At 37.1% G+C, this 144,179-nt stretch overlaps 3 protein-coding genes across 7 annotated transcripts; 2 read left to right on the top strand and 1 right to left on the bottom strand.

Moving 5' to 3' along the window:
* The first annotated feature begins 14,474 nt into the window (after positions 1-14,474).
* Positions 14,475-15,409, top strand: LOC131060267 (17.8 kDa class I heat shock protein). The gene is made up of 2 exons (XM_057993447.2): positions 14,475-14,923; positions 15,035-15,409. Exons 1-2 carry the CDS (start codon positions 14,659-14,661, stop codon positions 15,304-15,306), a joined length of 537 nt encoding a protein of 178 aa, XP_057849430.2. The 5' UTR covers positions 14,475-14,658; the 3' UTR covers positions 15,307-15,409.
* Positions 15,410-35,870: 20,461 nt separating this feature from the next.
* Positions 35,871-123,058, top strand: LOC131060266 (uncharacterized). Of its 5 annotated transcripts, none has more exons than XR_009110321.2 (5): positions 35,872-37,854; positions 49,712-50,634; positions 105,536-105,592; positions 122,238-122,626; positions 122,756-123,058. XR_009110321.2 is itself a non-coding variant. In XM_057993446.2 (4 exons), the coding sequence occupies exons 1-4, from the start codon at positions 36,699-36,701 to the stop codon at positions 122,481-122,483; spliced, it is 2,160 nt and encodes a 719-aa protein (XP_057849429.2). In that variant the 5' UTR covers positions 35,871-36,698; the 3' UTR covers positions 122,484-123,058. The 5 variants fall into 5 exon arrangements, 3 of the variants coding, with proteins under 3 accessions (XP_057849429.2, XP_057849428.2, XP_057849426.2); XR_009110320.2 differs by having other exon boundaries at positions 122,700-123,058; XM_057993446.2 differs by having other exon boundaries at positions 35,871-37,854; positions 49,712-50,412; positions 122,238-123,058.
* Positions 123,059-138,043: 14,985 nt separating this feature from the next.
* Positions 138,044-139,292, bottom strand: LOC131876532 (coniferin beta-glucosidase-like). Its single transcript, XM_059221955.1, has 3 exons — positions 139,026-139,292; positions 138,659-138,728; positions 138,044-138,311 (listed from the first exon to the last, which is right to left on the bottom strand). Exons 1-3 carry the CDS (start codon positions 139,193-139,195, stop codon positions 138,222-138,224), a joined length of 330 nt encoding a protein of 109 aa, XP_059077938.1. The 5' UTR covers positions 139,196-139,292; the 3' UTR covers positions 138,044-138,221.
* Positions 139,293-144,179: the final 4,887 nt, after the last annotated feature.

Raw genomic sequence — 144,179 nt, 5'->3', positions numbered from 1 at the left:
TTCATGTCTTATACAGGATGTATCTTTTCTGAAACCAAATGTTTTGATCAGTTCCTATACAAGATATATCGTTCCTGAAACCAGATGTTTTGATCAGCTCTTATACAGGATATATCGTTCCTGAAACTAGGTGTTTTGATCGGTCTTATACAGGATATATCATTCTTGAAACCAGACGCTCGATCATCCATGTCTTATACAAGCGGTATCATTCCTAAAACCAGATGCTCGATCATCCATGTCTTATATAGGTAGTATCATTCCTGAAACCAGATGCTCAATCATCCATGTCTTATATAAGAGGTGTCATACCTAAAACCAGACTTGATCTCAATCCAATCAATCTTATCAAACCCATTCATGTCATCACTATCCACTCTTCTATCTTTCAAATAGCATTTTTCTTCTTTCGAGAGATCATTCATGCCTTTTGTGCACGAATGATCTCTCGAGGGGGCATTATCATATCAAATCTCGACATCAATTTCATATCAGTTTCATATCAAATCAATTCTTCATATCTGGAGCATCATCAATATCAATCATCAAATCTGGGGCATCATATCGACATTTCAACACACAACATAATATCGACAAATTCCGACAAGATTGACTTTGAATCAACATGTGATCACATGTTAACTCAAAGAGGGGCAAAATGTAGACACCTAAAAGTTGCACAATGAATTAAGTGAATTTATTCATTTAATTATTCTTAATTCTTTCAATTAATTAAATTGAGATTTAATTAATATCCCTATTCTTCTAATCACCTATTAATTAAATTAAGATTTAATTAATATACCATTCTTCTATCTAAACCCATTAATTAAATTCACATTTAATTAAATCCCCCTTCTAGCTCATTTAATTAAATCCCCCCACTTGCAAAATCCTACAAATGCAAGTTGCAACCACAATTGAAATAAATTAATTTTATTTTAATTAAATCCTATTATCCCTCATCCACTTGCAAAATCCTACATCTCCCACTTGCCTCCTAAACCCCCTTCCTAAATTCTTCTAGAACCTATCTAATCCTAATCAATTAGCCTAAACCCTTCAATCATTCCTTTTCCCTAAATTTGAGGATGTCACTTCTCAAATTTGGAGGAAAGTCTTCTAAAGGCATTAAAGCCTTTATGCCTTCAACAAGCTAACTTGTTGAGTTTCCCCAAATTTGGAAGGACTCTTACAAATTTGTCCCCAAAGTCTTCCAAACCATTAATAGTTAACTCACCCTTTTGGCATGGTTAGAGACTTTTTGCCTAACTCAATCTTCATCTAACCCAAGGGTCTCATCAAGCATTCATTGCTTTGACCATGGTTATCCCTTTAACCCTTGCACAAGAGTTTACCCCTTGGGTAAAAGTTTTATCCATTGGATAACCCTAACCTAACCTTAACCCTTACCCCCTAAGGTAACCATGAGGTCTTCTCAAGCATTTAATGCTTCTTTCATCTCCTCTCAAGCAGTCTCTTGTTGACAATTGTCACCATTTCATTGGTGAGAATTGTAAACATGGATTGATTAACTTTCAAGCTTGACCCTTGTTAAGATTATCCAATCTTGACCATCCATTGCCCTATTTTCCCTATAAATAGAGCCCATTCCTTCTTCAAAACAATCAAGTCTTTGTGCATCAAACTTATAGTCTCATAACATTAAGCATATTATATCTCTTTGATAGAATAGCATGTTAGATCATTTTGATAGCATTCTAATCTTAGATATATCATGTTAGCTTCATCTTAGTATCATTTTCATACTAGTTTAAGCTTCATATCAATATCTTGCATCTCATCCTCATCTAGTTTCATATCTAAATCATCACTAGGATATTGGTTGCATTCCATTTAGATCTTAGAATCATTTAAATCTCGTTCTTTAGGTTGTCATCTTAAAGAATCCAAGTGCTCTTCCAAGCTGAGAGCCACCTTGAATCTTGAAGATCCTTGGAGATAAAGGAGCATGGAACGATATTAAAGAGTTTAGATTCATTTAACTTGTTTTGATTGATTTCTAACCTCTAATGCAATGTTTCATGTGTGTGTTTGAATTGTTTCCTCCTCTTATAGGTTGATACCACACCTAGACTTCAACAGACATTTATCCTAATGACCTAAGTCTCATCAGGGCTGCTATGGTTCAAAACAACTCTCACTCCACATCTTCATCCATTCTTCATTGGCATCCGGAGATTATCAGATTAAAACACTGGGGCATCTATCTTTCTACACAAAAGAGTTATTTCCCACACAAAAGTGCTCATTCCATCCAAAAGTGCTAATTGCCTAACAAAAGCGCTCAATCATCTATCCCACAATGCTTAAATTACAAAAGCACTACAACATCTATGCAATAGCACTACTTGGCATCAAAAGCGCTCAACCAACTAGGCAATAGTGCTCAAACAACAATAGCGATATACTAACTATGCAAAAGCGCTACTCCATAGCTAAAGCGTTCAATCAATCATACAAAAGTGCTCAAACAACAATAGCGCTATACTAACTATTCAAAAGTGCTAAAACTAACAAAAGCACTCAAAAGACTACACAATAGTGATAATTCATTGGACAAAAGCGTCAAAACACAGTTTCAGCGCTATTGTCTCGACTCAACTTGGACTCAGCAAAAAACACATCAAAAATGCATAAAATTCAAATTTTCAAATTTGCATACCACTGGTTCATAGTCATCTGGCCGCTGGAATCGTCAGACTCGCTCAAATCGGTGCTCTGCTACTGGTACCAGCATCCTAACTGCTGCTTGCTCCTCCAAAATGTCACTATCAGAGATCTAATTTCACTATGGTCACGGTAACAAATGAGCCTGTATTCACCCCTTTCTCCCCATATAAACCCTTTGTCATACCCCTAACTTTCCCCCGCTCACCACCATGGTCCCCGTGAACTTCCCGAGTCTCCCATTTCTCCATTTTATCCCCGATTTCTTCTATTTTTCACCAGTATTGCTAACTTCTTCTCTTCTATCACCCTGCCAATTTTCATTCTTTTTCGAGAGATCGCTCGATTTTTCAAAATTTCTCGGCCCATCCCTCGAGGGGGCATACCACCCGTTAAAATTAATATTTTATGGGGTATTTCTTCACACCTTTTTTTTTTCTTTCAAACGACACGATAAACCGCACCGTCTCAAAGAGGGGCAAATGTAGTCACATAAATCTGTGCAATTTAATTAAATGAATATTCCCTATTTATTTGATTAAAAATCCACTAGCCATCAGTTAATTAAATTAATATCTAATTAATTCACTTTCAAACATTCTCCTATTAATTAAATAAATTATTCAATTTATTTTAATTAATTCATTATACCAAATTTATAAAATCAATTAAATGAATAAATCATATTTATTTCATTTAATCCCCTTTTCCTCTTTTAAATAAATTAAATAAAACATTTATTTAAATTATTAATCCCCCCACTTGCATTTTCCTACAAATACAACTTGCACCTATTAATTGAAATAAATTAATTTTATTTTAATTAAAATCCTATTTTCCCTCACCCACCAAATCCACTTGCAAGCCTAAACCCCTTCTAGATTCTTCTAACCCCTTCCTAATTAGCCTAATCCATCCCCTAATTATTGTCACAATCCTAAGCAACTTGAAGTCACTTCTCAAAGACTTCAAAGTCTTTGAAAAGCATTAAATGTTTTGTGTTCAACAATTTAACCTCCAAAGTCTTCCAAAACCACTAATGGCTCTTACATGACCATTTATGGTTATTTCAACTTGCATTCATGTGTCTCCTCAAGAATTTATTGCTTTGACCATGGTTATCCCTTTTGCCTTTGCACAAGAGTTTATCCATTGGATAAAAGCGTTATTCTTTGAATAAAGAATTTATTCATTCAACCTAACCTTGACCTTAACTCCCAAGTTAACTCTCAGATCATATCAAGCATTTAATGCTTACTTGTCATCTTGGGATTGGGTTGAAAGCCCTCACATGGATTGAATATCATTCAATCTTGACCCTTGTTGAGATTACTCAATCTCAACAATCCATTTCTCCATTTTCCCTATAAATAGAGCTCATTCTTTCATAATCCAGATCTTGAAAACTTGTATGCATCTAAGTTATAGAGAATTTTAGAAAGCATTTAGCATAAATCACTAATATCTTGTCATTTTGGTTTAAAATAAATCATTTTAGCATCATAGCATCTAGTATTAGCTTTTATTCACATTTAGAGTAAATACTTCAATCTCAAACCTCCATAAGCATCCATAGTGCAAAAAGCTATTGAGAGTTACACTAGTTTGGAACTTGGAGAGGAGAGGAACAAAGGAGAAGGAGCTAAGAGCATGTTAGGAGGCATTTGGAGATGTCTCATCATATTTATCTTCCTAGTTAAATATTCTCTCATGCTTTTGGTATCTCTTTTGATATGTCTGTTTAGAATAATCTTTTTGTTGCTAACACTAACGTTTTTTCTCGTGTGTGTGTTGTCATCGAACAGATTTTCTAACCCTTTTTGCAGAGCATCAGGTGGTACTAGAACTGGTGGATTCATTAGATATTGCTTGATTTGATAGAATGATTCTGCACACTTGGCTTCCCATCTGAATGGTATGTTCTTATGTAGCAGATGATTGAATGGTAAACTTTTATCTGCTAGTTGGGCTATGAATCGCTTGATTGACTGTAGCCGTCCCTGTAGAGATCTGAGTTGGCTAATGTTCTTGGGAGGTGGCATCTCCATGATGGCCTGTACCTTCACTAGATCTACTTCAATGCCCTTTGCTGACACAATGAAGCCTAAAAAATTGCCTAATGTTACCCTGAAGACACACTTCTTAGGGTTTAGCTTGACTTGGAATTTCTCTAATATTTGAAAGATTTTATCTAATATGCCTGGATGTTCTACTCGGGTGAATGACTTAGCCAGTAAATCATCCACATAGTCCTCCATGAAGGTATGCATCATATCATGAAAGATTGTCATCCTTGCTCTTTGATAAGTTGCCCTAGCATTCTTCAAGCCAAAAGGCATGACATTCCAACAATACGTTCCCCAAGGACAGGTGAACGTCATTTTATCTTGATCCTCTGGATCTATCTTGATTTGATTATAGCCAGAGAAATCATATATTAATGATAGAATTGCATGGCCTGCTGTGAGGTCTACAATTATGTCGATGCTGGGTAAAGGAAAGTCATCCTTTGAACAAGCTTTGTTGACATCTCTAAAATCTGTGCATATTCTAATGCTTCCATCTGGTTTTGAAACTGGTACAATGTTTCAAATCCATTCAGCATAGTCTATAGGTCGAATGAATCCGACGTCTAACAACTTCTTTAGTTCAACTTTGACCATTAATGCTACATGTGGATTCATCTTTCTTAACTTCTATTTGACTGGCTTAGCTCCTGGAGCAATAGATAAATGATGCATGATTAAGTTTGGATCTATTTCGGGCATATTAGCATAGGACCAAGCAAAATTGATTTGCTTTTCTTTGCAGAATTTGATAAACTCTGATTTGTCTTCTTCTGTCAGAGATTCTACTAGGTGTATGTTTTTAGCTGCTTCTTCTGTACCAATGTTGATTGATTGAGTGGGCTCAATCAATATGGGTGATCGCTCCTGATAGTGTTTAGGAAGAGTGTCAAGTCTCCCATCCTTAGGTGCCTTAAAAAGGTTTTCACCCTCAGATGCGTCCTTTATTTTGACTATTTTGTGATCTAGTGCTGCCATTGACTGGATTTCAGCATTAGATCCTTTGTTTCTTTCATTTTTGCGACTGAGAGACTTGACACCCTCCCGATTGCAGATATCATTATTTTGTTCGATGGTAGAGTCTGTTTCCGGGTTGACAGTACATAGGTAATGGACAATGGATTCATCATCTGGGAAAATAGGTATGTCATGGTGTTCAAGTTCATCCCAATTTATCAAATCAGGAAATAAAAGTGGTAAAGAGTCATTTGGTGGGTCGAGGTCAGCTGCGGTAAGTGTCATGATAAAGATATTGTTAGAGTTTTCTAGGATATTGGGTAAGTTAATGATATGGCCAAGGTCTTCGATGGTATCATCTTCCATGTAGACTTGCTCGTAGTATCGCTGCTCATTTTCCTTAGCTTCGTAGATATGTTGTGGACCAAATTCAAGTAATCAAGACTGTGTGCCTTGTCCTTCCTAAGAAAGGGGTGTATGAATAGCACCTGCAAAGACATCTTCAGTACCATTTGAACAACTGCCCCATTCATAGTCATTAGAATCGGTTTTAGAAGTACTATCTTAGAGTCTTTCAGTGTTGTAGATAGGTATGTTGTAGGGTGAAAAGAGATCCCTGATAATTGAGACCAGTCTTTTAGTTTTCTTTGATTCCGAATCAAAGCCTGCTTGTACCCTTTGCATTTGTTCATTTAATGTTTCCCCTTGGGGAGTAGTGATTTCCTCAAGAGGTGATTCTGCCTTATTTTGAATAGGTTCCTGAACATGGTGCACTTCCTCATAAGATGCTTCTTCCTTTTGAATGTTTAGCTCCTCTTGTCGTTTTTCTTTTTCCTGGTGTTCTCGCTCTTTTCTTATTGTTTCTGTTGCTTGGTGTAGTGCCTCTTGCCATGAGTCCTCGTTGAATTTCTTCTTTTCTTTCCACTGAGGTTTTTGATATTTATTTTGTTTCTGTCTTGGGGGTATGTTGTGTCCATACCCCAATCTTGTTTTGTCTCAAGAAAACTATGAAGGAGGGTCCAACGGTTTTGTAATGCCTTCTTGTCGCTTGCCTATAGGTCCTTTGACGTTGTATCCCATCCGTTGCATGATTAGGAATCCTTTTCCATACTGTTGTGTTGGTATGGCTACCTCCATAGTAGCAGCTCTAACTTCTCCCTCATCCTTTTATAGCCAACTAAGGATGTCTTTCTCTTATGATTCATGTGCTAGTGTGCCCAATTGAATAAATTTTCCATCAAACTTGGTGATGGGTTGTGTTGCTTGATGTGTCGATGCAGAAGGTTGTCCATGAGATTTTGGTGATGCTGGCAATTTGGATAGACACATGGGTTTGAAAGAGTATTCTCCCATGCCTTGCTCTTTGATTTTCATCTTTTGTTTGAAATCCATGGATAAAGATTTGAGCTTTTCTTCATGATGATCTGGTGCTGAGGAAGTTTGGGCTTCCCTGTTATGTGGAACCAAGCTATCTTGTGTTGCCCCCATAGCATTGCAATGTTGAAAGGGGTTATTATTTGCAGAGATGGAAATCTCTTGTCCATTATATGGGAATTTGACACACTGAGGGTAGGTTGATGACACTGCTTGCGTTTCATGTATCCATGGACGACCCAATAAAATATTATATGTTAAGTCAATGTCTAAGACTTGGCACATAGTGTCCCTTTGTATCGGTCCTACCTGAATAGGTAGTATCACTGTTCCCTTGGATGATCTTTCTTCATCATCATATTCCTTGATGGTGATCCTTTTGTGTGGATCAATAGACTGTTCAAAGAAGCCTAATGCACGGATAAGTTTTAAGTTACATATATTGAGACCAACTCCTCCATCTATTAATACTCTTTTAACTCGATGTTTGTAGACTAAGACTTCAATATTAAGGGGAGTATTATGTGGATGGCTCAAAGAAATATTATCATGTTCGAAAAAGGTGAGATTATGAGGCCCTGTCATATGAACCACCATGGCTTGAAATTTGTCAATATCCAGATCTTGAGGCACATTTGTTTCAACTAGTGCTTGTTCCAAGATGTCCTTATGTTTTGGCAAAAGTTTGAGTAACTCAAGTATGGATATCTGAGCAGGAGTTATCCGTAGTTGACTTACCAAATCATAATGAGTCTTGGGGATAGTGGTTGATGTTGATGTATGCCCTTTAAAGACATATTTTTAAGCTATGGTTGTCACATTGATTGATGTATGATCTTGTTTGTCTTTGATCTTTATGACATTTATCTGATTATCCTCTATTGATATGTGATTGATAGTACTGCTGTATAGATGATTTATGCGAGCTCCTCGTGTATCGTTTGATGATGAAGCTCCTTTCTTGTTGTAATTTGGTAGAGGATTTTTAAAAGCATCATGATCACCATTCGTTTTGAGACCATCAACCGTTAAATCACCTCTATCGATCATGTCTTGAACAATGTTTTTGAGCCCCATGCAATCATTTGTGTGATGTCCTTTGTTTCGATGAAAATCACAGAAATGTGAGTCATTCCACTAAGGTTGTTTGATATGGGGTTCGAAATTGTTTATGGCTAGCAATGTGATAATCTTGTTTGCCAGGAGTTCTCGAAATGCTGATTCTAAGGATTGCCCCAATGGTGTGTAGATGCGTCTATTTGGGAAATTGTTGGTGTTACCCCTTTGATTTGGATTAGTTCCCCGATTAGTGTTGTTTCCTTGGGTATTGTTGTTGGTTTGGGTATTGTTGTTGGTGTTTGCATTTGAAGGTCCCTGATTGATATTTTGTGGATAAGTGTTAGTGCATTGGTTAACACCCTTTTGATTCTTGTTATCTTGTGGATTACCTGATAAAGCCAATACTAGTTGTTTGGACTTCATGTCATTAGCATCAGTTCCTCCCTCATTAACAACGTTTTTGTTTCTAGTCCAGAACCTGGATTTGTCTAAAGTGTTGTTGTTGTTTTGGTTGTTAAAGTGAGTGTTGGATGAATTAGTTCCTTCCTTAAAGAACTTCAACGTTCCTTTCTTGATGCATGCTTCCTCTACTTGGATTTCATTTTTGATCAACTTGACAAAAGACGATATGCACTGGAGCTTGAGTAGATAACTCATCTCACTATTTAGATTGTCAATAAAGATCTCCATCTTTTCTTTTTCAGGCACATCTTGAGGATACCTCAAAACCATACGTCTCCAACGTTGAAGAAACACCATGAATGTTTCATTGTTTTTCTATTTGGTATTACATACATCCAACATGGTGATCGCATGTTGAATATTATGGGAGTATTGTGTGATAAATTTATTTACCAACTCATCAAAGGATATAATGGGAGGTGTAAGTTTAGACAACCACTCCATTGTTTTCCCTCCCAAACTTCTTGGTAATAGCCTCATTAAATAAGTATCATCATGAGCAAATTCAAGGCTTATGGTACAAAATTCCTGAACATGATCTTGGGGATCACTCTTACCATCATATTTATTGTACTTGGATATCTCTGAATTTGGGGGAAAAGGTATCATGTTTAATCTCTTGTCAAAGGGGTAAGGACAAATTTCATCCAAGGAGTATCGTATTGTGGTCCCTTGTTGCATGTCTTGCATTTGTCTTTGCAGCATTCAAATTTGTTGCGTAAGAGTGACCATAGGTGCATTTGTTCATCGAGGGAAAGGTTCTTCCCTTTCATTATCCCTAGTTCAGGCATGGTTGTGTTCAAGTATGTTATGTTGTTCAGGTATGTTTTCAGGGTCACGCATTTCTTCTTCTCTCTGTTGTTCTTGATAAGCGTAATTTTGAGACCTTGTCCTAAAGATTTGTTCATCAACCTTCCTTAAGTTTTCAATATCGAAGTCTTCAGGAAGTCTAACTCCATTGCTTGTTAACATGAGCATATATTTTTATTTGTCAGCTTCTATGAGTCTCTCCATAAGCTTTTGGAACGAGGGGTTTTCTTGACATTCTTGGAGAAGTTCCTCAGTGATCTCTATTTCTCCCAGATCAGTATAATCGAAAGGGTTTGATAATCTTCGACCCATACTTGATTCTGGTTGTGGTTTGCTTTGCTTGTTGTGTTGAGAGCGAGTGATAGCGGACATCTAGTAGAATCTTTCTGTGAAAAAAGGAACAAACTCCTCTTCTACTTGTTCAAGGGTTGGTGGTTCGGGTCGAGCTACGTTATAAGTGATGCAAACTTGTGGGAAGAAAGCGGAGTTGATTCTTCCTCCTCGATTTAGATGTTGACTGAATGTCGCTTTCTAAATGTAAGCTCTGCTTCTTAAGGGTTCTTTGTCGAACTCGTTTGATTTGCCTTGAAGATGTAATCGCATATGGCGCAAGAATGCTCGATGTGAATTAAAAAGTTGGCAATTTATATAGAGAAATTTATTTCGTTTGACAAGTTTTTTAGAACTAGGTTGTTGCTTCTTCAACTTAGTTTCGTGATGAAGACTTTTTATTCTCAAAATATGAGGAGTGGTCATACACGAATGATCAATGGTTTCCTTCGATGTTTGGATTGAGATACTTTGTTTGAAAAAAACTTAAGCTTACTTTATCAAGTGGAGGTTTAGATTCACCCCCACGACAAAGTGTGTCAAATGATATGGATAAGAATCTCTCGATATGGAGTCTCGATTTGACGACTTAAGTTTAAACTAGGTATGTTTGTTTGATAGAATCCATTTAGATGGCAGACCTTTTGATCAATGTGATGGTACTACCTGATTTTGATTGGAAAAAGTCTTATCTCTAGCTAGTTTTGGATTCGACAATTTTGCTCTAAGGATGCTTGCTTGATTTTGGAAATGTTTGCTCTGATGATTTGATTCGGATTATGATCAGTGAGTTTGATAAAAGGCCCAAAAGGGTATTTAGAACTGATGATAAAACTTTTCAAAATTGTTTGGTTTACTCTCTATTTTTCTGTGTTTTAACCATGCACTAAGGTATGATCTAGATGTGCTACCCAAAGTTTCATATGCGCTAAGCTATCTATGTTACGTGCTAACTCAAAGTTTTGAAATTTGTTTTAACTAGGATGATTATGCGCTGATATGTCCTGAATATGCGCTAAAGTTTAGACTAAAAGCGCTAAATTTTGCCCCCAATGCACTAGGATGATGCTCTAAAGCGCTAATATGGCATCCAAAAGCGCTACTGAAATGTTTATCAATTTTATGACTATTTATGCGCTATTTTGATGGATGAAAGCGCTAAGTTTCAGCTGATATGTGCTAGAGAATGTTTTAGATGCGCTAAGAAGTTGCTCTTATGCGCTAAACTACCCTGATTGCTCTGTTTCTGATTTTGTTGAAATTTTTAACACTTGTTTGATTTTGATGGATGATTTTATGAAAATATAAATTGAAAACACAGCATGAAAGAGACAACCAATTTTGCCTATGCTAAACAAATAGTGTATTTTCTGCGAGGATGTGTTCAAATCCCCAATGTTTTCACAGGTTTGGATACAAAGAAGACAAAACAGACAAACTCTTTATTCAAGGGTCATCAACAATATCATAGCCCACTAGTCTCGATACTCTGTCAGCTCAAATAGCCATGTCACCCCTAGGGGGCGCCCGTTTTTTTTGTCTTTTGCCAAAAATTAACCCAAAGTGAATCGCTTCACAATCTTGGGAGATATATGGTGAGTAATCTTGGGGGCAGATTCTTCCCCACCCTTGCACTATGATATTGAAGCTGTTTGGATACTGACTCGGCTCAAGGTTTCTATTGCTAAGGTTCATAATTAGGCTTCTTGTTCGGTCTTTAGTGATAAACTCTCTCGGGAGGCTTCCCAACCTTTAGAACAAAGACTTTACGTATCTTAAAGATATCGGGGGAAGGCTAATCGCTGAGCAAAACCGTTGAAGGGACTTTCGTCAACCTCCACTTTTGATTATAGTGGGTTGGAACACTTGGCGATAAAGTCATTTCCCACTTAGGTCGTTCGCCTCTCATCGACCATTTAAATGGCGCTCTAAGAGAAACTCGGGAGGGTGGGCCTGCTAAAGGAATTAAGTACTTGAAATGAATAAAGCATAAGAGTGGTTTGGCTTTTTGATCACCCAGTTAAGGGGAGAGCGTATACCTTCCACTTTTGAGGCAAAGCAAACAAGATTCTTTTTATCCCTCAAGGCAATGATTTCCTAACTTCTCCTTGGAGATTTTGCTCCAAAAAGCATGGTGTTCTTTTTAAATCCTCATAACAAAAGTGTGTGGTTCCAAAATAAATTCTTGAATCAAACCTGGTCAACAAAGCAAATTGCGATTTGGTCAACAAAAGTAAATTTGAATAGGGGAAAGATTTGCCTCTTTTGCTTTGTCTAGAATTTAAAATTGAGGTTCTTTTACTTCTTGCCAAATAAAGTGGACCCTTTTAAACACAAAACGATGGTGAGGTTCGTTTTAAACTTTTGCAAGAAAGTAAATTTTGCTTTGTTCTTTTTATAGCCCAAAAAGTGAAGTGTGTTCTTCCTAAGAAAGCAAAAAAAATGACTTTTGTTGTTCTTTTTAAGTAACACCAAATGAAAGAGAGGTTGTTCTTTTTACTAACAAGAAAATGAAATATTTTTAATAACCAACTTAGAAAAAGTTAAAAACAAAAAAATAATCAAATGTTAAAACAATTGAAATCCTCCAACCCGCAAAACAGAAATTAGTAACTTGTAGCAAAATACCAGTTAGTGAAAGACTTTGAATTTAACGTGACCTTACACAAGCCTAACTTTTTACCATGATTACAAACTGTGTTTTGTTTTTCTTTCTGTTATAGCTATGCACTAAACTGCAGAACCTACGCGCTACAGAAAAGCACCTATGCGCTAACAAACGGGCCTGATGCACTAAACTGATGTTTCAATGCGCTGAGGTTTATCAGTTACCAGAGGAAGTGTTTTGCACTAGTCTAACTATTGGATGTGCTAAGGTTTTGGTCTGATGTGCTAAACAGTAAGCAAGATGCACTGACAAATGACCCAGATGCGCTAAAAGAAGGTACCAACGTGCTAATTCAACTTTTCCGCGTACCTGCAATATTTGTCATGTATAAAAAATAATGTTATTTACGAGGTATTGCCCCACGGTGGGCGCCAAAAATGTGTGCGGGATAAGTAGTGCAATGAAACGAATATTTCAATTTTTGGACAAGTCCACACACCAATGAGACTCTCGGTGCAAGTTATGGAGATATATTGAATAACTCAACTTCCCAAGGGATGTTCCATTGTTCTCTATCTCACAGGACCCCTCAAGCCAATGCCTTTGCTCTCTAATCACTAAGCAAAGTGACTTAGGGATGACAACCATGAGAACGAGGGATATTGATCAATCTAGTATGAATGCAATCCTAATTATGCCTTATACTAAATCTAACATGATTTAAACTAGCATGGATATGAGGATAAGATAAAATGATTAGTAAAAACTATCATAACATGTTATACTAATTTAATATGATAATGCTATGATAATTAGAAATGCTTCTAAAAATGCTTATTTAGATGATTTCTATTCAAAGAGAGGCTAAATGCTTGATTAAAATGATTTAGATTAGATGCTTAGTAAAATGTCTATAAGTTTGATACTAAAGACTTAGATATGAAAATGAGAGAATGAGGGCTCTATTTATAGGAAAATCTGGGCAATGAATGGCCAAGATTGGATAATCTTATCAAGGGCCAGGATTGAAAGCTATCAATCCATGTTTACAATTCTCACCAATGAATGGTGACAATTGTCAACATAAGACTGCTTGAGAGGAGATGTAAGAAGCATTAAATGCTTGAGAAGACCTCATGGTTACCTTAGGAGGTAAGGGTTAAGGTTAGATTAAGGTTACCCATTGGATAAAACTTTTACCCAAAGGATAAACTCTTGTGCAAGGGTTAAAGGGATAACCATGGTCAAAGCAATGAATGCTTGATGAGACCCTTGGGTTAGATGAGGGTTGAGTTAGAGAGAAAGTCTCTAATCATGCAAGAGGGTTGAGTTAACCATTAATGGTTTGGAAGATTTTCAAGGTTAACTTGTTGAAGACATGAAGCCTTTAATGATTTTCAAAGACTTTGAGGGTTTGAGAAGTGACTTCCCTTTGCTTAGGGATGTGACAATATTTAGGAGATGGGTTAGGCTAATTTAGAAGTGATTAGAAGAATCTAGAAGGGGGTTTAGAGAGGCAAGTGGAATATGTAGGATTTTGCAAGTGGGTGGAGGGGAATTTTAATTAAAATAAGTTACTTTATTTCAATTAAAATATATGCAACTTGCAAAAATACAAATGGGGGGATTTAAATAAATTAATTAAGTTTATTTATTTGTAATGAACAATTTAATTAAATGTAAATTTAATTAAAAGGAGAAAAAAGAGAATTAATTAAATAAAGTGGTTTATTTAATTAAAGACTATGGAAGGCTTGGGTGAACTTAATTAAATAAATTGAGTAACTTATTTAATCAAATAAATGAATGTGAATAATTTAATTAAATAAGGGAGAAAGGTTTAAATGAATATTAAATATTCACTTAAGAAAGTGATCATTTTTATATGTTATTCTTTGTAATCTTAATTTAACTCAGTAAAAAAAAAAATTAAGACTATTATAAAAATAAAATATTAAAATTACATCCAATCAAGTTGAGGGAGGTAAGCCCCAACATAATTTCAAAATGGAGTAGAAAAGGAAAATATTAATGTATACAATTTTCGCCTTTACACATAAGCAGATGTAAAAGAATTTGGAAGGTTTTGTTCTATCCATTTCCTAAATTCCATCTCTTCATTCTTGTGGGTCTAGACAAAGTAGAAAAGGTACTAAAACCCAAAAAGAACTACTTTCCTAGGGACCATTTCAGAAACTTCCAGAATTGATATAGTGCCACCGCCATTAGTCTTTTAAATCTATGGTGGAACAGATAAGCCATTACAGAAGGCCACTAGCCTGAAATTGAGTTGCAGAAATCATGTCGATTGTACCAGTGTATGCAAGAAGCGGCGAAAATACAGACATACAACCCTGGGGCAGCGATCCTCTGGGGCACGGGTGGAGCTCATGGAACTCTTTCTGCCCTTTCCGCCATGGAAGATGGATGGAGCCTTCGGAGGCCTTCCCACAGTGGGATCACAGTGCCTCTTCCCTCTTTTCAAAGGACGCCCACGCCATGGCCAATACGCATATCGATTGGTGGGAAAGCGCCGATGCCCACATCATTGAGGCCGACCTCCCTGGTAATCATTCAGTCTGATCTTTGCCCTTTTTTATGCTTTTTTTCTGAATTTCATAAAGAATTAGGGTTTTGTGCTAGGGTTTTCTGTACTGGGTATTTTGTGTTTGGGCAGGCGTGAGCAAGGATGAGGTGGAAGTACTGGTGGAGAATGGGAGCGTTTTGCAGATTAGTGGGCGGAGCAGGAACAGAGCAACGCCTCCTGGCGGAGAATTTAGGTGCCGCAGGGGTGAGCGGTGTAAGGTTGGTTATTTAAAGAGGATTCGAATTCCTCATGACGCCAATACGCATCAACTCAAGGCAGAGCTTGAAAATGGGGTCCTTACTGTTACAATTCCCAAGTTTTCATCTTCTGATGAAGTTAGGATTGTAGAGATTCAAGAATGAATGATCTGGCTTGAAAGTCTTGGGCTTTACATGAAGTTGTATATATATGCAATGATTCTGCCATAGCAGGGATTGAAATAAAATCTAGTGCTATTTGTTATAATTCTGGTTTTGAATTTGTGTTTGTCTCCTCTTGTGAGTTTTTTATTTTTATATTGGATTAAGAAAAAGAATTACAGAAAAAAAATTATCAAAAAATTGAAGAGTCTTAAGATGTAGCAAAACCACTGCAAGTCATGGTATTCTGGTTATTTAAAGAGGATTCGAATTCCTCATGACGCCAATTCGCATCAATTCAAAGGCAGAGTTAGAGTTTGAGAATGGGGTCCTTACTGTTACAATTCTCAAGTTTTCATCTTCTGATAAATCAAGGATTGTAGAGATTCAATTATGAAGGTTCTGTCTTGAAAGTCTTATATAAAGTTGTATATATGTACAATGATTCTTACATGATAGATTTTAAATAATAAGTAGTGCTTTTTGTTATAATTCTGGTTTTGAATTTGTGTTTGTCTCGTGCAAGGTTTCTATTATCAGAAAATCTGAAGTCTTCAGATGAAGTAAACCCACTGTAAGTCATGGTATTCTGGCCATTTAAAATGAAAGAGCCAGCAGCAAAAACTTTCATGGTGTTGTAACAAATTATGACACACCGTTTGTGGTTGTGCTTAAAATTGAAGTTCTGAGTTCCCTGTTCGTGCTGTTCATACTTTTATTCATGACAGGTCTTTTTAATGGATTTTAATGTGAATGAGGGGATGGGCGGTTTGGCTTCTAGTATCTGCTAAAAGCAGGTCTTCTGAATAAACCATTCGCTTGATTCCAAGACAAGGCAAGATTGTTAGCGATGTATTTGATTCTGAAAAACCCAACCCAATGAGACCTAATCTGACCAATTTTTGAATAATGGATTTAAGAAGATTGGTTTTCTCTTTTATCATAATCGTATAAGATGTAATGGGGAAATAAGTACCCAATTAAAAAATAAAATAAAAATGCTAATTTTGTTGGTCGATGCTATTCTGGTTTCAAAATAGACTTTTAGGACAGCGTGATAGCAACGTGTTAGTCTAGTCAATCACAGTTGTTTATTGTAAAATCGACGGTGTAACATGTTGGTCTAGTCAATCACAGTTGTTTATTGTAAAATCGACGGTGTAAAACGCATGTTAGTCAATCCGTAATGCTGTTTTGGAGTCAATAGACACGTCTTGTTTGGGATGCACGTACCAATTACCAATTGTGATAGTTGTAGCAAGTTTTAGCATGAGGAAAAAATTAATAGGTTTGAGAATCATTTTGAAGACTATTTGGATCAGCACAACAAAATCAAATATGTTGACTGATTATTAAAATTAAGATTCAAATTAATAGAATAGGGTGAACCCAGTGAAGGTCAAATGATTATTTGATATGATGATCTAGGTATACATATGTAATCCTTTTATCTATTACAAACTCGAAGACCATTTCTAAATTAAAAATAAAATGATTTCTTTCCAAATTACAAATTTGAATATCTTCTAGGTATATGTATGTAATCTATTATATCTATTACAAACTCCAAGGATCGAGACCATCTCTAAATTAGAAATAAAATGATTTCTTTCCAAATTACAAATTTGAATATCTTCTAGGTACATACATATGTAATCTAACAGGTCTTCAAAGATTAGCACTAATTTTTAAATTAGATGCATTATTCAACGAAATATCTTCTCAATGTGTTTGAATATAGTCTAAACTTAAAATGATCTAGTGCAACCCTTATAAGATGAAGAAAACTATGACAAAGTCTTTAAAAAAAGATGCAATGAGAATGCGACAACTCTATCTAATCTTTACAATAATGCATCAAACCACCTTTTTACATTAATATATCAACATTCAAAATTTTAGAAACAAAATATAGAAAACCCAAATTAAACTCATTATGATTCATATGGTTTTTATATATTGTTGGTAAATTGAAGACCCTCGTGTTATTTATATGATAATTGGGTAAGAAAAAAGAGTGAGCCCTTGCTTCCATTAAATCTTCAAGGTTATATTCACAATGACCAACCTCATGTTATATATATGACAATTGAGTAAGAAAAAAGAGTGAGCCCTTGCTTCCATTAAATCTTCAAGATTATATTTACAATGACCAACTTCTTGTAACATCCCTCATTTGACTTCTTTTTAATGTCTCTATGATATGATAGTGGTATTATTTCAATATAAGTTAATGATATTATGTGAAATAATAATGTAGTTTTAATTATTTAATAAATATTCTCAACAAAATTTATAATTTAATATATTATACTCTCTTTTATTATTTAAATGAACCAATTGTTTCATTTAATAAAATTGGTTTAACTCTTGTGAGAAAAAGCTAGTTTGTTCTACTGATTATAAATTTATATGTATAAGTTTGTTTTTTTTAAAGAAAAAAGAAAAACAAACTTGAGGAAACATGCACAAATATGTACCAAATATGTACCAGTCTTGGAAGGTTAACTAAAATCACACATAGAAAAGAAAACTTCTTTCCTAATCAAGGATAATTCAAAGCATACATGCATGTGCCAAATCATAAAAATATCTCTTATTCTTTTTATGTACAATGATAAACATCTATTGTATATCTTACACATTTCAATTTCTATTATGATTTCATGCAAAATTTAATGTAAATGCATATACTAGCTAAATTTCATGTTTTCTATCCATTATCTTTTATTTTTTGGAGCTCAAATTTAATGTAAACGCATATACTAGCTAAATTTCATGTTTTCTATCCATTATCTTTTATTTTTTGGAGCTCAACATTATAAAGAATTCAGTCACACAGTAAATGATAAGGGCATCTTTCAAATGAGGATCTCTCATAGACCATAAAATTTTAATGAACATACATATTTTTAGATTATGCCTAAGATTTACCCATTTAGATTGATTACGAGCATAAACATACATTAAATTTTAATATAGGCATTTTATACTTCAATCTTTCTATTAATTATTTGGAGAAAGGAATCTTATCCCTATTTCTTACAACTAAATAATTTGAATAATAGAATCCTTATCATTTTAAGTAAATAAAAGAGATTCACATCGAACTTTTTATACCTCAAGATCTAAGCAAGTTTACTATTTTAATTTGACTTAATTTCAAACTGAAAAAAATAAAAAATAAAATTAGAACAACAATTTTCATAATTAAATGAAAGACCTAATTAAAATTACTTCTACAAGTGCTTGACTACTTGCCTTATTAGAAACCAGCTATAAATCTTCATTCAAACTAGCATTTTATTAGTATGTTTCCTAAATGGTGACCCTCTAAGTCCTTATCAACAATTACTATTCTTACTCATCATGGGATATCTACTAATCTTAAGATTGATGAATCTTTTGTCATATATAGCATTATGAGCTAACCTCATGTTCCCATGTGGCTGCTTAGGAGTGTTCGCATGCAAATTTAAAATTGTTGGTAAAGGATAATTTAGAATCTTTTGCTATTTAAGTGGAGCAACTATTATTTAGGAATTGAAAATATGCTGGGGGGAAATAAAGGGGGGCTGGAAATAAGCAACAATTGCATATTGCCAAAAATGCCACGTGGCTCCACAAATTTGTTTCCCTCTTTTTTTTTAACATTTTATTTCTATTTTTTCTTGTGCACAAATTATTACTAATATTATTATACCAATTTAAAAAAATTTCTTAAAAATAAACAGAAAAATTAATACTCACGGAGCCACCAGCTTCACAAATATTTCCTAAAAAAGTTGAGTAGCGACTGCTAGCAAAAATAAGCTAAGCAGCCGCATGGGAACATGTTGTAAGTGGTTAAAACATCTTCAATGCTAACCTTAATACAATCTACATCTCAAACTTTATGTTGTGAAAGTTGATCCAACAAAGGTAAGTATTCTTGCATGCCAGTGAAGTTTCTTAAATAGAGCAGGCATCTGGTTCATTTACCCAAAATTTAGAAATGGTGGGTATGAACATACATCTACCTAGCATAAATAAGAGACAAATGCATAGAGAAGAACTCAATGGTGTGCTAGAGTCAATTGCCTTGATAGACACACATGTACAATACCAAGACAAAGGATAAACCATACAAAAGTTTATTCCAATGCAAAAGACAAAGGAAAACAAGGATAATCATGGTGTTTAATTTTTTTTGTGTCAACACAAACACTTGGATTTGGTAAGGGAAAGGGCGTAGTTCAAAAGGGAGGCTCAATGTAGGATAATAACAAGAATAATATGGTAAAAGACTTTAGAAAACTTCAAGCAAATGCAACTTGACTGAGCAAAAAATGACTATATGATGCTGCCTACAACTTCCTACCACATTAAAAGAAAGCAAAAAAGAAGAGTAGTGGCTCAAAATAGAAATGATATAGATGTTATTCTTGTTCAAGTTTTGCGGAATGTATATTATGCTAGAATGTAAAAGTCTTTGAGTGAATCTCTTAGCATGAAAACGAAATGAAGATGCAAGATATGGTGCACAAATAGTAGGGTAATCTTGTTTACTAAATAACAGAGAAACAAGTCTATAAATTTTTTAAAATTGATGCTCATAGTTGGTGGAACTTCCATGGCCAATCTTTCACACACCTATAACCTCTTGTGATGAAATTTTTATTGCAAGTAAGTTTTATAAATACATGTATGTTTTTAAAAGTTTCATTTCTAATTTAATTTTTTTGTCTTAATAGGTTGCTACTTGATTTGCATTGGATGAATTGGAGTACATACTTCATCCACTTAGTAAAACACAATCAGTTGCACTAAAAAAAAGTAAAGAACTTATTGTATGTACATTCCAACTTGTGCTTCTTTTCACACAAATAAAGTGGCTATAAGCAAGGGGACTCTAACATGTTGTTTATTCTTTAGTGTTGGCATAGCAAGATCATAAGGTTAACACCTTGCATGCTACTTGGAATGATTATCTGGATAGCAACATCATCTGAACAATGTCTTGCATGTGGAGGATTGTGGCATCTTACATAGCAGGTTAGTTAAAACTTGTGTATGTTCTCCATTTTGTTGTTGCATGCACATAGTGATTGTAGAAAGGACACATGGCAATCTTGGACACCCATGTTAGTTGTCTATAAATATAGGCTATGTTGGTTTAATTTGTATTGGCTCTATGTATTGTATTATAATTGTTATAATACAACTAAGCTACATATTTATAGAAACGATTTTCCCACATGATCACATTGTTATATTTATTTTTAAATTATCTTTAAATGTGCATCTATTTGTATTTTTAATAGTTCAAGGGTTTGAAGATTTTTTTGCAACCCTCTCTCACTTAGATTGGTGTATGAATTTATTTCTACTTACTTAGGTTCCTTTCATGAAGTTGGGAGGTGGTTGCTAGATTTGGAAGACAAGTGTAATTTTAGAGCATTTTGGGTCAAAATAGACCTTGTCTTTGTTAAAAACAAGGAACACTAAGAAAGAGGGGGGGGGGGAATCAATGTTTTGCAATTTTTAACTTTGTCAATCTGTTATTTAAACCACTTAATGCATACAAAGAAAAGAAAAGTACAAAAACACAAAGCAAAGATCATCAACACCATAACACCAAGATTTTTACGTGGAAACCTGGTTAAGGGAAAAACCACGGTGGGATTCAAACCCACAATATTAATATACTCAGTCAGAAGTATACAAATATGAGATAAGAGGAATGCACATGCATTCAAGCACACTGCCTAGAGCTCACTAGTCAAAGTTTACAATAAGGGCTACAACCTGGAAGGCTCACTGCCTTACAAAACGATTATAAGAGAGACAATAGTGTTTGAACTATTTAATAGCATCAACAAGTTCCTGAGTATAGTTCTGGTTAAGCACAAAACACATATTCTTACTTTGCTCTGTTATGATATTTTGCAACATACTGGTGCACAAATCTTCACCTTGCGCACGTGAAACTGTGCACAATCAATCATACACGCACTACACATAACCAACAATATAAAAAATGATCAAATTAATTCACCTTATTTATCTGCATCACCAATTTTAGGTCAATTCCATGTCGACCAAAAAACCGCATTACATGCAACATGAAATGTGTTACCCAAGTCGACTCAAATCGATCCAAAAACAACTCGGCGGACCAAAAAAAAAATGTCCATACTCTTCCCACATGTTGACTCACCAACCTTGAACACACAAACAATTGCAAAAATTGATCTGCATACTGAATTTCCACATGTTACTATTGTTCTAGCCAAAAACCAATCCATCAGATCTTACCAACCAACACAAAATTTAACACTGAAGGCCACAAAATTGAAATAAGGTAAATTGTATATCTACAATACAACTCCCAGATCTACAAAGAAGAATACTCAACCAAAATAATCCGCTAAGCAACAAACTATACACTTTATCGGATACACTTCTCATTAGACCACACATATACTTGATCGATCTTCTGGAATGATGAAAACATGAACTGTGGATGACAAAACTAATATAAGTTACCATCAATGACATCTCAACATACATGCATTGTCTCTTTCCAACAGTCTTCACGTCAAATTAGAAACTTTTTCCCTAGGACCTTAGAGGAAAATTTTCACCCCTTGCCATTATTTTTGTCTATACAAAATATGTATAGTACATGTTTGTACCATATAGACCTGTAGACACCTAAAATTGTCCAGTCTAATTAAATAAATATTTTATTTATTTAATTATTTAAGCCTAATTCTTCTATTAATTAAATAAATCCTTATTTATTTAATTAATTCATTTATCCTCTTCTAGCCTTATTTCTCATTTAAATAAATACATTTATTTATTTAAATTATCCTCTTCCAAAATTAAATAAATATTTTTATTTATTTAATTATCCCACTTCTACTATTAATTAAATAAATCTTTATTTATTTAATTAATTCATTAACCTTTTCTACACATGACACGTGTCATTCATCTCTTAACTCATACACTACCTACCCCTTTCATTATTTTACTATTTCTTTTACCTACCCTCTAATCCTAGCCGACCTCCTTTTTACACCTCTCAATCTTATCCCTCCATTTCATATTGTGTCTTCTATTTAAGGAGATGTCTTCTTCACTATCAAACTCTAATCAAGCATTCTAATGATCATTTTGACTACACTACGATCCTACTAGCAACCACATTCCGTTCTTTGTTGAGCTCTTGTGCATATAAAAATCTGAGAGCAAATATATCAAGCAAGATCAATGGAGATAGGAAGAATGGAGATCAAAACCCTATTGGACATGTGATGGTATAATCTTTGTGATTTCATGTGATTTGCATTGTCTTAGGTAATCTTCATATGTTATGGTGGATCTTTGTTGATTGTTAGGCTAGGGTTTTGTGGTTGAATTCATTTAGCCTTTCAATCTTGTTATTATTGTTATCCATTTTCACCATATACAAAGCTACACTTATTGGGCGGCTGGCCAAATGGGTAATGATATTGAGTGAATTCGACATCGAGTATGTGGACAGAAAAGCAATAAAAGAACAAGCCATCGCAGATCAATTAGCAGATGCTCCCATGATAGATGATGTTCCTTTAAATTCAGAATTTTCAGATGAATCCATTTTAACAGTGTCACGTGCAAAGCCATGGCAACTGTACTTCAATGGCTCATACACACAGCATGGGGTAGGAGCTGGTATTCTCTTTATAACTCCTCAAGGTGATTCTATACCAAAATCATACCGCTTATCATTTCCTTGCACCAACAATATAGCGGAATATGAGGCATTAACAACAGGATTACGAATTGCAGTTCAATGGAAGATCCAGGAACTTCGTGTTTTTGGAGACTCCCAACTTGCTATCCGTCAAGCAACTGATGATTACCAAACAAAAGATGAAAAATTACTACCTTATAAACAAATGGTGGATAATCTGAAACAACACTTTACAAAGATAGACTTTGAGCAGATACCAAGAGAGCAGAATCGTGCTGCAGATGCCATGGCTACAATTGCTTCACTAATTGACCTGCCTCAAAATGAAACCTGCTATGAGTTCCTGATAGACAACCTGTTGGTTCCTTCATATGAGATAATGCCTACTGAGATGATATGCATTGTTGGTCCTGAATCCCAGTTATATGGCTCCATCTTCACATACCTTCGCGACAATACCCTACCTCCTGATCTATCAAACAACCAATGCCACACTTTCATTCGCCAATCCTCTCGATATGTCATTTTAGCTGATATCCTATACCGACGAAGTCTAGATGGCACTCTTCTTAGATGTCTAGAAAGCGACGAAGCTCAGATTGCGTTACGTGAAGTGCATGAAGGGATATGTGGTCCGCATGCTAGTGGTCCTACCTTGGCCAAGAAACTCATTAGGACTGGATATTACTGGCCCAATATGGAAAAAGACTCATATCAGTTTGTCAAGAAATGTAAGCAATGTCAAATTCATGGAGACCTCATACATGCGCCGGCACAAGAACTACAACCACTTGCGTCTCCTTGGCCCTTTTGTCAGTGGGGACTCGATCTCATAGGCAAGATTCACCCTCCTTCTTCCAATGGTCATAAATTCATTATCACTGCCACAGAGTATTTCACAAAATGGATTGAAGCCGTGCCTCTCACACAAGTCACTGGAAAACAAATTGCTACTTTCATCCTTAACTATATCATTTGCCGATATGGTATCCCTAAGTCCATTATTACTGATAACGGGCGTCCCTTCAAAAATCAGGATGTTCGTGAACTCTGTGACCGCTTCCATATTTCCCATCGTTTCTCCACACCATATTACCCCCAAGGTAATGGCCAAGCTGAGGCGTCTAATAAAACAATTCTTAAAATCCTCAAAAAGACAGTCGACGACGCTGGCCGTGACTGGCATATCCAACTCAATCCTGCACTTTGGGCCTACCGCACAAGTGTCCGAACACCTACAGGAGCTACACCATATTCACTTGTCTACGACGCTGAAGCCATCTTGCCTATTGAGGTCGAGTTACCCTCTTTACGGGTCTCTTTGCAAAACATCATCAACGATGAAGATTACAGGGTCTCTCACTTACAAGAACTAGAACTATTGGATGAACGGAGACAAATTGCTTTTAATCATCTCAAGGCTTACCAACAATGAATGAGTCGCAACTACAATCACAAGGTCAAGCCTCGCACATTTGAGGTAGGTGACTTGGTTCTCAGAGAAAACCCCAAAAATCAGCAAGACAGAGAGAAGAAGGGTAAGTTTGAACCAAACTGGCTTGGTCCTTACATCATCACAGCAGTATATGGCTCTGGGGCATATCAGCTCTCTACTACAGAAGGTGAACCTTTGGAGGATCCTATCAACAGCATGCACCTTCGTAGGTTCTACACATAGCTCTTCGGAATATCCTAATTCAAAAATACAAAAAAATCAAAAAAATTCAAAAATACAAAAAAAATTATAAAACATAAAAAATCGTTACTTGGTGAAAACCTGGCAAACAGGCGCCTTGTGACACAAAAAACATGGAAAAATCGAAAAAAGTAAAGAGAAATAATTTCGTCCAACGGTGAAAACCACTTCGGTGGCGCCCTGGGCAAGTACCATGGTGAAAACTGGGTCACCAGCGCCATGTGTAGAGACATTGCTCCTCCCTCCTTTAGGATTCACTTTCATCCTTTCACTTTGCACACACTCACAACCAATTCATCCACAATAAACTCACCCATTCCCTTCATGGTTTGTTATTGATCTACCCAAGATTGGTTAGCCATTCATAATAAACATTCATAAACCTCCCTGTCCATCCATAATAAATCAGATCCTATCTGTGGCTAAGGCAAATCTTGCATCTAGTGATGGGTGTGGAACTGAGAACATCACATGTTTCGAGGAGTACAGTTTCTTCCAGCTTTCTTCAGTCTATTCGCGCACAATTCGCAATAAAACAACATTTGCATCACAGATCCGCAATAAAGTTTCATCTTCTCCGTAATAAAGTATCAGTTTCATGGATTCAGTCAGTTTCAGATGAGACACAGCAGCAACAATGGGCTTCAACAAATCAAATCTTTCAACAGACTCAGACAACATTATGGTTCAGTGCTATCTATCCTTTCTGTGAAAGTAAACATTGTGACCATAATCAAACATGACTTATACAAGTGACAAGAGACACTAAACTTGAGGACTACAGTGGATGTTGGTGTCGAGTCTTGGTTTTCTTTTGATTTCATCTTTTTTGGTGACATGTCTTTTAGCTTTTCCAGGATGTCTTTGACTAGAGATTCTATCTCCAGGATGTCTTTGACTAGAAAGGCGAGGATGGGGTATCGTCACCTATTTGTATTTGCTGTCTGTGGATTGTCTCTTAGTAATGCTATGACTTGTCCAAGGATATGAGGACACTGTGAGTCTAGTATGAACTGGGGCATTCCTTGTTTGTGACTGTCTTATCTCCATGCAAACAGGTACAATGACTTTCTGGGTCGAACATATGCCTCGATTGTCATAACCTACTTGCCATAATAAAGCTCAATGATGATAACGCACAAGAAGCTCTTTCACGTTCATATCTTCTGTCTTCCATCCCCCTTTCTTCATTGACTTCCAGCGTCCTTCTTGAGTCCGCATAGCCTGCTATCACATGACTGAGTATAATGACACACCAAAAACATTTGCATTTCATGAAGTTGCACCTGCATCACCACATATAAGCATTTCATACATACATATAGATATCACAACTGCCTCACATCCTGCACACAACACCTGTTAGCACAATTTACATTTGCATTATCATATTCATTTGCATTACATACATTCACATTCGCGTCATGCATAACATATAGAATCATAAACGAACAAAAAAGAACAAAAATATTGCATTGCATCATGTAAATATTTGCATCCATATCATAAGCATCACATAAGAACATCTCATCACATAGGTACACATGCATATAGCTGCCGCAAAGATGCATCATCTCATATATATATATAAAGTGTCATGATACAATGATGTCAAAAAATCATATGGCTACAATCACCCGCAGGGGTCTACAATACAAAAAAATGGTACAACTACTGATACAAGGGAGCCCTCTATGTCTATGATGAACTCCCTCCCTCGAAGCCACCTGGCCTCGACGGAATCTGAGCCCTAGAAGGACTCGCTCCAGGATCACCCTGCCTGTCTGGTGGTGGTGGAGGACCCATGACCCCACCACTCGATGCCTGTCTCCTCCGGCTCCCTCCCGTAGCTGTCGCTGTCTGCGATGGTCTATGGAAGCTCCTCGCCCACTGATCTGCTGGCACGACACCATAATACAGGTCCCTCCAGTAGGCAATCTCCTCTTCGGCTCGCAGGACATATGCGTAGCCTGCTCCTGTGTCCTCCGCCGCCTGCCTCCCTGCCCTCAGCGCTGTCTCAGCCTCAGTGTAGCGCTGAATCGCCTGATCCCTCTCCCGCTCAGTATCCCTGAGCCAGGTCCTGAGTCGGTCCCTCTCCCTCTCCAACTCCTGGATCTCGTCTGCCTGGCCCTGGCAGATCTCCCTGAGCTCAATCAGCTCATCCTCCTCTAGATCCCCACCCTCTGCCTCTGCCTGTGGCTCTCCCTCTGCGGGTGCCTGCTCCTGTACCTGTCCCTGTACCTGTCTCGGTACATGTCTAGGTCCCTGTACCTGTCTCTGTGCATGCCTAGACACCTGCACCTGTCCCTGTACCTGTCCCTGTCTCTGTCCTTGTGCCCTAGGACCCTGTGCTGCTGGTACCTGCAGGGGCACTCCACCGCGACCCCTCACCACCTGAGCCTGTCCCTCCTGTCCACCCTCCCTCCGAGGTGCCACCCTCCTCTCCCCAACTACTCCCCTCCACCTCTGTCGGCCTCTACCCCCATCGCCTCCACCATCATCATCATCATCTCCTCCTACCTCTCCCTCCAGTAGCTCTCCTGGATCTGTCAACCGTGGGAACGAATGCTCTGCCCAGTATGCCGAGTACTCTGCATCCATACCTGCATCCTCAATCTCTGGCCACATATCCCAAGGTAGGGGCACCATCTCTGCCAGCTGTGTAACTGCCTGATCATATGACAACAACGGTCCAAACTGCGCCTGATCCCTGACTGTACGAGCATACATACCCGAGCCTCGTGGCATCCTCTGGATCCTGCCATACTGTCTGCATACTCGGTCCACCAGCTGCCTCTCCAGTATATAGGGCGTCCGCCCAATCAAATATCTGCTCCTGAAGGTGTAAGGCAGCTCCACTGCGTCATCCTCCCACTCCTCACATCCCAGATACGGCCTCCAGATGACGACATCAATGTCATCTATCACTCGCCGCCAATACTCTAACCTGCCAATCCGAGGCTGTGACGTGATCATGTCGTACAGATGAACAAAACTCCATCCATGACCCCTGCCTCTGAAGTGTATCGACCGTGTGACAGACAGATGCTCATATGCCCAAACCTGCAGAAGTGTCACTCCACAACCCAGTCCCACTGATCCATGGTAGACAAACTGGTGAAGCTCATAATACAGGTGTGCCAACACACATGGACCCCATGCATATCTGGTGTGATGTGTAACCAATGTCTCCAGTGCTCCTCCCCAGCCCACTGCCAACCCCCGTGTCGCCCTGTCCGGACACAGGAAACCACTGATGGCTCCTCCAATCACAGCTGGCAAAGCTAACCCTGTCGCAGTCATGGTATCCCATGCCACATGCCCTGCTCTCATCTCTAGTCCGGGATCCTGGAATACCCGTCTCAGTGCCTCCCTGTCTCCGTCACGATCATATGGAATCAGCTCTCCATCAATCGGTATCCGCAGAATCTGGTAGACATCCTCGAGGGTGACTGTCATCTCACCCATCGGCAAATGGAAGGTGCACGTCTCCGAGTGCCATCTCTCCGCCAGCGCAGTCAGCAAACCCATGTTTGCCCGAAACTCAGGCACATACAATATGTGTCTCAAACCCATCTCCTCGATGGCAGCTCTATCCTGAAAAGACAACTCAGGTCGCAATCTCTGTGTGGACGGGAATCTCTCCCGTGACTCTAGCATAGGCAAATACTCCTGCAGTCAAGCAAATCAATCATGTCAGTCATGGTGGCATTCCCTGTTCATCACAAAATGCTACTCGCTATCTAAATGCATATGGTTATCTATTCTAGTGACACTCACTGTTCATCACAAAGTGTTGCTATCTATCCTAGTGGTACTCCCTGTTCATCACAAAGTACTACGTGTGTGACATTCCCTGTTCATCACAAAGTGTTACTCACATTTTGCACTCCCTGTTCATCACAAAGTGCTGCTCATACTTTGGGTACTCCCTGTTCATCACAAAGTACTCTATCTTGGTGCTCCCTGTTCATCATAAAGTGCCTTGATCTATCCTAGTCTTCCTAGAGGACCTGCTTGAGTGTATCCTCTCAGCAGCTTATCCAATCGACAGCGTATGTTCATCACAGAACTGCCGATTTGACCTAGAAGACGAAAACCTTGCATTTTCAGACACAAACGCGTTTCTAACTCACAAACGCGCCTATAGACTGCACAAGCGCTCCTAAACAACGCAAACGCGCCTGTTTGACATAAACGTGCCTACATTTGTCACAAACGCGACTTTGGCACACAAACGCCCCTTCAGGACGCAGACGCGCCCGCATTAGACACAAACGCGATTCCAGACGCAGACGCGCCTGGCACAGACATAGACGCGCCTGGCGGACACAAACGCGCCTGGCACCGACGCAGACGCGGTTGCACATTTTTTGCACTTTTTTTTGTGCCCTATTCCTAAGCGCATTTATTGCTAACTAGCATGCATTAATGACAAAATTGAATGCGTCAAAGTACGAGGAGGTTTGGTGGTACTTACCGGCTCTCCTGCCTCTGCTGGTCTCTGAAATCGGCGAACGCGGTCGAATCTGTGTACGAAAGCCATCGCTGCTGACTACTGCTGCTCTTTTTCTCGCTCTGCACTGTGATCTCGTGAAGGTGTAGATGACAATGAGGATGTCTTTTGCCCATGGTTTATCTTATAGCCTACCCTAGCCCTCGCCTTCATTTCCCGAGTCAGTCTTCATTATCCCGTGACTTTGTCACTTTATCCGACCATTCCATTCTAGCCTTTCTTTCTTATCAAGAGATTGTCTGCAATCTTTCCAGACTTTTTCATCCAATCTCTCGAGGGGGCATATCATTCCCATTCTGGGGCAACTCTGTATCAGTTCATCTTATCTTCTTTGAAACAACGCGACAAGCCGCATTGTCTCAAAGAGGGGCAAAATGTAGACACCTAAAATTGTCCAGTCTAATTAAATAAATATTTATTTAATTATTTAAGCCTAATTCTTCTATTAATTAAATACATCCTTATTTATTTAATTAATTCATTTAAGTATTTATTTATTTAAATTATCCTCTTCCTAAATTAAATAAATATTTTTATTTATTTAATTATCCCACTTCTACTATTAATTAAATAAATCTTTATTTATTTAATTAATTCATTAACCTTTTCTACACATGACACATGTCATTCATCTCTTAACTCATACACTACCTACCCCTTTCATTATTTTACTATTTCTTTTACCTACCCTCTAATCCTAGCCGACCTCCTTTTTACACCTCTCAATCTTATCCCTCCATTTCATATTGTGTCTTCTATTTAAGGAGATGTCTTCTTCACTATCAAACCCTAATCAAACATTCTAATGATCATTTTGACTACACTACGATCCTACTAGCAACCACATTCCGTTCTTTGTTGAGCTCTTGTGCATATAAAAATCTGAGAGCAAATATATCAAGCAAGATCAATGGAGATAGGAAGAATGGAGATCAAAACCCTATTGGACATGTGATGGTATAATCTTTGTGATTTCATGTGATTTGCATTGTCTTAGGTAATCTTCATATGTTATGGTGGATCTTTGTTGATTGTTAGGCTAGGGTTTTGTGGTTGAATTCATTTAGCCTTTCAATCTTGTTATTATTGTTATCCATTTTCACCATATACAAGACCTATCATAGTTATCATCTCTAGGTGTCAATAAATGTTTTGAAAAATTCAACAAGAATTCGATAATATTCTTATTTTGCATAGTTAGATTGCACAATTCTATATCGAATCGTGTCACCAAAGATACAAACTAGTCAGTAAATTTAAATTTAGTATTAATTTGTAATTTTTTGCTTATTTATTTTTGGATTTTTGGTGCTTGGTTATACAAATGGTCGCAAGGGAAGTCTCGAGGGCTTAGCCCAATGGGTGGCATGTGAGGAGCCACCACTCCCAAGCATCAATCTATTACTATAACTTTGTCCTCTTGTTGCTCAATGGGTAGCTCAGTTTTTTTATCATATGAGCCAACCAATGACTGAACCCTTGGGGGCTTAAAAATTTTCTTCCTTTTTTAAAATTTTACCAACATTGGGAAAGTGGTTATAACTCTTGATCCATGAGTCATATTTTTGCAATCAAGATATCATTGGAAAGTTAGTTCCGAGAACTTTCTAGTGATGTAAGTTTTATTATTATAATTTAACTTTATTTGAAGTCAATCTCCCATTTGGACATTCAAGGCACAACTTTTTACCAGTTTATTCAATTTTTGTGATTCTTATGGTGTTTGAAAGGTATTAAAGTTCTCTTTTATCCTATCCATGCAGTTTCTCTAGATTTAGCTCAAGGTACATTTTATTTAGTTTTGCAAATTTTGCATCATGATTGATTACTTGGACATCTTGATACCTTGAAAAGTTTTATTTTTTTCTTGATTTAGATCTAGGAGATTTCAAATCATATTTTTGTAACATATTTTCTATTTTTCTCTTTTGGTGCTTGTTGCTCTTATGATTGAATTAGATTCATTTGAGCTACTTATTTCTCACAAATATCACACATGGAAAACCAAAATATAGTGATTGCTCATTTCTAGGGGTTTGTGATTTACTTTGTGTGATCATCAACTTGAATTCACTAAGGGTTATGAATTTTTTTCTCATAGAAATAATTGTGACGAGGCAATGAGATTGATTGATCTACAAAAACAATGTATGGGACGATTACACAATTTTGTTTGGTATAGTTAGTGAATTTATTACTTTGCAAATAGAAGTGGAATTGATATCTCTTTTTTTGGATACATTTCCTACCATTGAGGATTATTTGGTTAAATTCAATTCATTTATATCTCAATTGGTTGGTTGTGGAAAAGATAAATTTGATAAGGAATGCATGTTCTTTTTTTTTTCTCTAAGTTAAAATGATCACTTGCAATATCTTTTTCTACATTTTATTCCACTATGAACGACTTAGGTGAAACATTTAACATGCCTTCTTTTGAGACATTTGTGACCATTTGAATAATGAGAAAGCAAAGCTTGTCCAATTAGATGCATTTCCCAAAAGTTAGGCATTATTACCACAAACATCCAAAGGTAAAGGCAACAAGACATCCGAAAGTAAGACAAAATGTAATGATCCTCCCATGTCTTCCAAAGAGGATAAACCTAAGAAGGAGAAACCCAAAAGTGCATATTGCAAAAAAAAGGCACGGTGAACACAATTTTTATTTAAAACACACTAAAGAATTGAAGCAACTCCTTTAGTAACACACTATTTTATTACTTTCAAATTCTTCTTGTTCAGCCTCTTTGTCTATGCCATCAACATCCACACAATCAAGGACAATAAGGTTAGAAAATGGAGTTCATAAGATAAAAGGTAAAGCATTTATCGCATCTACAAGTCTTGAGCTAGGTAGATGGATCCTTGATTCTGGAACCTCACATTATATAAATTCATTATAGGGAATGTTCTTTTCATTTGATTCTTTCACTTTACCATGCATTTTGATGGGTAACAACACATATATGTGTGTTTGTAGGAAATGATCTATTGACATACGAGATTAAAAAAATTCAATATTTTCAATATTGCACTTTGTGTTCCATACTTTTCAAGCCATCTCTTATCTATCCATCAAATTAGAAATAGTAGAGCATATCAAACAATTGAGTTCACACCTAATTATGTGTTTATTAAATACTTGAAGAGTAGAGATATCATTATTGTTGGAATGGTTGATCATTCATCTTGATTGCATACCTTTTCACATTTTGTTTAGATGATGATGCAATTCCCTTGACTGATATTCACACTCATGTATCTAATGTGAATCATAAATTTGAGAAGTTTGGTTGCTTTAACCTTGGATTTATTGAGACTTGTAGGATGATCATAGTCTTTTAGATTTAGCTTTGTGGGATGATTACTTGATAGGTATATCATATTTATTTCGTATCCCATATTACATATTTGGAGGCTACACTTGAGGGGTTATCTCTCCCATTTGATGATAATTATAACAAAATTTCTGTCACAACATCTTTGACTTTCGAGATTGTTCATCACAAGTTTCGACATTATCTTGACTTGTCATTTTCATTGATTGGAATAGCACCTATTTATGTTGTGGCATGATCTACCATGGAGATACTTGATTAGTTTTCAAAGACACCCATCACGAGGCTTCTTCCCTCACCTGTCTTCTTGGAGTTGGAGTTTCTTCTATATAAACCATTGGACTTATTTCTTGAAACAAGGAGACACGTTGTTTGCAACCATTGGATTCTCTTTTGTCTTCAAGCATTCTTAGTTGGCATTGGAGACACTTCATTGTGGGGGGATATATAGTCTCATTATTTATCTCCTATGGGGGGGTACCTTTTGTATATTTGTCATGGATGTAGTCCTTGTGGGGTCATGCTGAGTCCTCCATTCACCACTTATTTCATCACCTATACATGATTGTTTTCTTACATTCTCTCTTTTGGAGAGGGGTTTTCTCCCACATGGTTTTTCTACTTTGATCCATTTTGAGAGATCTTTTGTAAATGGGTACCTAACATGACATATTATCCAAGACCCATCCCCGTATCTTTACATTATTTGCATTTGTTTGCTTCTCCCTATGTTGGACTTAAGGTAGGTATTAGTGTGGATAAGGGTATTGCTTAACTAGTTTCCCTTTTGTACTCTGAACAAGACACCTTATCCAACTATTTATTAGCGAGGTCCTATTCACACATGTTCACATGTTAAGTTTACTTAGGAGACTAGGAATCTTTCTAGAAGTCCTTAGTTTTCATGTGATCTTATCTTTAACCATATCTCATGTCATATATTTAAGACAATTGTCCTGATCTTTTCTAATCCTATCTCTCACGTTTCCTATATGATTAAGGCCTCATATGTACATTGATTAATTCAACTGTATTAATATAATCATTTTACACCCATTATTGCAAATCTATGCTCTTGCTTTTTCTCTCTCGTAGAAGGATTTTTTGGTTGTAGGTGATAATCCCAAGAGCTTGAGTCCTTTAGTGACAAACAATAGATAATGTTGTGTATGGATGGTAATAAGGATATTCTTCCTCATTTTATACTAGGTCATCTTCATATTTTTGGATCTAGTTCATGGTTGCAAACTCACTCTATGCTTACATGCTTGACCTACAATGCTCTTTAGATTCCACCTTGTGATTTCTTTAAGAAGTAGATTGCTAGATAATAATATTTATGTAACACTTTTAAGGTTTTTTCGCAAGATTGCGATATTTTATTGATAGACACTAATTTTTAAATATGTAGAAGAATTCTAGAATAATTACTAAGTGATTCAAATGCACTAGGATGCATGCGACCAGATATGCTAGATTCCTTGCCTAATTTGAATCCCTACACAAATGAATAGATTTTGATAAATTTTGATGTCATTATATGATCAAAATGAGTACTAACGAATACCTTTTATGCATAAACATAATGCTAAATAATGAAGATTTATGCAAAGTTAGCTTGGGACCAAAGTGTAAGAGGGGCCACTTGACAAAATGTTTGATTTTAATTTTTACAATTAAAATGATCAGAATTATGGCTGTGAAGATAACCTTGCACCCTTAAATTCAACTTAGATTAGATAGCTAGCCCACATGGGTAGCAGAGTTGGTTTGGGCCATGGGTTTTCTCCCCATTGGTTTCGGGTTCGACTTCAAGGCTTGGGCTTACTTGATGGATGTAGTTTCTAGGCTATTGTATGCATCCTTAGAGGAATAGTCTCGCCTCTAGTTCACCCCTTCCTGAACCCCAACTTGACAATATGTAAGTCCAAGGTAAGGAAGATTGGGCATTGGGTTGGATTGCAAGGATACCTTTGATTTAATAAAAAATAAAGAGTAGATAGCTAGGTTGAGTCTATATCTCGTAAGATTATATTATGAATAATTATTAAAATATTGATTGTAATCTAACAAATAAACTCTTTGAACTAGAATTGTATACACAAACATTGTGATACATAATATACATAAAATTAGATGCAAACAAAATTAAGTACATGAATTCAACTAAACATAAAAATACAATATTTATAATTAGATAAAACATAAAAAATATATTTTTCATCATTACTCTTTATAAATAATCTTCTTGAAACATCAAATACAAATTCTTTGACCACCTCATGAATGTGAGTAGTGATAAAAGATTCCATTGACAACCATATAATGAAAATAAATATTTATGCTTCTAAAATATTTCCGAAAGCTATCAAAGCCTTAATAACCCTTAAGGACTTTGTAAAAGATTCCAGTTATATTAATAAATACCCTTATTCTTTTTAGAGTTTTAAAGTGATACATTTTGTTATTCAAGCTTGTAACAACTCCTTGCAATAAAAGAAACAAAGACAATATTGAATAAGAATCAAAGTCTTAAATATGGTACAATATAATTATTACATTTGAATATGTTTGCATTTAATTTTAAACGATGAAAGACTTTAGAACTTGTACAAATATAAGATTTCTCGAATAATTTATCAAACAAATAGATATAAACTGGATAAACACCAAATTATTCATTGTCCTTTATTATTATTAGATATTGCTTTTCTTATCATTAATTTTAAAAATATTTTACAAATTCTCATGATATCTCAATCGTATATCTTTAAAACTAATAGATGCAAATCCACTAGAATAATAAAAAAAATTACATTCCACTACAAACTAAAATTGTCCCCAATATAATAACTAAAAAATTACATTCTATAATGTTGACTAAGAACCTATTAAATACAAAATAATATCAATATGAAATATGCCAACTAATTCCATAAAAAAACAATTGACCCTACTATTAGTTAAGAGAACACTCATTTTCACTATAGAGAAACAACAAATAATCCCATACTAGTTGTTTTATAATCAAAATAAATAGTTTAAAAGATTCCATTCAGAATACCATACTAATAAAACTATTCACAATTATTATCCAACAAAATAATAGAAAAAAAATATTAATATATTTTATAAATTTAAAAATACACCTCAATAATTTAAATAAAAATATCAATTTTTAAAAAAAAATTGTCCATCTAGAAGTGTTGGATTATTTTATCCACACAGGAAAGAAAAAACAAAAAACTGAAGCATTTAATTTACCAAAACAGAAACTAGTTAAAATAGACAAATTAACGTATGAGTGAAAACTAAGTACAGGGAGTTCGGGAGTAGGAAAAGCTCGATCCATCCAATCGCCACTTTACAGAAAAAGCCCGCCTAAAAGAGGAGGACTGATATCTTGTCTTCACACTTTTTGCAGATGCAGATTCAGCTTCTGTAGCACATGAATCATGGACGGACAAATAGGTACAAAAGTGTGTATCTACTTGTAGGTATTTGCTTCTACATTTGGTTCTCTGTATCCTCTCATTTGCCGTGACATGCTGCAAAACGCATGATTTATTACTTCCATTGACAAAGTTAGCGGAATGCCCGCCATTTTCAAATAATTAATTATTTTCGACGTTCTTCAGTAGGTTTTTTGGTCAATGAGTTTGAGATTTATCAATTTTGAGCTGGAAAATTCGCCAGATTGAGTACAAATAATGTACCTCTGCAATTTGAGACCAAAAATTGGATAAGCAGTGTATAATTTGAGGCGATAATTGTTTTTGCTTTTTGAGGCATTGATTTATTTAGATTTGTAACGGTCGAGGCATACTGGAGTAGAGCATTTATTACCCAGTTCTAATAGATGGGCGAATCTGTAAGCGTTTATCTTAGCATTTCGCCTTTAGGCCGAACATGCAAGGAAATTAGCTAAATGAGATTTGTATTAAAGTGATTGATTCATTGGCTCACGTACATTTGTTAAATTTTATAAAGAAATGGCTAGTAAAGGATTCTGAATAGACGTAGAGAATAATTACTGAGAGTGGAGGATCAGGCAACTATGATTCTATCTTATCAGTTGAGATTTTTGGTGGAGTGAAAGCTGCAGGGTGAGGGAAAATGGAAGAGCAAATAAACCAGGGTGATCTACTAGGACATGTAGTGAGGCCTCCATCGTTGAGGGCCAGTAGCAGTTTGAAGGCAACATTGTCAGGCAGGTTGACTCCTCGGAGCTCTCCGTCCTTCCGGAGGTCTCAGTCCAGCAGGACTCCAAGGAAAGATGCTAGGATATATTTAAGTCCTTTACAGTGGTTGCGGGGACAGCGTCTGCTGCCATGGTTGGTGGTGATTGGGATATGGAGCTACTTGGGGTTTCATGTACAGTCAAAATGGGCTCACAGTGGAGCCAATGACGAAAACCAAGGGCTTACTGCCTTTGGATCAAGAGTTGAAGTTGATCAGGATTTGAGAAGCCATGTTTCGGTTGATGAAATAAAATATCAGATATCAGTTATTCAATCCAATACTTCAGGAAAAGAACAAGGTAATGACGTGTTTAAGAAGCCTGAGAATGGGCGTCAGTCTCCAGTGAGGCTGAAAAAATGGTTTTGGGAGGGAAACCGAGGACAAGAACAGGGAAAACTAGGAAATGATCTGCAACAGAAGAGAAGCCAAACTTTAGGAAACAGTTCTAGTTCTTCAATTTATGAAGTCCATGGTTTTAAGGGTGCTGCAGAATCCCCTCCACATCGTATTTCTCGAGAGAATGTAGTAACAGAGAGAACTCATAATACAAATGATCCTCAAGTCAATGATGCAACAGGTGTTGAAGGAAATAATAAAACACCGACGAATATCATAAGTGGAACAGAGCAAATGGATGTGAAAGTCAAAAGAAATACTTCTCTTGGCCTTCTTGTTGGGCCTTTTGATAAAATGGAAAACAAAGTTTTGGGATGGAATTCTGGGAAACGCTACGGCACATGTAATAGAAAAGGCTTATTTGCAAATACTGCAAGGGGAAGATCATTCATTCTTGTGCTGCATGAACTCTCGATGACAGGTGCGCCCCTTGCCATGATGGAACTAGCAGCAGAAATTTTGAGCTGTGGAGGGAGGGTGTCTGTGGTAGCATTGAGCAGGAAAGGTGGTCTTATAGGGGAGCTTAACAGGCGAGGCATAAAGTTGTTGAAAGACAAATCAGTCCAAAGTTACAGGGAAGCTATGAAGTCCGATCTTGTTATTGCTGGCTCTGCTGTTTCTGCATCGTGGATAGGTATTGAGTCTTTCACTCATGGTTATTGAGTCTTTTACTCATGTTTAGTGTCGTCGTCATTTCAATGTTGTGTTTGTGAGTTGTTTTTATGAGTGCATGATATTAGATTGTGTTTCAGACAATTATAATCAGAAGCTTTATGTTAGCCCTGATAATGCCTGAAAACTTGGAAGCTTCCAAATGCCAGTATGCACAGTCTCATTAATTTAGAAGCACTTTGTGGATTTTTTCACTATGTGCAATGAAATGGCAACAGGTTAAAGTCTGGGAAAACAGATTTTTTGGAGGCCAACTTGATTGGAAAGTTCTTTTTTTCATGTGTGATGTTGTATGAACTACGAAGGTCCAATTTTAGAATAATCCTCGACTTTTTGGCTGTGCTTCAGCTTTAGCAAGATCACTATCTACTCTAAAGATCTTGCGAAAAACAAAGAAGTAAAACTTGATATTATTAGATCTCGAGCTCTTGAGACATATTCTCTGTTTCAAATATCTATTTCTTTTGGTTGCAAATTAGAAACACAAGATCGAAGGTCAAAATCTGAAATAACAGCTACTGCATGTATTGTAGTGTAGAGCGATTAACCCTTCTGAACTAACGGGGGTGGATGTGTTGTGGTATGTTGACTACTTATAAACTTATCAAAAGGATAAGACTTATGAACTTCTATATAATAGAGGTTTAATATTATTCATTGTGTTTTGCTTTTGTATCTCAAGGGACAAGAGTATAGAAAATTGAAAATACTTTGACTCAAAGTTTACACCTAAAAAACACACCATCTTTAATCAGAGACTTAAAAACTAAAATGCACCACAATTTAAAGATAGTATTAAAGCAACATGGCAGCTTAGGACAGTCTCAATGAACACTTTTACATAGTTCTTCTAGAAGCTAAAACATGACAACATGATTTTAAAGTGTTGTGTTTCTTGTCAGTTGGAAAATACTATGTTCCACCAGGTTTCTGGGATAGGTACACCGTAGGGGGAAAGTGTTTCTGGGGGATTTTTTTATTCCATTTTATGGGATGTTAGTGGACGGCTATCCTATTTTTTACATATGGAAATTTCAAATATTCAATTGCTCTCATAATTCATTGCCAATGTGCATATGATATAAAATTAAAAAATACAACAAAATGCCCAAAGGTTGCAAGTGAACTACAAAATGACAAAAACATAGAAAGAATAATGCTGCCCCTAATTGGCATCCACCAAAATTGCATTAAATTTGGCATTTGACTTTGAGCCATTGCCACTATGAGGGATTGCCTCATCCAATGGAACTTCAACCAATCCCTCTTGCCTCTGTTTCTCATACTGTGGGTGGCATCTTTGAGATCAACATCCCATTGTAAAGTTGGAGTCTGTCGAGACTTTGAAGTTTGATGATTTTGAAGTTGCAAAGGACTATGAATAGCCACCAACTTCGTTGCTTGTTTGGAGGTAAGTTTATTTCTTTTGATAAAGTGGATGAAGCTCCTCTTTTGTAGAGGAACTACCAACTTGTGAAAGGAGCTGAATGGTGAGCATTCTCAAGTCTGGTGTATTCTTGTTGTGCCATGTCCACCATCCAATAGGATTAGTTTGAGCTTATGTAGCTCTATCTATCTTTGCCTCTGATTTGATGAATGTTGTACTACAAATATTAGTAAAGGCAAGCCATTGTGTGCGAAGTATAGTTGACTCTTCCGTTGTGCCTCGCCAAACTAGGGTTAGCGGCCCTTAAACAAATTGCAGCTTTTATGAGATCAGATCGTGATCTTTATATCAGTTACACCTAGGCAATGAAATAAAAAGGATAACAGCAACTTATTTTAAGGGGCTGACCTTGTAAAATAACCTGTGCAATAAAATAAATAAAGTAACACTAGGGCTGACTCAAATTACAAGGAGCAGCAATTAACTAAGGGCTGACTTAATTAAAAATCTGTATACGTAGTATTCTATTCTGTGTTCGAGGTGTCATAAAGAACACATCAACACATCAACACATCCTACCTTCAAATAGATCTTGTGATGGTGAAATAAAAAGGCATACTTTATTTCGAAGATATGTATACATTAAAAGAATAAGTTGGTACATTCAAAATCTCTCCTTTCTTTTAAGATATTTATAGATGATTACAAATTTACCCAATCATTTAATAGTATTATATTTAATGATAAAAATTTAAATTCTTAAAGGTGAGGATGAAATTGGGATGGTGTTCTGAATAATTTTGATCAAATGAATATCTTCCAGTTTCTAATTTTTAGTCTAGAAAATTCAATCTAAATCTCATTTTTATTTATCAAATTGAAATAATTAAAACTTAAAAGATTAATTGAAAATAAAAAAAACTGTTTGTCAAATTTGTTCAATGCTAATGTATTTTAAAAAACTATGTATTTTGAAATGTTTGATAAATTTGCCGAGTTATTGCTGTGTTTTTTTCCGATTTTTTAAATTTTTTGGGCCTGCCGAGTTATTGCCGATTCCCAGTTTTTCAGCTATGATTTATTCAAACACATAATACAACTTGAAATCCACTCAGCTGATACAACTAACAAATCTGAACATACTAGTCTAATAAATATGCTCGAACTTTGTCCTGCTCGTTGAGGGTTTTTATCCCAAGATGGTCTTATTAGTGTGCCTGCAGGTTTCTGTCTTCAAGTGCCAAAGCTGGTGAAAGCAACATCACATTCCACGGAATGAAATTGAGTTTGGTTTTCTGGTTTTCAAAAGTCCCTTTCTCTTTGACTCCTAATGCTTCCTATACTCTCCCTTTTACCTGCGATCCACAATCATAGGCAATCTTTACTCAAATAGTGGCAGTGAACTGACTAGTTGTTCACATCATCCACCACCAAGTTTTAAATCTGCATCTTCCTAGTTCTCATGGTTTAACATTTAAGAAGTTTAAATGGTAAGGCTGATGTACAAAGTGCAGAGGCAACGTGTGGACGCACATTCTCTAGCATGCAAACTGCTAGGGATGGTGTTATTATGATGAGTACCTCACCATAAAGAGGACAAGCCTGGATGTTGGTTGCATAGTGTAGTATCTCATGCGTTTTTTTCCTATGCAGGTGTCATTATGCAGAAGATGCCTCAGTCTAGAAGGACAAAGAGGAGCTGTTTTGTATGTAGACTCAAGAAATTCTACTTTTTGTGGAAAATGATGCTTCACTAAGTTTCATAAGTCAATTCTAGGACCTGATGACTTCGCAGCAGTTGGAGGGAACAAGTGGGACATCACGATTGGTTTGTTTGAAGCAAATTTGTGGAGCTGTTAGCTGATGAAGAAACTTTTGTAATTGGATTATGCTCTTTCTATCTCTTGCATCTCACATATTAAAGGTTGATGTGTAATGTTCCCTTTTAATTTGTAGCTTTGAGTGAGTAGACAACTAGCATAGGAGTAAAAGTAGTTAGGACTATAGTTGGTTTCAGTTAGGAAAGTTGAATGTTAGAATAATGCAGCCAACGAATTCAGTTAGGAAGCAGCCAAGTCTTTCACTTCGGAAAGTTTATTAAGCAAGTAATTGGTAAAATACTGAATTAATTGAATGAATGATCAAACAATCATTTATAGCTTACAAGATTGATGTTTCCATTATGAAACAATCGATAATAGAAGCAAAAATAGAGACATCTAATATTTACACTAAGATACAATATTGACCATTAATAATTAATAACTAAGATATTATTCTAATACCCTCCCTTAATGGTCAATCTGTCTACTACACCAAGTAGCCCCCTGAACTTAACAAACTTATTTGGATGTAGGGACTTGGTGAGGATATCTGTAGTCTAGTCCTTAGTAGGAACATACTGCAAATCCACGGATCCATCTTCAACCAACTTGCAGATGAAATGACAATGAAGCTCAACATGCTTGGTTCGCTCATGGAAGACTGGATTTTTGGCGAGTTTGAGCACCCCTTGATTGTCACAAAAGAGGGGTGTAGGACTTGCTTGAGACATTTGGATGTCTGAAAGCATCCTTCGAAGCCAAACTGCCTCACAAGTTGCTTTGACTGATCCTCGATATTCAGCTTCCGTCAAGGAAAGAGCTATGGCTTGTTGCTTCTTAGTGGTCCAAGTGATAGCACTTGTGCCCAAATTGAAGACATACCCAGATGTGGACTTTCTGTCATCAACAGAGCTTGCCCAATCCGAATCTGTGTAACCGATGAGTCTGGGATCTTTGGTTCGTTCATAGAGGATACCAAAGTCTTAAGTGCCCTTGACATAGCGTAGGATCTGCCTCACTATAGCCCAATGATCTAATGTAGGAGCTGTCATGAAGCAGGGTATGTAACTCATTACATAGCTCAGATTAGGTCTAGTGGCAGTGAGATATATTAAACTGCCCACTAGTTGCTTGAAATTGGATTCATTCTCAACTAGGGAATCGGATTTGGTCGACAACTTTAGGCCTTTCTCCATAGGTGTAGATGCAGGTTTGCAATCCTCCATTCGAAACTTATCTAGCAGAGCCCTGACATATTTAGACTGAGAGATGAAGATGCCATGAGACTGCTACCAAACCTCAACACCTAGGCAGTAATGCAGAAGCCCAAGGTAGGTCATGTCAAAAGACTGGCGTAAATTCTGTTTGATTCCCTATTGCTAGTGATGATCATATCATCAACATAAATAACCAGAAGCATGATATCACTGCCAATAGTCTTGACATACAGATTTGAGTCAGAGGGACTCCTCTGGAAACTTTGATCCGTGAGGTACTTATCAATTTTCATGTACCATGCCCGAGGAGCTTGTTTCAGGCCATAGAATGCTTTTACCAGTTTGAGCACCTGGTGCTCTTTTCCAACAACATTGAATCTAGGAGGTTGCGTCATGTAGACCTCTTCTTGTAACTCACCATTCAGGAAGGCACTCTTGACGTCCATTTGATGGACCTTCTAGCCACACTGAGTTGCCATTGCTAGGACTAATTTGATGGTGCTCATCTTTGTTGTTGGAGCAAAGGTCCCCTCGTAATCAATTCACGCTAAGAGAAGCCTTTGTCAACGAGATAAGCCTTGTACTTATCCAAAGTACCATCAATCTTGTATTTGACCTTATAGACCCATTTGCATCCAATGGGTTTCTTCCCTGGAGGAAGATTCAACAGAACCCAAGTGTTATTTTTTAGCAAGCTATGGCGCTCAGTTGCCATAGCTTGTTCCTACTCAGGTATCCCTTTCGCCTCTGTGTATGTCTGAGGTTCATACACACTGTGAATGTTGGCCATGAGAGCAAAATTGACATAATCAAGATTTTTACTCTTCTTTCGAGCAGTTCTACCCTCGATGAGCTCATCATCATGAAGATCAACAATCGTCTTAGCCCACTATTTAGGCCGGAGAGTAGAAGTGCCAACATCAAATGTAGGAGGTGCAACAGGATCAGGTTCATCAAACAAAAGATCGGATGAATCTTGAGGAAAGTTAGGTGGTGCAACTGCATGTCTAGGTGATCCTGCAGAAGAAGGAACCGGTGTAGGTGCAGGAATGGGAACAATTGGAGCCCTCCCATCAAGTGGACCTAATGGAAGACGAACACCCAAGTCTTGAGCCTTGAAAGACTGATCCTCTGAATCCACAATTGGAGGAGAGAGCTGAAATGGCCCTCGTTCCTCATCAAAAACCATATCACAAATGAAGATGAGACGATCTATCTTGATGTCAACCATTCGGTAGGCTTTGTGATTATCACTGTAGCTAGGAGCATGAGTTTCTGGCTCTTGGCATCCAACTTGGTGTGTTTCGCATTAGGGATCCAAACGAAAGTAGTGGAGCCAAAAACCTTCAGGTGACTGATTATGGGCTTGCAGCCTGACCAGGCCTCTTCCGGAGTCCTCTTCTTCACACCCATTGTAGGAGACCGATTCAGAAGATAGACTACAGTGTTAATTGCTTCAGCCCAAAATTTCTTGGGAACACTCTTGTGTTCAAGCATAGACTGAGCCATTTTGGTAATCATGTTGTTTCTCTGCTCAACGACACCGTTTTGCTGAGGGGTGTAAGGTGTAGCGAGTTGGCACTTTATGCCATGTTGTTCACATAAATGGGAGAAAGTAGAAGAACAAAATTCTCCCCCATTATCAGACCGAAGAGTAACAATATGTTGACCAGACTCTTTTTCTACTAATGCTTTGAATTTTTGAAACAAAAGAAACACCTTTGATTTTTGATGAAGGAAATACACCCACATTTTACGACTGAAATAATCAACAAAAAGTAAGAAATACCTAGACCCAGTAACAAAAGGAGTAGCCATAGGTCCACAAATATCAGCACGGACCAGTTATAGTACCTTAGAAGCTATAAAGGAGTGGCCATTCGAAAACAGTCCGATGCTGCTTCCCAGCTTGACATGCTCCGCAAACTCTGAGGTTTTGGGTCTGGATCTCTAGTAGTCCGATGACAAGATCTTCTCGAACAAGCTAAGAAAGTTAGTGCACATTTAAGTGCCCATACCACTGATGCTAGAGTGTACTAACAAAGGAGCACTTGGCTGCCATGACAAGCTCCTGAGAATCACCAGAATCAACTAGTCTGAATGGATCATGATCCTTAGGACCCACAAAAACAATAGATTGAGTCTCCCGATCAATGATACTGCATTGATGTGAACTGAAGGTCACGTCGAGCCGAGGAGAATGTCTCAGAATTTGATTAACTGAGAGAAGGTTGAGTTCCATTCCTGGAACATAGTTCACATTGAGGAAAATCAAGTTCCTCCCTCCATACTAAATCTGTACATTGTCCTTTCCGATAACAATGTACTCTTACCCTCCAAAAATAACTGAATCTGAGTAAGGCTGAAAGTCAATGAACCAATCCCGACGATGAGTGAAGTGGCGTGAGGCACCCAAATCTATATACCAAGCACAAGACTTCACATGGTCTGCAGGTCTTTTAGCCATGAAGGCATAAAAGGCAGACTTGCTTTGCTCAGTGTGCTTCGCTGCATTTGCTTTAGGCTGTGAACCACTTTGCTTGGCCTGTGCAGCCAAGCATTTACGACACTCAAGTTTCATATGACCAAACATATGGCAGTAATTGCATTGAACACTTTTCTTCTTCGAGCCTTTTGATGATGGAGCAGAGGGTTTTTGCTGAGAAGACTGGAATTTTCCTTTATCCTAATGAAAGGATTTGGCTACGAAAGCTTGTTCTGTAGAGGATGAGCTGGTACTGCTGCTTCCACCTATCTTGCTATAGAAGTTTAGTGCAAAGATTAGTGAACTTAAGATCAACACTGGTTGATGTGATGTTGAGTGTTTCGAAAAAATGCTCATAGGACTTCGGTAAACTCTTCAATGTGATAACTACCATGTCCTCCTCCTCCACATTCCGACCAATGGCTTCTAACTGATCATGGATGTCTTTGATCTAATTGAGATGTTCCTGAAGGGATTTTCGCTCATCCATGACTATAGAGGAGCATATTTTTCAGAACTAAGGCTCTGCTCTTATTAGATGTCTCATGCAATGTCTTGAGATGCTCCCATATCTCGGCAACTGTTTTGTGGGTAGGTATCTAAGGAAGCTAAATCGTCGGTCACTAAGAGCTTGATGAGCATGACAACTTCACAATTTTGCTCATCACAGAGGGACGGGTGGCCTTTCCAAGAACCAACTGATCGATGACACGATACTCAAAAATTGTGAGCATATGTTGCTTCCAGGTATTAGAATTTTTGCCGTTGAATTTTTGACTCCCCTCGAGTAGAATATTCGTCAAAGATGCCATCACAAAAGCTTAGGTCATCACAAAAACTTAGGTCAAAGATGGTTGATCAAATGACGACACAAATATCAAGGCAGGAGTGTGTCATCGCATAAACCTGACATGTAATGAACGAAATTGAGGCAAAAAGCTTGCATTGATTTCAAGGCAGAATAGAGAATTTTTGGGCACAAATTCCAATGAACAAATTTCAGAGGACCCAAAAAATTCTAACAGAGACCCAAAAAAGTTCGTAAAAAACCCACAAAGATTCTGCAGGTTAAAATTGAATCCGACAAAAAAACAGAGGGTTTTGAGCAAAACCCTAGTCAGCAAAACCTTAGGGTGCTGAAAAAATACTGAGGGTTTGTAAAAACCCTAGGATGTGGGAATCTGCAAACCCAAAACGAAAACCCCACCTCAAAACATAGAAGATCACAGAGGGAAAATCGCAACCAAGCAACATGAATTTCGCGGGATGAAAACAAAAAAATTGCCGAAAATTTTCTGCTGAAAATAATCCTGTCACGGGTTTGCTAGTCGTTGAAGATAGTAAAGAAAAACAATCCGCTAAAGAAACCCGACGTTTGGCAAATGGAAAAAAATCGTGGGTGGAGCTGGAAAACCCATAAAATAGGTTGCGATGTGAAAATTAAATTCGCGGGTTGCGAGCAGAGCTGGAAAACAGGTCGTGGGTCACAGAGAAAATGACTGGGTAGCTGTGTGAATTGCAGAAAAACAGAAAGATCTCACGCAAAAAAATAGAAAATCGCAAATTACAAATCTGAAAAATCGCAATTACACTCCATGAAAAAAGACGCAGCTTCTGAAACCCTTGATGCCGGAAAAAATATATGAAGGCCGCGCTAACTGAAGCCAAAAAAAGGACCCAAAAAATTCAACCTTCTGAAAAACTTTTCAAAAATTTCTTTCAACATTTTTGAAACAAATTTAGACGATTTTTTTGTGTTTTGGCTTTGATACCATATTATGCAAGTAATTGGTAAAATACTGAATGAATTAATTGAATGACCAAATGATCATTTATAGATTACAAGATTGATGTTTCCATTATGAAACAATCGATAACAGAAGCAAAATTAGAAACATCTAATATTTACACTAAGACACAATATTGACCATTAATAATTGATAACTAAGATTTTATTCTAATAAAGTTGAATAGCAGAATAAGGTGGCTGAGTAAGTCTTACACCTGTTAGTACTTATCAGTTAACACCATTGTTTAATGGGATTTGCCAGTTAGCTACCATCAATTGAAGGTTTTTATCCCCAAGATGGTCCATTTAATATGCCCGCAGGTTTCTGTCTCCAACCACAAATGCTGCTGAAAGCAGCATCCCTTCAGGGAGTGAAATTGAGTTTCGTTTTCAGATTTCTAGAAGTCTCTTTCTGTTTGCCTCTCAATGTTTCCTATAATCTCCCTATTTCCTGTGATCCACAATAATAGGCAATTGGTCATCAAAAAGTAGCAGTCGACAGACAAATCTCCTTCTTCAATCACTGGTAGCTAACTGGCAAATCTCCTCAATCTGTGGTGTTAACTGATAGATACTGACAGGTTTAAGATCAACCCAACCTCCTTATTTTGTTATTCAACTTTCCCAACAGAAAGACTCAGCCACTTTTTAACTGAAAAGCTTAGCTGCCTTATTCCAACATTTGACTTTTCTAACTGAAAGCAACTACAGTCCTGACTACTGTCACTCCTATGCTAGTTGTCTACTCACTCAAAACTACAAATCAAACAGGACGTTACACATCAACCTTTAAAATGTGAGATGCAAGGGATATAACATGCGTAATCCAATTACAAGCTTCTTCATCAGCTACCTGGGTCTGCTAATTTGCTTCAGACAAACCAGTCATAATGTTCCGTTTGTTCTCTTTTACTGCTGCCAAGCCATTGGGTCCCAGGATTGACTTAATGAAACTCAGTTAAGCATCATCTTCCACAAAAAAGCTATTTCTTAAGTCTGCATCTGAAACTGCTCCTCTCTCCTTCTAGTCTGTGGCATTTTCTCTGCATTATGATACCTGCATCAAGAACGATGCATGAGATACAACACTATGCATTCCACATCTGGGCTCATCTTCTTTATGGTGAGGTACTCATCATAATAGCACCATACCTAGCCGATTGCATGCTGGAAAATGCGTGTCCACACGCTGCCTCTTTATTTGGTACATCAGCCTTACCATTACATCAACTTCTTACATGTTAAACCATGAAAACTGGGAAGATGGAGATCTAAAATTTGGTGGTGAATGAGGCTTCACATGAAGGGAATCTAAAATTATTGTGTTCTCTATCAACCACTCTGTTGCCTCTGCATTTGTCTTTGTGGAGAAAGGGCTTTGATCAATTCCATAATTGGCTAAACTGTCTGGTAGCCTTTTTTTTCCATGTAACAGTGATAATAAAAAACTATATCCGTAAAGCTTTTTGCTATGATTTTCACTTCATCTGTATAGTTCTTTAGGTTCCAATTCTTAATTGTATCATTATTGCAACCATTAATGACTAAGAGAGAATCTACCTCCCTCAACTTGCTACAGTTAACTGATTTAGCCAATTTTAGACTTTTCAGAAGCGCTACTGCCTCTTCTTCATTGTTGGATTTGACACCAAGATAAAAGGATCCACCTTTTTACGAAACATTCCGTATCTGACTTAACACCACTCCTGCTCTTGCAGGTCCTGGCTTGACCTTCACAATTCTGTCAGAGTTCAGTTTTAGGTACCCTGGGTCTATTTATTTTATCCATTACCCCATCAACAGGGGCATGCCACCCTTATCTTACTAAAATGAACCTAATGCTATTCCACAACACACTTAACCTAGTTGTACTTAACTTAGGAAGGAAATTGCGAATTACCTAACTTCAACTCAAGGATTATGTGCAACTTTTTATCCCTCCTGATAGCATTCTCTGTTCTCAAAGCAATGCAGATCCTAGTGTTTGGACTCAGTTTGTAGGTGCTTCTAGTCATTTGTAGAATCTCCTTATGTTATATTTTTCATTTTGTAAATGTATCTTGTAATATGCTTGTTACTTGGTGGATTTGGCATGTATATAACTTTTTGAATTATTTTTCATATTTAGCTCACACATGATTTTTGCATTTGTTTCACTGTTATGCTTAGGAGTTTTACCATGTCATTGCCTTTTCTTTGCTATTAGCCTATTACAGTATACTTGATTTTTTTTTTCTCACTTAATGCATGACACTCACTTCTAATATCTAGTGCCATCCACTCGAAGATGATGGCTTTTATTCTGTGAAATTGATCACTTGTGTGCTATCAACATGGAGTTTGAGTTCACATGCTTTCCTTAATAAACATGCGGTCATATTGTACGATTATAATTTCAAAGTTTATTTCTGCCATTTCTCATTCCCCAATAAATTGCATCATGCAGAACTGTTATCGTGCATTCCAATTCCAGATAATCTGGAGCTGCCTATTATTGACACTATTTGCAATTATTAGTTGGTCCTAGAATTCACTGTGGTTCTCATTTCTTATTAATCAGAAGTTAGAATATCACCAAACCTGAAGCTCAAGGACAGTATCAACAAGATACAACCTAATTTATGAGTAGTTTTGAAATTATTGTTTTGTATCAACCATATTCAAGGGTTAGTAACTAAGAGGAAGTGTCCAGTGGCCTTAAGGATTTAACAAACAGAATAGTCCATCTTGTATAGTAAACAATAAGTCACTTCCTCAGAAAGCAAATTCTACAAACTTCCCTTAACCATATTTATCTTCAGTAGAACTTCCATTATTGGATTCTTGCATTGTCTGATTTATGCAAGAAAATTATCAATTCATGAAGAATGGATGAAATTATGGTCAATTACATGTTTCAAAACAGTATTATAGTTTAGTAATATTGCGGAAGCATAAATCAGATTGTGTAGCTTATTTGACATGGCAGTTAAATTTAGATTGGGATATGTTGTCAAAGGGTATTAGTAGATTTTGTCAAATGAATACTTCTTTTGATGGTTTAGGTTTTACTTTCTTCTATGATTGTATTTGGCATAATTAAAGCCCGACAATTTGACATTTAGTTGACTTGATGCAGAGCAGTATCTTCTTCATTATAAAAGGAGTTCAGATCGATTGATTTGGTGGATCATGGAAAACCGACGTGAATATTTTGATCGCTCCAAAAATATGCTGCACAAGGTAAAAGCATTGCTGTTCCTATCAGAGTCACAATCTCAGCAATGGTTGACATGGTGTGCACAAGAAGGCATCAAATTGCCTCCCATATTAGAAGTGGTCCCACTTTCTGTGAATGATGAACTTGCCTTTGTAGCAGGATTACAAACCGCCTTAAATAGTCCATTATTTAGTACTGAAACAATGTTGGAGAAAAGGAGAGCTCTGCGAGAAAAAGTCAGAAGTAGTATGGGCTTGGATTCTAATGATATGCTTGTGATGACTCTTAGTAGCATCAATCCAGGAAAAGGTCAGTTGATACTACTCAAGGCAGCCTTGATGATAGCTGATGAGAATTTCATCCCAAAGATCAATCCAGAGCATGTAGGGGCAACAAAAGCTTCCCAGAATGCTTTAGGAGGTGCAGATACTATTGTGAAGAGCAAAGGGAATTTCAGGGTTTTGTCTGAGTTTTCTGACATTATCGAAGGAGGGGGAAGTCATTCAAGCAAATCCATTGCAATAGGAACAAGAAGGAATCAATCAACTGCATCGAATTCAACACTGTCCAATCATTTAGATTCCTCTCATACAAGAATTCTTGACAGGGAGCAGTGGCAGGTCAGAAAACTCTCATCCAATTCTGAAAGAAATGAGAATCAAACACTTAAGCTGTTGATTGGTTCTGTTGGATCAAAGAGCAATAAGGTTCTCTATATCAAGAGTATGTTAGGATTAATAGCTCATTATATCAAGCTGGCAAGCTTGATGTTGTGGACTCCTGCAACAATTCATGTGGCACCATTATATGCTGCAGCTGATGTGTATGTAATAAATGCACAGGTAATGAAACTATGGAAACTTTATGAAGCTTCTGTTGATTATAGGTATTATTGTAATCATGTGATCTCTATATGATGATCCCGTACAAATGGTTGGACAAATACTTTTCCAAAGAAAGGACATACTTTAGATGATCCTTAAATATAAAGTCTAAAGAGTGCCATACATCTCATTAGCTTTTCTTTCATTCTTCTTAAAATTTTTAATATAAAGTATCATAAGATGGACTAGTAGTATGCTGTTTGTTTCTGTACTGACAGACATTACTAAGTAAAATTGTAGAATCTTGTTTATAATCACATCCTGTATCCAGTGTCGCATTCTTTGTTGATTCAGTATAACTCTTTCTGCAAATTACTTTCAAAATTTTTAGATATTGTGGGTAAAGCACTGCCATTCTCTAGATTATCCAAGCTATGGATTTGGTATTTATGGTTCTTGAGACGAGTTGCATACTTGTTTGCTTTTACTATCACGATCCCTAGTGGCACCTCCTCATACCATTTTTAGCATTCATCTTCTATGTCTAACCAGGTTTAGACCTGTGAATGTACTCCCTCTGCATATGATTTGCAGTAAACATAAAATTTGATCTGTGCCTCCAATGCTCTGATGCCACTGATACCTTTTCATTGGCACATCCAAAAAAATTGCCATAGCTGTTCAGAACCTTAAAAAATAAAAAAATGAATTTGTAGCTGAAAAAGTCTGAAACAAGAGTAGAAATCTAAAATTAAAAGGGGATAGAAAATGGGAATTTATGCAATGTTTGAAATATGATAATATGTTATACAACTGAAAACCTGAAAGGCTGAAACTGCTGGAACAAAAGCTCTGAAACTTTATTTATTTTTAATTAAATGCTAAGGGGCCCTGTGGAGACAAATGGGGGTCTATTCCCTGGGTATGCATAGCATGTACTTCAAGGCCCAAATCCACAGGCATGGATGTTCAGCAGGGGTGCAGAACCTGCAAGGGATCAGGCCAAGCAGGGATTTGAATCTGGGTGGCCAACCAAACAACCATTTCTCTCAACCTTTGCACTATGCCTTTATTGGCAAAAGATCTGAAACTTATCGCAAATTGAAATTTATAATTGCTGGGAAATGATGAAGACTGTTGCTGCTGAAATATCTGAACTATATTTTATCTATAAGTGGAAAAATAACAAAACTTAATATTATTGGAAAATATATCAGACAGCTTATAAATAAGAAAGATCTGTTGCAAGGGGATATAGAGTCATAGATGTCAACTCAGGCCTCAAAAGTTTCCACAAAAAGTACGGAGGCTTCCTTTAACTGAGAGGTTCATACACACCCACTTCCACATGAAACATAACCTCACATTAGAGAGAACAAGCCTGATCATAGACACCCACTTCCTTTAACTGAGAGGTTCATACACACCCACTTCCACATGAAACATAACCTCACATTAGAGAGAACAAGCCTGATCATAGACATTATGCTGAAAAAGCCATTTATTTGATTCCTACCAAATCCTAGCTAATGTTAGAGTAAAATAGGTATATCACCTAATTAATTAATTAATCATCAATTAATTAATTAGGTTCCCTTTTTACTTTATTACATTTAACCTAAAATTAGAGGTGCTTTTCTATTTTTAGGTCAGGTACTTTATTTGTCTCATAGCATGGGATGAGGACACTTGTCATGATTTAATCTAATCCTCATCTAGGGTTGCCTTTTGCTTTTATAAGCATTCATAATTCATCATTGTAATAATCTATTGTAATCTGGATTTATTATCATTTAATACAAAAGCTCAGTCATGGAGACCTTTTGGATCAATTCATTTCTCAAGTTTGCATAGCACAATAAATGTCTTTTCTTACTTTTTTTATGATAGTTATTATGGTTGTAGGTGATTTTTGGGAGTTGTGGGGTTCACCATCAACTCCAACATGGTATTAGAGCATTAGATCCATGACTTACTATTTGTTTTTTGAGAGATCTTAGCCTTGAGGGAAAAATCAACTCACCTTAGAGAGAAACAAGCATCAACATTGCACCCAAAATGGCCAAAAACCCTAAGATTGCTTGTTCAAATGTATAAATTGGAGTAGAAAAAATCAATTTTTTCAAGGGATTGCACAAATCTCGAGATAAAATTTGTATAGCGGTATGAATTTGTATGGTCACACAATCGCCACACAGGCTTGTGCATGCCTTGTTTTAGTTTGCAAAAATTTCGGCGAGGGTTAAATGAAATCTAGTGGTTTTATTGACTTCTCAACGTGTTGTTTTTTTAAAAAAATTGGTCATGTTTTTTTGGGGGGCCGTGTTTGTACTTTGTTCAGTGGCGATTTTTTATTGTCATCACATCGATGACTCCTTTTTCCATCCCAGTGTAGCATTGTAAATTGTATCCACATACAATTTTCTCCTCATCTAGACCTCACCTTGGCATTTTGTCTTTCAGTGCCTGATGTTTGCTTTGATTTTGCTCATACCTTCCAAAAATCTGCATTTTCAACTCCCTTTTTGACCCTTGTTCAAATCCGAGTCCTCTTTAACAGGACTAGGACACCCCCACTGCCCTGGTCCTACTCAAAAGCCAAATTTGGTCCCATCAACGGTCATTTAAATTGGGTTGTAATTTAGGTCCTGTGTTGGCCTACTCTGGAAATTCAAATAAATTTTGGATGTTTAAGTATAAAAGGAGGCCTACCCCTCCCATTTGAAGTCTAAGATGGATGGATCACTTTCAATTATACTCTAGCAAATTCAATTCAAGTGAGCAAGCAGTCAAGCCTTCGTTAAGCATTGAAGGAGAGGTCAAGTCATGTTCAAGCATTCAAGATGGCATCCATGATCAACCTTCCATGAAGACATTCTGCATGACATCCTAAACCCTTGGCATGTGGATTCAAATAAGCTTCATTAAGGTATCAACTTCAATTACAAGCATTCAAATTCAAATGTAGCCTTTCCCTAAAAAGAAAAGTATTGTGTTGCAATTCAATTCCATTTCCATTTCATTTCAATTTAAAGGTTAATTCCTAAATTAGGGTTTGACCCAAGGCAATTCCCTATCCACAACCCTTTTTCTCAATCTCTCTATGTGCAAGAAATTGATTCAAGAGCTGTAATCGAAGATTTTGACAAAACAAACGATGACGAACAGGTTCAACTTCTACAGGTGCAAAAAGCGGAGGACCAGGTAGCTCCCACCACATTGGTCTCGAGAATTTTGCTCAATCTTCTGACAGTGAATCTTGTATGTCTTCCTAAATTGGAAAACAACCCACTTTCTTGTCCAAAAGTTGCAGGACCTGGTCACCCTACCCACTTGGTCCCAACAATTCACCCTACCCTCCTGGTCCCAACAATTCAACACAGATTTTCAGCTATAGGTTTTGATTCACTTTCTCTTCTTAGTGTTGTGACGTATTCACACATCGCCCCATTGCAAATGGGGACCCCTGCTTTTTGCCTTCTAGGGTTTGTTTTTTGGGTCTTTTAGGGTTTTGTTTGTTAGCCTTTGCAAGATGAGTGCTGTCGATGGGATTATTGAATAGCAGGCTTTGCTTAAGTCAGGGTGAATCCACCATGCTCCAGAATTAGGGTTTCTTTGAGAGTCTCCCTTGATGCTTAGTTTCTGCTCTTGTCATTTATGGTGTCAGGAGGTCATTGAATCTTGATGAGGGAATTTTGTCGTTTGAGGGTTTGAGTTGGGCAAGTTTGGCTAGGACATGGAAGGAAATGAATCAAAGATCAAGACTAAGGTAGAGTCAAGTGGAAAAGGAGGTGAATTAAGCCCAAAATGAGGATTTCGCTCCTGACCCTTCCAAAGGGTCTAGGGCGAATTTCTCCGCAAGACACTCCACCTCGACTCAGGCTCTGAGCTAACCCTTTCCTAGGTTTGAATGAAGGAAAAAGCACTTGTTTGAATGAAGAAATGTGAAAATGGAGTTAGGATTTGAGGCCAAACATGATTTTCGCTCCTGACCCTTCCAAAGGGTCCAGAGCGAAATTCATGTAAAACCTTATTTTTCGCCAAATTCTTGGGCTACATGTCAGCTTGAAGAGCAAATTCATGTAATCATGAGGGAAGGAGGCCTAATGAGGTTTGTCCAAGGTATGAAGAGGAAAAAACAAGTGAGAAATTAGCTCAAATAGTGGATTTCGCTCCTGACCCTTCCAAAGGGTCTAGAGCAAAACTCCAAGGATACACTTATTCTTCACTTTGTTTGCACTAAGAGTCTTATTTCTAAGGCATGTGATGAAGGTTTTGATATGTTCTTGCCTTAGAAGTGTTTGAAAGCGTTTAAGGGTGAAGATGATGACCTAAGGCATGGATTTCGCTCCTGACCCTTCCAAAGGGTCCAGAGCGAAATCCAATTTTCCTCCACTTTGCTCCAAGATATGACCAAAATTGTAGACTTCTGGGGCATAATTGAGAAGGTTTGATGCAACTTTGCCTTAGGGAGGAGATTTTAGACCTTGGGATGATGAAAGCTAGCCTGACAGGAGAATTTTGCTCCTGACCCTTCCAAAGGGTCCAGAGCGAATTCTTCCTTTTTTGCCTTCCTTTGACCTTAAAACTTAGTTTGACCTTGCCTAGACCCAGTTGGATGGAGGTTTGTCTTAATTGCGATGAAAGGAAGTTGATTTGACCAAGTTTGTGTGAGAATGAGTTGAAAGGAAGATGAAAATCAACCTGAGAAGTGATTTTCGCTCTTGACCCTTCCAAAGGGTCCAAAGCGAAAATACTTGAAGACCTCAAATTCTCACTTATCAAGGCCAAATTTCTAGTTCCTAAGGCATGTTTGGAGGTATTTTTGAATGTTCTAGCCTTAGGGAGTGAGTAAAGATGAAGGATTCTAGCCCAAAAGATGAATTTCGCTCCTGACCCTTCCAGAGGGTCCAGAGCGAAATTCTTGAAAACACTCATTTTTCCCTTGGCTAAAGTCAGGATCTCGGTGGAGATGCAAGAGGAAGGATCTATGTTTGCCTCCCAAAGAGGATTGGAGTTGAAAAGGTCAAGAATCAAGCTCAAAACATGATTTTTGCTCCTGATCCTTCCAAAGGGTCCAGAGCGAAAATCCTTATATCTCTTGTTTTCTTCCTTGTTTTGGCTAGGCGTTGACATGATGGGGGATGAATTGGTATGTTCTTGCCTTGAGAGGGAGTTGGATGATTTTGAAGATCAAGATTTTAGCCTAAGAGTGATTTCGCTCCTGACCTTTCCAAAGGGTCTAGAGCGAAATTCACTATAAACCTCATTTGCTACTTGATTTGGGCATCAATCCTTGTTCCTTAGGTGGAAAATAATCTAAGTTTGCTTCTTGAGGTGGTTTGAAGTTTGAAAAGTGAGTGATCAAGCCTAAACTAAGATTTTCGCTCCTGACCCTTCCAAAGGGTCCAGAGCAAAAATCTTCCTAAGGCTCATTTCCTCCCTAGTTTGACCAAATTTTGATTTGCAAGGCATTTTGAAAGGAAGGATGGACATCTTTTGCCATTGGAAATGTTTGAAAGTATTGAAAAGTGAAGGATTTTGAGCCAAATAGTGAATTTCGCTCCTGACCCTTCCAAAGGGTCTAGAGCGAAATTCCTAAAAACACCTATTTTTCCATTGGAGGAGGTCAAGTCCTTGGTTTTTTGTGGCATGGATGGAAGTGGGATAGTATGTCTTTGCCTCTTGAGGTGGTATGGAGTTGGAGAAATGAAAAATCAAGCTCAAATCATGATTTTCTCTCCTGACCCTTCCAAAGGGTCCAAAATGAAAATCTTCATGGACCTCATTGTCTTCCTTGTTAGGCCAAGTTCTTAGTGTCCAAGGCATGTTGGAGGAAGGATAGACATATTCTTGCCTTGAGGAATGATGGAAAGTAATAAAAGATGAAATATCAAGCCTAGAATGTAAAATTCGCTCCTGACCCTTCCAAAGGGTCCAGGGCGAAATTTCACCAAAACCACTTTTTTTCCAATTTTGTGTCAAGACAATTGCAAGCTAAAGTGAATTGGGATGGAAGAGGTCCTTAGGAGTAACTTCAAGTTGCTAGGAATCATTGAAATTGAAGGAATTGAGCTTAAAACAAGAATTTCGCTCCTGACCCTTCCAAAGGGTCTAGAGCGAAATTCTAAAATCCATCTATTCCTTTCATATTTGTGCCAAGCTAGGCCTAGACAAAGATGGTAGAAGCCCTTGAGATTGCCCTTGAATGGATTGTTGTCTCCAATAATGATGATTTTGGGCTAGAGGAAGAAATTCGCTCCTGACCCTTCCAAAGGGTCCAGGGCGAAATTCATTATAGGTCCTGTCCCTGGCCATGATTCCTAGCAAAATTCTCTTTTCTAGTCATTTTGAGGTCAAACAAAATGTTGCAAGCATGGGAAAGGGATCCAAGGATGAGATTCCAAGTATAGAAAGTGAAAGAAATGGAGTTGAGTGAGGGAAAACAAGCATAGAGAGAAATTCGCTCCTGACCCTTCCAAAGGGTCCAGAGCGAAAAACACTAAAACCATCCTTTTCTCCAAATTTTGAGTGAAGTCAGGCCTAGACTAGGGTGAGAGAAGCTATTTGGAACGCCTTGGAAAGATGTTTATCCACCAAAGATGCAAATTTTGAGCTAAAATTGGAATTTCGCTCCTGACCCTTCCAAAGGGTCTAGGGCGAAATTCATTATAGGTCCTGTCCCTGGCTAGTTTTTTTGAGCGAATTCTCCTTTTTGGGCCTTGTGAAGATCAAACCAATGTTGCCAAGTTGAGAAGTGGATTCAATATGGGGGATTCCAGATGAAGTGAAGTGAAGAAAGTGAAATTTAGTGTGAATAGGCAAGCAAAAAATGAATTTCGCTCCTGACCCTTCCAAAGGGTCCAAAGTGAAATTCATCAAAGTCACTATTTCCTCTTTGTGTCAAGACAAGATTTTGATTCCTAAGGCATGAAAAGACTGGAGAGAGGTTATTCTTGCCTTGTAGGGGGAATTGAAGTAAAGGAAGTGTAAAATAAAGCCTAAAGAAGGAATTTTGCTCCTGACCCTTCCAAAGGGTCTAGAGCGAAATTCTCATTATCACCTAATTTGCCCATGTGAGAAGCTAAAAGGATGGATCCCTAGACTTTATTGGACTAAAACAAGCATATGCTCACCTTCCGGAGGATTTTGGAGTGAAAAAATGGGGTAATTGAGGCCTAATCAAGAAAATCGCTCCTGACCCTTCCAAAGGGTCCAAGGCGAAATCCTTAGGGAAGCCTATCCTTCACCTTGTTTGGGCCAGGCAAAGTGCTGGTTGTGAGGTAATGTTGAAAAGAGGTCTAAATTGGCTAGGAATTCAAATTTCGCTCCTGACCCTTCCAAAGGGTCCAGGGCGAAATTCTTATAGGGCTTGTCCCTGGGAAGGATTTTGAGCAAACTTTATTTTGATGTCTTCTTGTTGATGATTTAAGGTAGAAAATGCTATGTTGAAATGAATTTGTTATATGACCTTAATCATCTTTTGGTTTGTCTTGCAGATGAAAGAAGACCAGGCTAGATCACGGATGACCTCCTCCAGGCCAAATCAAGGACGACCTTCTCCAACCCAGCATCATCAAGGACGACCTCTTCCAGTCCAGCATTTCAAGGAAAAGCACACCATCCATCCTGCACATCAAAGACAAAGGAGGTTAAAGCAAGGGTCCGTTGAAGAAGCCAATAGTTTCAGAAGAGTTAATGAAAGTTAGCTTCTCAGCATCATCAAATTGAACATCTACCAAGTTACTAGGGTCAAACAAGGTTGCACCTAGTCATCACTCTTCTAGTCAGATTGGTCCATCTCAGTGTATCCAGATTCAATGTACCTGACTCATCAAAAAATGACACAAAATTCGATGTACCTACCCCTGTTATCCATTGGTCGAATATTCCAGAGAAGACATGTGTCCAAATATTGGTCGAATATTCCAGAGAAGAAATGTGTCCAAATAATGCAATTATTTCATTGGCCAGAATTAAGTTTGTTGTAACAAACCCTAATTAGGGTTTTCATTGTAAAATCTCGGCCATTGATCTGAGCCATTGAATTGTATTGAGAGCATTATAAAAGGCTCAAACTCTTCATTTTGAAAAGGTTAATAGATAATAGCAAGAAGATTAATAGCTAGAAGATTAATAGTTAGTTCATATAGGTTAGAATAGCTAATGATTAATAGCAAATAGAATAGCAGTTAGAGTAGAATAGGAAGAGAAGGCAAAGATTGTTGCCAAGATGTTGTTGTAAAAGACTTGTAAACTTCATTGAAGAAATGGTGAAATCTATGGGTCGATTCAACAATTTGCATGGTCTCTATACTTCTCAGATTTGATTTCATGTTATTAGATGAGTGGAAGAAATGTGTTTGATTGATGGTGAAATTTGTATATCCATACTACTAGCAGTTTGTTGATTCCAGACTTGTCTTGTGTAGTCAACTGGAATCATTAAGCTTAAGCTTAACTTCAATTGTCGCTTCTTCATTGACATGCATCAGCCTTATGGTGTCTATGCCTGTAGTGATGATCTGAACATCATAAAGCTTTCCTCCGAAGATCACACTAACCTTGTGGAGATGGTCCTGGGATGTCAAAACAAGACTTAGTTAGAATTTCATCAAAGGTCATTCATTGCTCTTACATTCTTAGTGTTAGAATTAGATCCTTTCCTTGCCCTCATCCTTTTTTCTTTTTTTTCAAAATCTAGGCTAGTGAAATCCTGTGTTCCAGTAATATTCAAAGCAAATCAAATGTTCAGTCATCAAGTGTAAGTCCCCTTGTGATTCGAGCAAAATCACATCATACCACAGAGAGCTTATCCACACGTAGAGATCCTACATAACAGAACCTTGGAGTTACTCTGACTGATCCTTCGACAAGATCTTCAGCAGTCGGGAACTTTGCTCAAGAGAGGATAAGGTACCTTTAGGTATTTTATTCTGTGTTTGGTCGTGTACAAAAGACACATCAACACTTAGATATCTGTTTGCGGCTTTGTGTGAAGTTTGGAACATTCTGTTATTACTATTTTGGTTCAATTCTTTATTATTTGCCCTAGAACTTGTACAACTTCAAATCCAATTTCAACTCTCTAAAAGGGGAAACAGTAAATGGGCAAATCCAATCAGCTTCTCAGCCCTCTTCTCTAATTGAATTGTTGCTAGATCTATTGGGTTTACATTCCTCTTTTAAATGTAAGGTCGATCTTGTGAAATTGGTGGTTTTACTATCCTAATTGGCGAAACCTTAATTTTCAACACCTTATACCCAACACCAACAATTTCCACTTTCTGACCACAACTTTTAACCACTTGATGATTTTCATGGCCTTCCAGCGGCTAAAATATCGGATTGGTCCGCAAGTACTCACCAATGTTCACTACCTCACTGCCGGTGGAATATTTCACTGATTAATTAGTGATTGAAATTGTAGTGGTACCGTCCACAATTTTTTGACTTGGACAAATATTTTTCACCACTATTGAGAATATTTTGGCAATCCAGGCATATATCAACTATTTTTTTGGCAAAGGAATATTTCAACAAGGGAAAGCATATTCTTGTGATTGACGTCATCATGACATCAACACCTGTACTTTCAACTTGGTCTCTAGCTCTAGCAGTCATGTCTTAAAGGAGCTGTTTTTTTCTTTATGGCATAACTTGGGTATACTATGTCAAATTTTTGAAAACAAGATATTTTTTGACTCTCTTGGTTTCCAATTGAGGTGGTTCCATTTAGGAGTCACAATGATTTTGAAAGATTGCAGTGTTCTAGTTTTAGCTTGTGGATGAGTTTTATACCAAGTTTGAATATATAATTCCTTTAATTCATATTCTAGTTTTGTGTGGTTTAGAATATTATATTTATGTTGGTAAATATTTATAAATAGTACTGGTTGTGCTATGCTTGGCCACGCTATATTATTTTCTCATATATATCATATTTGTTTTTGTAGGCTGTACTATATCCAGCTGTATTAATATACTTTTGTTGTTTTATTGTCAAGAGCCGTTGTATTGATGTGTTTTTTATGACACCTCAAACATAGAATCAAATTCTAAGTATTCTATCCTCTCTTGAACAAAGAAAACTTATATGCTAAAAACAATGTGATCAAGTAAGGTAACCCCAAGGTTTCTTAGTTGAAATGATGTGATATGCAGGTGTCACAAAGGGACTTATGCTTATGAATTGCAGCTCAAATTGGAAAATCACTAACTTAAGCAAAAAAATATCAAAAAGGATAAAGGGTTTAGAGAAATCTAATCTAACACCTAAGGACAATGATAATAAAGGAAGATGCTTGGATAGATGAATTCCTTATGGAACTACTTTCTACTTGACCAGAGATAGCTCACAACGCCATAGAAAGAGTGCAATCTCCTAAGGTAGTGAAAGATTTTCACATTTTAAACATCCTTCCAAATACGCAATGCTGGCGCAACTTGAACAAATATTCACAATTGAACTTAGCCACAATAACAAGGTTCAGGATAACAATGCAAAACAACTTGCAATCAACAAGATGTAAATGGTATGAACTAAAGGAATCATCAAATATCTTTATATGCATCCATCATTATCAATGAATTTCAATTAACTTTGATAAGTAACAAGAAACCATGCATAATATAGAAACACAACCCTCAAATCCACCATATTTTCAATGAAAATCATGTATTTATTTCAACATAGTCTTGGCAACAACCTTTGGCTTCCTCCTACTCTATAGCTAACTATCAACTATTTTATCACTATTAACCTTTACAAATGAAAGGCCAAGCCTTTACATATAGATCCCCATTACAATTCAAGGGTCAGGATTGATTACAAATCTATGGCGGAGATTACATGATGAAACCCTAATTAGGGTTGGTTACAATTAACACTTCTTTGACCAATGAGATCATTACATTGCTTTGAATACACGTCCTTTTAGGCGGTGGACCAATGAGAAATGAGGTTAGGAACATTGAATTTGGTGCCTTCCACATGTGTAGTTGTTGACGAGTCAGGTACATTGAACTTGGACATGTTGACATGGCATGATCGGATTGATTGATGATGATTGGGCACCACCTCAACGTAGATATCTCTTGAAACTCAACATCATCACCCTGCTTGACTGATTGTGATGGTTCATATTCCTAGATTGCACGGTCTTCTAGCTTTGATTAACTCTTCTGAAACTATCTGCTTGGGAGATGCATTCCTTGCTATTCATCTTTTTCATTCCAAGTGTATCCTCCATCTGCATTTGCAATAATCTTCTCTTGTCATCACTTATGCATGATGTCCTTGACTGGGATTACTTCCTTGTCATAGAGACCTTGATCTTGGATTTCCGAAGGAAATTCAAGATTGTTGTAACATCTTCTGCTTGCAATTTTTATCTTGTTGCAATGTCTTGAACCTTGATGTCTTTGACTTTGAGTACTCCCCACATTGTGATGTCTTCCATCACCTTGTTGAGCCTTCTTCATCCTTCCGATAACTTCCTTGCAATCATTTGTTGTGTCAAACCTGAAAAAACAAAGAAAATACCTTACAACTGTGATTACGAATGAAAGATGAAGCCTTAAGTTTACTATGACAACAATTGGTTCAAAATTCTTACATTCAAATCCACATGTTAATCATTGTGAGATGTGATCGATAATTCATAAAAATCGTTCCATATAACCTTCTCTACCATGTGGAAATGATCACTTCAGGTATGAAAATGCTAACACAGGTCTGGAAGTAGATGATTTTAGGTCTGATTTGCATGTGAATGACCTGGTTCTCCTCGACAGTTAGCCTTTAATCTGCCTGTGATGTTAATTCTTTCCTAAACTTTGAACATCAATCTCCTTTGCTTGGCTACAAAGTCATATATTAGTCTTTGAAATTCAGATCTGATATCTTTGATTTTCACCTCTGCTGACATGAAATTTGTTAATGTATAGATAGCTTCGGTAAGATAAATGATTGAATGAGAGATAAATGAAGTCTCTCATTCAATCATTTATCATATCGATTATTTAAATGAATAAACTCAAGCATTCAATTGATAAACATTCCTTTTATATTAACTATTCATTATCATAGTATCCAAACTTGATAATCTATTCCTATTCACGGATTGACAAATCGAGTTAACTCTTGCAAATAAGACTTAATGATCATCGGTTAGACTATCGTTTAATATTGAGATTAGTCTATGTTTGCACCGATTAAATATCGGGTAATATATTAAACTGACACCGATTATATCGGGTGTTAAGGATGGTGTTAATATAACACCGTTTGGCATACACCGATTATATCGGGTGTTAAAGATAATGTTAATATAACCATTCACCACTGATAATTATATTGGGTGTTAATATAACCATGCACCACCGATAATTATCAGGTGTTTTAATATGCAGCGGTTGGTAAATAAAATGCCATGCACCATTATCGCGAGGGGGCACAATCAAGTGATGTCTTGATCAGCCATGTCCAAAAGACATGGCCTGTCAAGGCATCGCTTGACCGTACCCAGCCCACTATATATGCCAAATGAAATGTGTGAGAATGGACATTGAAATTTATAAATGCTCCTCCTCTCCTGCCACATAAAAGAAGACAATCAAATTTATATAATAATTTAGTAATAGATAAAACAAAATATTAAAGTAGAATATAACTTGCATATTGAATGTAAATTGAACATCATTTACAAAATTTACTGCCTCATTATTACTGGTTTGTTCCTGATTTGGATTTAAGTCTTGCCCAATTCGCATTTGAAATGAGAGGAAATGACTCCATTGTGCTTTTATTCACACTCTCCCTTAGGCCTTACAAACTCCTTTGATATGGCAGCCGTAAGGAGAATTTAGTTAATTTTCAATCTGCATTAGCTTTATTATCAGGTCGGCTAGGTTTAATGGTAGATTTTTGCATTTCAAAAGAATTTTTGGAGGGAAAACCATTTATCTTCTTATTCAGGTTGGCCAGGTAAACTCATGAATTTTGCATTCCTTGGAAAATGTATAAATATAAGGTGCAAGCTGTCCATTTCTCAATCAAATCTGTGCGATTAAATTTTAGCAAGCTCTGCCCTGCACTTGTGACTTTTACCTTTCACTCACTCCAATTGCGCTTAAATAATGATTAATACCTTTGATTACTTTCACCTCATATCTTGCTTTCAAGCATTGCTCATCCTTTTGGAAGGCCGGCTTGAACAATTATAGGAGAGCAGGTTTGGGACCTTATTAAGGAAAAACACAAGGGCGGGATTGCAAGGTAGAGGAAATTGTGTTCTCCCTATTGCTCTTCCTTGGGCGGAATTGCAAAGTAGATAGGAAATTCGCAAGGTGAATAGGAAATTTGCAAGGTGGATATGCAATTTGAAAGGTGAATATGCAATTTGAAGGTGAATAGGAAATTTGCAAGGTGGATATGCAATTTGCAAGGTGAATATGCAATCCTCATCTTGAGTGCATTTCTTTTGTTGTCAAGAAATTACTTCTTGAAGGGCGCAAATTAGAAGTAGGGAAGAAATTTTCCAAGTACAATTTCATATTCTTCAAGGAGTTGAGTGCTGTTTCACCATAGATAGGTTATCTTGAAGTGGAATTTTACATATGACAAGAAGTTCTGGGTATGATATCACCTTTTGTAATATTTTGAAAGGAAACCTTAAGTACACTTGAGATACTAAGAGGAAATTTCATTCTTAAGGGTTTTCACATAATCTTCTCTATTTTCTTATCCTATCAAGGTCGGAAAATCTGACACAAGTGTTGTCATGTTTTCACACATTGCCCCATTGCAAATTGGGAACCCCACTTTTTTTTGGCTTTCTAGGTTAGTTGTAGAGTCTTTAGTTATTAGCCTTTCACTTGGAAGAGGTGTAGTATCTTATATTTGATAGGGTTTACCTAGCTTGCTCACACTCAACCTAGTTGGTGTTGCTCAATTCCACCAACCTCACCAGGTCTAGCTATGCTCCAAGACCTCCAAGTCCTTCCCAATCTCTGCTAGGACTTGCTCCTTACCAATCTCAAGGTGTTTGCAACAAGTGTTTGGCTAAGAACCCTACCATTTCAATGTGTTTCCCATATGCTCAATCTTGCTATCTTGACAAAAACTTGTCAATTTCTCACTTTTCACCCCCATACTGTTGTGAGTCATTGCAAAGGTGTGGAGGTGGCATTTACCATGGAATGAGTTCAATTTGGTCCATTTGTGGTTTTGCATTCACTAGCTTCCTTACCGATTTCATAATTTTGCCTAGAAATAGGGCTACAAGGATGAGCCCCAATTAGGCCTCCTAAATCCGGTTTTCAAGGGTTTTGAGGAAATCGGTTCAAAAGACCCTGCAACAAGGTTTGTTTTTCTTCAATCACTCACCCATCCCTAAGAGATTTTGTTGGTTTTAGTCTTCCATCTTGCCGTACAGTGCCCTAACCCAAAAATGAGGGTTTGGTAGGGTTTCTAGGCCTTTAACCGGCAGTGACTGTTCAACTTTGTGAAATGGGCATCTAAATGACTTGTCAAGGTTTCTCCTTGCTACTGCAACTTTGTATGGACCTCATGAATCATCCCAAATGATTTGGTTAAGGTTTTGTATTCACCCCTGCACTATGCCTTCAATTTTCACCCTGTTTTCTCTAGCCGGGTTGCTCCTGGACTCGCCTAGAACAAGGTGGTAACCATGATGAACTCCACTTCCAGAACTCCTCCCTGCATATTTACACTGTACATAGGGTTGCCTTCCATGTCCCAACAGGCCATGATGGTAGCACGGAGGGATTTTATGGGGCAACCATTTTACAAGAATTTGCTATTTACAAGCCAAAACTGGCTGTTTGGAAACAAAACAATGAAAGTACTAACACACCCTATCTACAAAGCTTAAAATGAACCAACTAGTACTGGAACACACCAAAGAACTACAATCCAAAACTGGATCAATGGATTCACTCCATTTGTGTTCACATTTAATGCAAAATAAGGCAAAAACAGTGATAACAGTCCAAAAATGAGTAGTTTCAGATTGTCATTCACAAAATTTAATGCTTCCAACCTTGGTAACCGTGCAAGAGGAGGTTTAAATAGTCTTCCCCACATGTGGAGGCATCCTAGGTCAATATGCTAACCCTAACTCAACCGCTAAGCTCTTTAGGACCAAAGTTGTCATGACAGCTTTCAAAAGTTGTCATGACAACTTTTACAACTTTTCACATTTTGTCTCTTTAACTTAAGCGACCTATTACAAGTCATTACTCATGAATTTTTAAACATTCCTAAGACTATTCTAAACCTGTCTAATGTTCAAACCAAGTTATGCCTCTTTTGACCAACAAGAAGGCCATTTAGCTACTCAAACTACCACCTACTCACAAAGTGCAAACCTAGAAAGAAAACTAACTCAACTAGGCCTACACTTGACTCAAAACAAACTTAACACACACACCTTGGACCCTCCTGGAGTCCTTATTAGAAACCTGACTTGGCTAAGGTCAGTACAAGCCAAAATTGTGGAAGGACTATGAGCCTAAGTCCTAGGTGCTCCTGCACCATGTGGCCAGGAGGTAATCAAGTCAAGTGTCTTTCTTTGAGTTGAAGTGAGGTCAGTTAGTTCTCAAAGCTTAAGAAATGAACGATTCATGGATCATTTTTTGCTTGCAAAATAAGAGTTGAAATGCTAAATTTGGCCAAGGCAAGTTGGTTTTAGACATCAATATTCTAAGGACAAGGGAGCTGAAGTTCAAATTATCATGAGAAGCTTGCAACAAAGGCATTAAGACAATGAAAGTTGCCATTTTGGAGGACTTACTTTGACATTGGAAATGTGCGACTTAGGATTGAGTTACTTCCTTTGACACTAGAAATGTGCGACTTAAGGATTGAGTTACTTCCTTTGACACTGGAAATGTGCGACTTAAGGATTGGGCAACTTTGCCACTGGAAATCAGCGACTTTAGGATTGGGTGACTTCCTTTGCCACTTGAAATCAGTGACTTAAGGATTGGGCGACTTCCTTTGCCACTTGAAATCAGCGACTTAAGGATCGAGTTACTTCCTTTGATCACCAAAAATCACGAACAGCGACTTAAGGATCGAGTTACTTCCTTTGATCACCAAAAATCACGAACTAAGGTTTTCCACTTCTTATGACCCCCAAATGTGCGAACTAAAGATAAGGAAATGCGATTTTGCATCTATGGCAAGGGAGAGACATTTAATCACCTCCACTTCCTTCCACTTCCACTTCCTTTCATTTCCTTCCTTCCACTTCTGTTGCCACCTGAAACCAATGCAAATTAGGCCTGTCTCAGCCCTGAAAACCTATCAAATCAGGCATATAAAGTGAGAAATCAAACATAAATCAGGTCTGAGACACAAAGTTAGACTCAAAATCAGATGTTTCCATGATCAGAAAATTCATTTCCAAATCTAGGGAAGATAGTAGGAAGCTTGATTAAGTATTTTTTTGCAATATCTTGATTTAAATTATGTTTGTTTCCAGGTTTGATGCAAGGGGAATGAACAGGCAAATGAATGTGAAGAAGGTCAGGAATTTAGGGTGTGGAAGCAACATTATCACAACTGCAAAGTGACAAGAAAGACTTCAAGATCAACATAAGGATGGCAGTGAATGCAAAGAACATGATCAGCATGATGACCAGCAGTGTATGGAAGGTCCTAGGTTCGAGTCCTAACTGGTCCATGTCTCAACAACACAAGGTGTAAGATCAATGCATTAGGAAGGTGTTAGATTTGTGTGAATGTTGTCATTGATGTCAAACCCCGTGATCTAGTTAGGAGCGGATGTAGAATGTTGAGTAGTCGTGGAAGTCAGATAAGTATGTATGTGATCAGATAAGTATGTATGTGATGTTGAGCAGATAGGTATGTATGTGATATTGGGCAGTGAGGTATGTATGTATTACAAGAGTATTTTCCGAAAGATCCTTTGCTTCGGAATCTAGTGTTTTTGCTAGTCATGGTTTGTATTAGTTATGACAGTTGAATTGCTATCTAGACATTGGTATTGCAGTTTGATCTATGAATCCTATGTTCCAGAATTTGTGGCATTCGTATCTTGAAGTTGGAAGTCGTTGTGCTTGGAATTCATGTCTATGGGTCTGACAAACCTTTGTTTTGTTCCGGTAATTGAAGCGTATAAAAGATCAGTGAAGGCCGACTTGGTTACCGTGTTATGATCAAAGCATATTTGAGTAAGCAATGCATTATTGTATAAGCCTTTTTTTTGTGCTTGGCCGACATATTATCTTGGTGTATGTGCTTATCGCTATATATACATATATAATATATGAAGTGAGTGAGCGATAGAATAGTGGTATGTGCAAGTAAAGTGAGAAAGATGGTGAAGCAACTGTATGCGAGCAATGTGAGTAGTGGAGTTTGATGTTTGTAAGAGAGAAGGTGTGTGTAAGTGTGGAAAGTGCAAGTGCAGTCACAGAGTTGCAGTAATCCCCTACGGGATTTGTTGCAGGCAATTTTGGACAGGTTAGAGAGACCCCTTACCGGATCTGTTGTAAGTTGCTGTTTTGATATCTAAGCTTATCTTGGAACTGACCCCATGCATTTGGAGATGCATTTTTCTTTAGTTCATTTAATTCTATTGTAGTGAGCATTCCGACAGTGAGCCTTATTGTATTCCGACAGTGAGCCACCCCTTTTATAAACACCATATAACTAGTTATATTATCTTGAGAGTTAACCCTCTTCATGGTTTTTCCCATTTGGATTTTCCACGTATAAAAATCTGGTGTCTATCTTGTGGTTATGATTTCCATTTATTTTGCATTTGCTGTTTCATGTTGATGAGATTAATCGCTAAGGTTAAATCCGTGGAAAGTTTTTATTGTTGTGGGACTGGGAATACTGATTCACCCCCCTCTTAAAATTCCAGACCATTCAACCATCCAACGTAAGGATCAAGCATAAGCATCGCAATGTCTACATCAAATGGAGCACTAAGGCGGAATTTCCAAACAAGAGATGAAGGGTGAAATGATTAGGAAGAGATATGCCTTATTCATTCACAATTCGTGATGAGTTACAAAGATCAAGCTAGCTAAGGTGGCGCCTAGTCATCACTTATCCAATTATATTATTTCAAGATAAGGCGTCTAGATTCAATGCACTCGACTCATACATCAAAGAAGATAACTACCACATGTGGGCACAAAGTTCGATGCACCTACCCTCATTATCTGTTGGTTGAAAATTCAAGGACACGTGTCCCACTCAATGTAATTCTATCATTGGTCAAGCATTAAATGCTTTGTAATGGGTGTAACAAACCCTAATTAGGGTTTCTATCTTTCAATCTTGACCATTGATTGTGAATCGATTTGAGCCACTTAATTGTAATGAGAGCAATATATAAGGCCCTGCTCTTTCAGTTGTAAAGGTTAAGAGTTAATAGTTAAGAGCTAATAGTTAAGAGCTTAGTAGCAAGTAGATTAGATAGCAATTAGAGTAGAGTAGGAAGAGAAGGCAAAAATTGTTGCCAAGACTTTGTTGTAAGAAGAATGTGAACTTCATTAAAGATATGGTGAAATTCATTTGTTGATTCAACAAATTGCATGGTCTCTACTTCTCGTTTAATTTTCATGTCATTTTGATGAATAGAAGAATTTTGTTCACGTTCAATGGTGAAATTCGTATGTCTATAGACTCCATATTACTAACACCTTGCTGATTGTAAAGTGCCTTGCGTAGTCAATTGGATCCATCTTAGCCAAGCTTAATGTCAATTATAATTCCTTCATTGATATGCTTCACCTTGAGGGTATCTATGCTTGTAGTCGTGATTTGAAAATCATAAAGCTATCCCTAGAAGATCACACTAGCCTTGTGGAGATGTTTGTGGCATGTCAAAGCAAATCTTAGTTGAGTTCCACCAAAGATTGTCCATCGCTCTTGCATTCCTAGGATTAGATTAGCTTCCTCAACCCTCATCCTTTTTCCTCTTCATTTTAGTCAAGTAAAATTCCACATTCCAGCATTTCAAGCATTCAAGTTCAACGTAAGTCCACCTTGTGATTCCAATTATATCACATCAGACAACTGAGTCTATCCAAGAGCACGTCAAGACCTGACATTGAGAACCTTGGAGTCATCCGATTTGATCACGTAGCTTAGCATTTGGGAGTCTTTGTTCAAGAGAGGATTTAATACAGTATTTTATTTTGTGTTGCATAGTGCGTAAAAACACCATCAACAAGAAGGAATTTTCCTTGTCAAGATGCCACATTCCTTGAAATTTCTTTAATTTTTCACACTTAGCATTTCAACTCGACAATTTTATTGACAACTTTGCAACATTGACAATTTTTACATTTTTGACAATTTGAGAATTTTTCTAACATTAACAACATTCTGATAATATTGATAACTTTGCAACATTGACAATTTTTGCATTTCAAATCTCAATCTTGATGCCTATTCGTGAGTTCTGGACTCCACACTTGAGTTACTGACCCGATTGCACACCCTCAAGGACAACCTTTACATTCTAAGACATTTGATCGGTTGATCAACAAAGTTCCCCTTTTTTGGACTGACAAGATGAAAACTCCTCTCACAAGCAAAGGTTAAAGGATTAAAACTATTGCAGAGCTAGGATTAAGCAAAAATGACTAAGTTGGAAAGCGAAAAAGTGGGGGTCCCCATTTGCAATGGGGTGATGTGTGGAAACATCACAACATCTAGCGTGAATTCAAATAAATGTTCTTGAACATTTCAAAGATAAAGACTCATTTGACACCCAGAACCTCCGGGGAATTCAATCCAAGCTATCTAGTGACTAGGAAACATACTCAAGTGGGAACAAAAATCACGAATTGGATCATGGCACCTCATCTTTGATTACCCAGGTGTGTGCAAGTGTATTTATTCCAACTCATAAGACCATTGTGACTCCTAGAATCCGTTGTGACTAGCTACGTAATTAGTCCTAACGTCAAAAGCATCTTGGATAGAGTCTCATTGCCAGTCAAGCGTCCATAGCCTTGACTAGGGTATTGGTGTAATCTCACGAATATTGCTCCATTGCTAGCTGGGCGTCCATAGCCCTGATGGAGTTATTAAATTCCCAAAGCCAAATACTTCAATATTTTTTTGATTTCATTTTTTTTTCTTTTCTTGCTTTTCTTTCTTTTGATACTACTTTTCTTTTCTCATACTTCTACATTTTGGCTCATAAGCAGCGAAGCTTATAATGGGTTCGAGAATTACAATGGCGCTGAAGTAGTATTTAAGATTTTTCACTGGCAATGATTTCTCCTAAGAAACCACAATGACTTAGAGCAATTAATTATATGTGTAGAAGTATAGTAATCGAAATATTTCAGTATCAAGACACAATAGATGATTCCCTTCCGAGTCAAGGACAAATCCTAACCAAGTGATAAAGTTAGAGAAGAATAACCTCAGATTCTAAAGAACTTCATAAATAATTATCTAGGAAATGGACCAAACATAAGATCAGGATTGTGCCAGTGTATGTGAAAACAACACAACGCCTTTCTCACAAACAAAGTTCCCACAAAGGAAACTAAACTAAAACTAACCAACACGCACCAAAGATCCCAAAGAAACCTAAACTAAGGCAAACCAACTTCTTGAAATGAAACCACGCAACCTTAAGCCAACTAAACAATCTCGAACCAAGCGACTCAAGGCAAATTAACCATTTGGCTTAGCAAAACAACTAAAGTAAAATACACAGGAAAGAAAACCTACTCTAAGCTATGCACAACAATGTTTTCAGCTATCAATGCTCAAAAGACCTAAATATAGACAATTTCTTACATGATTCCTCAAAATAGCGGGAGTCATAGTTCAAAGTTTTGCAAATTCGTCTTTGAATTCAGAAAAATGACTTCTCACAATGCAACTTTCATATTTAATCAAAATTTCTTGCAAGATTATCAATTGAGGCAATTCATTAGGCCCATAAATTATCCATACACATTGTTTTTTCCAAACTTCCATAATAAAATCGGTAACCTTCAAAACTAAGAGCAAGGAAAGAAATAACTTGGTGGTCTTCATCCTCGAGTCGAGATTCTTGTTTATCACTCCCCAACTCATCAGTAGGTTGAAGTTGACTATGTATCATCCCACTCGCATTCGAAACATGCAAATCAAAATTACACTCATTAGCAAGCATTTCATGGCGAAAATTGAATTAAAATGGAAATTTGAAATTTTTGAACATTTCACCTATTAGTTCCTCTTGAATCTTTAGTAATGGACTTAGGGCCGATTCAAATGGCTCTTCATACTTGGTCTCCATTTCAACAACTTGCCTATCATCTTGTCCAATTTTGCCTAAGTTGTCTAACAGTTTTTGCATTTTAACAGCACATGGATAAACATCTTCATCGATTATGCCTGAATTATTAAAATCATAAAGATGTGATGAATCAACATTACGAAATAGTGAAAACTCCCTCAAATCATCTGAAATCTGATTGACAATTGATACTCCTCTTGGAACATCTTGTAATTCTTCTTCTAGATCTTTCTTTTGTTGCAAAATTGAATGTCCAAGGATTTCCTCTTCTTGAAATGCATTTAATTCGCTTTCTTTTTCTTGCAATGGACTCGAATTACATCTTTCTTCCTTGATTGATGAAACTTGATAATCTTCCATTTCAATGCATTCTTTCCTAGGTGTAAGATATGCAAACTTGCTCCTAACTGCAACGCATTGATCACCAGGCTCAATTGTGCTATTCATTTGTAACTCATCTCTTTCACCTTCGGATGATGTTGTAATATGCTCTTCTTTTGCTCTTTTATACTCCTCAGCTGCAAGGTATGCATTCCAAATTTTGTTTGTAATGCATTCCTTTGATGGTTCTATCAAACCAAATTGGGCTTTGATCCAGTTGATGGCTTATTGAGCAAGTAAATTCTGAATGAGCTGCGTTATGAATCCTACACCAGCGAGATAACAATATGCTTTCTAGACATAATCGATTATCAAGACATAACTGATTCTCAATCCTCATTTTAAATCTTGTGAAAGCTTCATCTCTAAGGCCAAAATGATTGGGCTCTATGCACAACACCTCTGGTTTGGGAACATCCCAAAAGAAGATTTTTCCTTGTAAAACCAACTGTATCCTTCGCAGGAACTTTAAACAATTCAGCTTATTATGCTTGGTGATCTCATGAATTCTGTACCTCCCAGATAATGCCAATGGAGACAAATTCCTGGGGTGCAATTGCGCATTCAAATCCTCGTGAATTTGAGCAATATCAACTAGGAGACTATCTTGACAAAAATAAACATGAAACTGCTGCCCATCCATTGAGAAATCTTTTTTGGATTTTCTGCTTTTCCTTTTTTTTTTTTGGATTTTTTCAAAATTTTCACTTTTTTTTGGAGTTTCAACATAAATGAGGTCTAGCATATCTCAAATTCAACACTTGAAAAGCTCATATTGTTTCCAACTGGCTGTAGATTTGAACATGAACTGCCTGTAATATCCCCACTTTAGCAGTTGACCAAGCATATGTGCGTTAGCCTAGCTCTACATGGTCCCGAGGGCTAACAAAGGGTTTAAAGGGATCCTGGAGTGTTTTGGCATAGTAAGTCAACAAGACACAACAAAGACTAGTTTTGGTGATTGGATTCGATACTCCTTGGCGAGAGCTTTCCGACGAGTTATCAGTCGCGCTATTCGGAGTCCGATTGCTAGTATATTTTAATGCCTGAAGTGTTATTAAAGTAACATTTAATTTAATTGTAAAATATTAAAGTGTTACTTTAATATTTATTTTATGGGGATGTGTGCCAATCAAAGGGGCATCCAAGGGAGACATAAGTGAATATTTTAATATGTTTTATATTGCACATGTTTTATCCCACATTGCTTAAGTGAGTTGGGTTGACCCTTGGAGAAAGAATAAAATGAAGCTTTTGTGGCTTCATTCAGCATGTTGAATTTGAGAAGAAATTGATGTGTGAGTTGAAAAATCTGCTATGTATTTGATTAATTCTGAAAATAATATCATATCAGCAGTAGTTCAATTTTCAGTTTGCATATTATTGTAGTTTCATTCTTGTTCATATTCTGTGATTTCAATTCCATGTAAAACAAACCAACATTTCATTTCCGGAGCCATAAGGGAATTTAAAACATTAAACGGAGAAATAAGGAGTTGGATGCAAACTGTTTGATAAAATTCCTAGTAGCAGTTGGTATGGTTTTTGGGCATTCCGGGGTGTCCATTACAGTGGTATCAGAGCTTGTTTTTCTTGCCATTCTGTGAGGGTTTCATGCGTCCAGCACATCAGTATTACTTGAGGAGAAACAGGTCAAACACAAACCTACAGAATTCACCAGAGATTGAAGAAGAGGGTGACCTTTTTTCAGCACCAGCCATGGGTGACAGAGATGGGGAAAGGGGAGAACCTAGCACTAGGGAGATGCTTAGTGATCTTGCTAGGGGTCAGAGGGAGCTCCAGGCTACATTGCAGTAGATGGCTATAGCATTTACACAACATTTGACCAGAGCAGATCAGGGTAATAATGCTAATCAGGGAGGTGGACAGGGTAATGGAGGTAATGGAGACGCATCGGTTAACAGGGGAACCAGGACATATGCTAGAGCAGGTTCTTCTACTACGAGACCACTCATGCCACAGTTTCCTCCGAGACAGAATGACCAGAATAATGTCGGTCCTACACAGCAAGAGATTCAAAATATGATTATGGATGATTGGAGGGACTCTAGCCCTGAGTTACAGGCTGAGATGACATTCAGGGAATATATGGATGTTAGACTCAAGAATATGCCCATGAGAGGAAACCGACAACAAAATTATGAGATGAGGAAGAAGTTGGTAAAGTTGTCTATTCCCTACTATGATGGTACAGGGAAGACTTCAGCACGGACATGGGTCCAGAAATTAGATACTTATTTTCAGCTTAATCCCATGCTTGAGGAGGATGCGATTAAGTATGCTGCATTGCACTTGGATGGGAGTGCACACGAGTGGTGGCACCATGGTATGGTCACATTGGGCCATAATCAGATAGACACATACGCAGAGTTCACTGAGAGGTTGATTGACAGGTTTGATACGAAGGATCCAGAACTCCATTTCAAGGAGTTAGCTCAGTTGAGATAGTGGGGTCCTATCGACAGTTACATCTCAGATTTCCAGAGACTATCAGTGTTGGTTACAGACATTTCGGAGAGGAGGTTGATTGTACTATTTGTGGATGGATTGTCAGAGCCTCTTCGTGGTTGGGTGAAGGGACATGATCCCCTCACATTGCAAGATGCCATTCGGAAGGCAAGAGATCTTGCACCTTCCGCTTCTAGGAGTAAGTTCACTCCTAAGGATCCACACTTCAAGAAGGATAAGGATAATAAACCTCTACATAGGGATTCTCAGCCTCAGAAAAAGGAATCAAAGAGGTTAGACAATGAGACACTGAACGAGTTGAGGCGGAAAAAACTATGTTTTCAGTGTAGGGAACCGTGGGATTTATCTCACAAGTGTCCTTTGAAGGCTAAGGCCAACCAGATGGAGTACTTCTCTGCTGAGGAGTCACAGTCAGAGGATGAGGAGCAGCAGTCAGAGTCTGATGGTGAGAGCAGTGCCACTGAGGAGGGTTCAGGGAATGAGAAGTCCTTAGCTAGATTGACAGGTGCTCAAAAGGCAATTACTTTTAAGGTGTGTGGCACCATACAGGGACAGAAGGTGGTTGCTTTGCTGGACACTGGGGCCACACATAATTTCATAGATTCACAGTTAGTGGCTAGAAGAGGGTGGCAAACTGAAGAACATCCAGGATTCCGAGTCATGGTAGCTAGTGGTCACAAGTTACTATGCACACAGAAGATTACAAATCTTCGCATCAGGCTGGGAGATGGTTATGAGCTTCAGGATGAGTTCTATGTTGTGGACATGGGTGATTATGATGTCATCCTAGGGATGACTTGGATGGCATCGTTGAGAGAGTTTACTCTCAACATGGAGAGAGTAGAGATGAGGTTCCAGCATGAGGGCAGGACCGTGGTACTCAGAGGATTATCAGATGGCAGTTGTAGGGTAGTTTCTTTGAGGAGGATGGAGAGGTTGTTCAGACATGATGATGTTGAGTGGGTAGCGGAGTGCTTGATTATGCCAGCATCACCAGAACCACAAGTTAAGAGTCATCCGCTTGATATGCAGGACATCCTTGATAGACATGCCAAGGTATTTGGCAGTATTCCACATGGCGTTCCTCCAGATAGGGGAATAGAGCATGTCATTGAATTAGATGAGGGGGCTAAGCCCATTATGATCACACCCTATCGTCATCCAAAGAAACACAAGGATGAGATAGAGAAAGCCATCAAGGAGTTGTTGGAGATGGGGCACATTAGGCCAAGCAAAAGCCCTTTTGCTTCAGCAGTTGTTTTGGTTAAGAAGAAGGATGGAACAATGCGCATGTGCATTGACTACAGGGCCTTGAACAAGAAAACCATTAAGAACAGGTACCCCATTCCGAGGATAGATGAGCTGATAGATGAGCTACATGGGGCATGCGTCTTCACAAAGATAGATTTGAGATCAGGGTATCATCAGATCAGTATGAGGGCAGAGGACATTGAGAAGACAGCTTTTCGGTGTCACTATGGTCATTTCGAGTTTCTGGTTATGCCATTTGGGCTAACCAATGCTCCTGCTACTTTTCAGAGTTGCATGAACCAGGTGTTTAGGGGGCAATTGAGGAGATACGTTTTGATTTTCTTTGACGATATTTTGGTCTTTAGCAAATCATGGGGGGAGCATTTGCAGCATCTTGAGGAGGTACTAGCTACTTTGGAGAGAGAGTCCCTGTATGCCAAGGAGTCTAAGTGTGAGTTCGGGATGACAGAGCTTTTGTACCTTGGTCATATTATTAGTGCAAAGGGAGTTCGGGTGGATCCTAAAAAGATTAGAGCTATTGTTGATTGGCCCACGCCTACAAACCTTACTCAGCTTAAGGGGTTCTTTGGCTTATGTGGTTTTTATAGGAGGTTTGTTAAGGGGTTTTCTTAGACAGCTGCTCCCTTGACAGATCTTACTAAGATGGGGGCCTTCATGTGGACAGAGGCAGCACAAAGGTGTTTTGAGCATTTCAAGCAGGTGATGTCTTCATGTCCAGTTCTAGCTCTACCAGACTTCATGAAGCCTTTTGAGCTTCATTGTGATGCATCAGGTGATGGGATTGGAGCAGTATTGATGCAGGAGAAGCACCCCATCGCTTTTGAGAGTAGGAAGCTCCGAGGTGTGGAGAGGAGCTATTCTATTTATGATCGTGAGATGTTGGCCATCATGCATGCCTTGGCCAAATTCCGATCCTACTTGGTTGGAGGGAAGTTTGTGATCAAGACGGATCACAATAGCATAAAGTATTTCATGAGCCAGCGAGACTTGAATGACAGGCAATAGAAGTGGGTCACTAAATTGCAGGCTTATGACTTTGACATTGAGTTTGTCAAAGGGAAGAAGAATGTAGTAGCTGATGCCTTATCCAGAAGACCTCACATTTGTGCTCTTGCAGAGATTACAGGAGATTGGAGGGATAAGATTATAGTAGAGTATGTCGGAGATACTTGGGCTTTTGGTTTGATTTCAGGTACTAGACAGGATGATCGCTATGAGGTGATAGATGGATTGATTAGATTTCAGGACAGGTTTTACTTGATTCCGTCATCACAGTTTAGAGAAGTGATACTTAGGGCATTTCATGATGCGCCTATAGCTGGGCATCCGGGGGTCTTCAAGACCTACAAGCAGATCCGAGAGCGGTTCTCATGGAGAGGGCTCAAGGATGATGTTCAGAGGTATGTCAGGGAGTGTGTAGTTTGTCAGTAGAATAAGGGAGAGCACACGTTCCCTGCAGGTTTACTACAACCCTTGCCCATTCCGGACAGGAAATGGGAAAGTATTTCAATGGACTTTATCATTGGGTTACCATGAGTGCAAGGGAGAGATTGCATCTATGTGGTGGTAGACCGCTTAACGAAGTTCGCTCACTTCTTTGCTATTCCGTCCACTTACACAGCAGCACAGGTGGCAGATCTTTTCTTCAGAGAGATATTCAGGTTACATGGGCTGCCTAGATTCATTGTCAGTGATCGAGATAGTAAATTTATGATTATTTTCTGGCAAGAGTTGTTTAGGTTGTGTGGCACAGATCTTACACCCAACACTAGTTATCATCCGCAAACAGATGGGCAGTCAGAGATTGTGAATAAATGGGTGGAGGAATATTTGAGGAATTATGTGACTACACAGCAGAGGGCTTGGGTTAGATGGTTGCATATGGGAGAGTACTGTTACAATATTACATATCATATGTCCATCAGGATGACACCCTTCATGGCACTTTATGGTTATGAAGCACAAAGCTTCATAGATTTGGTTTTGGGGGACAACAGGGTGCCCAAAGCCAAAGACTTATTGTAGGATAGTCAGGATATCCTGAGAGCGCTCAAGGAGAACATACAACAGGCTCAGAATCAGCAGAAGTTGTATGCTGATCAGCATAGGGTAGAACACAGTTTTGAGGTAGGGGATATGGTGTACTTGAGGCTACAGCCATATAGGCAGTCATCGCTCAAGAGGAACGGAGTAGAGAAGCTGAAGCCTAGATTTTATGGTCCCTACAGGGTGATTCGCAGAGTGGGCGAAGTCGCCTATGAGCTTGAGCTTCCAGAGGGCAGTCGGGTACACAATGTATTTCATGTGTCTAGGCTTAAGAAAGCTATTGGTCAGAGTGCAGTACCTTCTGTAGATTTACCCCCTTTGGATGAGGAGGGGAAGCTCGTGTTAGTACCTAAGGCTATTCTGGACACCATAGAGAGTATACTCAGAAACAGGATAGTGAAGGAGTATTTGGTCAGATGGAGAGACCTGCAGGAGGAGGATGCTACATGGGAGAATGAGCAGGTGATACAGCAGGCTGGACTGAGATTGCTTGAGGACAAGCAATTTCAAGGGGGGGTGGACTGTAATGTCCCCACTTTAGCAGTTGACCAAGCATATGTGCGTTAGCCTAGCTCTACATGGTCCCGAGGGCTAACGAAGGGTTTAAAGGGATCTTGGAGTGTTTTGGCTTAGTCATTTCCAGTTTAAGCCAAAATGGAGTTGATTTACTTAGTTTCAGGCATACTTACTATTTTTAGTAAGTCAACAGGACACAACGGAGGCTAGTTTTGGTGATTGGATTCAATACTCCTTGGTGAGAGCTTTCCGACGAGTTATCAGTCGCGCTATTCGGAGTCCGATTGCTAGTATATTTTAATACCTGAAGTGTTATTAAAGTAACATTTAATTTAATTGTAAAATATTAAAGTGTTACTTTAATATTTATTTTATGGGGATGTGTGCAAATCAAAGGGGCATCCAAGGGAGACATAAGTGAATATTTTAATATGTTTTATATTGCACATGTTTTATCCCACATTGCTTAAGTGAGTTGGGTCGACCTTTGGAGAAAGAATAAAAGGAAGCTTTTGTGGCTTCATTCAGCGTGTTGAATTTGAGAAGAAATTGATGTGTGAGTTGAAAAATCTGCTATGTATTTGATTAATTCTGAAAATAATATCATATCAGCAGTAGTTCAATTTCCAGTTTGCATATTATTGTAGTTTCATTCTTGTTCATATTCTGTGATTTCAATTCCATGTAAAACAAACCAACATTTCATTTCCGGAGCCATAAGGGAATTTAAAACATTAAACGGAGAAATAAGGAGTTGGATGCAAACTGTTTGATAAAATTCCTAGTAGCAGTTGGTATGGTTTTTGGGCATTCCGGGGTGTCCATTGCAGTCCCTTCTTTTGCAAATCCGGTTGACAATTGAGCGTTATCACCTTCCTTTTGTGGTAATTCTATTGGGGAAGGCTCAAGATAACTGCTCCAAAATATGACTTGATAAATTCTACCATTTGTAGTTCAATTGTTCAGGGCCTTCTTCTAGCACCAATTTTGTTAATGTGTTTTTTATGACACCTCAAACATAGAATAAAATACTAAGTATTCTATCCTCTTGAACAAGGAAACTGTTGTGATGTTTTCACACATCGCTTCATTGCAAATGGGGACCCCCCCTGTTTTTTCTGCTTTATAGGTTAGTTGTAGAGTCTTTAGCTATTAGCCTTTCACTTGGAAGAGGTGTAGTATCTTAAGTGGCTAAGAGTTAATCAAGTCATGTCTCTCTTTTTAGGATGAAGTGAGGTCAGTCAGTTTTCAAGGCTTGGGAGATGAATGATTTCATGATGATCATTTCATTTCATCATCTTTTTCTTGCAAAATCAGAGTTGAAGTGCAAATTTGGCTGAGGCAAGTTGGATTTAGAGGTCAAAATTCTAAGGAAAAAGGAGTTGAATTTCAAATTATCATGAGGAGCTTGGAGCGAATGGATCAAGGCGGCGAAAGTTACCATTTTGGAAGACTTCCTTTGACACCCTGAATGTGCGACTTAAGGATTTTTATTTCCTTTGATGCCCCAAAAGAGTGACCTAAGGATTTCCATTTCCTATGACCCCGCAAAAGTGCAACCTAACACTTGTGCATTTCCCTTGCTTGGTGATGATCACGTTCATGCTAGAACACTTCCAAGAGGAAAGTCTGACGCACAATAAGAGTGCAAATGAAGTAGCAACTCAATCATCACTTCCTTCCACTTCCACTTCCATTTCCTTCCACTTCCACTTAAATCAGACTAGAGACACAATTTCAGACTCAAAATCAGGTGTTTCCATGAACAAAAAATTCATTTCCAAATTTAGAGAATGTAGTAGGAAGCTTGATTAAGTACTTTTTACAATGTCTTGATTCAAATTATGTTTGTTTCCATGTTTGACACAAGTGGAATAAACATGCAAGACGGTCAAGAGTCCAAGGCGTGGAAGAAACATCAGCTCACATAAAACATCAAGATTTCACCACATAAGCAAAGACAAGGACCCAAGGTGGACATTGCAACACTTCAAGTCTCAAGCTCATACAAGGCAACTAATGGGATTGTTGTCATAGACTACAAGGTAGGAGTGGGAGTCATCTACATCAAGGGGAGCACAAGAAGACTTCAAACTTGGAATAAGGGATTTCCACCACATGAAGAAGATGATATTATACAATGAAGATCAATGCATTCTAGGCAAGAAGGAAGGATCAAGCATAAGCATCACAAGGTCTACATCAAATGCAACACTAAGGTGGAATTCCCAAACAAGAAGATGAAAAGTGAGATGATCAAGAAGAGATATGCCTCAATCACCTACACTTGTGATGAGTTACAAAGATCAAGCAAGCTAAGGTGGCGCCCAGTCGTCACTTATCCAATCACATCATCCAAGTTAAGGTGTCCAGATTCAATGCACCTAGCTCATCGAACATAGAGATAACTACCACATGTGGGCACAAAGTTCAATGCACCTACCGTTGTCACCTATTGGTTGAAAATGCAAAGGACATGCATCCCATTTATTGTAATTTTATCATTGGTCAAGCATTAAATGCTTTTTAATGGGTGTAACAAACCCTAATTAGGGTTTCTATCTTAAAATCTTGGCCATTGATTGTGAATCAATCCGAGCCCTTCATTGTAATGAGAGCACTATGTATGGCTCCACTCTTTCATTTGTAAAGGTTAATAGTTAATAGTGAATAGTTAGTAGTTGATAATAGATAGCAAGCAAATAGTTAGAGTAGAGTAGGAGGAGAAGGCAAAGATTGTTGCCAAGACATTATTGTAAGAAGCATGTAAACTTCATTGAAGATATGGTGAAATTCATATGTTGATTCAGCAATTTGCATGTTATCTACTTCTCATTTAATTTACATGTTGTTTAGATGAATGGAAGAACTTTGTGCATGATCAATGGTGGAATTTGTACATCCATACTACTAACACCTTGCTGATTGTAAAGTGCCTTGTGTAGTCAACTGGATCCATCTTAGCCAAGCTTAACTTCAATGACTACTTCATTGATATGCTTCACCTTGAGGGTATCTATGCCTATAGTGGTGATTTGAAAATCAATAGCTATCCTTAGGAGATTGCACTAGCCTTGTGGAGATGTTCACTGCATGTCAAAGCAAAGCTTAGTTGGGTTTCACCAAAGATTGTCCATTGCTCTTACATTCCTAGGATTAGAGTAGCTTCCTAAACCTTTATCTCTTTTCCTCTTTTTTTAAGTCAAGTGAAAATTCCATGTTCTAGTGACATCCAAGCATTCAAGTAAAACATAAGTCCATCTTGTGATTCCAGCAATATCACATCAAACAACTGAGTCTATCCAAGAGCACGTCAAGACCTGACATTTGGAATCTTGGAGTCACCTCCTATGATCACATAACTTAGCATAAGAGGGATTTTGTTCAAGAGACGAAAGAATACTTAATATTTTATTCTGTGTTGCGTAGTGTGTAAAAACACCATCAACAGAAATCTTATATGCTAAAAAATTGTGATCAAGGTAACCCCGAGGTTTCTTTAGTCGAGTCTTGATATGCAATCAGATAGACTTAGTTGAAATGATGTGATATGTAGGTATCACAAAGGGACTTACACTTATGAATTGCATACAGAATTGGAAACTAACTCAAACAAAGAAATATCAAAAGGGATAAAGGGTTTAGGGAAATCTAATCTTATTACCTAAGGACAATGATAATAATGGAAGATGCTTGGATAGACGAATTCCTTATGGAACTACTTTCTACTTGACCGGAGTTAGCTCACAACGTCATAGAAAGAGTGCAATCTTCTAAGGTAGTGAAAGATTTTCACATTGTAAACATCCATCCAAATACCCAATGCTGGTGCAACTTGAACAAATATCCAGAAGTGAACTTAGCCACAATAACAAGGTTCAAGCTAACCATGCAAAACAACTTGCAATCAACAAGATGTAAATGGTATGAACTAAATGAATCAATAAATAACTTTACATGCATCCACCATGATCATTGAACTTAAATTAACTTTGAGAAGTAACAAGAAACCATGCATAATGTAGAAACACGACACACAAATCCACCATATCTTCAATGAAAACATGTATTTATTTCAACATAGTCTTGGCAACAACCTGTCTTCCTCCTCCTACTTTACTGCTATCTATCAACTATTCTATCACTATTAACCTTTACTAATGAAAGGCTAAGCCTTTACATAGAGATCTCATTACAATTCAAGGGCCAGGGTTGATTACAAATCAATGGCTAAGATTACATGATGAAACCCTTATTAGGGTTAGTTACAACTAACACTTCTTTGACCAATGCGATTATTGCATTGCTTTGAATACACGTCCTTTTTGGTGGCGGGCCAATAAGAAATGAGGTTAGGTGCATTGCATTTGGTGCCTTACGCTTGTGTAGTTGTTGACAAGTCAGGTACATTGAACTTGGACATGTTGACATGGCATGACCAGATTGGTTGATGATTATCGAGCGCCACCTCAGCATAGATATCTCTTGACACTCAACATCATCACACTTTGTGATGGTTCATATCCCCAAATTGCATCATCTTTTAACTTTGATTAACTCTTTTGAAACTATGTACTTGGGAGATGCATTTCTTGCTATTCATCTTTTTCATTGCAAGTGTATCCTCCATCAGCATTTGCAATACTCCTCTTGTCATCACTTATTTGATGTCCTTGATTGGGATTGCTTCCTTGTCAAACTAACCTTGATCTTTGATTTCCGAAGGAAATTCAAGATTGTTGTAACATCTTCCGCTTGCAATGTAAGTCTTGTTGCAATGTCGTGAACCTTGATGTCTTTGACTTTGAGCACTCCCCAAATTTTGTTGTCTTCCATCACCTTGTTGAGCCTTATCCATCCTTCTGTTCACTTTCTTGCAATCATTCGTTGTGTCAAGTGTGAAAAAACAAAGAAAATACCTTAAAACTGTGACTATGAATGAAAGATGAAGCCTTAAGTTTATTATGACAACAATTTGTTCAAAATTCTTACATTAAAATCCACATGATAATCATTTTGAGATGTGATCAATAATTCATAAAAATCACTACATATAACCCTCTCTACCATTCGGAAATGATCACTTCATGTATTAAAATGCTAATATAGGAGAGGGTTTGAGACCTTATTAAGGAAAAACACAAGGGCGGGATTGCAAGGTAGAGAGGAAATTGTGCTCTCCTCATTGCTCTTCATTTGGCGGAATCACAAAGTAGATAGGAAATTTGCAAGGTGAATATGCAATTGTGGTGAATAGGAAACTTGCAAGGAGGATATGCAATTTGCAAGGTCAATATGCAATTCCTCATCTTGAGCGCATTTCTTATGTTAGGAAATTACTTCTTGAAGGGTGCAAATTAGAGGTAGGGAAGAAATTTTCCAAGTGCAACAACATTTTGTTCAAGGAATTGAGCGCATTTTCACTATAGACAAGAAATCTTGAAGTGGAATTTTACATATGACAAGAAATTATGGGCGTGATTTCACCTTTGACAAGGAATTTGTAATATTTTGAAAGGAAACCTTAAGTACAGTTGAGATACTAAGAGTAAATTTCATTCTTAAAGGTTTTCACAAAATCTTCTCTATTTTCTTATGCTATCAAGGTCGGATTTCCGACCTTGACATGGAATTTTCCTTGTCAAGATGTCACATTCCTTGAAGTTTCTTTCATTTTTCACACTTAGCATTTCAGCTCAACAATTTTCTTGACAACTTTGCAATATTGACAATTTTTGCATTTTTGAGAATTTGGCAACTTTTCTAATATTGACAACTTTGCAACATTAAGAATTTTTGCATGCCAAATCTTAATCTTGACGCCTATTAATGAGTTCCGGACTCCACACTTGAGTTACTGACTTGATTGCACACCCTCGAGGACAAACTTTACAATTTAAGACATTTGAAGGGTCGATCAACAAAGTTCCTCTTTCCTGGACTGACAAGACGAAAACCCCTCTCACAAGCAAAGGCTAAAGGACTAAAACTATTGCCAAGCTAAGACTTAGCAAAAACAACTAAGTTGGAAAGCAAAAATACGGGGGTCCCCATTTGCAATGGGGCAATGTTTGAAAACGTCACAACACGTATCTTGGATTTGTTGATTAAGGCATTGTATAAACAAGGTGGAGGATTTATTTAATTCAAGTTCTTTAATTGGCTGCCGCACCTAAGACTATATGTAGTGTTGCAAATATTATATTTTATATTGGATGTCAAATGATGTAGTGAAGGTGTTGTACAAAATTGTAAGTGGAGGTTGGAGTTTTCTTTGATTGCTGAATCTCCTCTTATTGCTAGCCGTGATCTCTGAGGAGTCTTATTTGACTTTATTGGGAGCTATCAAGTCCTTTCTTGTGGATTGTGAGTATATTATGACTCAGTATTATTTAAGCAACCGTACGATTCATTATTCTATTGTAGTTTTACCAATGAGAAAGGTGCCAATTTAATATTATCATCCTTTGTTGGTTTATCTTCTGTTATGAGTGGTTGTAGGCCAAACTCATACCTTGACAAGCTTAAGGATTTCATATGATTTCACTATTATCTATTATTTTTGATAGATGTAAAAATTTCACACATGTGCGTGCGCGCACCCTCGGACACACACATACCTATTGGAATGGTGATCACAATCCTTTTTACTTTGCAAGGAATGGTGACTGATTAAGAAGATTGACAAAAAAAATAGGAGTGATATTTGATACTTTTATCTGTCACTCGTTAGTAGGGCTATGAGAGTTGGGGATGAGTCTTTTACAAGTGAATTGAATCTAGCTGTCTTTCGAACTACTATTCCCAATCTTGCTTCAACAACAACAACCATGCGGGTGTGCAACTATATCCTCCCACCTACCCCTGCCCCTACCATTCTAACATTTATAATTTTGATAGCAGAGTATATATGTATATAGAAATTTGTATATGTAATATACACAATTCCTATACACATATTTAGATAAGAAAAGACATTACAAATACCAAGAATGTGGCTTTTGATAACATATTTTCAAATTCAAATTAATTCTTTCCAACAAAAACATTACTACAATCACAGAATGTTGATTCCTGGAACTTAGTCAGCAATTGAAGATTGTAAAATATGAAAACGTGAAACAACTGACACTTTACAGTCAAATACTTCATGATATAAAAATGCAATCTTTGCAACCACTCTTTATTGTGTGCATTTATGTGTGTTTTCATAATGCTGACGACCCTGGTTTGTCCTTCCAAATCCACTTCCCTCTCTATAGTGATACTCTCCCTCTCAATCTTGGAGGGGAAGAACATTCTCCTACATCAACTTTATCAAGCCAAAAAGGATAGTTAGTCTGATAACATATAAAAGTATTAGTATAAACTGACAAAACATATTGCATAACATCCTTTTCATTTCTATGAATATCAATTCCATAACAGCATCAATTCAAACTATATCTAAGTGATATAAATTGATTCATCAACACATTCTTAGCTGATCATGGTTTAAGTTCTTAGGAACATGATTCAAATGCAAAACAAATATAACAGAGTCTAGAAGGCTCCAAAAATGGGATGTATTTAGATGGTTGATAAGATTACCAAATGTACTTGTCAAAGAAATGTGAATAAAATATGGAAATTATTTTTTGAAAAGTTTTATTGAAATGATGAGAAATCTTAAATTCATAACCATAATGAAAATTGTTGGCTTAATAACATTAGATACTCAAGTGAAAAATCTATTTTTAAAGTCTAATGAGTGCATATGGAAATGCGGGTTCCACCTCATCTACCAAAGATAGTAATGTCATGCAATGTGTAATTACGTCAACTATAGTAAGAAATCAAATAAATAAAGCTCATCTAATAAGAAAAACAAGTCAGACACTAAAAGTAATTAGAAAAACACTAATGAAATTGATTGGGACGCATGAAAGATTTGAGGAGAAATAGCAATGAATTATAAGCCTTCTCCTGTAGACTTCCACAAAAAGATAAAATTATAGTTCAAGCCTTGAGATCGTTAGTTGAAGAATTTTGGAAAAATAACACAAGAGTATCACCTATCAAAGAGATGTTGTAAAAAGGAGAATTGGTTGTCAAAATTGTGAGCCACATACAAAGCATTTTTTGGATATGAATCAAACACAAATTTTGTCCAAAATTATAGAGGTGTATCCTCAAATCAAAATTATTTAAAGGTATTTTGAAATGAAAAGACCTTTTTATTGCAAAAAAAGTCACACATGCATGTGTTATTGTAGGGTATATATTAATTTTTGTATGTGTAGAGTTGCATACTAATGAGATTTTACAGGATTGTATGATAAAGGCTCCACCAAGATCTTTAAGATATTTCATTTCTAGCATTTTATGTGAAAAAGTGGATGGTCAATTATTCTACAATAAATCATGCTTGGATCGAACATGTGATAGTTATGGTGGCTTGCAACGTTTGACGAATTGTGTACATATGGAGAATATAAATGCAATTGGAAATGAACAAGAATTTTGGAAAATATAAGTCAGTGGCATATAGTCTAAAAGATGGTAAAGAAGCAAAAAGGTGTGAATAAGTGAAAATATAGCAGTGTATCAATTGATGTCTATTTTTCGAGAGAATATAGTAAAAAAAACAAAAAAACAAAATGAAAAGAAAAATAACTCCTATATTTTGTAATAACCCCCTTTGGTTTTTTTAAGATTTTTTTTGTTTTACAATTTTCTTATTCTTGTTCTTGTCCTTTATTGATGTTTTTTGTTGCATGTGTTTTCTTTTCCCTTACAACACAATAATCTAGTCTTCTAAATATTCAAACATACTAAATTATAGTTAGAAGCAATTTTCAATTAGGAACAATAGTTGTGTGATTTTGCAAATATTTCTAGTAATTTTAATTATTACTGGAGGGTTTACAAATGTCTAGTACAATCATAAGTGGAAGTTACTGTAATGTCCCCATTTGGGATATACCTGAAATTCGCCCAAAAATAATAATAATCATAATACATTTATTCACAAGAGTATTCTTTCACTAAATTACATAATAGTAGTTGATTCTAGAAAAATAATTAATTAACATTAAACCAATGATAATGTAGTTTCCTACTGTAAACATGCACAATATAGCTTCAACCATATTAGAAACATGAGGGGAAAACACCATAGGATGCCAAGAGGCTATGCTCCACAATTAAGCCCAAGAGCGTTGAACAAGAAACCAACTCAATCCTAATAAGATTGTTCTACTAAAATTAATAAATAATTTGTAATGTCCCCGATATTATTAAATAATTTAATTATTGTGTGTGTGTGTGTGGCTCCGAAAGTTAAATTTATTATAGCTCGGGCCCTTTTTACTTTTGGCCGTAACATTTTGTCTGTGTCGGCTCTTTTTGTAATCCTTCGGGAAGTTTCTCGGAAGCCACATATATGGCCGAGTTAGTCATTGTTGTAGGTATGCGAATTTGGTGTTTTTTGTGTGTGTGTGAATTCCAGTTGGAGTTCAGTCGTCTACCATTTCGGAGGTGGAAGATCCTCCCTACTTGGCATCCGCATTTTCGGTGGGAGTAACTCCTCACCCTACTCTGCTCAACCCTCAGTCTGGGATTTTTTTGTTATCTGAAGTGTTATCATTATTGAATCTGAATTTCTACTTGCCTGGTGTGTTCATTCTTGTGCCAAATTGTGTTAAACTAATTATATTGTCCAACACATTGCATATAACGGAACCATTTTTTTGAGGCCGTGATTATTAGTCCGTACACGGAGAGTCAATTGACCGTATGGAAGGCAAGGAGCGTACGGAGTGTAGGGCCGTACGGTGGAGGGTGTTGGCCGTATGGTGGAGGTAGCGTTGCCCATATGGTGGAGGTGGAGCTGTCCGTACGGTGGAGGTGGTGTTGTCGTACGACAAGAAAGCGTATGGTACATTACATAATCACTCATAAAATAAATGTCTTAAAAGCACAAATTATCAATTATTGGATTCCACATATATCATACCAATTATTTCAGAATTATGATATTTTTGCTATGTCTTACTGCTTTGTAAGCTCAGATTACTACTGCCTTTTATTAGATCATATCTCAGATGATTACTTGTTTCTGTTCGATTCCTATTTTATGTCTTGCATAGTAATTTCTTATCCCCTTTATACCTTCATATCTCATTGAGGAGACACATCTCTTTGAAAAGAGATATCCATTTAAAGGACCATGTCTCCTGATTGCTGCATTATTATTCAAGTCAGATCTGATTTTCTGATTATAGATCAAATGTTTCTTTCCCATTCCATGTCTTCCTCAAATGAAACCTTCTCCCCTTTATGTCTTCCTATGTGAGGGAGAAGTCACACCTCTTCATCATGGCTACCTTTTGGCAAGAGTCACAACCTTTCACAATCACCACCCTTTGAAATAGTAGTACCCTTCATAATTTATCCCCTATGAAAGAGTCACTTCCTTATTTACTTCCCATTCCTTTCTTCTTCCAATAATCCTTCTTTGATTTTCATGCTCCATTCTTTCTTCCTCCTTCCATATCCTCTATCAAATGAAATCTTCTTCCTTAATATCTCATGTTTGAGGGAGTCACAACTCTTCATTTCATGCCTTTTGACCATTCATTAAATTTAATTAAATTTAATAATTATGTTATATTATATTTTGATTTTATAATATTATTTATTAATAAGTCCCATTTCAACAAGGAAACATTACAGTTACATATGCAAGGCACATTTACATATGAAGTCACACTTAGAAATTAGCACAACCAAATGGCAGACCACAAGTATCTGTAACTTAAAGAGACCTGAAAAACTTGGTTTCCCACTTCAACAATCAAAATTTAGGTTTTGTTCAACAAAAGTCAATTGTTGCATAACCTTGTATATATATTAATGCAATAGTCCTAGGTGTAAAACATTCCACCTCATATCCTAACTTTCTTACCCTTTTAATATGTGTCAATCCCTAAAATACAAGAAGAGACCAAGTATAAGACCTTTGCAAATCTATATACACTCGATGCTATGGTCGATCATTTATCCCTCAAAATGTGAACTTTATCCTCTATTGATTTGTATGACTATAGTTGTTCCTTTGATTCCATTTATATTTACAATCACTGCTATTGTGATGTCACAGAGCTTAGCCATAGGTTATTGCTCTACGCATACTACACACTATAACTCTATTAATGTTTCCTTCCATGGTGATGTGGATGCCGATATACAGCAAACTTTGTAGGCTCAGATTATTTTTCTTTTTCCTTTAGTTCTACAACCTCGTGTTCCACTCACTCTTTTAGCTTGAGTAGGAGAAGTTGTGTGAGACCTTCATTCACAAATATGAAATATCCAAGTCCTTGTGCTCTGTAAAATATATTTGTCAAGTTTGAGTTTCAAATCTCAAATTAATGAGCCTTCTCCCTATATATACATTATCTCCCTGTTATTCTTTGCTTGAACATATATGAAAGAAAAATTATGTGTTTCACTTTGTACATGATTTCCAAAGGTTGAGTTGGTAGCCAAAATCTTGCAAAAAGATGGATCCAAGGATTTTATTGGTTGGCTTTGGCTTGTTGAAGAAGCTGTCTTTGGCGATAGGCTCTTTGCTAGTGAAATCGCTCATTTGTCTCATTGTGTATGTTGAGGGCTTGAAATAGGCTCTTTGTTACCAAAATTACTCAACTGTCTCATAGTGTATGCCGAGGGCTTGAAATTGGATGCATATGAAGCAAGGGTAAGGTGTGAATTGTTATATTGGTTGACAGAACTTAAGATGGTACCGTTCTGATTTGAAGTTATGACAACAGATTGCATTACATATGAGATTCACCCAGCTCTGAGGTGTTGATCCTGGTTGGGTATAGCCATCAAAAAACTCAATGGAAAGGAGAAGGAAGTAGAAGAATTATAAATAGTCTAGGAGATTTCCTGCTAGAGAATCTACTAGAAGAATAAACTAGATCATACAGGACTATATAAGAAGAGTAGCACATATTCAAAGCCATGTGCCTCTAAAATCTAATCTAAATTCTGAAAGGTAAAGGCCAAACTAATCCAAACAGCAAACGAATCATTCTCAATATTTTCACGACTTACTCAAACAAGTGTAGAAGGGAAGTAAAAATGAAGAACAAATTACTTTTAAGGAAAAGATTAAAATGCAAAAGAATAAAGTGTAAAAAATATGAAGGATAAAGGATTGTACTTGAGATTTTTGTTTTTGTAAAGTTATTTCAATTTCAATTAAGAACAAGTTATGAACTATGTATGTTATATATGGATATGAGGAATTATGTCAATGTCTAATAATTCTGATTTTTTATCTGCAGGTCTGAAGGAGAGAGATCATTTAATATTTTCTATGTCTTCTCCAAATGAGTTCAATTGGCATATATATCATTTAGGCAACCGGTCAATTGGTGTATTGACCGGTCATGCCTTTTTAGGCAATGACCGATCAATGCACCCATTGATCGGTGCCTTTACATTTATACCATTAACACAATGCTGATTATCGGTTCAAAAACCCCCGATAGCATATTGTAATATCATAATATAATGACTGATCTATTTAATGAATCGTTTCAGATAAACATCGATGATTCAAAGTGCACAATGAATATAATCCAACCGGTGCATTTGTTAACCAATGTTTAATGCCAAATGAAGCGATGTATTCATTAAACCCGATAACAAATATGCTCGATATAATTAAGCCCGATAACAGATATGAATCGGTGCCAATGTTTATGCATCCGATAGCAAGTATGTATCGGCTAATTTAACCCAATAACTTAATGATAAGCAATGTTTGTACAATCCGATAATCATATGTAATATAAATCAGACATGAAGCATGTAGATGAATAACAGAATAGGAAGCATAGGAAGATCTTATCTTGCATAAGCTACCATGCATTAACACTCCCTCTTAGCTTTGGAAGATAGATAAGGCAACCTGCATCACATTTCCTTTTCATAACTAAGATAATGTCAGTCAGCAAAAATCATTTATACATGAGAAGTACTATCAAGACATATGATACAAAATAGAAGAACATCACTTGAGCATGTGACATAAAGTATTATTTTAACATGTGATAAAAGTAAGAGAATCATCACCTGATCATGTGAGAAATCACCAAAAACATGTGATCTGTAAGATTCATCAAGATATCACCTAACACATGATATCAGTATTGCCTAACACACAATACTTAAGGATAAGTCTATGAGAAAGGTTAGTTTCTCATCATATCCAAGTTGTGATAAGTGCAATAACATTTATAAATGTTTATCACAACATAGTCATGGCACATCCATGGCTTACTAGAGATCCAACATGATCAATGGTTGAGATATCACCTACACGTGATATCAGTATTGCCTAACATGCAACACAAGGATAACCATATGAGAAGTGCTAAGTTCTCATCATATCCAAGTTGTGATAATGCAATAACATTTGTACAAATGTTGTATCACAACATAGTCATGGCACATCCATGACTTACTAGTGATCCAACATGATTACTGGTTTGACTATCATAAGATCATCACCTTATGATGTCTACATACAAGTGTTCAGTATCTGAGAGATCGTCACCTCTTAGATATGAACACAGGTGGCAAGAAGCCAAGAGATAGTCCAAACATGACAAAGAAGTTTACACCTTAAACATCTTAAATATATGTAAGTATAGATTACAAAGCAGATTATCTTTCTATCATACTGTTGTGACCATTTCACACATCGCCCCATTGCAAATGGGGACCCCCTCTTTTTGCTCGTTTTTCGCTCGCCTTTCACTTCGTTTTTTAGGGTTTTGTTAGTCAGTCAATTGTCTGGATTTAGGGTCAAGCCGTAGGGTTTTAATTGCCGTCTTTTCAGGCCAGAATCCAGTCAATTTTGAGAGCTTTTGAGCTTCTTTTGTAAGAATGCAAATTTTGAATGCAATGATTTCGCCAAAATGGTCTATTTTCAATTGGAATTATTTTGAGTGCAGAGCTTAAATTTGTCTAAGTGTTGAAGGTGAAATGTGAATTTTGTCCAATTGACTAATTTTGACCAAATTTTGACCTTTTTGATTTTTGATCCTAGGCATTTGAAATGATTTGTTTTCGCCTTGTGAAGAGATTAAATGTGCCAAATCATGATATTTTGGCCTGTAGGAGCAAAATCGCTCTTGTCCCTCAGTGAAGGACCGGAGCTACAAATCAAATATTGCTTTGTCCTTGCAAGATTTTAACGACTTGACGTCTTGTAGAGATCCAAGGAGATGCATTTTACCAAATGAATATAACTTGAAGTGTCGACATGAAGGAGAATGACCCAGAATGCCAAAATCGCTCCTGTCCCTCAGTCAGGGACCAGGGCGAAGTTCTTTGTAGCTCCTGTCCCTCTCCCAGGGACCAGAGCGAAATCCTTCATAGGGCATGTTCTGGACGAAAATCAAGCAAGTTATAAGTTTGAAGGCAAGAAACAGGGTGAAATGAACTCATTGAAGATAAATTGAAGATTACCAAATGTCAACAAGGGACCTCAAATGCCTAGTTCGCTCCTATCCCTCAGGAAGGGACCAGAGCGATTTTTGTCTAAGACAAATTTCTTGCCAAGTTACAATCAAACCCAAGGCATGGGTGAATGGAATGGAACATTACGAATCCGTTGAAGATAGTTTTCGAAGATGATAAAGTGAAATGAAGCCCACCAGGCCAGGATCGCTCCTGTCCCTCTCCAAGGGACCAGGGCGATATAATGATTATATTGCTATTCCTCCAAGTTCAAACCACTTCAAGACGGAGAACAAGGTGGCAGGGACGTCTTAAGGCATCTCCATCAAGCACAAAGCATCAAGGGTCGTCAACATTGAACGAATTACATCAAGACCCCAGTTCGCTCCTGTCCCTCTCCAAGGGACCAGAGCGATATTGAATATATTGGCCAATTCATGCAAAAATCACGTTAAGTTAATGTTTTACAAGGTCGTAAAAGGTTCAAGGCATCCTTTGAAGGTCATATACCAGGGTGTTGAACGTTAAAATGCTACCAATTTGTGCAAAAGGCCTATATCGCTCCTGTCCTTTGGACAAGGACCAGAGCGATTTTTATTAAAATACCCATGTTCCCTCAAAACCAAGACAAGGCAAGGATAGGCAACGTCAAAGATGCTATATGGAACGTGATGAACAAAGAACCAAGATCAAAAGTTCGCAAATTTGACCAAGGACACAAGGATCGCTCCTGTCCCTCTCCAAGGGACCAGAGCGATATTATTCATATTGGCTAAATCTCTCAAAGATCATGTGAGGTCAAGGTTTTTGCGGATCACACAAGGTCTAAGGCATCATAACAAGGTGATATGCAAAAGGGTTAAACGTTAAATGATCATCAAATTGAACAAAGAGACTATATTGCTCCTGTCCCTCAGGAAGGGACCAGAGCGATTTGCATAGGATCCTTCATTTTCCTTCAAATGCATGTCAAGGCGAGTTCACGCAAGATCAAGGACGTCCTTTAAAAGGCAATAAACAAGGAACCAAGGTTGAAGGATGATGCGTTTTAGCTAGAGCTTCAAGATCGCTCCTGTCCCTCTCAAAGGGACAAGGGCGATGATCCTTCCAAACGTCTAAATGCCTTGTAAAAATCAAGTGGAACAAGCATGGAATGAACAAACAATGTTATTATTCGCCCTACAATGAAGATTAGAGATTAAAGATGCCAGGTCAAGGAGAAATTATGAGGATCGCTCCTGTCCCTCTCCAAGGGACCAGGGCGATATGTACCAAAACACCTATTATCCTTCGAAGATCATAGCAAAACAAGTTGCAAAGGGTCTAAAACGCCATTTGGAAGGCAATGAACGAAGAATTAGAATAAAAAACGATGAATTTCAAGCTAGAAAACAAGGATCGCTCCTGTCCCTCTCCAAGGGACCAGGGCGATATCACATTTAAAGACATTCCTTCGCACAAACAAGTCAATCAAACTTGAAGGACCCAGCTAAAATGTCGATTGGAACGTGGAGATGAAGACTTTGGACGTCAAAAATGCAAAGATCAAGACCAAATTGATGGGTCGCTCCTGTCCCTCAGTCAGGGACCAGGGCGATGAGGTATGTATATTTCATTTTCAAATTTTGGCGCCCAAAGCAAATATTTTTGAATTTATTTTAAATGCTAAAATTCGATATGTTTTGAAAATTCAATTAAATGGCATTTAAATATTGCGCTTGGTATTAATTAATTATTTTGCCTTGTAAAAAATCGAAATTTATTAATTAAAAATGAAGGCATTTAATAATTAATTATTAAATTAATAAAAAATCAAAAGGAGCGCTTGGTATTTTAGAGGTCGGCCTTTATTATTTATTTAAAAAGCATTTAAATTGCCTTATTTTTACCAAGTCGGCCTTGGGGTAAATAAGAGGTAAGCGCTATAAAGGGGAGGTGAAAATCATTATTTTCACATTATCATTTTCATCTCATATGCGATCAAAGGAAGAAGTGCGAATTGATATCCAAGGTGGAGCGAATTTCATTCCAAGCAAGGTGGTGCGAACTTGAGGTTTCCATTTGTGCGAACTTGTCAAATCCATTGGAGATCACGTCAAATACTTGAAGGGTGGCGAAATTGATAAGGAGGAATGTTGATTTGAAGATCACATCGAAGCTATCTAACGTCAATTTTGCCTAGGCGAATCTTTTTTATTTTGCATTCTAGAGTTAGCTCTCGATTTGAGGTATGGCGATTTGGTTTTATTGTTTTATTTGTTGATCGTCATATTTTAAATTTTGAATTTTGAATTCCTAGCTCAATCATTTTGTTTTAGGAAATGATAACTCAAAGACTTATCATGAAGTTTCCTAAAATTTATTCTCTAATCTATGTTATTTATTGCAAAATCTAGCTTCTCATTATGAAATGTTGTGTAGGTATGGCGACCCCGAAGGCGGGAGCATCCACCAGTCGTTCAGCTCTCATGAAAGAAGATCAAAAGACCGAAGAAGTGGAGACCAAGATCGTGTCAAAGTGGAGCAACATTGGAGATACAAACTTGGGTAACTTCAGCACGAAGAAGTTTCGAGAGGTCCCTTACATTGGCAAGCCATCACCTGTCGCCCGGAGAATAATCGAGAGTGGCATCATTAAGGCGGCCGGCTTTCCTCCAGCTGTTCAGTGCCATGAGTTGATGATCGAGTGTGCTCGTCACTATGATCCACAGTCCAGAACGATCGTGTCCAATGAGGGAAACACTTTGGCGTACCTTTCAGAGGAAGCTATAAGTGAAGCTTTCCATCTTTCAGAGCACAGGGACATGATATACAAGAGCATAGAAGGAGCCAGATCAATGTACGAAGATGATCCAGATGCTTGTCTAAGCATTATCAATAAGAACTGGTTACTCAAGAGCCGTCCCCGTCTGAGCAAGGTCCCGAACACACCGCACAGGATTGATTTCCAGGAGGAATACAGAGATTTGATTACCATGCTCAACCGAGTTACAGGAGCCCCTCATGCCTTCTATTTTGAGAAGTGGATGTTTTACTTCATCCAGGTGATTGTTCAGGGAAAAGGTACGATACATTGGGCTAGGATGATTAGCCATTGCTTGGACGTACAGTTGAGGAGACTCAAGGCTACTAAGTCCTTCCACATGAGTTCATATGTCATCTATGCCTTGATCAGGAGTGTTGAGTACACAGGACTACCTCACAGAGGAGTGATTGGAAGAGGACCCGGCGAGGTCAGAGCTTGTGATTCCTATGCCTACTTGCATCATCCGCCAGGGAGCAACTATAAGTTAGTTAATGATACCTTCACGATGCACATCACAAGGACGTTGCAAGGTGGGATTCACAACAGATTATCTCAAGATGCACAGGAATTCATAAAGAGGTACAGTGCTTGGTTCATTCAATTTCCCAAGTTCACTTATATTAGAGTGCATGGATGTCCTTTACCTCCATACATGTTGCCGAGATATCCGACAGACAAAATTGTGTTACTTGAAGTAACGAGACAGTTGGCAGCATATGTGAAGGCATTCAGACACAGACATCAGAATGGAGTTCCAGTACCCATTATTCTGGGTAATTCAGTTGAGGTATGTCCTAATGCTTTAGCCATGGATGACGCAGAGAAGGAGTTAGCCTTGTATTCTTTTTCATCTTTTGCTTTGAGAGAAAGCTTTGATCCACATGGACATTTAGAGGAGACAGTCGGCAGAAAGTTTAGGCATGAGTACCAAAAAGAAGATTTTATGATGAATCTCTTAGATGATCTTGAAGTGAAACGGAAAATGCATTCGAGATTGCCTTTGGATTTCATCAGGAAATGCAGGATTTACAGAGTGGTCGACCAAGCTCAGGACAGTGGCAAACATATCCAGTCTTCCTATGATCGAGAAAGCAAAACAATAAGGTTAGATTGGAATGAGCCTGAGGTCGTGGATTTAGATACTTTGATGGCACCAGTCTTGTCTTGTACTCGCAGATGGGTTGACATACAACATCAGAAGTTGAGAGAACAAGGCATAGCTATGACTTTCACTTTGGAAGAGAAACCAGCCGAAGGTGGAGCTAGTGTGAGTGAAGGCAATCCTAATCCTAGAAATTCAGGTGAAGGAAACCTTCGATGTGCCAGTGAGGGCAATCTCCATCCAAGAGGTTCGAAGAGGAAAGAGAGACCTGGAAAGAGAGAATCTTCCAAGAAGAAACAAGAGGCTAACAGAGATAGATCATCCGGTACATCTTCTAGACCAGAGAAGAGAACAATTCAAGTGGAAGATTCCATGGAGTCTATGGTGCAGAACGATAGGCAGGAAGAAGGACAGGCACAGCAAGGGTCACCAGATGGATCTCTCCAAGATTATGATTTAGATGAAGATAAAGAGGACAATGAAATGACATCTCCTCCCAGACAAGAAGAAATAGTGCATAAAGAGATTCAAGTTCAAGAGACAAGATCAATTATCCCAGATTGGTTGAAGGAAAGATTAACCAAGGTGATCGTAGTAGAGGATGAGGACAGTGCAATTGATTTAGAGAGCCTTGTTGGACATTCCCACGAAGTAACAGAAAAGAGGAAGGCTACCAAGATGTCGAAGATGATTCGAGATGAGACTGGATCCAGGAAACTGCAGATAGCTACACCGGCAGTAGACAAATATGAGGGTGAGATCCTAGCAGAAGAATATGATATACAGACATTTGAGCTAGGACCATCTACAGCAGAGCAGACTTTAGATGATGCCACCGATTCATTTGAGGCATTGAAAGACAAGCTTAGAGAAGAAATGGAGAAGAACAGAAAGCTTGAGAGAGAGGTCGGTACATGGAGGACATATTTCAGCCACATCAATGAACCTTTGGGACGTCAGGATCCAGCTAGATCACCAGTGCAAGCACTTCCACTTCAATCAATCAATGAGGCAGAAAGATTCAGGAACATGGTCCAACGTACAAGTAATTGGATGGATAGATCTCATACAGTGGCCATAGAATTTGTAACAAGGATGATGAAGATTATTCATCAAGCTATCCAAGTTCTTGAGATAATCCACAATTTGATGATAACAGTAGCTGCATTTGCCCATACCAAAGATGTCATCATCCCTGTCTTGAAGGTAATTAAACACACATCAAGGAAAGTTTTAGCGCAAGAGAAGATCTTGGATGGAGAATCTCACAGTTTGTTTCAGTGGTCAACCTTGCTCCATATGAAGAGTGTTTTCTTCGAGGACATTAGTGTTAGATGTGGCCAAGTTGAGGAGGTGATCAATCCGATCCAGGACAGAGTATTTGAGGTACTTCGTACCATTCTTGGCAGAAGGATCGAGGTCAAGACAGATGTGGATATGCAGGAATTAGAGGATAGAATCAAGGTCATCTTTTGCAAGGACGCAAATGTTACAGATGAGCAATATGATCAAATGTTTGCCACCATGCTCCTGATTGAAAGAACAAAGGAACTTGAATCTACTTGGGACGCAGCTCTTCTAGATGCATTCGATCAGGTCATCCACTTGGAGGAGAGTATGAAGAATCTTCCCGAGATTCCAATTGCAGAAATCGAAGGAATCGTGACAAGATTCATTGCATATGCTAAAAAAGAACATTGGAAAGGGAATAAGATTCTAGATGAAAGGTTGTTATAGATGACATGGCATCTTATTTGTCATTGGTTTATGTCTCCTAGGTTTTTGTGCCAAATTTAATATTTGGCTATGTATTTAATATTGTTCAGTAAAAAGGAGGCCATTTGTAACAAACCCTAATTAGGGTTTAGGTGTCATGATCTTGACCGTTGATCTACTTTCGATCTAGACCTTTCATTGTAATTGGGGATGCTATTTATACCCCCATTTTTCATTTCATTTGGTAATAGTCAATAGTCAATAGTTAGATATCAGAGAGTTTGTTGTATTAGAGAGATTAGAGCTAGAAGCAATTTTATTTTGTAGCAAGATTGAGTTTTGAAGAGAGGAATTCAAGCAATTGTTGTACATGATGACTTGGAAATCAATAAAATATTGAAGTTATGGTGTTTTGTTGCAACTTTCTTGGTTATCTTCATGGTTGTTTAATCTACTTGAATCATGCTCAATCAAAGTAGTGTGTTAATTTGAAGGATATAGTGTGAGACTTGATCTTTGGTAGGATTCGTAATCCAAACCACTAGCTTCTTGCTGATTGTAGGAACGCCTTGCGTGGTCGACTGGAGAATACTTTGAGTCCTTTAATCTTCAATCATTATTGTATCTTGGATATGTACCTTCGTGGTAGTGTCTTTGATCTTTGATGTATTGAATATCATTTTGTTACCTTAGAAGATCGCATCGATTTCAATTGAGTTGTTATCTTATGGCAAAATTGAAGTTGGTTGAATCTTGCCAAGTCTTGTCTACACGAAGTCATTCTTAGGGTTAGATTAGACTAGACCTCTTTCAAACCCTACTCTTTTGTTATTTTTGAAAAGTTTCTTTAGTTTAGTAAAATCTTGAACTTTCAGAATGCGTAAGACCCCTTGAAGGAAACAGCAAATCACATCATACCGCTGGAAGCTTGTCCACACGTAGAGACCCTACTAACCAGAACCTTGGAGTCATCCTAACTGATCCTTTATGCGAATCTTCAGCAGTTAGAGACTTTTTCTCAAGAGAGGATAAGATGCCTATTGGTATTTTATTCTGTGTATGATTGTGTACAAAATACACGTCAACACATACCTAAACCCTTTCTGAAGTGATCAACCTTCACTCTGGAAAGTGGTTTGGTCAGAATATTTGCAGTCTGATCTCCTGTACACACATATTCTAACTTTATCACATTCTTGTCAACCATATCTCGTACATAGTGATATGGAATCTCAATATGTTTGGACCTGTCATGAAATACTGGATTTACAGAAAGTTTTATATAGCTTTGATTATCAGACTGAATGACTGTAGGTTTCATAGGTTCTCCAAATAATCCCACGAGCAATTTCCTTAGCCATACTGCTTCTCGGGCAGCCATTGAAGCTGCAATATATTCAGCCTCTGTGGAACTCTGAGCTACTGAAGATTGTTTTCTGCTGATCCAGGATATCATGGCTGACCCTAAACTGAAGCAGCACCTTGAAGTGCTCTTTCTGTCAGTCACACTGCGAGCCCAATCTGAATCTGTAAATCCATGTATATCTATGTCAACCTTTTCATATTTGAGACCAAGCTTTAGGGTACCTTGTAGATATCTCATTATATGCTTTACTGCAACCAGGTGTATCTCCTTAGGTTCACACATGAACTGACTTAAGGCATTAACAGCATAGCAGATATCTGGCCTTGTATTTACTAGATACATCAGGGACCCAATCATCTGCCTGTATTGAGTGGGGTCAGTAGGTCTTGATTCTACTGCTGCTTCTTTAAGTTTATGGAAGTTGGTTTCCATAGGAGAGGTCATGCGTCTGCAGTTTAGCATTCCAAATCTTGTCAATATGTCCAAGGTGTACTTCCCTTGGTTCAGTACAATATTATCAGAATTCTGCCATACTTCCAATCTTAGGAAGTAATGAAGAAGCCCCAAGTCTTTCATATCAAATTTTGTGGATAGATCTTTCTTGCATTGATCTATTAGGTGATCATCTCCTGTAATTAATAAGTCATCAACATATAAAATTAATATTAACATATCACCTTTATTTCTTTTGAGGTAGAGATTAGGATCTACATCATTCTTAGAGAAACCCAGCTTTGAGAGATAGGTGTCAATTCTTTCATACCAAACTCTGGGAGCCTGTTTGAGCCCATAAAGAGCTTTCTTGAGTCTACACACATGAGACTTTGCATCATGAATTTCAAACCCTTCAGGTTACTCTAAGTAGACTTCTTCCACGATCTCGCCATTTAGGAATGCTGTCTTAACATCCATCTGATGTACCTTCCACCCCTTTGCTGCTGCAATGGCTAGGACAGCTCTTACTGATGTGTACCTGGCAACAGGTGCAAATGTTTCTTCGTAATCTATTCCTTCCTTCTGTGAGAACCCTCTAGCTACAAATTTGGCCTTGTGTTTTTCAATACTGCCATTTGCAGCATGCTTGATTTTAAACAACCATTTAGAAGACACGACAAACTTCTTGGTTGGCCTAGGAACAATCTCCCAAACATCATTCTTCATAATGGACTGATATTCTTTAGTCATGGCATCTATCCATACTTGATGTTTGAGTGCATCTGAAACATTGTTAGGTTTAGCTTTAGAGAGATCATTCATAAGTGCAACATAGTTGATGAATTTATTAGGCTTCTTGCTTTCCCTGAAGGTTTCTGAAGGAGCAGCGAACTTCTAAGCTTCTGCTATAGTTTTGGTGGCCCATAGTGGTCTTTTCTTGCGATTATCTATAGGTGGGTCTTGTGTTTCACTTATAGTTTCCTCAAGATACTCCTTCTGAAGCTCAGGAGTGGGTTCTTCTTCTAGGTTAGGAGTAGGATTATGAATTTCAGGTTCTATTGTATTTTGGGCCCTTTTGAAGGCTAAGTCTTCTTCGAAGATTACATCCCTACTGAGTTCAATATTTCTCTGCCCTTGTACATAGATTCTGTAGGCTTTAGAAGTTTCACTGTATCCTACAAGTATTCCCCTTTTTCCAGAGGGTTTTAGTTTTAGTCTTTTCTCTTTAGGTACATGAATATAGACCGGACACCCAAATATCCTAAGATGGCTAATATCTGGTTTTGTCTTGGTAAAGACTTCCTCAGGAGTTTTATCTTCAAGGTGTGAATGAGGACATCTATTTTGTATGTACACAACAGTGTTAGTTGCTTCAGCCCAAAGGTTCAAGTTTAGATTTTGATCTAGTATCATGGCTTTGGCAGCTTCTACTATGGTCTTATTTTTCCTTTCAGCTACTCCATTTTGTTGTGGATTATAAGGTATTGTCAACTCCCTCTTAATCCCAGAATTTCTACAAAAGTCTTTAAATAGTTCTGATGTGTATTCCCCCCCATTGTCAGTTCTTAAGGTTTTAATTTTGTTTTCAGAGAGATTTTCTGTCAATGTTTTAAACTCTTTGAACCTACTTAGGATCTCTTCTGATTCTTTACATTTCAGAAAGTAGATCCACGTCTTCCTAGAGTAGTCATCAACAAAAATTACATAGTACAAAAATCCCCCTAGCGAGGGTACGAACATAGGTCCACATACATCAGAATGAATTAACTCCAAAACTTTGCTAGTTTTCCTAGTACTATTCTGAAATGCATTTTTGGTATTTTTACCTAAGGCACACCCTTTGCATGCCTCTGAATGATATTGCTTCAACTTAGGTAGACCTGTGACAAGGTTTCCCATGGTTGACAAAGCTCTATAATTCAGATGGCCTAATCTCCTGTGCCATACTTCATTTGCATTAGTTGCTTCATGGATCAATGCTAGATTGGGCTCTGTACATAGCTCATACAAATAGCCTTGTCTTCGACCAATGACCTTAGCGTCTTTGATGGAGGATCTCTTTGGCCAAGCCAACACCTTGTTTTCCATGAAGGTCACTCTGTATCCTTGATCTTCTAGTGCTGATATGGAGATTAGATTTCTTTTGATGCCTGGAACATATAGTACTTCTTCAAGTCGTAGTGACATGCCTGACTTCAGTTTGATGGTGCAGGTTCCAATTCCTCTGACTGGATGTGAAGAATCGTCTCCGATGGTTACTTCCTCATCATCTTTCTCTATCATGGAGTCTAGTATTTCTCTAAAGCCGGTGATGTGTCTGGATGAACCACTGTCAATCACCCATGAGTTAGATTTGTTTGAAGTATGGCTTGTAAGTGCTGAGTAGAGGACATAGTTCTCGGAGTCATTTTCTTTTCTAGATTTCTTCACTTTTGCAAATGTGGCTTGCTTCCCTTTCTCCGGACAGTTTGCAACATAGTGTCCGAATTTGTCACACCTATAACATTGAACATGTGATAGGTCTTTCTTAGAAGTGTTCTTGCCTTGTTTAGCTTTTCTTTTCTTGAATTGCTTCTTTTTGTACTTTTTATTGATGTTTGTATTTAGGACTTGCAAGTCTTCATCTATATTCTTCAGTTTTATTCCTACCTTGTTCAATCGGGATTCTTCTTGTAGACAGTCATCTCTTAGTCTTTTAAACTTAGGATATTTGGACCTTGCATTGATGCCTTGGACGAATGTGCTCCATCCACTAGGCAACCCATCTAAAGCAATGAGTGTTAGTTCTTTGCCTCGGATCTCGTAGTCCAGAGTTGCAAGTTCATCTTTTAAGACTGATATCTGCATGAAGTAGGCGTTGATTGTCTCCCCTTTGTTCATGGTGATATGATTTATTTCTCGTTTTAGTGCTAGAGTACGACTTGCATTTGATATCTCAAATGTCTTTTCAAGTGCCTTGAACATTATATAAGCCGTCTCCTGCTTTCTAATGATGGGCATTATATTATTTCTTACCCCATCCACTATTATTTTAATAGCCTTATCATTTCCCTCGATCCATGTGGATTTCTCAGTTTCATCTTCTGGTTGTGCACTTTCAGTTTGGACATATGAATCAACTTTGTTTTCTCTTAAAATCATTTTGATTCTAAACTTCCAAGCTGAAAAATCTTCGCTACCTCCGAGTCTGTCTTTGAATCTGATAGCGTTGGCCATTATGGAAATGTGATGTAGTTTGTAACTTAGTCCTTGAATTTTATCAAAATTGAATAGCCTAAGGTTCGATTACCTTGGCTCTGATACTATGTAAAGTTATTTCAATTTCAATTAAAGAACAAGTTATGAACTATGTATGTTATATATGGATATGAGGAATTATGTCAATGTCTAATAATTCTGATTATTTATCTGCAGGTCTGAAGGAGAGAGATCATTTAATATTTTCTATGTCTTCTCCAAATGAGTTCAATTGGCATATATATCATTTAGGCTACCGGTCAATTGGTGTATTGACCGGTCATGCCTTTTAGGCATGACCGATCAATGCACCCATTGATCGGTGCCTTTACATTTATACCATTAACACAATGCTGATTATCGGTTCAAAAACCCCCGATAGCATATTGTAATATCATAATATAATGACTGATCTATTTAATGAATCGTTTCAGATAAACATCGATGATTCAAAGTGCACGATGAATATAATCCAACCGGTGCATTTGTTAACCAATGTTTAATGCCAAATGAAGCGGTGTATTCATTAAACCCAATAACAAATATGCTCGATATAATTAAGCCCGATAACAGATGTGAATCGGTGCCAATGTTTATGCATCCGATAGCAAGTATGTATCGGCTAATTTAACCCGATAACTTAATGATAAGCAATGTTTGTACAATCCGATAATCATATGTAATATAAATCAGACATGAAGCATGTAGATGAATAACAGAACAGGAAGGTTAGGAAGATCTTATCTTGCATAAGCTACCATGCATTAACAGTTTTAACTTTGTGTTTTTTAGCAAATCCAAGAAAAGATCAAATGTACAAGTTGGCTCAAGAATGCTCTAAAATCATAATGTAATCTCTAGAAACAGAATGATATTCTAAAGATGATACTACTGAAAACAAAGAGCATTTGGGCTGATAGAGCATGAGAGTGAATATGCAAACTAGAAATGATAATGCAATGGATCATGTTCTTTTGTATATTGACAATGTATTGTGCAAAAAATGATGATAAAATAATGCAGATCTCATGAGATGCAAGAACAGCAAGTAGAAAGATGTAAATATGCAAATATGCAATTTAGATGTATTAGAGATGCGAGATTCAGATAAGTATAATGAAAACAACCAAAAGTGCAACAAAGGTGCCTAGAGTTAACTCTGGGTCGGTGCTGAAAAGGGGGAGGGCAAGGATGGAGAGGGGGATGAGAAGTGGGATGGGGAGGGGAAAACAGAAGAAGGGGCAGGGGGGTTGGTGAGGGGAGAAATGAAGGATATCTAGCATAGTGTCAAGTATACATCAAGGAGTATGATTCATGAAAAAGATAATAGCACTGCAGGAGGAGGGAGGGAGGGAGTAGGATTGAGTCAATCGAGAATGATAGTGGATACATTACCATTACACAAAAGGAGCATATTTACTTCTTACCATGATTTAAGATAAATATGATGATCATTTATATGATTATCTTGAAATGTTACTCTTTCTTGATATTGCATATTATATTTTCTCTTCTTGTTTTTATTTTTTAATTCAGTTGCTTTGTTGAATTCTCTGATTGATTTGGCTTTGGAGGTCATTATATTTTCTTATCATGTAGTATGTGTTCAATTTATAAATAAGTTGATGAGATTTTAGTCTTGGTAGTGCATAGTCTCATATTCATCTAAAATAATACCGGTAACTAAATACAAAAATGGGCCTTGTTTGTAGGGTATTGGAGAGACATTTGGAAGAGTGACTATTGAAGCCATGGCTTTTGGCCTTCCTGTAAGCATTTTTGCTCTATTGTTAATAAAATAAAATGCATTTCTTTTGTACTGTATGTTGATATCAGAGTACCAAGTGTTTTATGTTAGGATATATGTAAATGCATTATCACATGAGAATGAAGCCTCTAAATCCATTGAATCACTTGTGCAGAAAAACTAGTCATATCATTTGCATAAGATGGAGACCATTACTTAATGAAAAGTTCTCAGATTTTTTTATCTTACTAAAGCTTTAGTAATTTTTGACTTGTCCATTGAGATGTTAGATTGAGCACCCTTCTTTTAGGTTTTAGGTCAAACTCTCATTTGAGATCCAAACTATATTCTTCATAAAATCTTAATTGGCAATGTACAATTTATACTTATTATTCGTTCAAGAAAGAATCTAGAAACTCTTGATGCAGCTTCTAATCTGTTCTGGTCCAATCCATTCCACGGTAACGTTTCCTTTTTGTGGACTTCTTGGGCATATGGGTAAAATAAGAAAGGCATTGGACCATTCATAAATTTTATTAGATTGTTGTTTTTAGGAATTGTTGCTTTTTAGTTTTAGCCAGTATTTAGAGAAAAGCTGTGGATTGACATAGATACATTTTATTGCTTCAATCCAAGATCTTTAGAGTAACTTAGGTAGTGGGCATCCTAGTATAGATATGTGAGTGTGCACTATTTCTAAATTTGTATTTAAAAAAAATTCTGCAACCTTTCCCTAGAAACCTAAGTAGGCCAGTGCCAACATTAAATCCCTTAATGAACAAGAGGTTTTCACAGTCCCAATTATTCATTCTTGGATTTAAATCTAGAGGATGCATCACATCCCTCTGTTGATGTGTTTTTTACACATTTCATACACAGAATAAAATACCAAGTATTTTATCCTCTCTTGAACAAAGATCTCTCGAATGCTAAGCTATGTTATCATACAAGGTGACTCCAAGGTTTCTACTGTCAGTTCTTGATGTATGGAATCTGTGGATAACTTCAATGGTTTGATGTGATATTGCTAGAATTATAAGGAGACTTACGTTTTAGGAACGCTTGAACTTTGCTGGAACATGAAAATTTACTTGATTTAAAAAAAAGACAAAAGGTATTGAGGATTTAGAGAAATCTAATCTAATCCTAAGATCAATGATAGCATTGGATCATGCTTGGATGAACACGTTCCTCAAACTGAGCTTTGCTTCACCATATTTCCAACAACCACACAAAACCGATGCAATCTTTTGAGGGAAACGAAAGGTTTTCATATCATGAACATTCATCCAAATACCCAATACACTGGCGCAACTTGAATAAACATATCCACAATTGAACTTAGCACATTTTAAGGTTCAAGCAAACTATGCACTGTAATTGAAAATCATTCAACCGCAAATAGTATGAACCAAGGAATTATCAACATCCGCACATTGCTCCATCACAATCAATGAACTTCGTTTAACATGAGGATATAACAAGAAACCATGAAATATGTAGAAGAAACACCACTATCCACCATAAATTCAATGAAAAGGATGTTTATTTACAAGCCTTGGCAACAATTTCTGCCTTCTCCTCCTACTCTACTTCTAGTCTAACTATTGATATTTGATCTCTATTAACCTTTACAAATGAGGAGAGCAAGCCTTATATAGACTCCCTTTTGCAAATGAAAGGCTAGGATCAAATCCATATCAATGGCCAAGATTGAAAGATAGAAACCCTAATTAGGGTTTGTTACACCCATTACATAACTTTTAATGCTTGACCAATGATAAAATTATATTTTTTAAGGACACATGTCCTTTCTTGAATTTGAACCAATGAGAGAAGAGGTTAGGTAAGATAAACAATATTTGATGAAGTGACATGTGTCACTTGCTCCACTCTTGGTTGCATCAGGTTCAATGTATCTGGATGTGTTGACCTTGATTGATGAATGAAAGTGAGTTGTTGTCACCTCAACCTGTTCCTTGTAATTCATCACAAGTGTTTGTGGTTGAGCAATATCTCTTGATACTCAACATTTTCAATTGCTCCATGATGAATGAGATGATGATGGGAGATATTCCCAAATTGCATCATCTTATCAGATTTGATCACTTTCACCTACCCTTGATCCTGAATCCCTTCACTTGAAGCCCTCGTCTTGGATTACTCTCTTGCTGTACTAGCAATGATTCTTGGATTTCCAGAGGAAATTCAAAATATTTGCAACTTCCTCCTCATTGTGAAAGCCTGATCCTCTTTGTATAACTTGATTCTTGCAACCACCTCTTGTATATCTTGACATTCTTGAATGCCTTGATGACAGGCAGATCTTTTTTCTTTGAACGATAAATGTAATCCACTTCTGCCTTGTTGTCTTCTTCATATCCCCCTTCAGGTTGGTGTTGAGTCTTCGTGTGGCCTGATTTTGAGATGCATTCTCTCTTGCTGAAGTGCTGTAGAGAGAGCTTTTGTGGAGCCTTTCCTTCGAGGTGCATCCCTGCCTTGATGTTGCTCACAGCCGTCTCCTTCACTCTCTTCCTTAGTCACCTGCAAAAACAAACAAGATACCATCAAATATACCTGATAATAGATATATACTGATTTCACACATTTTTCAAACTTTTAAATCTGATATGCATTCCTAATGGGGTGAAATGGTGTTCAGATTTCTGCTCTCATGTCTGATTTTACCCACTTCAAGTCTGATTTTCCATCGTCTAAGATCTGATTGGGGTTTTGAGTCTGAGATATTTAACATTTTGAAGTCTGATCGTGGATTTTGGCAAGTGGTGGACAAATTGCTGCACTTCACCAAGAGGTCATGGATTTTGGAAACCCAAGGGTAAAAGTGTCCTAGGTCGTGGATTTTAGCAACCCAAGGATAAACTCTACATTGGTCGTGGTTTTGGAGACCCAAGGATAAAAGTCTCCTAGGTCGTGGATTTTGAAGACACAAGGATAAACTTTTCCCTGGTTGTGGATTTTAGCAACCCAAAGATGAACTTGCTTGCCTCTCCAAGTTGTTGAAAGCATTACCTTCATTCTTCATCAAATTTAGTCCTTTACTTGATCAAACATGATGTTGCACTTACCTATATCAGGTCGTAGATTTGAGAAACTCAAGATAAAATGCCTCCTAGGTCGTGGATTTGAGCAACTCAAGGAAAAATGCATCCTAGGTTGTGGATTTGAGCAAATCAAGGAAAAATGCATCCTAGGTCATGGATTCTTTCCAGTCGTGGATTTTGTGAGGTCATGGAATCACCACTTGCACTTAAACCTTATCTGCACATGAAGTTGATTTTGTCCTTTAATCATCTCTCATCCTCACTTCTCATCTTTTGAAATCCATTCCCTATTCACTTATAGTTGGTCGATTCTTATCTCGTCATCTTGACTTGAGGGTGCCCTATTTGTTCAACTGCTCATCTATCCATGGGATTCATACCTTGACTCCACTTGGAGGTTGCATTGTGAAGCATCACTCAATGACTACCTTGGCTCTCACCTATCACCTGAGCACTTAAAGCTACAATGACTCTAATTAGCCCTAAGGGAGACTTGCCTGCTACTTGACTGTCTAACTTGATCACATCTTGACGACAAGGCATTGCATCCCCTCACAAGCAAGAGGTTAAAGACACCAAAACTACTGCCAAGCTAGACGACTAAACCAAAACAACTACACTAACAAGCAAAAAAATGGGGGTCCCCATTTGCAATGCGGCGATGTGTGAAAATGTCACAACACCCTCTAGTAAATTCAGTTGGTCTCATTTTTGTCTCATCATTTCACCTCAAACAGTCCTTAAAACATCCCAGCAACATGGTTTCAAGCTTACATGTAAATTTAGCTTCTACATTGATCTGGTAGATGTTAGAATCTTTTCAAAGCACAATCTTCTAGAATCTCACAGCTCTTCACACAAATAAGGTCCAAAGGTCATTTTGATAGGACATGATGCAATCAAGAACATTTGTGAACATCGGAATGAACAATTCAAGCACAACGATGTAAAAGAAAGATTTGCAATAAACTCTCAAGCCTCCCTTTTAAGAAACTGTTGGAAATATTACTTCATACTATAGTAGGTTTATAGGTGAATAAATAATGTTAGTGTGTTAGATTAGTAAAATAGTTGTCAAGTAAATATTTAAATCTATGTTAGTAGTTAGTTTGTTGTCAAGTGTGTGAGGTCAGTAAGTTGGCTATACAGTAACAGTGTTGAAAAGCTGTGTATTGAAATGTATTGTTAATCCTTAATCATCCTTAATAATATACTATCTTCATTTGTGCAATTATGCTATAGTTCAATTGTTTTCTGTTTGCTGACCATTTCAATTTGTTATCAGGGCTATGGACTTGAAAATCTGAATTGAATTCCTTGATAAAATCTGCAATACATAAATCTATGAGCAGAAAAAATAAATTTTGTGGGCACTAGCACAGATATGCAGGATAACGTGTCTTTAAAAATATAGGCGGTTTAGGTGTCTCCTTCCTATCTTTTCTGCAAAGGGATAGTTTAGTTTAGGGTATGGAGATCTTTCTTTAACTATTTGCAATTTGTTTGTAGTTTACATTTGCACTGGTGACTGTCATAATGGCCTTATGTTAGATGTGGATCTATTGTAATGGAACACACACTCTTTTGACAAATGATTCAAAGAACAGAATCATGCATGCACTGTAACCAATACTGGACAAGCATAAGCTGTGCCTGTTGAAATGTCAGTATGTTTTTTAAAGAAAATGGATATTCACAGGTGTAAGCTCTTCCATTCTGTCAAGCCTCAGAATTGGCATTTTTTTCATATTGGGACTTCTCCAAATATTTTTCTGTACTGGCAAAGGATTAGTTTCATGTTTCTTCATCGAATGGTTATTAGATTCTACTGTGAAGCTGTAGTGTCCAACAACAAACAGGTGCACCCATTAACGCAATCCATCAACAGTTGCACTTTATTTCCATGCTGTCCTTGTTGTTCATGGCAGAAACACATCGGAGTAATTGTCTATTTCCATGATATGTGGGGCAGTCTTGTTAAGGAGTCTTTTTGAAGTTGGAGGGAGAATATAATTTTTTTGTTAAGATATGTGTAGGACTTTAGAATATATATATATATATATATATATAGAGAGAGAGAGAGAGAGAGAGAGAGAGAGAGAGAGAGAGAGAGAGAGAGAGAGAGAGGGAGAGGTGTTCAGTGCTCCAAATGTTTTTGAAGCCACCAAAATACTCATAATCTTTACATCTAGAATCCTTGTCCTTACAGAAAAGTTGGAAAGATAATTTTGATTGCTAGAAGATGGTGAAAATAGAATTTTAAAAGAGTGAAAAATGTAAAAATGGGAGAGGGGTGCAACAAACTAATAGCTTGCAGTGTACAAGTTGCCCAATATGTGTAGCTAGGCACACTAATGGCACATTTTTAAAAGTTGTGCAAATTTCTTGAAAATGGAGGCAAACAAAGAGGAATTCAAGTTAAGCATGTCGACAAAAACTGTTCTGTTGATGTGCTTTTGGCAACTTAATTGAAAGGTGTAAATTGCCAAAATGTTTGCTAGGTGTATGAAAATATCTTTAGATGCATCAAAAAAGCCATAAATTTTGCATATCAATTCTCCTTTTTTTCTTTTGAAGCATTGGAAAGATCTTTCCAATGGCTACAAGATGGGATGATATTTGATTTTGCTCTAGAAAAATGCATTTGGGAATGCAACAAGCAATTTATTATTCACGAGAGAAGCAATTTATTACTCAAACAATAGTGGCCATATTGTTTGAGGTTTTGTTTGCAGCACCCTTGAGACAAATTCTTGGCCAAAGTTGTTTACCTAGTTGTACAATGGCAATGATAAGGCTATAAAATATTTGCTGATGAATGAATATGTTATTGGGCACTGAATCAATGGGAAATACCTCTGTTTAGGCCATACTGCAGTATATAATGTCCCCTTTTTAAGAAAAAATGATTTGTGAACAATTAGCCAAGTTTCAAAGTTTTCTCATAGGCTAATTGGTGAGCAAGGGGGAACTCAAAAATTCTTGGAGAGCACAGGATAAGTCTTGTAGAGTTGTTGTTCATGGCGGTGAGTTCAGATGGTTGTGGTGAATCTCTTGATGTTTTCAGAGTCAATTTCCAACCTTTAGGTAGCTCTCCAAACTTCTTGGAGTAGTTTGCTATTTTTAGTAATTCACCCAGTTGCTTCAATTCATCATCTTAAGACTTTGTGATCACTTTGGTATGGTCAGAATTGCATAGTTATATCATTTTGATACTTCTTGCAACTTGGGTACATTATTGAGTTAATTAATTACTCACTAAGTTGTCTATTGTTGAAAATTTTAAAAGGACAACAAAGTGTAATAATTCTTTAAAAGGTGTTAAGTTGTGTTTCATTTTGGACACCTATTAGGTCCTTTATTACTTTTTCACTTAAGCTAAACTTCGGTGCTTTTTTATTATCTAGAGTTTGCTTTTCTAGTTGTAGTTGAGTTTATTTTAGCTCCTACTTTGCATTGCTTTAGTTCTCCTAAATTTAGCGTTAGGGTTTTGCGCCTAGGGTTTCATTCATGCTTTTATAAGGATTCATTCATTCATTGTAATTGTATCTCCAAATATTTTGTACAATTAATACAAAATTCTTTGCGTGTTACAAAGCATATTATCTTTGCCTGACCTCTTTTGTGTGACGAGTGTTTTTCTTGCAAATGATTTTTGGCTTCTATGGTTGATCATCAACTCTTGCATGGTATTAGGGCACAATCTTTGCTCCTACATGGCATTAGAGCTTCAGATTGGTTATGTTCTTGTCCACATGCTTGAGGGATTCAACCTAGAGTGATTTTTCTATGCAAATCGGGTCTCTCTTTGTATTGAGGGTTTTTGTTTTTGTACCATTTTGGAGATTATCTTAAGGAGTCAATCTTGTATAAGGGTTGTAGATGTAAATATTGTAGGAGCAATCAACATGGGCATGAATTGTGTTTTAATTTCTCACATAATGCTTTCCAACTCTTGCTTGAGAGTGCATTAAAATCTCAAGTTGCTCCTCCCCGTGCAAAGATAGTTGTACCTTCATTTATTGAGACTCTTATTCCTGTTAAGCATGATAATTCAGTTATTTGTCTTCCTAATTGGGATTCCTATTTGACAGACATTGCTTTATTGCTTGTGGAGTCTCACATTTCAAATTTGGGAAACACATTTGAGGTTTTATCTCTCCTATTTGATGATAGTTGTGATACACCTATTGTCACATCTTGGTTGTCTTTGGAGCTTGTTAATGATCAGTTTCCAGTGGTTCCTTGTTTGTCACCTTATATTGTAATTGGGTGTGCACTTGATTGGTTTGTGGCATCATTTTCCAAGGTGTTGGCGACACGAGCAGATTTCAAAGACATCATCATCCTACATTTGGATTTTGCTTCCTACCATTTCTTATTTAGAATGGGAAGCATTCTTGCATTTTTATATGGTTTATCTTCTTTCCAAGGAGAGAAATGTTGTTTGTAGAGTTTGGACTATGTTTTGTCTTCAAGCACTCACTATTTTTGTAGGAAATTATACATTATGGGGGGGCTATGTAGTCTCTCTCTTTCCTTCCTATGGAGGGATACTTGATTGTATATACATAATGTATGTAGTTCTTGTTGGGGGGGGGTATCATTGAATCCTACTTGCATCATCTTGTTATTTTATTTTCTCTCTTTTGGAGAGGAGTTTTGTTCCACTGGGTTTTCTCCTTTTCTCTAGTTGTGAGAATTGCTTTGCTTTGCAATAGTTTATACATGAGTACCTAATCAGGCCTAGTTGTCGGGAGTCATTCATGCATGCATTTTGCATTCACATTAGTTCTTTAGCTGATCCCTCAATTGTTAAGGGGGGTGTTGAAGTAATTAGGACATTTATCTAATTATTTAGTAATTAATTTTTCACTTAAGCTTAACTTAGGTGTTTTTTATTATCTAGAGTTTGCTTTTCTAGTTTTATTTGAGCTTATTTTAGCTCCTACTTTGCATTGCTTTAGTTCTCCTAATTTTAGCATGATTGTTTTGCATCTAGGGTTTCATTCATTGTAATTGTATCTCCAAATCTTTTGTACAATTAATACAAAATTCTCAGGATGTTATAGAGCATGTTATCTTTGCTTGATCTCTTTTGTGTGACAGGTGTTTTGCTTGAAGATGATTCTTGGCTTTTGTGGTTGATCATCAACTCCTACAAGAACTTTGTGGAGGAAAAATGGATTATTATATTTTATTATTGATATTTTCCTTTAGGAAAGTTATAAAAGGAGGTTGAGAGCTCATTTAGAGAGTTAGCCATAAAATTGTATTTGCTATTGCATATGGAGAGAACTTGTGTTCTTCTCAAGTTTATTGAGGATGAAAACCCTCTTGAAATTGCTGGTTTGAAGGACAACCCCCCCTAGCTAATCTTGGTGGTTTCATCTGGGAGCCACAATTGTATTGAATAGTGAAGTTTCATCAGTTTGGGTTTTCTCAAGTTTATTGAGGATGAAAACCCTCTTGAAAATGCTGGTTTGAGGGACAACCCCCCCTAGCTAGTCTTGGTGGTTTCATCCGGGAGCCACAATTGTATTGAATAGTGAAGTTTCATCAGTTTGGGTTTGAAGATGATTATTTTTGATGTTTTTTGTTGGGGTTATTGTTGCAAGAGGTTTGTAGTTGTGTTTCAGTTTTGTAGCAGCAAAATGGGAGCTAACTTGAGGTTGGTTGTATATCGCAGGAAGGTCATACTTTTTTTGACCTCGTCAGAATCTCTAAGGTCTTCATTGTGTGCATCATTCTTGCTATTCTTTCATTGTTTTGGTTGCTAATGGTGACATTGTTTTAGCTGTATAGTTCTGAAGGAGTGGATTGTTGTTTTGTGATGGCCATAAGTCTCTCAAGGAGGCCATACCTGTCATGATTGGTGTGTGTGAATGAAGATGGTGAAATGCCCTTCCTTTGCTGCAAATTTTTTCTTGTATCGAGGCACTTGGAAGTTAGTTGTCGATTATAGGGCATAGTTTGATGGGAAAATCACTGTGATTTATGATGATATGTACTTGCTGTACCTGCAATAACAACAGCACTGAATGTGGTTACAGACCAATCTAGACCTGAAATTAGTTATCAGGTTGATGAGACTTCTTTACCAGTGTTTCTTGGGTATGTTTGATGGGGTTTTGAAGTGTTCTTCCAGTAATTTGCAAGTGGGTGTGTTGGATTACTACCTTTCAGAGTTTTTTGAGCATTTGCTGTAGTGTTCAATTCTGTAATTACAGTTGCAAAATGTGTTATGAGATTTGTACCAGCAATATTTTTTATCCTAATAAGGTATTCTACTGTTGATTTCATAGACGAGTTGGTTATTAATGTCTTTCAGTTTACTATGGAGTATTGCAGCAGTTATATGATGTTGTATTGTTTTGATATTTCATTGTAAATTCTAGATGGTAGTACTGGTAGTGTGTGTGGCATTTGCTCATGGATGAATGGGCTCATCCCCCTTGAAAAAGTGGAAAGGTTTCTGATTTGCTTACCTGATTGAACAATTGGTAACACTGTATTTTGCTTTTCCACTGAATAAGTGGAAGTGCCCCGTTTGCTCTCCCATTGAATAAGCGGAATTGTTTGTTTTCTTTCCCACTGAATAAGTGGAAATGCCCTGTTCGTTTACCTACTGAATAAGTGGAAGACATGTAATTTCTCTCCAGTGAATAAGTGTGAAGTGCTTGTTTTCATTGTACTGTACACTTGCACTCCATTGAATAAGTGTGATGTGCTTTTTTCCATTGTACCATACACTTCACTAAATAAGCATGTAGTATTTTTTCCTTTCAGTTGCATAGCATTCCACTGAAAAAGTGAGAATTGGACGGCTTGCCGCCTAGTGCATTTTCTTTCAGTTGTAGCATTCTAGTTAATTGTATTGTCCTAAACACCATATGCTCTTACCTTGCCCATCTCGAGAATTGGGTGATCGAAAAGTTAAAAGGACATTGATTTGTATCTGATTTTTAGTTGAATATTTTTAGGGGTGCTTATTACATAGCAGGCTTTACTTTCTTGCAGTTCTTACCCTTTCTTAGGCTCTTCTAGGCGATACTCAATAGTTTCTCTTAGTTTGCAGATTGTTATAAGGTATTAATATTGATCATACACTCTTATGAGGCCGTACAATGTTCTTATGACTGTCAAACTCTTAAAACTTGATTACTATTAGAATAATATTGTAATATTTAGTTATAATAGTCAACTAAGTTGTTAGGATAAACTTTAGGAAAATTCTTTATTTTTTTCTTTTTAGTTATCTTCTGCTTTTCTTAGTGGTTGATCTTATCCTTATTAAATAGATCTTTTGTAACTCTTATTTAAGGAGACTTTGGCTCCTTTGTCAATATTGAACATTGAACACCGAATATTTTGATAATCATTCTGTGTCATTACTTTTCTTAATATGGTATTAGAGCCTTGGGTTTTGAGAACCTTGGAATCGGTGAATGTGAGTTCATGATCAGTGACGAAGAATTTATCAAAAATACTCCATGAATTTGTATGGTGCTGTAGGGATCTACCAAGGAAGGAAAAATCTTAGATTTCTTTCTTGAAGTTTTGTTGAATTTTTTCATTGTTATTTTTAACATATGCCTTTACACACTAACATAGGTGATTAATATATATATTTATGTGCCTTGGACTTAACCTCCAAATATGGTTGGCCAAGATAAATTAATTAAATTAAATCATATTGAAGATAAGGCCGGCCCGAAGTTGTTGATAAAATAATTCAGTTTTGGAGTGCCACATAGGAGGGATCAATTATGGTTGGCCAAGATAAATTAATTAAATGAAATCATATTGAAGATAAGGTCGGCCTGAAGTTGTTGATAAAATAATTCAGTTTTGGAGCGCCACATAGGAGGGATCAATTAGCATTGAATTAATTAATTTAGCACCTTTCGTCGCTGCTTGTAAACATAAGGACGTTGGCATACAAATCTGAGTTCTTGTCCATTCCAATAACAATTTGCTGTTGCACATTCTAAGTATTTTCTATACAATCTTCTGCATCTATTAACATTTCCAAGTTGTAGTTCTATCTCAAACCAAGCATCATAGTTAACCATACTCTTCTTGACTTCCTCCTTATATTGAAGACTACTTTGATATCAATGACAATATGCTTGCCATCAATCTTGACCAACAAATTCGTTCTTGACATCAATGGCAATATTTTCAACATCTCCTTCACCTACAACACTCCTACACCTTGAGGCTAAAAATCTCACATTTCTTTCTTCCATCTCATGATCACTACTTTCACTGATGCTGCTCATGTTGTTTTGTGAAACGATAATGCAAGTGCAAAATGATATTAGAAGAAAAATTATACTTTTATTTTTTAATACTTTATAAAAAAAGCATGTGGAAGAATCACTTACCTCTTCTATTTCTCTTGCTATCCCACTTTTGACTCCTCACTAATGTTGGTTTCTCTAGTTGTGCCACCAAACCCTACTTGTAATAATTTTTTTATCTCACGCTTGGTTGCAAATTTTTTTAGCATGTCAAAATGCGTTATAATGAGATCGGGAGGCTTTCTTTTGTTGATTTAGGTCTAAGTGTGGTGTGGGGGTTCAGATGTGGTGTCCCTTGGGTTTTCCCAAGCATACTTGTCCTAGGGACATGGTGATTGCTCAAAGATGTCCCTTAGTTGTTGATTTTTATTTTTATTTTCCCTAAAAGTACCAGAAATGGGGAGATAGATAGAGAATGGCCAAATGTTCCCAAGACGGTTGGGGATGTCTCAGGTGTGTCCCTTGATCATCTTGCTGACAGCTGGTTATCTCTGCAGCTCTGCAAGCATTTTTTTATAAGAAGAAAAGGTTTGAAATAAATTAAATTATTTTATTTTTAGTTTTTGTGATGCCCCATACCGCACTTGGTCCTCAAGCAACAAAAAAATGATTCTCTATTTCATTCCAACTCATTTTTACATTTCAAAAAAAGATTGCAGCCAAGTTGGAGCCAAAAAATGTCATTTGAGCAAGGTTTGAAGGCGCAGCTGGAAAAATCAATATTAGTGAGTAATGAGGAGTGACATAGCAAGAGAAATGGAAGATATAAGTGATTCTTCCATTTTTTTTTCTTTTTCTTTTTTGAAGTTTAAAGACAGAAATATTTGATTTTTTTATTTTGATTTTTTTTTGTTTTCAATTTGCACTTGCATTATTGTTTCACAAAAGAACATGAGCAATACTAGTGAGAGTAGTGAACATGAGATGGAAGAAAGAAATCAAAACGTGATTTTAAAGCTTAGTTGGGGGTTGATTAGTGTATGAGAGTGCTGTGGGTGAAGGAGGACAACCTTAAAATCCATTTTACAAAGATAATAAATAATTTGAGGGGTAGCAGATAAGATTTTAGAGAGAGCTACACGAGTATATTCTCATTTCTTGGGCCTTACAGGACATGGGGCTAAGGCGTGTCTTGATTTAAAGGAGGATGAGAAGGTAGTTAATAGATTACATATGGAGGTGAAAACAAGGTCAAGTGTGTGCCAATCCCAACACATGGAGGAATGCATTGGGAAGATAGATTGGGTGCAACAAGTTGTGGTAGAAGCTAGAGATGTTCAAATGTTCATTTTCAACTTCCACACTTCGTTTGTTCTCTTAAAAAAAAAATCATTGAAGGAATTCTTCAAATCTGCTGGGACAAGGTATGCTATTTATTTCATTTTGTTAGAGAGGAGGGTTGAAGTGTAGGAGGCTTTACAATTGGTAGTGGTTAATTGAGAGTGGAGTAGATGGCCTATTGCAAACAGTGCAGAAGGAAAAAGTATTGAACAAAAGATCCTTGATGATGATTGGTGGTCCATTGTGAGGTGCAAAATTGCTAATTTACAATAACTTGCTGATTTTATTATTTTGTTTCAAATTTGTCTTTTTTGAAAAATTTGTTTGCATATATGTTCTTTCATCTCAGTTCGTGCAGATGTCAATAGATGTATTGATATGGACTCTCCTAGTCCTGGAGAGATTTATGAGACATTTGACAACACACTTGGGTGGATGAAGCAAGAAATTTGTAATAGCCATCCTAATTATTAGAAAAATATTAAGCCCATTATGATGCAATGGTGGAACTTTATGAACACCCTACTTCATATGGCAACGTCTTCTCTAAAGCGAAATTGGCATGCACCAAAGGTTGGTAGGTTGGGTCTTTGTGATGAAGAGGTGAAAGGTTGATAAAAGCCCTTCAAAAGATGTATTCAAGTGAGGAGATGATTATACTTTGCACACAATGGCTTGCCTTTTCCAATCTTTGAGGTCCAACATTCAATAAACTAGAGGCAGAGATAGATAGAGCTATACTAGCTCAAACTAATTCTGTTGGATGGTGGACATAGTATGACAAGGGAACACTAGAGTTGAGGATGCTTGCTATTGGCCTCTTTTCACAGGTTGCCAATTTCTTTGTTGCATAGAGAAATTTGTTCACATATAGTTTCATCCACTCTATCAAGGGAATAGGCTTACCTCTAGATGAGAAAAGAAGTTGGTGGTATGCATAATGCTTCGTGACTTTAAGATTGTCAAAATTCAGAGCATCAAGATAGTTCATCTTTATGATGGGATGTTGATCTAGAAGATACTACCCAAATTAATGAGGAAGAGATGCAAAAGGGATTGGTTGTAGTTCCATTGGACGAGGCTGTCCCTCATGGTGGTAGTTGCTCAAAGCCAATTTTGATGTAGTGTTGGTAGATGCCAATTAGGGGCAGCCTCATATTTTCTATCACTATGTTTTTGTGACTTTGTCATTTTATATTTCAGACATGCAGCCTTTGGGCATTTTGTTGTATTTTTTTATTTTATATCATATGCACATTGACAATGAATTATGGAAGCAATTAAATTTTGAGTTTTGATATTTACTAATTTGTTTGACTTTCAGGTGAACTCTCAATTCAACTTTAATGTGTGTTAAGGATTGTATAACGTATAAAATGAATGCCTTATCAATTCTATCATAAGAATATTTGAAATTTTCCTATATTTTAAATTTTTTCCCTATTTTTTATATTGTCATACCATGCAATAGCTTCAGAAAAATCCATCCTACAATGTGCCCCCTCGATTTCCTATCATCGTTGTCTTGAAAACTTGGTGGAACATAGGAATAAAATAATCGTTTTATTTATTTTGGACCTTTTTTTCTGAAAAATATGGCCAAATTGCTGTGGGGATGGGAGGCCATCCTTGGTACGATTGGGTGACATTTGAGAAGTCCCTAGATGTCTCAAGGACGTTTAGTCGTCCTTGCAGCATCCCCCAATCTTGGGAATATTTTTGGGATAGCTAGGGTAGAATTTGGAAAATCAGGGACGGCTTGGGGACATTTCTGAGGTGTCCTTGCATCCCTTGAATGTCTTTGAAATAGCAATTGCAAAACAATCGAGGGACACATCCTTAGGGAACATAGAATTTTCATTCTCCAACCTATGATTTGTTAAACCTTATGCTTTCCCAATTCATTGTGAATGCTAAATTGTTGCTCAACCCTTTTGCCTCGAAGTAGCTTCAGACTTATACATCTATAAACTAAGTTCCTTGGATGATTCTACTTTAGGTCATAAGGAGTTCTAGTATTTGGCATTTTCTTCTTCAAAGAGGATTGCTTCCATTGGTTCCACTCGATGTTGATGTTGTTGGTAATTTGAGATTAGTTTGCTCATCTAGTTTGCCTACATCTCTATTGATGGACTTCATTTATACACTTGTTGGATACTATTACATGTCTTCTTTCTTTGAAGGTTGTAAATATAGCTATAGAAAACATACATATGAATGGAATATTAAGGTCACTTGAACTCCCCTTTTGTAGACTACAAGTCCCACTCTAGATTTATTTGTTGAGGATTTTTTATAAAGTGTGGATGGCACCATCATTGGACATGATTATCTCCATCTTTGGTCATGGTATGAGGATCTCTAGGCCAACTAAGGGTGTTCTGTCACCAATTTGGTTTTGAGTTTGACCACCACTTTTGTTGCAGTAACAAAATATGTTGTCTGTGTCCTACTATGAGATTCAGGGAGGAAAGTATCACTGCTCTATGGAGACTTTGTTCTCTAGTAATGTTTTTCCATTAATGGAAGGTGCTTTGCCATTTTTCTTTCAAAGGGTTGTCCCTTGTAGGTATAGGTCCAGGACAGATGTTGGAAGAGTTAAATGTCCTTAGTGTTAGCTTGATTTTCACATAGATGAGTACAAGTTAGTGAGACGATATTCTTCTTTGTATACTACCACTAGGATAACCTAACGTTTCTCCTTTGTTTCAGCATCAGTGGCCTAGTAATAGAAGAGCTAACACATTATTGGCTTTTTGACATATTGTCTATTTTGAGAGGTTTGTTGGTATTTGTTTACTGCTCTATCTGATAAAATAAATACATGAATTAATAATAATGATCACAATGGACACCAGATACAAGAGTAAAATATATCTTTATTTGCACATGGAATTATTATGGAAGAAGATCAGAGATGGCCAGACAAGGAAGAGTTGATCCAACTAGATCATACCACTTTCCTTGATAATACACAATCTATTTAAAGGACCTGACAGTTGCCAAGAGGAACACGACCGTCAACCAACCGATGCTTATAACTACTTGAAGCTGATGAACACTATATACAAACAATTAGTTGGATAACCAATATTATCGAAACATAATAATAGACATTGTACGCTGACCAGAGTCTTTTGTGTCAGAACAGGTTCAGGGGGAGTTCCTTATCTTATTCAGCTGTCCCCACTACCCATGACACTTTGTCGTTGGCATTATTTGATCCAGCATAAACTCTCCTGTGGTGGCAGATGATGTTATTCTTTATTTTCTCTGACCCGTGCTATAAATGTGTGGCAGCAACAGTTGCCAGCCTTGGTCTCTAGCTTTTGTTCTTCAACTCTTCTGTTGTGTTTCACTGAAGAGTCATTCGGTCACATGATTTTTCTTTTTTGTATTTCGATGTCGGTTTTGGGGTTTAGCCACTTAAAACTCACCCCTTCTAGTCTTTCTTTTTAGCATTTAGTTAGTCTTCATAAGCTTACTTGTTGATCATCCAATAATTGATTAGTGTAGACTTAAAAGGTAGACCCAGCAGTTTCCAAATGGACTGAATTTGTTTCAGCCACTGATCTTCAGCTCCTTGTCTACACTATAATCCATTTCTTGTTCAACAACAGTGCAATGATGTATGAGCTGGAATCAGTTTTGCTATGTTTTAAGGCTATAACTTTATTGTTGCTAATTTTGATGGACATAGCCAGTGTATAGCTTCCTCAAGTTGGAATGTTTGAGTAGAACCTTTAATCTTGCTATGACTAGTAACGTGAACTTTTGTGTATCTGTGTTGCCTAGCTCAAATATTGGTGCTAAAATGGGCTGATAGAAAGTTATAAAAGATTGCTCGGGCACATATATTTACAGCAGCTCACTGAAATTATATTTATAATTATTTTATTTATGGTTCAAGTCTATTCTGATTTTAATTCTATATAGCTAACTTGGAAGACAATTTGCAAATTGGAATCCTTTAGCAGGCATAGACATTTTGTTAATTTTATTATATCTTTGTCAGGTTCTAGGCACAGAAGCAGGAGGAACAAAGGAGATTGTTGAGGAAAATATTACTGGTCTTCTTCATCCTGTTGGACAGAAAGGAGTGCAGATCCTTTCCCAGAATATCCGTTTTCTTCTGGACAACCAATCTGTAAGGGAGGAAATGGGCCGTAAAGGGAGAGAGAAAGTAGAGAAATTATATCTCAAGCATCACATGTATGATAGACTTGCTGAAATTCTTCAAAAATGTTTGATATATACATGATCTTCCCTCTTAGTTTGTACCCGAAAATCAAGAACTTCGTTGTCGAGGATCGAAAAGCTTATCTCATGAGTTTCTGTTGAAGATAAGTTCTGCTGCAATATCTAACCAAGACAGTTCTCAAGTTTTCTCTCTAGAAACTTTTGGTAAGTTTATAATTATTACAGATTGTGTTCCATTTCATTTTTTTTGGAAGAATTTACTTGGGTTTTTTTTCAGATAGCGCTTTGTAGCAGGATTGAAATAACCCTACATTGCAATCACTGCAATTCCAGTTATTTGCTTTGGGCGTGTCCAGGTGTATGCCATAATTCTTCGAGCTATCATAAATTTGATCTCAAATTATGAATTCTTGTTTTAAATTTCTGGCAACAAGCACAGCAACTCTAATTTTTTCTGATGTTATTGATGTTGTATGCGGTGCTTTCCATCTTCCCTTTTATTGCCTCAAGGGTTTATACTGACTTTGATGAAAGTATCAAATACCTGATCGAATTTTTCATGGGACTTCAGGCCGACTTTAGATTGTACATTTATATTTTAATTTTATGTAAATGCTCTATATCTCCTTTTGACTATCATTTTGCTAAATCTGATCAAGTATGAATTGTATCTACTCATTTAGGTGTTATTCCACAAAGAAATGAGCAAACAAATTTATTTAAATACCGTTTCAGCCATGAACAACCTCTATGTAAAAGCAATGATGATGTTCCATTGCTATATGTAAAGAGATAAAAAGCGGTAGGCATTGAATTTGAATTTGGGTCTATGATTTACATTTCTTTTCAGTTAGGCCTTTCAATGATGATTATGTTTTTTGCATGAATAAAAGTTTAAAATAGAAGTTATATATCTATTTTTTTTTCGTGTAAAAGAGAAGTTATATACATGTAAATGTTTTTTTTTGTGTGAACTAAACAAAAGTTATATATCTTAAAGAAAATATGAATGATGGAAAAAACAAGTTTGAAAAAGATAAATTCCAACTTGGTAAAGCCCTTAAAGGGTGAGACAATGAGAGAAAGGCCCAGGGAGATAAAGTGCTTTAAGCTGGAGAGCATAAAGTAGAGACTATATAGACATACTAGTATGGTACAAGTAGCGTTTAGTAGCATTCTTAGAACAGCAAAGCATAAAACTGCTGAAGTCAATAGCATGATGAGCAGGCCTCTAGGCTGGTGGTGGCTTGTAGCATTGAAGATCAACTTGTTTCCCTAGCGCCTTATGTTGTTGATGATAAAAGCAGCAAAACAAGGTGGGTACTGAACTTGTACACAAACAGCCCATAGGCAGCATAAAAGAAAAGACAGCAAAACAAGGGTGTTAACCCTATACAAACTCAGGTCAAACAAGCAATTAACAGCAGGTCAGAAGACCAATGTTAAAAGGTCCAACAAACCATCAACAACACAATAGCAGAAAGCTAGGATCCCAACTCAAGAGTGGGAATCACCTACAACTCGACTCGGAAGAGTTTGTGGGTTGGGGGGGCGGTGGGTGGAGGGGCGAATTACCTTTTTGCCTACAACAAACAACAGTCCAGGCAATACTACTTTTAGGAACATCATTGCAAGTGGGATCAAGGGGGGAAATCCCTTCAAAGTGTTTGTCAGCACTTGGAGCAAACTGTTGCTGTAGAATAGGAGCAACATGAGTAAAAACCTCAAGGCTAGATGGGGCCACACTAATAGGAGTAGAACCTAGGGGGGCTGCGGAGGCCACAACAACAGTAAGAGACACAACTTCATCCTGGGAGGAGTCATCATCAACATGTGAAGAGTCATCAATATCGGAAGCATCGACAGTCAAATGATCAACATTCGCATCTTTCCACCAAGTTGTTGTACCTTAACAACATAGGAGAGAACAATCTGTAACCAAGTGACCAGTTGAGAAACACCTACGACAATGAAAGGGGAGGCCCTCATATTCTAGTGATTGAGTCCATGGTCCATCTCCAACCATAAGAACCACATCCACAGGGAGATGCATAGAGATGTCAATGTTGGTTAGAATGCAAGCAAAAGTAGAATGACCCATGAAGGATGTGGTATCATCCACCTTTAAGAAGCGTCCGATAGAGTTGCCAATGGCCTCGTAACAAGAATGCTCCCATAAATGATTGGCGCCTTATGTTGCATGATGCATTTGCCTCCAATTTTGAGATACCATGGGGGATTGCATTTGGAAGGTTGGGATAGCACCCCAATTAGGTTAAGAGCTTCATGTTGATGTTGATTAGGAGCAATGATTTGTTGTCTCTTTGACCTCACTTGTCGAACCTTGGCTGAATAAATTTAGCCAGCCTGCTTTTGTTTCTCTCATTGGAGAGTAGTTCCTCAATAGCCGCTATCTTTTTTTAAAGACTCTAATGGGAAAGTCTTATCACGTTCAAGCATTCCAGGAGGTGTTTCAATTAGTTTTGGAGAACAAGCTGATTTCTTTTTGCCTTAAAGTTTGAGTGGAAAGAAGTGTGATGTACTGTGTGGGTAGGCCTTGATTTTAATATTGATTGCAGGTAATGAATAGTAATAGTCTATGTAAAATCCTCTTGTTTCTCTATTACATCCACCTTTAAGAAGCGTCCGATAGAGTTGCCAATGGCCTCGTAACAAGAATGCTCCCATAAATGATTGGCGCCTTATGTTGCATGATGCATTTGCCTCCAATTTTGAGATACCATGGGGGATTGCATTTGGAAGGTTGGGATAGCACCCCAATTAGGTTAAGAGCTTCATGTTGATGTTGATTAGGAGCAATGATTTGTTGTCTCTTTGACCTCACTTGTCGAACCTTGGCTGAATAAATTTAGCCAGCCTGCTTTTGTTTCTCTCATTGGAGAGTAGTTCCTCAATAGCCGCTATCTTTTTTTAAAGACTCTAATGGGAAAGTCTTATCACGTTCAAGCATTCCAGGAGGTGTTTCAATTAGTTTTGGAGAACAAGCTGATTTCTTTTTGCCTTAAAGTTTGAGTGGAAAGAAGTGTGATGTACTGTGTGGGTAGGCCTTGATTTTAATATTGATTGCAGGTAATGAATAGTAATAGTCTATGTAAAATCCTTTTGTTTCTCTATTATAATTTATATGTAATTCTAAACATTTGCAAGGGATAATATGGGGGCCTTTCTTCATGATATCACAATCTTTCATGATAGGATAATATTGCCATGGCAACATTGGTTTGAGTTGTCTGCAGACTGCACTGATATGTTGTATAGAATGACCTTTTCAATATTTTACCTACTCAGGCAGATGATCACATTTATTGAGCAAATGGACTATTGCAAGCCTTTGATTCATAATCTTGAATTTAAAGAATGGGGATGACTTGTCATTAGCATTTTGTGATTTAGATTTATATTTTTCTAGGATAATCTTTGATCCATGCAAGGTTGTTGGAATTACATATAAAAAAATGTATGATTAAATTTAGTTTTAAGCTGTTATAATTTATTAATTTATATAGTCAAAGATCTTTTATGGTCACAAATAAATAATATCATTTTATATTATTAAAAAACAATTCTTGACAACTAGAAATTCAAGTTTATCCTTTTAAAATATTCAAATTGATCATGCCCACCAGTTGTATTAAAGTTTTATTCATGCAACAGAAATAGTTTATATGTTAAGGTTGTTTCAACTTTTCATTTTGTTCTAAGCATTTGACAAAGATGGAAACTTTTTCAAACCAAAGAACCCAAGTTTTTTAAGTTCCAGCTGTTTGAATATTTATACTTATCCCCTTTTCAATGATGTATCATGCCAAAAACAAAAATACAAAAATAATCTTTTTAAACAATTTTAAAGTGATCAGTTCGAATTCATTGGCCCCTCTATCTTTTCAAGTGGATTTTAACATTTCCAAGAACACATTAAATCTTACATATAAGAAAACTCTTGATCCATGTACTTAGAAATCCATTAAAGTATTTAGAATACACACTATTGGTTTCATAGTAGAAGAATTTTGAATTGCATGCAATTTATGTATATGGGTTTCACAAGTCCAACACATCTCATTTTGGTAAACCATCATGAAGTGAGACAAATACAAACAAACACATCTAGGTATGTCTCCATTATCAACCATTGTTTATATTTGCGATCTTGCACTCTAAGTACACATCAAGTCTATCTAGTAGAGATAGTTGAAGCACAATACAAAATTAATGAGCACAAATATGTTCAACCAAGATATGAAATCTCAAAACACAACAATCACATTGCAATATTGATTCTTTACTACGTGTATTATCAAGATAATATATAAGAACCATCATATACCACATATACTCATCAAATAACAATGTTGAATCATCAAATTGAAATAAGTAGTTCATATATTCATGATATAAAAGTAAAGCTCAAAATATTAGCATAGCTAAATCATGCAAGTCTCATATGTCTCGTATAGACACATTGTCACATTGATATAGAACATGATCACTAAAAGTACAAAACATACGTTGATGCAAAGTTGTGCATCAAAGATTGTTTACTGCCATATCCGATCAAATATAGGAAATAATAATACAAATGATAGTGCATACCAGACACAACAGTAAAAAAATATCTTTATTAGCACATGCAATTATTACAGAGAAGAAGACCAGAGATTGTCGGCCAAGGATTACAATTCACTTGACTATACCATATCACCTTCCTTGGTGGTACACAACACATTTAAAGGACCCAACAGTTGCCAAGAGGAACACAACCGTCAACCAATCGACACATTAACTACCCAAGAGTGACAACCCACTTAATCAAACAATTAATACATTGCTAGATAACAAACATTATCAAATATAACAATAGGTATTTTATGCCAACTACATCATCCCCATCCCCAAAAGAAAAAGTCATCTTCCAGATGACAAGTAAACATCAAGTAATATTTAGAAAGATTAATGATAGACAATGACTTGGATTGGACAACCCCAATTTGTAGTGTACCTACCAAATCAAATGGGGGTTTGGGGACAACGCCCCTAATAGTGTCTAGGGGTAGCACCCCCGTCGCCAAGCCCAAATTAAGACCTTCAAAACCACATGGAATTCCATAGTGCACATGATTTTTTAAGACGCCAAAAACATTGTTGATGAAGCTAAAAAATGGATATTTCGCTCCTACCACTTGCTTTTTCTACCCTTCTTGTATGACTTGATCATGTACGACTCCCCTCACCTCACGTACAACCTGATATCATGTATGACCCGAAACAAAACATTTATGGTCTAAAACCTTATGTACAGGCTTGGCTGCCTTGATTAGTTTTCCACGTACGATTTACTGTTTTCGTACAGTGTCTTTGAATTCGAGTATGACTTCTCCTCTGCCCCATATGGACTTGACTTCTCTATTGTCACCTGTGGCTCTGTGTATGACCTCAACCCATACATCCTCTTCTCTTGTCCATACAACGTGTGTAAGTATGTCTGCGGTTATGTATGGTCTTTCATGTCCGTACAGCTTGTGCATTTGCTCTTCATACACCCTCCTCCCTACTTGCCCGTACAGTTTACTCCTCACATACGGCCTTCTCTTTCTTTCATACAACTTCCTCACATACGACTCACCTAGCACCTCATCTTCTCCCATGTATAGTGTGTTCTTTCTACCCTTTTCACCTTTATACAGACAACTCACGTGCGCTTTTGTTTGTTGTATGGATTGCTGGTTCTCGTGCTTGGCTGGTTGCTTCTCTGTACATATGGTCTTTGCATGTATGGTATACTCTTTTTGTACGTTGTTCTTCCCTCGTACGACTCCTTTGCATATGATTTCCCGAGCTTGGATGTAAGAGACTTACTTATCTCCTCCATACGACTTACTTATTTCCACTTCCTCATACAGTCTGTACAGGTTACTTCCTCTCACTCCCATGTACATGTGGTCCTCCTTTCTTTACGACTCAATTGCTTTGCTCACGTATGACCTCCCAATCTTTTCCTCATATGGTTTAATGCTCTTGTACAACCAAGTATCCCTTTCTCCATATGGACTGGGAAGATTGTTGTTTGTAGCATAGGGTCATGTGTCTAAATTCTTGCCATACGACATGAGTGTCGAGGGATGCCATCGCCAAACTCTTACAATGTTGTCCGCCAATTGTCGTTGTGCTCTTCATTTAACTTTTTTAATTTTTATTGGCTCCATTATATATATATATATATATATATATATATATATATATATATATATATATTCATTTTCCATCATCATAACTTTACACACTATCATCGTTGCTCTTCACCAAGGGTTGTAGCTTCAAGGAAATTACATGTTGACAAAAATACCTTGTAGTCTTCCATTTACCAGTGGAATAGTCTTTGATGTCCCCGAACAAAACTCTGTATAATATTAAGAAAGCTCCTTGTATTATCTTTATAAAAGATGTGAATAAGGGATATATGGTCCTGATCAATAAGATCAAAGAATAAAGACTTGCAAGCATCCAAGTTCACAATATCAAAAGGACCAACCTGCATCAAGGACCATCCATAAAAGATGAAACAATGATTACACTTAGAATTTGCAGTGTTCCCTTATATAGGGATAGTAGTTGCTATAAAACCAATTCCTTATACAGGAAGCCTTTTGACTGATTTCAAATGCATTAAACAATTCACATATAATTCAGATGCTATACCTCACATAAGGAATATTTTTTGTTATTTCCAATCCCATGATCTGCCACTTGTATTGAAAATATTATTTCTGTTTTTAATCCTTGAGCTGATATTTACCTTTGGGGCCTTTGCCCAAGTCCTTTTGGGCCCCACTTCTCCCTTCTTAATGGCTGGTGGTTGAAGGTAGTGGAAGGACCCTAGAAAACACAAATGGAAATTTCTCAACTCAGGTTCCTTGAGCTTGATGGCTGCTACTACTTATAAGTATCTAGCATATCAAATGGTGATATTTGTGGCAGACCAAATCCGACGCATGTCAGAATGGTCTCCCTTGCAACAATATAAAGTCCTTCCAAACTCTTCTAAAAGTGAAATACGAACCACTCAATGAACCATATTTAAGCAAAATGAACCAAGGTTGCAGGGCTGCGTAGTTCCTGTCCAGTACTGCAAAGGTGGTCGTGGAGTTGTTTTATGTTAATAATGATAGTGTGAAGGTCTGTGCATGCATATAATTGTTCGAAACAAAAATATGTGGTGTTCATGTTTTTGATGCTTCTTTGACTACCACTGTACATTGTAGGCTTAGTGACACTGCATTTGTGGAATTGTCATTGCACATTAAGATTTGCCATTACATCATTTTTCTTACTTCTTTTTTAATGAATGCATGAGTGACCCATCACTGCCTTTGGGAACTTGAAACAGGATAGGCCAGAATCTCTAATCTCTTAAAAAGGGAACATTTTAATATTTATTAGAAAATTTCAAACTAAAATAATAATACTATAAATTTTAAGGGAACATTTTAATATTTATTAGAAAATTTCAAATTAAAATAATAATACTGTAAAAAGCAAATAGGTTTGCATATACCTGTCCATGCAAATGACTTTATTGATATTCTCTACATGTGCTTGTGAATATCAATGATGTATCAAGAGCAAAAATCCCAAAATTGACTACAAAAAAAAATATGTTCAAATAATCTCCTTATTTTCCCCTCTAGTAAAGAAATGAAATAAGGTTGGGTCATAAAAAACGCTGTTGAATTGTTCACTGCTTATGAAGCAAAGTTGTGCAATCAACTGGTGTATTTGCAATATCCTAAACTAGTTAATAACAGTCCTAGGCATGTCTTGCTAAGCATGTTTTGCAATCATAAATAGCTTGGCATCATTAAATGAAATGGCAATCTGGTTTTGCCCATCATTACCATAGAAACTCAGACTATGCATCATATTCAAATAAGAGAACGTATCAAATCCTATGATATAAATGTGTGTTAAATGAAAAAGAATAGCTTTAGAAACAATGCACCAATGTTTCAGAGAACACTACAAAATCCTTTGCTTTAAGGAAATTTTTTACTGAGCATTACAAAATGTTAGAATATTTTTTTCAACCAAGCAAAAATCCACAAATGTGATCCAAAACTAATATTTACCATCTTAGTAATGAATAGGGAAGAGTAATCAGAATGATTGATATTAACCCGGAATGAATTATTTAGAAGAGGATGTGAGCGAAAATTTTGGAGTCCCTATATTTTAATTTCTCCCAAAGTTTGAAAACACTAAACTCAAAAACTGAGTATGAATTTTAAACCAAAATCAAATAAAATATTTTTTTGAGAGGAATTTATATGCCTAAATTTGATTTGATGCAGGAGCATCCTCGGTTCACAACAATCTTGCATCAACCAAAAACATTTTCCTTTTTGTTTTGTTCTTTGTTTGCAATTTCAGTTTTCCTTTCTGTGCATCCCGATTTTGGCTCACCTGATCCTGTGGAGTTGGATTCCACTTGAAGACTTGATCATCTTTCTTGCTTTCAGACCGCATCGCATTTGTATCACTTTCCGGCAAGATATCGCTACCGATTTCCATCACAGTTTCTTGTTACCAGTTGTTCCTTTGTTACCGGTTGCCTGAGACCTATTCTGGTGATCTACCGGAACCTATTCCGAAGCTTGTGGATCCTTGGGTGTTGATCTCAATGTTCCTTGGCCTGTGGCCAACCTTTTCTCACGATCTACATTTCATCCTTTGGATTTTCCGAAGGAATCTCTTGGCGGAGGCCGACCTTGTTATTTTCATGTTAGGTCTTGTTCTTCGGGTTTTGATTCCTTTTGGGCCGACTGGATCCTTTGGATTGATATATATATATATATATATATATATATATATATATATATATATATATATATCTGTAATTATGCTTTAGAATATAATCAATTAGAACGAAGAGAGAATCAAGTAGCTAGACTGTGCATAGAAGATAGATCTTTCGATTCAAGGTCCCGGTTGTGACCTATTCTACCAAGCCTATGAGCCGGTATGTTGTAACCCTGTTGTTACCGGTTGGATGTAATCAAATTTCATGCAATAAATCAATCTGTTTTTCATTGCCTCCATCATATCTTTGTGTTTCCGTTGTGTTTACTCTTGTTGACCAGTCCAGATTGATATCTTTGAGGCCCCTCCTCGTCGGTGACTGCTTCAAGTGGTATCAGAGTGAAGTTTCGTTCTGGAGGTTGCGTGTCCTGAATTTCTTGTTGTAGGGTGGCGGATTGTGGATCTGACCTGCAATTGTAGAGGACTAGTGTGAATCAATGGTGCGAAGAGGAACTACGAATGGTGGAGTGCGTGGGAATGCAGACAATGTTGTGATGGAGATGTTGAGAGGAATAACAACCCGGTTAGAAGCCATGGAGACATCCGAGAGAAGAGGCTGACATATTGAAGATGTAAGTGAAGATGAAAGAGAAGAAGCCTCGACAGAACAAGCGAACCCACTGGCGGTTGATCCAGATGAAGAAAGGTTTTTAAGGGTTACGAGTAGGGCAAACACTAAACTGTATTTTACCCCACCAGAATATGATGGGAAGTTAGCTTCAGATGAATTGATGGATTGGATCTCGGAGATGGAGAAGTATTTCGATTTTGAAAACACTGCAGAAGAGAGGAAGGTGAAATATGCCTATACTCGGTTGAAAGGTCGTGCATCTCTTTGGTGGGAGCATTTGTAGGTTGATATACAGAGAAGAGGTAAAGAGAAGATTAAGATGTGGGATCAGATGATTTCTAAGTTGAAATCGAAGTTTGTGCCAGGAAATTATCAAGTGGATTTGTTCCGAAAGTTGTAGAATCTGAGACAGAAGGAATCTAGTTTGAAAGAGTACACCGAAGCATTTTACAAGTTGAACATCAGATCTAGACATGTTGATGATGAAGTTGAACAAATTGCAAGATACTTGAACGGATTGCAGATGTCTATACAAGATCAACTCAGTATGATCAAATTGGAGAGTGTTGAGGAGGCTTACCAGTATGCCCTAAATGCTGAAGAGAAATTGAACAAAAGACATTAGCAAAGACAAAGAGGTAGAGGTGGAAGGTTTACCAAAGGAAGATTTCAAGGAGGAAGAGGATATACCGGAGGAAGAGGAACCCGTACAAATCAGAATAAGGAAAAGGGAGTGAGCAAAGAAGGTAATTCATATTGAAAGGATGATAGAAATTTCTACTGGAGGAGAGAACCAGATGGTTATCGGAATGAGAACTTTGGAAGACAGGACAAGAGGAAATTTAGAGGAACTTGCTTTAAGTGTGGAGGAGAAGGACACCATGCATTTGAATGTAAGAAGACATAGGCTACTAGAAGAGAAGCAGTGGTGGAAGAAAACACCACCGGATCAAACAATAAACCGGAAGATGGAGAACTGTTGATGATGAGGAGAGCTTTGTGTCATACCAGAGGAGATGAAGAGCCCTTGTAGAGGAAGAATATGTTCAAGACCAGATGTAAGGTATCCAGTAAGTGTTTTAAAGTTGTTATTGATAGTGGTAGTTCAGATAATCTTGTTTCGGAAGAAATGGCGAATAAGTTGAAATTGGAGAGATTGAAACACCCTAAGCCTTATCAGATAGCATGGATTCAGAATGAACATAAGTTGTTAGAAAGTGAACAATGTTTGGTGAAATTGAAAATTGGGAATTATCATGATGAAGTTTTGTGTGATATTATGCCTATGGATATTTGTCATCTTTTGTTGGGTAGACCTTGGCAGTTTGATAGACAGGCAATACATGATGGGAGGAAGAATACATACACTATTGTGGCCAATGGGATGAAGCAAACCTTGTTACCTTTGGAGGAACCTTTGAAGATTGAAGTCTGTACGAATGCCAGAATTTGTTTAGTAGATGGAAGAAAATTCATGGATGGACTGAGACATGAGAATGTGTGTTTTGCCTTAATTCCTAAGAAGACTGAGAGACCGAAACCAGAAGGATAACACCCGGAAGAGATAAGAGATTTGCTAACAGAATATGAGGACATCATTTTAGATAATGTACCTAATGGATTGCCACATGTAAGAAGTATTAGTCATTGCATGGACTTGGTTCCCAGAGCTAGTTTGCCTAACAAAGCTGCACACCGGATGACACTAATAGAGAATGAAGAGATGAATAGACAAGTCCACGAGCTATTGAAGAAAGGTTTGATCAGGGAGAGTCTGAGCCCATGTACAGTATTAGCACCTAAGAAGAATGGAGAGTGGAGAATGTGTACCGATTCAAGAGCAATAAACAAGATCACAGTGAAATACCAATTTCCTTTGCCTAGGATGGATGACATAATGGATTGTTTGAGTGGAGAAAAATACTTTACAAAGATAAATTTGAAGCGTGGATACCATCATATTAGGATCAAAGAAGGTGATGAGTGGAAGACAACATTTAGGACAAATGAAGGACTGTATGAGTGGTTGGTGATGGCTTTTGGATTGACTAATGCACCGAGTACTTTCATGAGGCTGATGAATGGGGTATTGAATAAATTCTTGGGTAAGTTTGTTATTGTGTATTTGGATGACATCCTGATTTTCAATAAGACAAAAAAGGAGCATTTGTTACAGTTAAGACAAGTTTTGCAGAGATTGAGAGAAGAGAAGTTGTTGATCAATATCAAGAAGTGTACTTTCATGAAGGATGAGTTAAGTCTATTTAGGATTTGTAATATTTGAGGATGGTTTGAAGATGGACCTTGAGAAAGTGAAAGCCATTGTTGTGTGGCCTACACCAGAAAACATTGGGGAGGTAAGATCATTTCATGGATTTGCTAGTTTTTACTAGAAGTTTATCAGAAATTTCAGTTCAGTTTGTAATCCTATGACCGAGACCATGAGAGGATATTGGAAGGAATTCAAGTGGACCACCAGAGAAAACCAAAGTTTTGAACTGTTGAAGCAGAAAGTGACTGAGTAGCCTGTGTTAGCTTTACCGGATTTCAATAAAGTATTTCAAGTGGATTGTGATGCAAGTGGAACAACAATAGGAGCAGTCTTGAGTCAAGAAGGGAGACAAGTAGCCTATTTCAGTGAGAAATTGAATGATGTCCAGGAGAGATATTCAATGTATGATCATGAATTTTATGCCATAGTTCAAGCCTCGAAGAAATGGAGACACTACTTGTTACCTAAGGAGTTTGTGTTGTATACAGATCATTAAGTTTTGCAGTATTTGAACAGTAAGAGTAAGTTGAATCAGAGACATATAAGATGGGTAGAATTCTTGCAGAGTACACCTTTGTGTTAAAGCATAGAAGTGGAAAATATAATAAAGTTGCTGATGCATTGAGTAGGAGAAGGACTTTGCTGACAGAGATGAGAGTGACAGTATTAGGTTTTGAATATTTGAAGACCTTGTATGATGAAGACCCAGATTTTGTAGAACCTTGGAAAGCATGTAGAGAACCGGTTATGGTTGATAGGAGAAAATGGTTGGATTATTTCATTCAGGATGGGATGTTATTTAGGGGAGTTCATTTGTGCATACCTAAGATTTCCATGAGAGAAGACCTGATAAAAGAGAAACATAGTGGAGGTTTAGCTGGACATTTTGACATTGACAAAACAGTTGTATTGGTGAGTGAGCAGTACTTTTGGCCCCAGATTCACAAGGATGTTAAAAGATATGTACAGAGTTGTAGAGTTTGTCAAGTTGCAAAAGGTAGTAGTCAGAATGTGGGATTGTATAAACCTTTGACAGTATTGGTAAGACCTTGGGAGGATATAAGCATGGATGGTGTACTTGGATTGCCTAAGACACCTAGAGGAAATGATTCTATATTTGTGGTAGTGGATAGATTCTCGAAGATAGCTCATTTCATACCTTGTAAGAAGAAATCTGATGCATTGCATGTAGAAGACCTATTTTTCAAGGAGGTGGTGAGATTGCATGGATTACCTAAGAGCATAGTTTTAGACATAGACACTAAGTTTGTTGGTTATTTTTGGAGAACACTTTGGAAGAAGATGGAGATAGATTTAAAGTTCAGTTCTACATTTCATCCACAGACTGATGGACAGACACAAGTTGTTAACCGGAGTTTGGGAAATTTGTTGAGATTTTTAGTGGGAGATAAAACCGGAAGTTGGGATTTGATCCTTGCACAAGAAGAGTTTGCCTACAACAATTCAGTGAATAGAAGTACCGCAAGAACACCTTTTGAGATTGTTACTGGAGTGCATCCTAGAGGTATATCAGAATTGAGAGACATTAGCAGTGAAGACCAGAGAAGTTTAGAAGCAGAAGACTTTGCAGATCACATGGCAGCATTGCATATTTAGGTTAAACAACATTTGGAAGGCATTAATAACAAATATAAGGAGAAGGCAGATGGGAATAGGAGACATAAGGAATTTGAAGTTGGCGATGTAGTGATGGTATATCTGAGAAAAGAGAGATTCTCGGTTGGAACTTATAATAAGTTGCAGATGAAGAAGTTTGGACCTTACAGGATTTTGAGGAAATTCAGTTTTGGAAATGCATATGAAGTTGAGCTACTGGATAGTCTAAGTATTTCACCTATATTCAACATTGTAGATATTCATGAGTACCATGAACCATAATTCAATGAGGACAGTGTTGCAGACTTTGAGAAACAGTTACCCTGGAAGGAACCGGATCAGATTGAAGAGATTTTGGATAGTAGGATTGGGCGTGGTACCCAGAGCAGTGAGTATAAAGAATATCTTGTGAAGTGGAAGGACAAACCAGTTGAAGATTCATCTTGGATTTCTTGGGTAGTGGTAGACTGCCTTGGTTTCCCTCTGACCCTAGCAAAGTGAGATGCTCACTTTTTCATTAACCCCGGATGTCTGATGCAAGAGCATCCCCGGTTCACAACAATCTCGCATCAACCAAAACCATTTTCCTTTATGTTTTGTTCTTTGTTTGCAGTTTCAGTTTTCCTTTCTGTGTGTCTCGGTTTTGGCTCACCGGATTCTGTGGATTTGGACTCTACTTGAAGACTTGATCATCTTTCTTGCTTTTAGACCGCATCACATTTGTATCACTTTCCGACAAGATATCGCTACCGCATTCTCTAGACACTTAAAATTGTTCAGTCTAATTAAATAAATATCTTTATTTATTTAATTATTTTTAGCCTAATTCTTCTATTAATTGAATAAATCTTTATTTATTTAATTAATTCATTTATCCTCTTCTAGTCTTATTTCTCATTTAAATAAATACCTTTATTTATTCAAATTATCCTTTTTGCTAAATTAAATAAATATCTTATTTATTTAATTGATCCCACTTCCTCTATTAATTAAATAAATCTTTATTTATTTAATTAATTCATTATCCTTTTCCACCCATGACACATGTCATTCATCTCTTAATTCCTACACTACCTATCCTCTAATCCTAGTTGACCATTTATCTTTTACACCTCTCAATCTTATCCCTTCATTTCTTATAATGTCTTCTATATAAGGAGATGCTTCCTTCATTATCAACCCCCCGCTGACTACTCAACTACACTAGCATTCAAACTTTCATATGTGATCTAGCTATCAACCACATTTCCGTTCTTTGTTGAGCTCTTGTGCACACATAAAATCTGAGAGCAAATATATCAAGCAAGATCAATGGAGATAGGAAGAATGGAGATCCAAACCCTATTGGACATGTGATGGTATAATCTTTGTGATTTCATTTGATTTGCATTGTTTTAGGTAATCTTCATATGTTATGGTGGATCTTTGTTGTTGTTAGGCTAGGGTTTTGTGGTTGAATTCATTTAGTCTTTCAATATTGTTGTTATCCATTTTCACCATATACACTTTCCATGACAGTTTCTTGTTATCGGTTGTCTGAGACCTATTCTAGTGATCTACCGGAACCCATTCAGAAGCTTGCGGAGCCTTGGGCATTGATCTCGATGTTTCTTGGCATGTGGCCGACCTTTTCCCACGATCTATGTTTCATCCTTTGGATTTTTCAGAGGAATCTCTTGGCAGAGGCTGACCTTGTTATTTTCATGGTAGATCTTGTTCTTCAGGTTTTGATTCCTTTTGGGCCGACTAGATCCTTTGGATCGATATATATTTGTAATTATGCTTTAGAATGCAATCAATTAGAACATAGAGATAATCAAGTAGCTAGACTGTACATAGAAGATAGATCTTTCGATTCAAGGTCCCGGTTGTGACCTATTCTACCAGGCCTATGAGTCGGTATGTTGTGACATGGTTGTTACCGGTTGGATGTAATCAAATTTCATGCAATAAATCAATCTATCTGCATTGCCTCCATCATATCTTTGTGTTTTTGTTGTGTTTACTCTTGCTGACCAGTTCAAATTGATCTCTTTGAGGTTCCTCCTCATTGGTGACTGCTTCATGATTTATGTTCATATGTATTAAAAATGCAGAATTGGAAAAAACAATAAATTTAATATCATTAGGTACATGCAACTTCTCAATAGCAGATTGTCACACAAATTCCATAAAGTGAGGAATGTATTCAATAAAGTAAATATAATATATTACATAATGAAACATTATGAGATATATATAGCATTAAATGTTATGATTGCAACCTTTATTATACCAACATCTGCAGTTGATGACTTTAATTCCAAAGCAAGACCGAAATAGCACATTGCTTGTTCAGGCATATTTAACCATTTGTATATTTTACCAATCAACGAATACACACTTTCTTGGGTTGTGAGCTCTATCTCCTTAAGGGAATATTGCTCCAACTCCTTAAGGGCATCTTTGTATCTTCCATTGCTTACTTATACATTTGCTTTCTGGTAAGTGGGTAGAGGATTCTTTGGATCAACAAAGATTGCTTGATCTAACATTTGAAGCACTTCTTCATGTTTCTGCCAGCACAAAAAGATAAGGGGCCTTTAGTATTGATTAACAAAGGCTCAAACTCGTATATGTCAATTATGCTGACATGATGCCTTCTCATTATGACATAACATATGATTAAAAATGCACAATGGAAGATCCCCCAGAAAAATGTGTTGCACCCTAACATAGTAAATAGTGACAATATAACTGACACTACATAACAAATGCACCCTTTGCTTCCTGATTAATCAATATTAAGTATGATCAATACTATTTTAATACAGATTTTTTTGTAGATACTATATGGTGATCAGTAGCGTGAGGATACTAATCTTGGTGGCTAGTTGCTAAATAATATGAACAACCACTATACCTGTACGTGCCTCTGCCACATGTTCCTTACAATTTTTGAGTCATTTGTAGCTTTGGAATCTAGATCCAGCCTGCAAAATAACAGACAACACTAATTCTGACCTTGAATAATTAGCTCACCAAATGCTACTGTTTTAGATGTTTAAATTTTTTAATTCAATCAGTAGAAAGTAATTTCATTTTTAATGATTCCAACAAAGGAAAGTAGGAATAAAATATATATTTGTTTGCTAATTACTACTGCATCAACAAAGAATTGGTGCTTGTTTTTCCTTGATTGTTTAATTGAGGGTTCTATAGGCGTCCTTGGCCAAAAGAAAAAGGAAAACTACAATAAACAGATGTGATAGAATGTAGAGATTGCATACACTATCTCTGGACTGATCCATCCACCATAGGAGTCTTGAAGTGCATTTGGAAGGTCGAAATGAAATAATGTAATGAATGGTTGAACAACATTTCGAAGAAGAGCATTGATAAAGCTACTGTAATACTCAATCCTAGCTTGGTTGATTTTACCTTTACCATCTGTAAACATAGAAAAGGAGCTTTCAAATTTTATTTTCGTTGTTTAATACTCTAATCGTAAAACTTTGAAGTGGAGAAACAAAGAGCAATGTACCTAGAAGGATTCGAGACTAGGATATAGAGAATCTATATGTGTCTAACCCAAGTGATACCATGAGCTCAATTTCTTCCTGTTTTTGCAGGCATGGTTAATAAACATACAGCTGAGAGAATCAAAGATTATAAAATGGATTAAATAGATGATAATTGTGTACTAGATATTTGTGATATTGATCATCCGCTACGTCTCCATTGCTTCCATCTTGTACAGTTAACATCACCACATTAATTTCAATAAACAGTTATATACACACACTCAAATATATTGAACATATAGCATAGAGAATAGACCTGGAGAATGTGCGAAGGCATCCCAGATGCTGAGACCTTTAAGTTTCAATCCTATCACATGAAAGATGAAGTTCACCTGTAGCAGATCAAGATCCAGGAGGACCATAGCCACTTTCACTATTGTCTGTGGCAAATCAATCTAGACACCTAGCAATAGATCCTACTATACTGGGTATAGATGTAGAAACCCCATTATTAATAAGTAGGATGCAAGGGATGGGTTGAATAGGAATCCATTCACCATCCTTACAAGATGGTTTTTGTTGTTATTATTACACTTGGGTAACTTAGGGTTTGGCCCTTTTCAATGTATACCACAACTGGCTATGTGTTTATTCAATCAAAAAATAGGAACAAGCAAATGCCATTGATTTAGTTAACCTTTTCTTCCAACAGTTGACAAGTAATACGATCATACAAACAAGCAGACACAGTTATTTAACCTCACATAACCCCCATCCCAACCCACCACAACCAACAAAAAAATAAAAATAAGCATCTCGCTTAATGTGAATAGACATATATTTGGAACCCTCATCTACCACCCCAACAACACCATCTCCCCACCCCCAAAACTGTAGAAAAATAAATTTAAAAAAGTTCAGCATCACACTTACATATGTATTAAGTTGTCTCACAAAAAACTGAAAAAATTATTGCGCTTAAAATACTTTTGTAGCAGATCTCGAGCAAATTCAGGAGGATTCCAGACAATGAAATTGTTATTACTCGGGTTCCATGAGACTACTGAGGCCATGGACGATTCATCCACCATATCAGAAGTCTTGATGAGAAAAGGAGGAGCATTGCTAGTACTGCTATTCTAAAACCCATCCATGTTTTATTCCTTGAAAGACCCAATTTTGTTTGCTTGCTACTAACCAATTACACCAACCACATAATTATTTACCCCTGCAAATGAAACCCATTTCAGATATGCTACTACACCGTAAATTCCTGTAAAACTCCAGTCATCGGTTACATCGCAATACAAACCCTAACACTAGTAAAAATAATTAGTATAAGTTTCTGCATCAAATTACCCCTTGAAACCATACATCGGGCCAAGCCTTGTGTGGACGGTTATTAAAAAAATAACGTCAACTATCGAAATTGCACAAAAAACACCATCACCATCCTTGGACTACTTGAACTTTTATATGGAAAAACATATTCCCTTATTGCTCACAATTTACTCCTCGCAAGAAAAACAAGGGCATATGTGGCTTCCCCAATTTTGCCCCATCATTGATAATGCTACCTATAGGCACCTAAAATTGTCCTGTCTAACTAAATAAATATTTTATTTATTTAATTATTTAAGCCTAATTCTTCTATTAATTAAATGAATCTTTATTTATTTAATTAATTCATTTATCCTCTTCTAGCCTTATTTCTCATTTAAATAATACATTTATTTATTTAAATTATCCTTTTCCTAAATTAAATAAATACTTTTATTTATTTAATTGATCTCATTTCCTCTATTAATTAAATAAATCTTTATTTATTTAATTAATTCATTAACCTTTTCTACCCATGACACATTTCATTCATCTCTTAATTCCTACATTACCTACCCTCTCATTGTTTTCTTATTTTCTTTAGCTACCCTCTAATCTTAGCCGACCATTTATCTTTTACACCTCTCAATCTTATTACTCCATTTCTTATAGTATCTTCTATATAAAAAGATGCTTCCTTCCTTATCAACCCCCGACAAATTGACGCTTTCGAACTTTCATATGCGATCAAGCCTACTTGCAACCACATTTCTGTTCTTTGTTGAGCTCTTGTGCACACATAAAATCTGAGAGCAAATATATCAAGCAAGATCAATGGAGATAGGAAGAATGGAGATCCAAACCCTATTGGACATGTGATGGTATAATCTTTATGATTTCATTTGATTTGCATTGTCTTAGGTAATCTTTATATGTTATGGTGGATCTTTGTTGTTGTTAGGCTAGGGTTTGGTGGTTGAATTCATTTAGTCTTTCAATATTGTTGTTTCCATTTTTACCATAAACATTTTGGCACGCCCAGTGGGACTCTTTTCCCTTTTGCATTTAACATTTTTTTGTTGCAGATTTTGTGTTTTTGAAGTTATAGATCTGACGTTTCTGACAACTTTCGACATTTTCGCATTTGCACATCCTATAACCGCGTCTGTGATCTTTGTAATCGTGTTTGCATTCGACATCATTTTATCTTATTTTGCAGATTGTAGGGTTGCATCTGTGATTTCAAATCGCGTCTGTGAATCTTTCAGTCGTGGCTGCGTTCGGGACCCACGTCTGTGTGATCTAGGCGCGTTTGCGATGAATTAAGACGCGTTTGCGATTTTTTGTCGCACTTGCGTTAGGTTTAACCGTGTTTGTGTCTCAGATTTTGCATTTTCAATTTTTGATCCAGTTTTGAGGCTTTATTTCGTCATTTGGATTTCAAATCTGGTTTATTTCGGGCTAACATCTTGTGATCTAGCTAACAAAATTGGTGCAGTTTGTCTTGAAAGAAAATCGTTTTGTCGAAGGTCCCTATCTCACAAAGTCTTTTTGGATCTAAAATTTACCTAACTTGTGTGCTTGCAGGAAGGGGTAATCATTTGAAACAATCCAAACTACTAACAAATCTTTGTTGCAGGACCTTGACAAGGGTTTTCTTTTGATCTTTATTGTGCACCTTGTTTTCATAGATTACCAAACACTTCAATTGGTGCACTAAATTGAATCATTTTCTTTTGTGTCTTGAGCAATAGACTCTTTTTGTTTAATCTTTAGAGGGCCTGTCTTCCTGTGTGGTCATTAGGACTACTAGTGAGAAAAGAATGACCCAAGTGGTAGCAAAAGAAAAGCCATCTTCTTCCGAACCACTATAAATAAATGTATTCATGGTGAAAACTATGAATAACGTGTGCTGATTAGTTCATACCGACACTATGTCTCTCCATAAACCCATTTGATCAAATTTATTTGATCAGTTGTAGGGCGTAACCCCTACCGGCTGGGAGCCTTCTATATTTACAGAGCTGAAAGTGTCACATGTATGGCCACATGAGTGGATGCCCTTACTAGAACCTTTTTGTTTTAGAAATCCAAAATCCTTCTAGTTGTTGGGGCAAGAGGTCGGACCTCTGGAGCGGCCCACACACATACAGTTCTTAGTATAGATACAAAGTTTGCCACGGGGAGTTTTTGTGGGGATTGATGCTTGGCTGCCCCGGAGAAGTGAGTGCCGAGGGTGGAGCCAATGGGGTCAAGCATCTAAGTATTCGCTCTGAATAATGTAGCCTCAGGGGAAACCCCATGTGGGATCAACAACTATTGTCTTGGCCAGCCATAAGAATTGTGTTGTCTTATTTTGAACATTCAAACATTCGAGATCAAACATCAAAACATTGTGTCTTTTGTGTCTTCAACTGTATGCAAAACATTTTTATATCAAACAACACACTTTCTTTTGAGTCATTTTGAGTCTAAACACTTGCAAACATTGAGTCCTCATCAACATTGTGTCCTCTTGTCATGAAAAAATAGTCAAAAAATTCAGATTTGGTCACAACAAACAACTTCACAAATTGAAAAAAAATTGCACTCAGTTTCCAGAAACACGTCTGTGTCATTTAACCGCGTCTGTGCAGTACAGAAACACGTCTATGCCATCCTAAAGAAAATCACATTCACAAAATTTTAGAAACACGTCTGTACAGTATAGAACCATGTATGTGTCATTTAACCACGTCTGTGAAGTATACAGGCACGTCTGTGTTTAGAATTGAAAAAAATTACAGTCCAACAAACAAGAACAATCAGTTTCAGCATTCTTGAGCTTCCTAGGTTATTTCTCCAGGTTTTCATCTAGAATTCAGCCTATTTCTAGGTCTCACAAAGTCCATCATTGCTTTACACCTTGCATTACATTCATATTTGTCTAAACTTGAGTCAAAAGGTCACTTGCTTGTCCTCATCTTGCTTTGTCAACACACTACATACAACAACATTTTGCTAAGTGGTCCCTCATCAAGGTCTATCACCTTTGTGTCTCATTTAGTCTTACTTAGAGTCAAGGTCAACTTACCTCATCAAGAGAAACTATCATCTCTTTGGAAGCCACACCTACTCTACTATATATATACTTGATCTTACACTTTGGACATTGCAAGTACACCTCAGATTTATTTACATTCTATCCAACTTTTGGTCTTCCATACTCTTTCCATTTTCATCTAGTCTCACACATCTTGGTCAAGATCTAGTTCATGGTTGAAACTCGTTCCCAAAAATCTAGGAGAGAAGCTAAAGAGGCTCAAGAGTCTACAAACATGAGTACCTATGAGTATGACAATGATGTCTTTTTCAATTCTGATCATACCACATTACCTGACATGGATGCTTATAGAAACATTCTAAATGTTGAGAACATGGACACTACAAACAACAATGACAATATGGACAACTTTTCCGTACTTTCAACAGTGGAAGACTTTATTATGGATCCTCGTTTTAATCGATTGGTTGAGGAAATAATGAGAAGAGATAGACAATATTTCTTACAAGTGATGGCACAAAGTGGAGCCAAGATCCCTCATGATTTTGACATGTCTC

Source organism: Cryptomeria japonica, chromosome 1 (genome assembly GCF_030272615.1).
Source record: "Cryptomeria japonica chromosome 1, Sugi_1.0, whole genome shotgun sequence".
NCBI lineage: Eukaryota > Viridiplantae > Streptophyta > Pinopsida > Cupressales > Cupressaceae > Cryptomeria > Cryptomeria japonica.
Note: the sequence above shows the minus strand (reverse complement) of the source record. Positions and strands in the feature narration are given on the sequence as shown.

Excerpts from the sequence above, each read along its gene's own strand:
- LOC131060267 (XM_057993447.2), top strand. The coding sequence starts at position 14,659 with ATGTCGATTGTACCAGTGTATGCAAGAAGCGGCGAAAATACAGACATA. Across the intron at positions 14,924-15,034 it reads CATTGAGGCCGACCTCCCTG|GCGTGAGCAAGGATGAGGTG; the intron begins GTAATCATTCAG and ends GTGTTTGGGCAG.
- LOC131060266 (XM_057993443.2), top strand. The coding sequence starts at position 36,699 with ATGGAAGAGCAAATAAACCAGGGTGATCTACTAGGACATGTAGTGAGG. Across the intron at positions 50,635-105,535 it reads TGTATGTAATAAATGCACAG|GGTATTGGAGAGACATTTGG; the intron begins GTAATGAAACTA and ends CCTTGTTTGTAG. Across the intron at positions 105,593-122,237 it reads CCATGGCTTTTGGCCTTCCT|GTTCTAGGCACAGAAGCAGG; the intron begins GTAAGCATTTTT and ends TATCTTTGTCAG.
- LOC131876532 (XM_059221955.1), bottom strand. The coding sequence starts at position 139,195 with ATGTTTACAGATGGTAAAGGTAAAATCAACCAAGCTAGGATTGAGTAT. Across the intron at positions 138,729-139,025 it reads TGGATCAGTCCAGAGATAGT|GCTGGATCTAGATTCCAAAG; the intron begins GTATGCAATCTC and ends GTTATTTTGCAG. Across the intron at positions 138,312-138,658 it reads TGTGGCAGAGGCACGTACAG|AAACATGAAGAAGTGCTTCA; the intron begins GTATAGTGGTTG and ends TTGTGCTGGCAG.